The following is a 127435-nucleotide window of genomic DNA, read 5'->3' as shown; positions in this document are numbered from 1 at the left end:
TTTATCATATCCATGACCACGAACTCTTTATTGGTGCCTGACTTGAGATACTGACAGCCTCCGTTTCCGCGGATCCTTTTCAAAGTTTATGAAGCCTCCAGTTTGTGCCATAATAAAGATCAAATATTGTAATAAACTCTATGGGGTGGGATGGGGTTCCCCTTATGAACTATGTATAAGAAAATGCCATATATGTAACCCTTATGGATTCCCCTTGTACCCTTGCCCTCTCAACCCTTGCCCCACAAAATACTGTGACCAGGAACTGCCTGAGGGAGAGTCTCTACATCTCCCAAGACTCACTCTTGATTAATTCACCCTGCATGGAACCATAGCCATAATGGACCCTGCCCATTCTCTGAGCATGTCTGATGGGATAAGGGGACTTATGGACGCTCAGAATAAAAAAGATTGTATTTGCATTCATATCCCCCCCCCCCCAGAGCTGCATCAGCTGGAGACATTTTTCCTTTGTTTCGCTGAGCACATGGCATTCCTTTGTCTGCAGATTCCTTTCCCAGATTCCTTTGTGCTCCCTCATCCCGCCCCCATTTCTCCTGATTGGCTGTCGCAACCATGTGACAGAGGTCTCCCCATTGGATCCTACAGACCACTGGAGCTTCCTGATTGGTACAGAGGCGCCAGGGGCAGGAGGGCTGCTTCCCAGGTGTCCGCCCATCACCCAATCACAGCGGGGAACATCAGAGGAGCCGGGGCGGAAGGGTTGAACTCTGGGTTTTCAAAAATTGTATAAATATGCCTGCATCACTGTACTCTGGCATGCTTGCAGCGGAATGATTCCTGCAATGCATCTGATCTCAGCTGAATCACAATAAACCTCGGTTGCTGAAAAACTTCTTCCACTTGGATGAGGCATTATTATTTGTAATATTTTTACTCTTTGGATTGGGTCTCGCTGGCCTCACCAAGGGACCCAGAGCCCTTTAGGCGCGGTCCTCGGGCTTCTCTCTCAAGGAGACCCCACTAAAAGCAGCTCGATATCAGATTCATTCATAAAAAATGAATCCAATTCATCGATAATAGCCAAATTGGTCAGATGCCGGTTTGGGTTACAGGGGCGTTGCCATGTGGGGCCATGGAAACAGCCATAGGTTCCTGCATGGGGCAGAGATAGGGGATTATGGGATCACCCCAGCCTGGTGTCCTTGGCAAAACTATGAATTCCCTGATTATGAACTATCTTTTACGCAGTCCAGGCGGGGGGGGGGGTCACCTCTGATTACACTGACTTCAAACTACTGATTACACTGATTACACTGACTTCAAACTACAAGAGAGGAGATTCCATCTGAACATTAGGAAGAACTTCCTGACTGTGAGAGCCGTTCAGCAGTGGAACTCTCTGCCCCGGAGGGAGTGTGGTGGAGGCTCCTTCTTTGGAAGCTTTTAAGCAGAGGCTGGATGGCCATCTGTCAGGGGTGCTTTGAATGCAATATTCCTGCTTCTTGGCAGAATGGGGTTGGACTGGATGATGGCCCAGGAGGTCTCTTCCAACTCTTTGATTCTAGAATTCTGTGATTCTATGACTTCCCTTTCTCATGGAGACTGTTTTCAAGCCAAGTGCCCTCCAGCCAATATTTCTGCATTTCCTTTCTTTTGCCTAAGGCCCCTTCAACACTGCCATATACTCCAGGTCAAAGCAGATAATGTGGGTTTTCTATGACAGTGTAGAAGGGGCCCTCGTGTTTCTGAGACACCCGTGTTAACTTCCAATGAGCCTGGCCTTCCTTTCCAAGGGCTCGCAGGTGGTCTCTGTAATGACCTGCTCTGTCAGAGCTTTGTAACTCTATGTCATTTCTAAAGCAACAATAAGCTATTGCAAGAATTGGGGCCATTCCAAAAACTGTAGGAGAGAGCGTGTAGGGCTGGAGAGAGAGCAAACAAAGCTAGAGTTGCTGAGATGGAGGAGGGTTGGAGGTGTTGGTGACACCTCTCCGGGAAGTGGTGGGTGTGGGTGGGAGGCCTGTCTTCATCCATGTCCCTTTCACCACCTCAGACCTCCTGAATTGGAAGAGGAACGCTGCTTCTCTGTCCCAAGACCCAACCCCATGGTGGAACTCTTTAGGACCATCTTCATCACCCATCGCCCCACTTGGGGGGAAGTGATGACCCTTTTGTCCACTCTACTGACCTGAGAAGAGAAGCGCAGGCTTCTGGCAGCTGCCCAATTTGAAGTCATGAAGGCAGATGTGAATGAGGGAGAGACAGTGAGCTTGTTTTCCCCACCAAGGAGGCCCCTGATTGGAACTACAACACAGATGTTGGAAGGCTGGCATTGGGAGGCTTCCACAGGGGAATCTTGATTGGTTTGCCCCTAGTTTACCCCAAGGCTCTGAATGTCACCAAGCTTTATGATATTCGCCAAGAGCCAACAGAAAGTCCCTATGATAGGATCTGCAAGGCAGCTAGGCAGTGGACCAACCCTCTGTCCCTGAGCATTTCAAGACCATCAACTCCCTGTTCATTGCCAGGTCCACCAGGGACATCAGACTCAAACTGCAAAAGATGGAGTCTAGGGAAGGGATGCCCATTTCCCAGTTAATCAACATTCCTTTTAAGGTCTTCCACAACAGAGAGGATGCGGCTGCTCAGGAGGAGGAGGATGACTGGAAAGCCCAGGTGGAGATCGAGGCCACAAGCATGATCGCTGCCCTGACGGAGAGGGACTGGGTGGCTGCGGAGAACTGCCGGACGGACCCCCAGGGCAGGCTGGTCTGGAGGGACAGGAGTCAGGGAGGGCAGAAGGACAACAGGGAGCCTCGCTGTGACAACTGCCAGGGCAAGGGGCACTTCAGAAGGGAATGTCCTGAAAGCAACCGGGGGGGGGGGGGGCACAAGGGAAGGTCTTGTGTCTAGGAAAACAGGCTGTCTTGGCCCCTAGTGATCCCATGGTGCCACTTAAGATTGGGAGAAAACTGTAGGTTTCTCTGTAGGTTCACTCAGTGGTTTCAAGGGAACTGAGTTGGGAAGCAGGAAAACTCAGGTGGTGGGGGTCTCAGGGAAGGAGGCAGAAAGGTCTTTTCTCAATCCCATGGAGTGTGAGGTGGGGGGGAAGACACTGTCCCATGAGTTCCTCTACATGTCTGAATGTCCCGTTCCCCTCTTGGGCCGGTACATCCTGTGTAAGATCAGAGCCCAGGTAACTTTTGGACCAGGAAAGATCATCCTAGCTGTCCCTGAAGAGGAAGGGTGGAGGGCACAGGCATTCCTGCTCCACCAACCTAGCCCAGAGGCTGGCCATCCTGCAGCAAGTGGGAGGGAGGGAGAAAGCAGGGAGAAAGTCAGGGAAGCGGCCCAGCAGAAGAAGCAAGACCAGGGGGGCCAAAGAGGGGAAATGGCTTTGAGAACCCCCCCCCCTCCCCACCTCCGCTGAACAAATACACAGAGAAAGGCCAGTGACATCACAGGACTGAACACGTGAGGCATAATGGGTCTGGCCGGCAGATTGTGATGTCAAGGCATTCCATTGCCATGGAGGCACAAAGGTCGCTCGGAAGGAAAGAGTTCCTCGTCCGCTTCCCATGCACAGCTGTCTTTACCGGTTGGAAAGCAGAGCTCGTCGCTAAGGACTGAGAGGCCACACTGACACCCAGGTTGGTGAGACCAACGGGCTTCTTGGAGAAGGGCACGGGCACTTACCTCCCTTTGTGCAATTGTTTCCTCACCCTCCGTTTGGGGCTTTCGGGGGATCAGATGGATTTCCTTCAACAGAGGGGTGTCATAAATCCTTTGGAAAGCATTAAAAGGGTTCTCTTATTTCGTTCATATTGAGGCAAGAGTATTAGACTGTAGCCACAATGGGTATACAAACAGGCCAAGTGTGTGTCAAGAGGAGATCAAATTGACCTGACAGAGATGGGAGGAGGAGGAGGAAAAAGTTGTGCAGAAAATATTTCCAAAACAGGATTGTTTAACGATCAAAAAGAACAGAAAGACACAGAGATGCTGAAGGATAAATCTGAGAGGGAAAAATACAGAAAGGAAAGAGAGAAAAGGAAGTTTGCACCAATCTAGACTGCAAAACCCATGACGCAGGAACAGTCAGATGTGGCCCCATCCTGAGGCGTTCTTGACTTGACCCTTTGTGCTTTTTCTGCAAAATTAAACAATTGCATTGTAGTCTCCTCGTTTCCAGTCTCCGATTAGGAAAAGAGACTAGAAATATTTGGGCATTGGGCATCAACATTCTCTTCTTATGTTAGCGGTCAGCTTAAGTACCAAAGTTTTCGATGTTCCGGCCACTTGTGAGATGAAAGGGAGAGTGACCTGTGGATGGGGGCCACTGCGCCTGTGCCACCCCTCCCTTTCCAGCCTGGATGAGAAGACGTGTTCCCAGAGGCATCTGCCAGGGATGGGCCCACAGCGGGGGTAAGGCGGTCCCCACATCCTCTGCCTCACCTGGCAGCAGCCTAGTCTCTGGGTGTTGGGACTCAGCCTGTGATTGATGAACCTGAGCCTGTGCTTGTGTTTCAGTCTCCTGATGTTTCTGTGTCTGATGTGGGTAATGAGGAGGGAAATCAGTCCCCTGTTGAGTCTGATGTGGGGGATGCTGGGATTGACTTTGAGGTGCAAGATGGAGACACTTGGTCAATGAGTTTCATGCAGACACTGACAGAGAGGCTTCAGTGCAAAGGGCAGATTCCCATGAGAATGCTTCTGTCAGACCTGGGGAGAAAGGTTGTTATTCTCTCCGTCTGTGAGCTTTCCAGATTCTAGTTTGGAAAACAGTCTGACACCTGCTAAAGTTAATGAGGAGTCAGATAAGCAGAGTCGGCACCTGGAGATTAGCCAGAATTCGACAAGAGGCCCAATGTTTACGCGGACCCGAAATAATTTGTCAACTAAAGTCAAAGACTGGTGGAAAACAAAACCAGTTTTTGGGATTTAAGGTTTGTCTGTAGAAAATCTTGTCAGATCAGGCATCGTTTGGAAACCAAGTATAGCCTCATGGAATCCCTGTTTGGTCTCGTCTTCATGGATTTTTTCTAGCCTTTTTGAGGTGACTAGCAGCGTCTGGTCTGTTTTTGCTTCTGGTTTGATTCCTGTTTGAATATCATTGCCTTGGATCACATGTTCATGTTTTTTGGATATTGTTTTTGGTGGCTACGTTTAGACACTGTTTCATCTGGCTGCCTTTGAATGCCTTATTGCTTTTTGGAACCTTATTTATCTTTACAAGCATCTATTTCTACTGGCTTTTTGGCTAAGCTTTAATAAAAAGGATTGTTCCTTCACTCAACGTGTGGTGTGTTTACAGTCAGAGGGGCTATTTCCTGTTCTGGAGTGCAACACTGGCTTCCCGGCCTTTTCCTCTGCGGCTTGCTGTGGCATCATCTCACCCTCTTTCTCTTTTGCCAGGGTCCAAGAGGACCACCCTATTGAAAGATGGCTCCAAAGAGGCTCAGGAGCAGGAGAGGTGCGCCCCAAACGCAGGAAGGCTTGAGCGAGCCCTTTGTGACCGGGCGGGAGAAGTACCTGCACCGAGAATGCGCCACCCTGTCGGAGCACATCAACCTGTACACGCAGCGCATGAAGGACTTCCAGGGGATGAACGAGGGCCTGGACAAGGAAGCCCAGGAGATCCGGGAGAACAACAAAACCTACCTCTCCTACCTGACCAAGCGCATGCTCCGGTGCCAGGACGCCATCATTACGCTGAACGACCAGAACCGCTCCGAACTCCTGCAAGTCCTGAAGCAGAAGGAAGAGCTGACCTCGCAGTACATAGACAAGGAGAAGGAAGTGCGGAGCCAGCTCATTGAGATGGAGACCAAGTACTCCCTCATGAACAAGGAGGTCGAGGAGCTGAAGCCCTTCAAGGAATTGCAGGCGGAGCAGCTGGCCCGCATCCGGGAGCTGGAGAAGGAGCTGCGGGCCACGAGGATCCACCACTCGGAGAAGATGCGCTTCATCAGGAGCCGGTACGCGGAGCAGAAGGCGGAGTACGAAATCGAGTGCAAGCAGAAGGTGCAGGTGCTGGCCAAGCGGGCCGAGAAGGAAGCCGTGCTCAGCCTCATCCAGCACACCAAGCAGATCAAAGCCGAAAACATGCAACTGCGTGAGGAACTGCTGAGCCTCATCAAACGGGCCAAAGGCCTGGACAGCATCGTCCGCCAGCTCAGAGAGCAGAAGGAGCACCTGCTTCGAGAGCTGCGGTACAGCCACGGCCTGGCGGACAAGCGCCGCTGGCTAACACAGCAAAGACAAGGGGCCTGTGGCTGGTTGGGCAAGAATGGGGCTGCTCTCCCTCCAGTCAACAAGGAGCCAGCAGCAGCAGCAACAGCGGCCCCCGCGAGCCCCCAGACGGCCACAGAGAGCCTCCTCCTTGTGGGAAGGGGGTCAAAGCCCTCGGGTGGGCAGTCAGTGCAGCCCAGCAGAAGCCCCTCGGCTGAGGAGGAGGAAGAGGAGCAGGAGTGACCAGCCCCAGAGGAAACAGAGGGTGAAAGCTGCGCAGTCACTTGCAGACCCAAGACAGGCCCAGGGCCCCAGGTGGCCGGGCAAGGGGGGCTCTCCAAAGCCAATCCAGTCACCAGGACCTCTGCCCCAGCTGCCAGTGGCTGCGCACCCAAAGCATGCTGGGTTTGTTACCATCCACACTGAGGAGGGTGGGAAGATGTGCATGAAAACAAAATAAAGGATGTCATGAATACTGAACCTTAAAAATGTTCTCGTTAAAGGTTTTGAATAGTATTGATTAATGTTGTGGCATCAAATTGCTGCCAATTGTAAGCTGCCTTAAGTCGCCTTTGGGCTGAGAAAGGTGGGATAGAAATACTGCAAATAAATAAATAAATAAATAAATAAATAAATAATTATTTAATCCTTTTTCAGCGGGACAGATTGCATCAGGCACTTTCAGAAAAAGAAGGCACATAGACCCCAGTACTAGGGTTATAATAGCAATATTGGTTACACAGAAAAAGGGGAAACATATATTCAGCAATCACTCCACATACATTCATTCAACTTGTATAATAATAATAATAATCATCATCATCATCATCATCATCTTTATTTATACCCCACCACCATCTCCCCCAATGGGGACTCAAGGCAGCTTACGTGAGGCCAAGCCCAAACAATATATTACAACAAAATAAAACCAAAACACAAGCAACAAGCAACAAGCTCATAATTACATAAAAACATATGAGTACATTAGTAATAAAATTACAATAAACACAATCACAATGACAGTGGGTGGGCCACATGTGCAGGATAAAATGTTAAAAAACTTGGGTGAGATAAAAAGAGGAGCAGGTTATTTGCAAGAGGGAGCTCATAGGAACAGGGTTGTGAAACCAAACTTTCCCACGAGGGGGGACGTGTACTCCAGTGGCAGAAGTGTTGAGGGGAGCAGTAGTGACATGTTGTGTACTGTGGCAGCCGTTAGGAGAAAATAAAATAATAAAGGGAAATCATAATAATTTAGAATAAAATAGAAGATTCATGTTCCTACCCGACCATTTCTAATGAGTGAATTTGCAAGCATGAAAAACCTACAGATAATATTGATTGACACTGGACTTTGGGTCAGTGTGCTCTAGCCGATATTTGCTCTAGCCGATGTTTACATAGATACGAAGTCAACGAGAGAAGTTTGGCAGGACAAGGAAATCAATAGTATCGATCCAAGACTTGGAACATCTAAGGTCATATGGTGAGAGAGTGCCATCCTCTGACCACTTAATGTAAATAGCAGGCAATTTTAGAAGAGTTTCATTCTAAGTAAATTCCTTCATGGTCTTCATATTAGGAAATAAGTTATAATGAAGTAATTAAGGCTGGATTGACTAGAGGAGATTGCCTTGATCAAATCTTATGTTATAAGCATATAAAAGTTACAATTCAATTAGAGATTTAAGGAATTGAACATATACGTGTCATCTTAGGGTAATGGGTAAAAGTTGGGATAAGTTACATAATCGAGCAGATGTTTGGGGTCACAGTGTGGCTGCCAAGACCTGATAAAGATGTCCTTGGCAACTATGCATGGAAACACCTGTTAATGATTGTATTGTGTAAATGTCAGACTCTTTCTGGGCATGTGTGGAAAGGGTGTTATTCTGCTATAAAAGACCGAGGCGATTCAGACCTCAGTTGTGACAGTCATTTGAGCTGTTCACCCTATACTCTGCGGAGATAGAAATAAATGCGTGGAAATCAGACATGCTCCATCTTCTTCCTTTTCCAAAAGCACTCTAATGATCTTGGGTAACGTATATTCTGCAACAGTACCTACTCACCACCTTAATTCAGGCCACCTTGGAAGGAGGCGGGTGCCCAGACTCTGCATTCCTCACATATCTGACACACTTTTCCTAAAGAGAAAGATCTCCTTGTGTAGAAATTGTTGCTATTGTTGTTCTGGGTTGTTTTTACAACCTGTCATTCAGCTGAGACTTGCTGAAACTCCATCAATGCCTGGAGCTTTGAGGGTCAGGGTGTCCCATTACTGAGGAAACCTAGCGCTTCCCATTCCAGCATTCCTTACTCTTACCAACCCCCCTCCCATCTCTGCTGTCTTGCTGAACCAACATTTCAAAATGAGAATATTATACAGAAATTGTTCTTCTAGTAATTATTAAAAATTCTGTTTCAGCCAGGTGCACCTTCAATAAGGTGGTGTCTTTGGCCTTGGCAAGCCTTAACAGACTCTTAGCCAGATGCTAATCATACAATTTCATTCAACCCACTCATGACAAGGACACCTTCTGGACACCGCTCTGTCCCAGGTCGTCCAGCTCCATCCAGATTGGCAGAATGCTCAGAAACAAGGAGTTGGAGGAGGCGTCCCTTCCCCTGGTGCCATCCAGTCCAGCCTCATTCTGGTCTCTTCCAACTCTATGGATCTAGGTGTTGCACTGTGAGGAGACCCAACAGCAGAAGCATGGGGAGCAGGCCAAGGGCCTTTGAGTAACAACTACTACAGGGGATCTCACTGCGGACATCTGCTCTCAGCCCTCAACCATACTGGTAAGTTCAGTGACACCATACTGGTAATTTCAGTGACACCTTCCTAAAAGAAATTACTAAATAATAAAAATGAATATAGCAGGAATGTGAAATCCGAACCCTGGCATACACTGGATATCACCGTCTGGCAAACAGGTAAGATCCAGCGAGTTCCTCACTTATAGACAATTTGATTATTCAAAGGTGGAAGAAGCAAGAAGGAGATCTGCTGTTTTGCATGAGGTCCTAACAAAGAGAGAGAAGACATGGCCATGATTAGGGGAGACACAACATGGTCGGAGACATGCTCCGGGCTTCAAGGAAACTGATTTCTGTAAACCAAGAGAAATATTGGGTGAGAAACCTGTGTTGGACGGGGTTACACTCCCCCTGAATCCACAGGTCCTCAGTCTGGGAGTCCTCCTGGATTCATCGCTTACGCTTGAGGCTCAGGCGTCGGCGGTGTCTGGGAGGGCTTTCGCACAATGAAGACTCGTGCGCCAACTGCGACCGTACCTCACGAAGGCTGATCTGTCCAGGGTGGTCCATGTCTTGGTCACCTCTAGGTTGGATTACTGTAATGCGCTCTACGTGGGGCTGCCCTTGAAAACGGCTCGGAAATTCCAACTTGTCCAACGAGCAGCGGCCAGGATGTTAACTGGTGCTCCCTACAGAGAGAGGTCAACCCTCCTGTTCAAGGAGCTCCACTGGCTGCCGTTTATATTTCGAGCCCAATTTAAGGTGCAGGTTCTTACCTACAAAGCCCTGAACGGTTTGGGACCATCCTACCTGAGTGACAGCATCTCCGTCTACGAACCCACACGCTCACTATCCTGCCTGCGTCGCAAGCACGTTTGGTGGGGACACGAGACAGGGCCTTCTCCGTGGTGGCCCCCTGTCTCTGGAACACTCTCCCCAAAGATCTTAGACAGGCCCCCACATTGGCAGTCTTCAGAAAGAACTTAAAGACCTGCCTGTTTCGATGTGCCTTTCCCGATTAGGAAATCTCCAATACCAAGTCCCAGAAGCACTTTATTAGAATTAAGATTGCCACACACTGCACACTGCACTTGCCCTCTAACCCTTACATATCACCCGTCACACCAGCACTTTTAATCCTGTACCCTTTACTCTGGCCCGGCCTAGTTTTATTGTGTTTGATGTATTGTTTATTGCTTGTGGTTTTGTTGTTTTAATACTGCTTTAATTGTTTTAATTTGCTTTAGGTGTATTGTTATGTTGTGTGTTGAGGCCTCGGGCTTTGTAAGCCGCATCGAGTCTTTCGGGAGATGCTAGCGGGGTACAAGTAAAGTTTAATAATAATAATAATAATAATAATAATAATAATAATAAAAAGAAATGCTGAAAGGGAAGGGAGCGCTTGGGGCAGTTTCTTTGTGGGATGCTGAAGGGCAGTTGCAATCCAATCTGACATGGGAGGCGTGTAGGGACACTCGCTGAAATACAGTCCCGGTGAATACAGCCCGGCACAACAAGCACAAATGTGGGGCACGATTCTCAGCCATCCCAACACTAGATTCCAAGTGTCAAAGGCTGGCTACTTTATGAACCTTTCTGGAACGGATACTAGACATGTGCAGAAAATCCTAAAGTCTCGGAATTTGGAAGGAAATCAGAAGTTTATAAGTCAGAATCATAGAATCATAGAATCAAAGAATCAAAGAGTTGGAAGAGACCTCATGGGCCATCCAGTCCAACCCCATTCTGCCAAGAAGCAGGAATATTGCATTCAAATCACCCCTGACAGATGGCCATCCAGCCTCTGCTTAAAAGCTTCCAAAGAAGGAGCCTCCACCACACTCCGGGGCAGAGAGTTCCACTGCTGAACGGCTCTAACAGTCAGGAAGTTCTTCCTAATGTTCAGATGGAATCTCCTCTCTTGTAGTTTGAAGCCATTGTTCCGCGTCCTAGTCTGCAAGGAAGCAGAAAACAAGCTTGCTCCCTCCTCCCTGTGGCTTCCTCTCACGTATTTATACATGGCTATCATATCCCCTCTCAGCCTTCTCTTCTTCAGGCTAAACATGCCCAGTTCCCTAAGCCGCTCCTCATAGGGCTTGTTCTCCAGACCCTTGATCATTTTAGTCGCCCTCTTCCTCTGGACACATTCCAGCTTAGAGTCAATATCTCTCTTGGATTGTGGTGCCCAGAATTGGACACAATATTCCAGATGTGGTCTAACCAAAGCAGAATAGAGCATGGGGAGCATGACTTCCTTAGATCTAGACACTATGCTCCTCTTGATGCAGGCCAAAATCCCAGCATATATATCTTCTTTGCTGTGACATAGTGTGCTTTTGTGTCAGAATAATAATAATAATAATAATAATAATAATAAGAAGAATAATCTTTGTTTATACCCCGCCACCATCTCCGCAAAGGGGACTCGGGGGGGCTGACATGAGGCCAAGCCCAGGAGTGCATTACAACAGAATAAAACCAAAAACAGAACAAACATCACAATAAAATAAATAAACTTAAGAATACAATAAAACAGTGCAAAAATACGAGAGGTAAATCACAATCACAATGAGTGGGCCACATGTACAGGATAAAATAATAAGAACTCAAGGATGAGAGAAATGAAACTGAAATATTGGTGAGGGAGAAACTCATTGGAAAGGGAGTCGTGTAGACAGGCCTTCAAACAGTGTGTGTGGGGGGGGGGGGGGGAGTACAGTATGGGGACCATTTAACGAACTTTGGGCACCTTTAAACAGGGAATCACACTTTCCAACCAGGAACAGATTGTCTTTATTGCTACAAATAAGGATGTTTATAAAAATGATCGGAAGGGCAAGGTGTCCTGGTGGTGTGGACCAAGGCCCGGGGCCACCCTTCCGGGGGCTTCTCTCGACTTCCCTTCCATCCTTGCGGAGCGGCCCCTCCTCGTGTGGAAAGCGAGCAGCCCTCGGCCCCAGAACTCCCGGGCGGGAACCCGGCCTTGTGTGGGGCCAAAGAAGGGGGCAAAGCACAACACTCAGCACACTTTGGGGACCTCCAGGGCCTGGTCAAGAAATGTGCCTATTCTCTTTTCAACCATGTGAGCGAATTCAAGGGAGACCAAAGAGAGAGCTGAAGAGTGCCGAGCCAGCGAGAAGGCCGACACGAGGGGCGAAGGCGGCCGGGGGGGGGGGGATGGGGGGGGGGACGGGACACCAACTTTCTAACCAAAAAACAGGCATCACCAAAAAACAGGCATCACCTTCTATTCTGCTTTGGTTAAACCACTTTACCTGGAATATTGTGTCCAATTCTGGGCACCACAATTCAAGAGAGATATTGACTCTAAGCTGGGATGTGTTCAGAGGAGGGCGACTAAAATGATCAAGGGTCTGGAGAACAAGCCCTATGAGGAGCGGCTTAGGGAACTGGGCATGTTTAGCCTGGAGAAGGCTGAGAGGGGATATGATAGTCATGTATAAATATGTGAGAGGAAGCCACAGGGAGGAGGAGGAGGGAGCAAGCTTGTTTTCTGCTTCCCTGGAGAGAGACTAGGACGCAATGGAGCAATGGCTTCAAACTACAAGAGAGGAGATTCCACCTGAACATGAGGAAGAACTTCCTGACTGTGAGAGCTGTTCAGCAGTGGAACTCTCTGCCCCGGAGGGAGTGTGGTGGAGGCTCCTTCTTGGGAAGCTTTTAAGCAGAGGCTGGATGGCCATCTGTCAGGGGTGCTTTGAATGCAATATTCCTGCTTCTTGGCAGAATGGGGTTGGGCTGGATGATGGCCCAGGAGGTCTCTTCCAACTCTAGGATTCTAGGATTCTAAGGAAAGACGTTCAGACAGAACTCGATGACATGGATGACCTGCAAGCAGGAAATTAGGTAACACTTGTTTCTGAATTGTTGTCTTAAATAGCTGACAAGAAGGTCCCAGCAGAAGAACAAAGGAAAAGAGGAATGTGGCAGGAAAGAGTGCGCGCACACATGCTCCACATCTTTTGATTACAAAACCCCTGCGTTGTGATCCCCGCGTGGCCCCTATCTTTCCTCAGCCGACCCAACAGGTGTAGAATCCTAGAATCCTAGAGTTGGAAGAGACCTCCTGGGCCATCCAGTCCAACCCCATTCTGCTAAGAAGCAGGAATATTCTTCCTCGTGTTCAGATGTACTTGCAAATGATTCTTGTGTTTCCTCCTCCGGGCCTCTTCATGCCTGACTTCAAAGGACACTCGAGGTTCTGGGTTCGCCTCCCAAAGGGACAACTCAACGTATTCAAACAATAAGACGAAGGTGTCCAAGATCCGGCCAGGGAGTGCCATGGCTCTCTACTTGGAAGGCGTGGTGGTTTTTAAATGTGATTTTTAGTGCTGTTTGTGTTTAATTCTGTTTTAATGTTTGTATATTTGAAATGGGGTACCGATGCTTTTATGTCAAGCCGCTTTGTGTTCCCTGTGGGGAGATAGAGCGGGGTATAAATAAATATAACAATGACAGTAATAATAACAAGAGCCTTTCCTCTACTTTATTTGCAACTGATCCAGCAATTCAATGCTCTGAGCTATATTAAAAACATGTGTGGGTCAAGGGGGGGGGGCTGTTGCATCCAGGCTGGTCTGGGGAGGGAGAGGGGCGCCAGCAGCCATCGGTCCCCTGCGGCCACGGCCTGGCCCCTCCCTCTCTCCCTCCCTCCCTCCCCCCCCTCCCTCCCTCCATCAAGGGCTGAGCACACGCTCCCGGGAGGAGGCAAAGTCTGCGCTGAGCTTCTTCATGACGGCTCCGTGGCTGAGGCCTTCCTGTGAGCGCTTTGCCGAGCTGTAGTTCTCCTTCACGAACTTTGCAAAAGGAGTCAGCGCCCTGCCGGCCGGCGTGCCGTCTTTCCTGGTGGGCTGGCACAGCACCAGCGGGCCCCGGCACAGGGCGCAGGCAAAGCGCTGCGTGTCCAAGGACTTGGAGTGGCGCCCAATCCTGGAAGCCAAGCACACGAGAGGGGCCTGGTCACGGAGGAGGAGGAGGAGGAGGAAGGGCGGCTTGCCTCCGCCTCCCTCCTCAGAGGCGCCACAAGGAGGAGCCGCACTCCCGGCACTCCCAAGGCCAAACCGGACGGGCCACGGCCTTCGGACAGGAATGGGAACACTCCAAGACTATGCAACAAAAATACCACTTGAACATAAAGTAAACAATAATAGAATTCAGCAAGCAGTATAGACATGTTGTCAAACAATGATGTCAGTGATGTCAAACAATATTATGTAAATAGCACCTCTGAGGATGCTTGCCATAGATGCAGGCGAAACGTCAGGAGAGAATGCCTCTAGAACATGGCTATATAGCCCGAAAAAACCCACAAGAACCTAGTGATTCCAGCCATGAAAGCCTTCGACAATATTATGTAAATTTTGGTACAGTCTCTTTAGAATAAGATCAATGTCGTATCTTCTTATGTTGAGTAGCTTATATTATAACACTCCAGGAATGGAAGGAGTCTCCGGGGTTAAAGGACAGGCCTTTAAGGGAGAGAGAGGAAGGGGAAAGGCCACAAAACCCAGGGACTCGTGGGCCATCTTTCCCAGGGATTTCTGAGGAAAACAATCTCACAACCAGCAACAGGCAGAGCAAAGCAAACCCCTATTAAAACAGGCTCAAAACTGTCCTAAAGGCACCAGATCCCGCCTGATCTTGGAGGCCAAGCTAGGTCTCCAAGGGGATTTGGGTCTTGTCTCCAGAGAAGGGGAGAAGCTGTTGCCGTGACAAAATGCATTCACCCCACAGAGAAGAACAAGAAGACTGGGGATGTGCCGCTCTCTGGGTGTGTCTGCGCTACACACTTAAGCAAGATTCATACCCATGTAAAAGGAAAACAGAAGTTAAGAGGCAGGGAAATGGGGGGGGGGAGGGGGGAGGTTGGAGCAAAATGCAGCCGTGCTCCAAGAGAGAAGCTCTTTTCCCTCCCACGCTTCTCTTTCTGCCCTTCTCTGAATGTTGCAACCCTTCCTGATTCAAATGCCCAGGGTGATCTTGGGTGGGTGGGTTCTCGACAGGACAAGGAGGAAGGGGGGGTCTCCCACCGCAGACCCCGATCCCAAGTCTCCCCTCCCTCCCTCCCCCCACTTACGTGTTCCCACACCGAGAGCATTTGTAGGTGAACTTGTAGTTGATCTCGTAGTTGTGGCAGCGTTCCACCACAGGGAGCTCCGGGTGGATCATGGCCGCCTTCCTGGCATACAGGCTCCAGAACCGGCCGTGTCCATCCCGAACGCCGTGGATGAGCCACGTGGCTGCGTGGCAGAGTTCGTGGATCAACGTGTCCCTCAGGCGATCTAGTCCAGGGAGAAGCAGGAGAGGCATCAGGCAGGAGCCCCGGGACTCGGCTGCCCGGAAGGAGGGCCACCCGGCTGGGCTCCTGGGCAGAGTGGCCCTTCTGCTGCCCGGTGCCACCCACCGTTTTGTCCTGAAGCCAATTAAAGGACCGCTAATACTCCGGAGGGGAGCACCAGGGTCCCAAAGGACACGGACGGGCCAGAGTGGGCAGAATGCAAAACAATTGTGGCGTGGAAAAAAGGAAGCGCCTGTTGTTGGAGGAAACGAGGCTCGAAGGTTGGGCTGGACAGGGAAGCGCTTTAGTGGGCCTGATCGACTTCGTTTTGACAGTAACGCCCCGTGGTCTGTATTATTGCTGAGCTCTGCCATCGGGACCACGTTAGAAACGCGGTGACTGCAACATTACAGCCCCGGACCCACAATGACAAGGGTTGGTGACCGAGAGCCCCAAACCCCGAGAACACCCTCCTCTGAAATAAGTAACACGCTCTGACACAGACAAGGCGGCCACGCGTACATTAGAGAGTGGCTCATGAGCACTGGGTCCTGTAATCCTGGAGGGCCGTGAAGCACTAACGCTAGGGCAGGCGTTAACTCCCTCAACCAGGGCTGTGAGCAGAGGGGACAGGCAACACTCGGCCCCTTGGCCCAACCCTGGCTCCCTTCTCCACCCCTGCCCCCCCCCCCCCCCCACAGAGACAGAAGGGCGGGTTTTCCAGTCCCGTGCAAGGATATACACCTCGGCCGGCAGGCCGGTAAGGAGGCAGGAGCAAGGAAAGGCACGGGCACGGGAGGGGCGGCCCTTGGCTTGAAAGCGACCCCGGTCAAAAAGGTTCAAGGGGTCCCAGGGCCCTCAAGTTCAACAGGAGCCCATAACAGGATGCGGCCGCCAAGGCAAAAGCCACGAGGAGAGCCGTGTCCCAACTGAGGGAAGGCTTAGCGCGCCTCTCTGTTCTGCTCCGGCCAGGCTTCCGGTTCTGGGCACCAGGTGAAGGGGGAGGGTGGCCGGATCAGAGTGCTCACTCCAGGTGACCACAGGCTTGGGAAGCGTGCCCGAAGGGGAACAACTCAGGGAGGTCAGTGCGTTTAGCTTGGAGAGAGAAGGCTGAGAAGAGATGTGGGCAGGTCTAGTGAAACACCTGAAATAGGTGGAGCAAGCCTATCCAACGGATTCCGATGGTCAGGAGGGGGATTCCACCCAAATGCCAGGAAAACAGGGGCCGGGTGCCTTTGTGCCCTTCTTCCCGGTCGTGCTGAGGGTGTGGGCGCTCTCTCTGCCCTTCCCGCTCTGGCTCCCTCTGCTTGAGCACACGGTGGGGCCTGGGGGCACTCTGGGGCCAGCGCTTCCTCCCCCCCCCCCCCCGATTACCTGCAGAGTCACAGACTTTCTCAGAGAGCATGATCCGCGCATAGCGCTGCTCCGGGGGGCCCTTCCGCTTGCCCGTGACGCAGCACCCGGCCGTCTTCCGCATCTTCTTGTTCCAGAGGATCTCCATACTCACCGGCAACTGAGAGAACAGGCACAGAGTTGTGGAACCGGGAGCCGAGTTCAATTCCGGGCCAAACAGAGGCAGGCTAAAGCAAGGAGGCGGTGAGGACCCCACCACAGCCTTCACCCAATTCCACGGCCACAGGACAGAGGGGAGGGACCACGGAGAACTCGGCCACGCTAACGGAGACTTCCAGCCAGTTCTGCTCATGGCTCCGTCCACTGGACACCGGGCAGAGACCACGCTTCTCCCAAGAAGACAGCGGCAGGTCACCCCAGCCGCCGAGCAGGCACTGCTGTCCACTCAGCTGTGGCAAAGGACGTTCCACAGAGAACCCCCCCTCCCCCAATGCCACACAGAGGAGAGCGGTGTGCACGTGGCATTTCCCAAGGCCCACCAGGTCGGGTCGCATGAGTCCTTTGGGGAAGGGCACCCCTCCTTCCTCATTGTGCCAGGGAAGGGCTGAGGGCAAGGCAGAAAAGCCTGGCTAGGGCGTCCTTGGGCCGCCTGGAAGCAGAAGCCGCAGAAGCCCCCCACCCCCACCCCCACCCCCAGGCCGCTCAGCCTACCTTTTGCTCAAAGACAGAAGTGTTGTAGAAGGCATAGAGGCTCAGCGCCAGCTCCTCCTTCTGACTCCGGAAGCGCTTGGACTGCTGGGACTCGGGGTCTGACAGCGCCTGCAAGAAGCAGCCCTGCACCCGGCAGGAGCCCCCCCTGCAAAGAGAAAGGCCCAAAGGGTGGGTGTGTGTGTGGGGGGGGGGGGGCTGCCATGTTGGCATTGCAGAAGGCCTCAGCAGGGAGATGCCTTGTGGGCCCCAGGCATTCAAGGTCCCACAGGAATTTGCCCCACAACATTGTGACTGCCACCCTCTCACTGCATGGCTTCCGGCCTCCTCCCAGAAGACTCCAATCAGGGGAAAGCTCCTCTTAAGCCCCCCCCCCCCAAGCAACAACAAGAGTCTCCTCTGAGCAGCTCAACCAGGAAATTCCAAATGGATCCCCCCCCTCCCACCCACCCAGAGGGTCTTCCTCCAGGGGCAAACCCAGAATGGGCCACTTGGAAATCCCTGAACAGACTCAGAAGCGGAGTGGGCAGATCAAGACAACCTGGCAACACCTAAAAGAACCCCCCCCCCCTTGTGTGACTGTGCAGCAAACAGACAACTCTGCACCTGTATGCCTGTCCACTGTGCCCTGCCTCATGCACAGAGGACGAATGGTTGGAGGCTACAGACAATGCTGTCATGTTCATCGAGCTCCCCCCCCCCCCCCAACAAGCCTCTTGCTCTGACTCCACTTGGGCGACCTTGAGACTGGCCCACCTGGTCCTCACTGGCCATTCCCACCTCCATTCATCCACTCAGGCTAGGCGGGTCTCTGGGGGTCTTTGTGGCCCCTTTTTGGTCTCAGTGGAACTTCATGCCACCAGCACCTCACAGGCCCTTTATGAGAAAGTTTAAAAGCCTCAGCCCCACCCAGAGACCCCGGGATCCCCCCCCCCACACACACACACCTCTTCTGCAGGCACTGACTATGCCCCCCCCCACCCCCACCCCACTTGGACCCTTTTGGGCCAGAATGGCTCAGACACGGCTCAAAGGCCCTTCCTTCCGAAGAGAGGCCACTGCTTCCCCGCCCTTGTGCCTCTCGGAAGCAACCAGCTGGGACCCCTCCCTGCCCATGAACCAGAGGAGAGCCTGGGCGGGGGAGGGTGGGGGGGCATCTCACCTGGGAAATGGCTCAGGCAGGAGGCCATGGGCTGAACTTCTGCTCCAAATTAGCCAAGTGACCGTGGGCTAAGTGTCCCCCCCGCCCCCACGCCTCTGGGCTGTGGCTGAGGCAAGTGGGAGAGGGGAAGCCAGGCACTCAGTCCCATCCTTGGGGGGGGGGGGGGGAAGGCCAGCTAGGGAGACCCCGAAACGCGGCTCCTCTGGGAGGGAGGGAGGGAAGGGGATGGGGAAGGGGGCCGGAAGGCTGACCTGGCGGAGGGCGTCCTGTGCAGCTGGGTGACGTCGGCAAGCACCTTGCCCTGGGGAGGCCCAGCCGGGGGGCGTCGATGGCCGGGGCCCCTCCCTCTTGGCTGCTGGGCAGGGGCTTTCCGGAGGAAGGACGCTCTCCTGCCAGGAACACACCCAGGCAAGCGCTCAGGTGAGCAGAACTAAGCTCCGTGTCAGAACAGAACCACCTGGGCAATTCAGCCCCCCTGCATTCCCCCCAGCTACTGCCCCCACTATGCAAAAGGGCTAAAATCCTGCCCCCCCCCCCGCCCCCCGGGAGCACTCACTCCTCTTCCCAAGGCAAACTGAGAGGCATCACCCGCCTCTTCCCAACGTAGGAGCAGCTCTACCCTTCAAAATTGCCAGAACAGTGACAATAATGGCCATGTTTCCCCATCAAGAGCTCTCTTCCTCCATTTCACCCAAGGCAACAAACATCTCCCCAGAGAGGCGCAGGCAGGACCAGGCCCACAACCCGGCCATCCTGGCTGAAGGGCTCGGCAAGAGGAGGCAGCACAGCCGGGCCTCTCATGTGGCGCCAGGGATTCCACGGCAGTGGGTGGCAGCACCAGGAGCAGCGCACGCGCACACACGTCCTCCCTCCCCCTGCCAAGTCTCTCTCTCCCCCCCTCCCCCCTCCCTCTAGGCCCAGGCCATTCATGGTGGACGGGGGCCTCTCGCTTACCGGGGGTGCGGGGGCCACTGTTTTCGGAAGAGAGGAGCATCCGTTGCTTGATGCGTGTGGCCAGGCTGCCAATCTCCTCGTCGGAGCTCCCGGATCCCGACCCAACACTCATTGCTGGCCGCCAGCGGTGGGCTGTTGTGCTGGGTGCCCCGCTCCCCCTCTCGGAGCCCCCCCACCTCTCCTCCTCCTTCTCCTCTTCCTCATTCGAGGAAGAGGCGGGACTCTCCTTGCGAGGGGCATGACCCCCCAGCGAGGAGGCAGGCTGCCCTCTCCTCCAACCGCCCTGCTGGACGCCCGACCGCTGGGCCTGGCGGGGACTCCTCGGCGTGAAATCCACAAAGACCTGGTCGTCATCGCTGTCGCTGAAGGTGAGCGGGGGCGGGAGCGACACCGAGCGAGGGGTCCCCTTCTTCCGGGGCGTTCCAGGGGCGCCTGCTGATGGGAGAGGCCTGGGCCCTGCAGGGCAAGAGGGTTCACGGGGTCAGTGGCCGGCAGCTTTTAGAGAAAGGCAGATCAGCACTCGGCACACATTGCATGGCAACCAGGAGCAAGAATGCGGCAAAATCCAGGAAGGCCCACATGGGGGTCAAGGGCTTCTTGACCGCATTTCTGTACGGCCTGCATCAAGGGGAGCCAAGTGCCTAGGTGCAGGGAAATGCGCCTCATGCTGCATGCTGTCCTGCCTTGGCCAGACCACACATGGAATCACACCATGCCCAGTTCTGGGCATCGCAGTTGCAGGGAGATGTTGACTCTCATAAGCTAGAATACTGAGTTCGGAGGGAGACTCAAGTGATCCAGGGGGGTCTGAAGAACAAGCCCCCCGAGGACCGGGCGGCTGGAAGAGATTCTGGGCGTGTTTAGAAGAGAAGGCTGAGAGGATGACGAGGGCCAGGGATCGAGAGGGGAGGGAGGACAGAGGGAGGAGGAGGAGGGAGCACGCTTGCTTTCTGCTGCCTTGGAGACCGGGACGTGCAACAAGGAGATTCCACCTGAACATGCGGAAGAGCTTCCTGAGTGGGAGAGGGAGCTGTTCAGCAGTGGAACTCTCTCCCTCTCTCTCTGCCCAGAGGGAGTGTGGTGGGGGGGGGGCTCCCTCTTTGGAGGCTTTGAAGCAGAGGCTGGGAGGCCATCTGTCGGGGGGGGGGGGGGGCTGTGAAGGCAATTTTCCTGCTTCTGGGCAAAATGAGGTTGGACTGGATCATGGCCCACCAGGTCTCTTCCCACTCTAGGATTCTAAGATTCTATGATCATTTCCCACAAGAGCCCCCAAGGTGACAAACACACAAAATATAACAAGACTATAATAAAACACACAATTATTATAAAAATATAATAAAACACACAAAATATAATGCATTCAAATACAAAACTATTGTAAAATGCCCTTGAAAACTCCTCCTAAACCAAGCCCTGAATGTAGAGAGACCTTCCAAGCCCTGGCGGCCTGAGCCAAGGACGCAGAGGAGATGGGCCTGGCCGGCCTTCCCCGGGCGCGACAGAAAACCCGCCAGGCTCGCTCCGGGCAGCAGGGCCTCTCCGCAGAGGGAGCAACAACTGGATAGGAAACTGCTGCTGACTGTCTGCCGTTGTGCTATAGCGTGGTGGGTCTCCACTTGGGGGTCCTCACATGTTTTGGCCTACCACTCCCAGAAATCCCAGCCAGTTTACCAGCTGAGTTGAAGGCCAAAACACCTGGGGAGCCACAGGTTGAGAACCACTGCCAAAGAGAGTGTCCTCCCTACTGTGTCCGCACATGGTTTGGCAGCTGCAGAGTGGCAGGTAGGAAGGAAGGTGCTCCAAAGGGTCACCACTTCTGCACTTTGGCCTCTTTCTCCCCTCTTTGGAAGAACCTTTCTGCAACCTTAAGAAAGCTCAGAGCATTCTTGGGGATCCATCTCACCCAGCATATTCTTTTTTTGCATTATTACCATCTGGCAGAGGGTGCAGGGTGACAAAGACAAGGACAGACAGCCTGAGAGAAAGCTTTTACCCTAGAGCTGCGGCCGTTTTGAACTCTCTGGTTTTGCATTGATGTGGCATGGGGGGCTGTGCGGTGGTGGTGCTGCTGGTGGGAGTGGAGAGGGATGGGTGTGATGTGTGATGGGGAAAGCATTTAATGTCATTGTGTTTTTAGTGATGAGATGCTAGTGATTGGTTATTATAGTAATTAGTGTACTAACTGTGTATTGATTAGGTTGCTGTTGTTGTTGTTCATTCGTTCAGTCGTCTCCGACTCTTCGTGACCTCATGGACCAGCCCACGCCAGAGCTCCCTGTCGGCCGTTACCACCCTCAGCTCCCTCAAGGTCAGTCCAGTCACTTCAAGGATGCCATCCATCCATCTTGCCCTTGGTCGGCCCCTCTTCCTTTTGCCTTCCACTTTCCCCAGCATAATTGTCTTCTCTAGGTTGCTAACTGTTTTTATATTGGTGTATTGAACTTTGCTGTTTCCTGTGTGTTGTGAACCGCTGTGAGTCGCCTCCGGGCTGAGAATAGCGGTATAGAAGTAAATAAATAATAATCAATAAATAAAGACAATAATGCTATTCTGTTCTATTCCCACTTGCCTCTTTGGGCGGATCCGTATTTGTTGGTGAGGTAACTGAAGAAATCCTCCTGGGGCTCCTTCGCTCTGGAGAGAAGGCACAAAGCCAGCAGGTAAGAAGAGGTGTCCCCCCCCCCCCCACCGGGCCCCCCTCGCCCTCCGTCCTGCCTCTGGGCGCCTTCCAGCTGGGGGTCAGGCCTGCTCGGAGTCGCCCCCCCCTCCTCCTCCCCAGGGTGCCCCCCTTCTCCGCTCGGAGGCTCCGCCCTCCCCAGCCCCGCCCCCCCCCAGGCCCACCTCCGGGCGAGGCTCCTGCTGCTGCTGGGGGCCGCCCTCGGGGTCTTCATCCGGGACAGGACTGCGGGGGAGAGAGAGGGAGGGGAGAAGGAGACTGAGGGGCGCTCAGCGGGGGATCCTCCAGTCCGAGGGAGGGGACTCTGAGCCGGGAAGGAAGGGAGGCGCCTCTCCCTGCCTGGCTTCCCTCGGGGCACTTACACTGCTCGAAGGCCTCGTCTTCCTCGTCGCTGGCCCGGCCGCGGAACAACAGCGCCCTCTCCGCCATGACACCGGGGAAGGAAGGAGGGAGGGAGGGAGCCACTTCCCCGGATTTAAAATTCCCGCTCGCCCGGCGGGCAGCAATGACGCACTTCCGGCGCACGCGCAGGGAGGAGGGGAAGGCAGCCCGCGCCGGAAGGAGGCCCAGCAGAGGGGGCGGGGCCACAGCGGGGAGGCCGCTATGGATTGTGGGAGTTGAAGTCCAACACTCCAGGAAGCGGGCCCAGGTTGCCCTGCAGGGAGCACACCACTCCTCTGTGGCTCCACGGGCTGCCAGTCTGCTCCCGGGCACAATTCAGAGTGCTGGCCTTGGCCTATAGAGCCCTAAACCAGTGGTTCTCAACCTGGGGGTCGGGACCCCGGGGGGGGGGGGGGGATCACCAAAGAGCATCAGAAAACAGTATTCTCTGTTGGTCATGGGGGTTCTGTGTGGGAAGTTTGGCCCAATTCTACCATTGGTGGGATTCAGAATGCTCTTTGATTGTAGGTGAACTATAAATCCTAGCAACCACAACTCCCAAATGTCAAGGTCTATTTCCCCAAAACTCCACCAGTGTTTGCTTTTGGGTATATTGAGTATCTGTGCCAAATTTGGCCCAGATCCATCATTGTTTGAGTCCACAGTGCTCTCTGGATGTAGGTAAACTACAACTCCAAAACTCAAGGTCAATGGCCAGCAAACCCTTCCTCTGGGTGGGTTTTCTGTTGGTCATGGGAGTTCTGTTTGCCAACTTTGGTTCAATTCCATCGTTGGTGGAGTTCAGAATGCTCTTTCACTGCAGGTGAACTATAAATCCCAGCAAGCAGGCATGTAGCCAGGGGGGGGGGCTCGGGGGGCTTCAGCCCCCCCCGAAATTCTCACGGTGGTTCGCGAAAAGGCCTTACTGGTGCATTATTTAAACTGTTATGTTTATTAATATCATGATTTGATCACCATTCTCAATATATCCCATATGTATGGGGGTATTGGGGTAATGATACAAAAGGTTTGCTAGGCTAGACTCTCTTTCACTCAGACTCAGCCCCCCCCGAAACTCAGCCCCCACCGAAACCCCCCCTGAAATTTTTTTAGCCCCCCCCGAAATGAAATCCTGGCTACGGGCCTGCCAGCAAGTATAACTCCCAAATGACAAAATCGCCCCCCCCCCCCCCCGAGAACCCCACCAGTATCCAAATTTGTGTATTGGGTATTTGTGCTCAGTTTGGTCCAGTGAATGACAATACCATCTCAGATATTTACATGACGATTCATAACAGTAGCAAAACGACATTTATGAAGTAGCAACGAAAATAATGTTATGGTTGGGGGTCACCACAACATGAGGAACTCGATTAAGGGGTCACGGCATTAGGAAGGTTGAGAAGCACTGCCCTAAACAGTTCTGGCCCTACTTACTTCTCCGAATAAATCTCCTCCTATGAACCAGTTAGGACACTAAGATGGTCTGGGGAGGCCCTGGTCTCTTTCCCGCCTGCATCACAGGCAGGCTTGGCGGGGACGAGAGACAGGGCCTTCTCAGTGGTGGCCCCTCGGCTGTGGAACACCCTGCCTGCAGATATCAGATCGGCCCCCTCCCTGCTGGTGTTTCGGAGGAAAGTGAAGACCTGGCTGTTTGAACAAGCATTTGACTAAACAGTGTAATTGAACATAGGAATACGGAATAATGGATGATGAGACTGGATTCTGAATTTACTGTTGAGGCGCTAATGATTGTTATACAGATGTTTAACGATTTATGTTACAATGGTTTTTAATTGCCCTGTACTTGTCTCGTGTTGTTTTGTATCGATGTTGTTCCCTGCTTTGCATCACCGGAGGGCTGAGAAAAGCCGTAGAAAAATAAAGTAAATAAATAAATAATTGTCGCTCACCAAACCACCCTAAAGTCTTCCAAGGGAAGAAATAGTAAATTTTTACTTTATATCCACACTCTCAGAATGAATCGAGGCTTTAAAATGGTAGTATTTTGTTTTCCGTTTGTATTGCGTGATGTGGTTCTGGGGCGCCTCGAGTCGTGCGGGAGACAGGCCACATTCAGGCAGGAACCACGACAACAACAACAGCTCTGGGGAAAGCAGGATTCTGTACACAAAGGAAGAGAAAAGAGTGCAGTTTTAGAGTCATGTTATTTTGGGAATTATGGAAGTTTTGGAACTGTGCATTGGCAGGCTGCAGGGAAAGCAGGGTCCGGTCTAAAAGCAGGTGTTCTTTATGGTGAAAGAATGGCGAAATGGTGATGTATGCGTGAGGATGACAGAGTGTTTATATGTGAGTGAATGCTGAGTAAAAATGTAACCCCCCCCCCTTTTGTTAGCCAATGTAACTGTAGGTTGTGAATCCAATGTAGTTACATAGAATCTGTATGTTTGTAGTGTGGCATAAACAATGTGAGTTCACGTTTGATCAGTCCACACACGTTCTTGCCAGAGAAAGAAAATATGCCACATAGATGATCAATAAAGAAGAAGTAATTTACTCTTTGTAATTCAGAACAACATATGTACAATCATGTGATCAGTCGCATTAACTCACGTCATGTCCTTATAGAGAGATTTAAAATGGTTTCTTTGTCCATGTAGAAAATCTTCCTCCAGCAGCTCATGAAGCAAGAACGCACTTCAAACTGTCTGTCTCTCGGTCTCTCTGCAAGCACCTGTAACTGTAGCCAAAAGTCCCAGGCTCATCTAGCTCCCCAGGCGTAGCCCAACCAATCGACTTTGTGCATCTTATTTTACACGCGCACACTGATTTCTTACATGCTCCAACATTTGGTTTTTGTTGTATTTTTTGTGTTTATTGATGGGCGTGGCCTTATGTAAGCTGCCTGAGTCCCCTTGGAGGAGATGGAGGTGGGCTATAAGTAAAGTTTTATTATTATTTATTATGTATGCCTAATATTGTTCTTTGTGTAAAAATGTTGTCCTGTAAGTTCAGATATACCCTCCCACACTGAAAATTGCAGTAAAAAGAACCTGTGCTTCAAATATATTCAAAGGTTTTTCATGACAGTATTATTAATAATATTAACATTGCACATAGGCATGAAAGCCAGTATTGGGAACTGTATATTAGACTGACCTTGAGGGAGCTGGGGGTGGTAACGGCGGACAGGGAGCTCTGGCGTAGGCTGGTCCATGAGGTCACGAAGAGTCGGAGACGACTGAACGAATGAACAACAACGAACATATTATTCATGAGAGCCAGTATAACAGGAACTCTATATTATTGCTATTCTATATAGGCATGAGAGCCAGTGTTAGGGACCCTATATTGTTGTTGTTGTTAATATTATTATTAGACAGTCAACATTATAGGAACTCATTATTATTATTATTATTATTATTATTATTATTACATATATGTATGAAAGCTAGTATTGGGAACCCTATATTATTATTATTATGAATTATTCATGAGAATGTGTATTCCAAGAACTCTGTATTTTTGTTATATAGGCATGAGAGGAACGTATTGTTATTGTTATTATTACATATAAACATTAGAGGCAGTATTAGGAATCCTATTCTTATTATGTTAGGAACTCTGTATCATTATTATTTTTACTCAGTTCTTGTGGGTTTTTTCGGGCTACATGGCCATATAGCCCGAAAAAACCCACAAGAACTGAGTGATTCCGGCCATGAAAGCCTTCGACAATACATTATTTTTACTATTACTATTACCTACTGTGCTGTTGCACACTGGGCCTGTGCATCAGACTGTAGACAGGACATAAATTCCGTGTGCCCAACGGGATGCCGGGGCTGCCTCAGATTAAAGGCCTTTGGATTTCCTTAAAACAGAGTCTTTAGATTGCTTAAAGGTTCAACAAAGTTCTTTATTAACGAAAACAAACAGGTACTTTAAGGCTTTCTCAACAGTCTATTGGCTCTCTCTCAATCTTGTCCACAGGGAACAGGCACTATCTTCATAACTGTAACTAATGGGGAAATCCTTAACTTCTAATCTGGGCAGTCTGTCTTTGCCTCTGTTGGCGTGGAGCCCCTGCACCCAGCACCAACTGCTTCTGGCTTCCACGAGAGACCCTTACCAAGCAGAGCTTTGTAGACTTCCAGGGCAAAAGCAGTTCAGGTTTCGGTGATGGCTGGCTGAAGTCCCTCAGCAAAGGAGCTGTAAGGCTGTATAACCCCGGCCAAGCTGTAAAGCCAAGCCGTAGAAGATGAAGCTTTCTACAGGAGCTCTTGGTTTCGTGTCCTGCATGAAAGGCTTCTCTGTGTGGACTGAACCCAAAAAGGCTCCTATTCCCTCCAAAACCCCAAAAAGGGGGCGGGACCAGGGAACCTAACTCTAATTGACAGGTGGCTTGCCCTATGATTGCAGCCAAAAGAAGCCACCTCTCTCCAGAGCCCCTGAAACATAGGACTGCAACAAACATTCAATGCAAAGCAAACACAATTGGGGCTCCTGGTACAGCTGTACCTGCACACCTCCAGACCTGAGAACCAGCACGAGGAGCCTTTCTACCCAAGCGAGGCAACTTCGTTTGGCCTGCCTACTTTTTGAAGCGTATTCCCTTCTTCGACCATAGAGATGAAGGGTTCCGCCACCACGGGGGACCTCCGCCTGGGCCTGGGCGGGGATGATGATGATGATGATGCCAAGGCCGAGGCTGCTCCCAGGCTGCTCCCTCCCTTGTGGGGGGAACACAGGACAGCCACGGCGCCCCGCCCCCCGCCCCTGGCCCCGCCCCCTTCTCCCCTCCCTCCCGCCCCGCCCCGCCCTGCTTCCGCGGGGAGGGCCCTGCAGGCCGGAAGGGAAGGCGCGGCGGGCCAATGAGGGCGCGCCGGGGCCCGGAGCCGCCGCCCATTGGCTGAGCCTGCGGCGCGCCTGCGCAGTGGCGCCCCGAGAGGCCGGGCTGGGTCCTGCCGCCCAGGCAAGATGGCGGCGGCGGCTCTGCTGCTGCTGGTGCTGCTGTCGTGGAGTGAGGGGGCGGACAGGGCGAGGAGGCCGCGGGCAGTAGGGACGGGCGAGGGGCTGCGGCGCCGAGAGGCTTCGGCGGGGAAGGAGGCAGCGGCGGAGCGCGCGGCCGAGGGGCGGCCATGAGGCGGCGGAGCGGCGCCCCCACCCAGCCAGCCCAGCCCAGCCAGCCACCCCGGAAGCAGAGAGAGAGAGCAGCCCAGGAATCCCTTCCAACCAGCCAGCCATGGCCCGCCTCGCAGACTACTTCGTGGTCGTGGCCTTCTCGCCGGGAAAGCGCGGTGAGCCAGGGGCGGGCTTGGGCGGGCGGGAGGGCGGCAGGGGAGCAGGCCTGGGCCCTCTGGACTACAACTCCCACAGTTCCTCGCACCCGGTAGAGGCTGGACTCCAAAACACTCCGAAGGGGGAGGGGGGCCCGGGCCTGCTCCAGAGCACGGGGGACCCCCCTTCAGCCCAGTGCCCGGGCTCCATCTCCCGCAGCTCCCCATGGCAAGTGCAGACTCCTCTCCTCTAGTTCAAAGCAGGCAGTCGTCTGGGGTCCCATCCTGGGGTGCAGGGCAGTGTGGGGCCAGCCTAGAGGGGGGTGCCAGAGTCGCCCCTATTTATTTGTCCTGTCACGACAACAATCAAATTATATTGCATTTCTAACAGAATATGGATTAAATGTCCTTTGACCAGTCTCTGTCCCCTTGGAGTGCCTCTGGTGTTGCTGCCAGAAGGTCCTCCCTTGTGCATCATGTGGAAGAAGGGCTCAGGCTGCATTGCAGCAGGTGGTCAGTGGTTGGCTCTTCTCCGCACTCACATGTCGTGGATTCCACTTTGTGGCCCCCATTTCTCAAGGTTGGCTCTGCATCTCATGATGCCAGAGCGCAGTCTGTTCAGCGCCTTCCAAGTCTTCTTCTGTGTGCCCAGGAGGGAGTCTCTCACTTCGTATCAGCCATTGATTGAGGTTCTGGGTTTGAGCCTGCCACTTTTGGTCTCTCGCTTGCTGGGGTGTTCCAGCAAGTGTCTCTGTAGATCTTAGAAAACGATTTCTTGATTTAAGTCGTTGACGTGCTGGCTGATACCCAAACAGGGGATGAGCTGGAGATGTCTCTGCCTTGGTCCTTTCACTATTGGCTGCTCCTTCCCGGCGGATGTCAGGTGGTGCAATTCCGGCTAAGCAGTGTAATTTCTCCCGTGGTGTAGGGCGCAGACACCCCGTGATAATGCGGCATGTCTCATTCAGAGCCACATCCACTGTTTGAGCGTGGTGAGATGTGTTCCACACTGGGCATGCGTACTCAGCAGCAGAGTAGCACAAGCACAAGGGCAGATGTCTTCACTGTGTCTGGTTGTGATCCCCAGGTTGTGCCCCTGAGGCTGATGACCAGAGTGGAGCCAGCATGCTCAAGGCCACCCTTTCCCCCGGCCTCCCTCCATCTCCCTCTCCTCCCAACCCCCTCCCCCTCCCCCTGCACTCCTTCCTGGCCCTGTGTTTCTCGGCATCTGCTGTGGCTTCTCTGGCATTTGGGCTTCCTGACTCATAGGCTGCTGCGCTCTCTCTCTCTCGCTCTCTCTCTCTCTGCGGCAGAGCCAAGACTTCACATTGGGATGGATGACAGGGGCGCGGGAAAAAAGAGATGGGGCGGGGGGTGGGGGTGGGGATCTGCCTGCAGTTGTGGCTTGCAGCCTCTCAGTTGCTGGTTCCCCAAAGCAGAAGGCAGTGGTGCGGCTCTCCTCAGAGTCATGGGGTGGGGGGGGGGGGGGAGAAGGGCCATGGCAGGGATTGGGGCCCGGCCTTCAGAGGAGCCACAGGGCTTCTTCTTCCTGTCTCTGGGCCACCCTTTGGGGGCCCCCTGGGAGCCCGTCTCCCCCAGCCGTGCTCCCGACTCCGGATGCGCAGAGTTGGCCTGGGGGGATTTGCCCTGGTTTTCACCATGCTCGTGCTTCCGATGCCTTTGAGTACCTTGTGTGGGGCAGCCGTGTCACTGTGATGAAAACATACAGTCTTGCCGTTGAGCACCAAGTGGGGGAAGCTGGCCTGGCAGGAGCTGGTATCCCTGACTGGGTTCCCGTGGGCCTTCTGGCCAACTGACTGGGAAGAGTGGTGGGATCAGGGCCCTTGCCCCCACCCCCGCAATCACTGCTTCCCGGGGGGGGGGGGGGGTTGGGGACTGTTCCACCGCTCTGGGCTCCTTTGCGTAGGCCTGTGACGAGTAAATGCCAGTGCAAGGCAAACTGACAGGTTGCTGACAGGTTGAGGTTTTGCCGGGGAAGGAAGGCAGGCAGGAAGGAAGGAAGGAAGGAGAGGAGGGCCAGCCAGCGGGTGGGAAGTGGGCGGAGCGGCAGACGAACCACAAGAAGCAGCAGCAATTGCAGAAGCGGTGGTGGGCGCTGTGTGTGCCTGTACGTGTGAAGGAAGGAGAGAGGCTTCCTCTGCTGTGGGCCAGGCGAGGGGGGAGGAGGAGGAGGAGGAGGAGGAGGAGAGGCCTCAAGCGCCGTTCCGGGCCTCTGCCCCACTTGTTGTTGTTGTTGTTGTTCTTCTCCGGAAGGGCCCTCTTGTTCCCACGGTCCTGGCTGGGGGTGGGCATTGGACAGGCCACGGCCCCCTTCACTGGAGCCAGCCTGGCAGGCGGGACCCCCAGGCCCACTGTGGCACTCACTGCTCCTCCTGGCTTCCCCGCCGAGGATGGAGAGGGCAAAGCAAGCTCCCACTTCGTCGGTCTATGTGTTTCCTGAGCAAACAGCGGGCTCCTTCAGTTTCCGTCACCATTAACATTTGGCTTTGCGAGGCCAGAAAGCTTTATGATGCCAAGGAGTCTCATTCCTTGCAGGCCACGGCCCTAGCTTGCTACTATTTATTTATTTGTTTGTTTACTTTATTTATATACCGCTTTTCTCAGCCCTCATGCGACTCAAAGCGGTGAACAACATCAATACAAAACAACACGAGACAAGTATAGGGCAATTAAAAACAATTGAAACATAAATCATTAAACATCCATAGAACAATCATTATCGCCTCAACAGTAAAATCAGAATCCAGTCTCATCATCCATTATTCCATATTCCTATGTTCAATTACACTGTTTAATCAAATGCTTGTTCAAACAGCCAGGTCTTCACTTTCCTCCGAAACGCCAGCAGGGAGGGGGCCGATCTGATATCTGCAGGCAGGGCGTTCCACAGCCGAGGGGCCACCACTGAGAAGGCCCTGTCTCTCGTCCCTGCCAAGCGCACCTGTGATGCAGGCGGGACAGAGAGCAGGGCCTCCCCAGATGATCTTATAGATTCTGTGAAAAACCATACAGACCCAGACCAAGTAATTATGCTTTTAAACTGCCAAGATTTTAACAATTACCTTTCATTGGCCAGATTCCTGAATGAAGTCTGTAAATTGCAACAAACGTGAAGTTTCCTGCTGTAATTTATACTGTATACTGTCTTGTTTTATATTTCAGTAAAGGCTTATTGGGTTGGATTGGATTGAAATGGCAGGCCGCAGCCCTTGTGCTCTGTAGGTTGTAGCTCAGACTTCTTCAAACCGTGGCCCTCCAACTGGTTGTGGCCTCCAACTCCCAGAATTCCTAACCATTGAACAACCTGGCTAGGGCTTCTGGGAGTTGGGGCCCAAACAGCTGAAGGGTTGCAGGTTGAAGATGTTTCATGTTTCAATCTATCGGAATGCTGATGAGCTTTCTGGGTTTTCTGTTTGCACAAAGACCGACCCAAAAGCCGTCCAGAAGCAGCGCTTGTTGGCAACAGAGAACGGCAGGCCTGTTGGGTCAGTCGCGTTGGCTTGTGCGGTTAATGTGGCCACACTAGAGCTGCTGCCTTTGGGAAGGCTGGATGTTTTGGCTCCATTCTTTTGTATGCAGGAGCAGTGTTCTTATCAATATGTTCGTTTTTAATGGGAATGTTGACGCTGAAGCAAATTGCCATCTGTTTGGTGGGCTTTCCTCCTTGGGGAGTGGGTGCTCCGGCTGCAACAACCACTGTGTGGCTCCGGAAGCAGCCACGTCAGGAGGCCAGCGCTCTCCCCGCAGGGCTCTCCGTGGGCTGGACATGCAGCCAAAGAGGGCAGGAAACAACCTCAGCAATGAAGCAACTCTGGGGGTCATGTCTGGCTTTTAAAAACAGTTGTTTTCATTGCAACAAACCATGCAGGTGGAGGCCAGGGGTGCAACAGGCATGGGCAAGCTTCGACTCTTCTACCGGCTGTAAGGAATTGTGGGAGTTGAAGTCCAAAGCACCTGGAGAGAGGGCTGAAGTTGGCTCCCGCCTGTGGAGCTACAACCTGTGTAGAAGCGCCACTCCTCTGGTTTTCCAGGAGCATCCTCATCCTCCTTTTTTGGTGTGGAAGGGAAGTCTGTGGGTGCCGGGATGGACGGAGAGCTGCCTTGCGCCCAGGGCTGCGGCCATCCTGGCGAGAGAAAGGGGAGAGCTGCCCCGAGCCACTTGTTCCCCTTTCCCTGTCCTGCTGAAAGCCCCTTACTACAAGGACCCCCCGCTCTGGGGAAAGGGCCTCGCACTCCTGAGTCGTAGCCCTCCCTGCAGTGCTAGGTGCGGGTTCTGTTGGCGGACCCTGCTAGAACCCAGCAAGTGAACCTTCCCAGGGCCGCCATTGGTGGGTGCAGGAAGAGAGGCTTCCTGGCCGTGGTCTGATGCCGTCTTTGGCGGAAGCTCCTTGCCTCCGGTTGACCAGTCTGCAATTCCCAGGTGAAGCCGTGGGCCTGAGCTGCCAAATGAAGACGGGGGATTTTGTTACAGAGATTCTTCCTTGAGGATGTATCGGATTGACTCAGGCACCCGCCCTGGGTTTTCTTCACAAGCCCTTGTGGTGAAGAATGGGGACATATGCTCTTGCTTGTCTTCCCACACTCAAGGTTATGGAATGACTCACCCAAAATGGCCCCAAACCAAGACGGGTAGCGGTCCTTTGCTGTGTGAGGAGGAGCCTAAAGCTACAGTCAACAACTTGAAGTTGGAAGGGGCTCCCTCGAGGCCATTGGGCCCCACCCCATCCTGCTCCACGCAGGACCCCCAGCAACAGGGAGCTGCCCGGCTTCTTTCCTGCTGAAGCAGCCAGAGAAGGGGGAGACCCCTCGTCCTGAGGCAGGTGGGCCCATGGCAAGGCAGCCCCGGCTGTCAAAAGGTCCCTTCTCGTGGGCAGTTGAGATCTGACGTGTAACTTCACACCCTGGGACCTGGTCTGTCTCTCTGGGGCACAGGAAGCAGGCCTGCCTTTTCTGCCAGTTCTGTCTAAAACTTTTGTAGTCCAGTTTTCTTTTAGGGGAAGTCTTTTAGTCCCGTCCCGTCCCATGTCCTCCCCCCCCCCCCCGCATATAGAGTAGTCCTGCTGCAGCAATCATATAATGTCCTGGCTTGGAAGGTCATGGTTTGCAAGTCCCAGTAAAAAAAAGAGTTGGATCTCATTGTAATCTTGATTTTAGATATCTCTTGTAACCAATTTGTTTTGATGGCATCCACTTGCGGCTTCCTTTGGGCCTGAGGTTAATGTTGTCGTTTTTGTTTTTGAATGAGGCTGTTGTGAAATGTTATGGTGCGTGTTTCCTGGCCGGAGGAGGAGACGCGTTATCCGTGGCTCGTTGCCGGGAGGCTGAAGGGAGAGGGGTCCCAGGAGGCCTTATTCATAGAATCATAGCCTTGGAAGGACCACATGGGCCATCCGGCCCAACCCCCTGCCATGCTGGAAAAGCACAATCAAAGCACCCCCGGGGCTTGAGCCTTCCCACATACACACAGTTCTTCCCGCACTGGGCTGCCTGGCCTGTTTGTTATTGATGCTCAGCTTCTGAGTTTCCCCTAAAAACATAACCATTGCACTTGGTGTGTTCTCTGCGTTGGCTTTCAAAAAGAAGAAAGGAAAAAGCAAAGTTGCATTGGGGGCTATGGCTGTATAATGAGCCTTGGTGCATGGAAGGGGCTGCTGGAGAGGAGCTGACCCATAGAGCCTTGAGCGGGAGACCCGGGCAAGATGGCAGCCCCTCTTGTGCACAGAGCCAAGCCTGGCCCTCCGCAGCCCTGGGCACAGTGCCCTCCTTGTTCTCCTGTCCTTCGGGAGGTCCGCTGCCCCTGTGGCCAGGCCGGGAGAGGGAGGGGGGATGTGGACGGATGGACAGGACACAGGCCGGGCATTGTCTCTGCTGCTGCTGACACGGGATGCTCCTCCTGGGGGGGGGGGAAGGGGGCAGAGGCTGGAACCCTCCTCAGATGTGCATTTGCATATGTGGGGATGTGATGATGGCAGGCCTGGCAAAGTGGGGTGCATTGTGTCTGGGCAGCCCCACATAGGGAAGGGGGGTTGGATTTGAAAGAGAGAGGGACAGGTCAGTCCATCAGTGCCGGGTTTGCAGGCTCCCCTCCCACAGGGCAAAGGAGCATGAAGGGACACTCTGCTTGCGTGTCTGCGTATGTTTACATGTGTCTGGGGCCTCCTGTTTGAAAATGGCAGCAGAGTCCTCAAAGTGGATGGGAGGTTGCCTCCTGGGCTGGCTTTGGATTTTGTTGTACAAGGTGGAATGACAATAAGTTATTCTGTTTTATTCTCTTCACTTTCCCTGCGACAGGGCTGCCCCCCCCCCCCAAGTCAGCTTCTGTGCTGTAGCAATACACTGGGGCGCGGGAGGCAAGTGGGGGGGGGGGGCTGCACTGGCACTTGCCTTGGGTCGGGGCCCATGTGCCCCCCTGCAGCCCCAGGAGGAGAAGGAGCCGGGGGGACTGTGGGGCATTTCGTGGCCATTCCCCTCTAGAACACTTTGCAGTGAAGCCGAGACTGTTCTTTTCTCAGGAAGGGGAACAGAAATCTCTCTGACAGCTCTTGAAATATTTATAGTCAATTACCATATTGCATCATAAAGTCCCTCCTGAAAGTGTAATGTATTTATTTATTTACTTTACTTTACTTTACTTTACTTGTATACCGCAGTTTCTCAGCCTGACAGGCGACTCAACGCGGTTTACAACAAAGGTACAACAGTCAACAATATACAATTTAAAACCATAAAAGCATAATACACAATCTTGACACAACAATAACAACCCATGACTAAAATCGTGATCCAGTTTCGTCGTCCATATTACCATTCCTGTAATCATCACATTCATTGCACCGATTAACCAAATGCCTGTTCGAACATCCAGGTTTTTAATCTTCTTCGGAACACCATTAGCGAGGGGGCTGATCTAACTTCCATAGGAAGGGTGTTCCACAGCCGAGGGGCCACCACAGAAAAGGCCCTGTCTCTCGTCCCCGCCAGCCGCACCTGTGAAGCAGGTGGGATAGAGAGCAGGGCCTCCCCAGAAGATCTTAGGGTCCTGGTGGGCTGATAGGCCGAGGTACGTTCGGATAGGTAGGTTGGGCCAGAACCGTTTAGGGCTTTAAAGGCCAATGCCAGCACTTTGAATTGAGCCCGGTAGCAGATCGGCAGCCAGTGGAGCTGGTGCAGCAGAGGAGTTGTATGCTCCCTGCGCTCCGCTCCTGTTAGTATCATGGCTGCCGAACGTTGGACTAATTGTAACCCTGTGTGTGTGGATTGGCCTGTGTATGTGATCCTTTCAGTCAGCAGAATATACTTCTGCCTGAGACCCTCAGACAGGGAGGAGGGAGCAAGCTTGTTTTCTGCTTCCTTGGAGACTAGGACGCGGAACAATGGCTTCAAACTACAAGAGAGGAGATTCCATCTGAACATTAGGAAGAACTTCCTGACTGTGAGAGCCGTTCAGCAGTGGAACTCTCTGCCCTGGAGGGAGTGTGGTGGAGGCTCCTTCTTTGGAAGCTTTTAAGCAGAGGCTGGGTGGCCATCTGTCAGGGGTGATTTGAATGCAATATTCCTGCTTCTTGGCAGAATGGGGTTGGACTGGATGATGGCCCATGAGGTCTCTTCCAACTCTTTGATTCTGTGATTCTATGATTCTTTCTCTGGAGTTTTACAAGCAGAATCTAGGTGGCCATCTGTCAGGAGGGCTTGGATGGTGCCTTCCTGCTTGGCAGAAAGAAGGAGGTCGGGCAGGATGGCCTGGGGGGGGGGGGGGGTCCTTTCAAATCTTTTGATGTATTCATTCATTCATTCTTCCATAAACAACTGTGTGATGGAGTCTCCTTCCATCTGTCAGGAGGGCTTGGATGGTGTCTTCCTGCTTGGCAGAAAGAAGGGGGTTGGACTGGATAGCCCCTGGGGGTCCTTTCCAACTCTAGGATTCTGTAGTCAGCGGTTAAGGGATTACTTGTGGGTTTTTTCGGGCTATATGGCCATGTTCTAGAGGCATTCTTCCTGATGTTTCGCTTGCATCTATGGCAAGCATCCTCAGAGGGAGTGAGGTGATTGTCTTTCTATTAACTGTCGTGGTCAGCTGAGGCTGCAAAGCAACCCTCGCCTCCATAAGGCGTCTAACGTAAACATTGCCCCCAGTCCCCGTGGCCTCCCTTTGTTTCCCCCCCAACGGCCCCGACCAAGGCCCTGTGGCCGTCTGCCTCCCCTGACCGCTGCCTCGGGCCCTCGCCCCCAGCGCTCTCGTGTGCTCGCGTGTGCTCCCTCGGATGCTGGCCCCGACATATGTAACTCACAGGCCCTGCGTGTTCCAGCTAAAGGGATGGCCTGCAACCTCCTCTGCTGCCAAATCTCAGCGGCTGGAGGCTGGAACTGACCAGCTGTGATTTCCCCCTGTTGGCCGGCCGGCCGGGAGGGGCCGGAGCTCAAGCAAGCAGCAGTTTGGCAAATAGCAGGGGAGCTGTGTCTATGGTGGGCTGGAGGGACCATAAATAGCACCATCGATGGCTGGTTTGCGCCTCAAAATAGAGCTGTGGTTCTCTGGGGAGGAGAGCTGTCCTGGTGGGAGCCAGCTGGACGCCCAAAATAGTTCTCCCAGCCCAGTGGGCACTCTCTCTCTCTCTCTCTCTCTCTCTCTCTCTCTGTTTGGGGTCTGCGGAGGCCAAAAGGCCCTTTGCGGGGCCTGCAGATACAGCTGGTGTTGCTGTCCTGGTAGGTGGACACCTGGCCAGGTGAGGCCAGGCACTGAGCCTTGCCCTTCATTGGGAGACGCCTGAACCGCTGCCCTGATGCCAGCTGGGAATCGCAGGCCACCCCCGGAAGGGCCCACCACTGCCACGGACCTCTGCAGGGACTGATCCACCAACGGGCAGCTGGGCAGAAGGCCCGGGGGCAGAGACGGGTTGGCTTAAGGCTCCGTGAACTGAGGTAGAAACGGAAGGGATGCTGAAGAGAAAGCCCAGCTCTGGCATTAGAGGGCAGATTCCCAGGAGCCATGTCAGGAAATCCAAAAAGGATGGTTATAATAATAATAATAATAATAAGAAGAAGCAGTAGTAGAATCCTAGAATCAAAGAGTGGGAAGAGACCTCCTGGGCCATCATCCAGTCCAACCCCATTCTGCCAAGAAGCAGGAATATTGCATTCAAATCACCCCTGACAGATGGCCATCCAGCCTCTGTTTAAAAGCTTCCAAAGAAGGAGCCTCCACCACACTCCCTCCGGGGCAGAGAGTTCCACTGCTCAACGGCTCTCACAGTCAGGAAGTTCTTCCTCATGTTCAGGTGGAATCTCCTCTCTTGTAGTTTGAAGCCATTGTTCCATTGCGTCCTAGTCTCCAAGGAAGCAGAAAGGAAGCTTGCTCCCTCCTCCTCCCTGTGGCTTCCTCTCACATATTTGTACATGGCTCTCATCATATCTCCTCTCAGCCTTCTCTTCTTCAGGCTAAACATGCCCAGCTCCTTAAGCCGCTCCTCATAGGGCTTGTTCTCCAGACCCTTTATCATTTGAGTCTCCCTCTTCCTCTGGACACATTCCAGCTTGTCAATATCTCTCTTGAATTGTGGTGCCCAGAATTGGACACAATATTCCAGATGTGGTCTAACCAAAGCAGAATAGAGCATGGGGAGCATTACTTCCCTAGATCTAGACACTAGGCTCCTATTGATGCAGGCCAAAATCCCATTGGCTTTTTTTGCCGCCACATCACATTCCTGGCTCATGTTTAACTTGTTCCCCACGAGGACTCCAAGATCTTTTCCACACGTACTGCTCTCGAGCCAGGCCTCATCGTCCCCCATTCTGTATCTTTGCATTTCGTTTTTTCTGCCAATCTTGCATTTGTCACTGTTGAAGTAGTTAGTATGTTTATTTATACCTCCCTTTTTCTCTTCACAAAGAGCCACAAATTGCCTTATTTCAGGTTAACAAAGGTTCCTTTTTGCATAGGAGACAGGTGGGCATGTCTTGATATGGGCGAGCTGGTTTCATCAGTTGGCACACCAGATGAAGTAACGTTTCAAAGTGGCAACACTACTGACCCTATCTGGAGAAATCTGGCCTTGTGAACAGCCTGTTTTTATTCCCTCTGTGGCTTTCCCTGTGCCCTCAAACTCCCCACCAAGGGCCAAGACACAGCGGGGCAGGGGGAGGCGTTGCACCCCACGCTCGGTTCACAATTAGTGAAGGTGGGGTGTGGTCAGGGTCCAGGGCCAAGGCCCCGCTCTGTAACTGAGTAGCCAGAACCCCCCGGCTTCCCCTGACCCCTGCATGGAGGGGGAGAAGGGCTAATCCTTGAGGCAATGGTTCTCAGCCTGTGGGTCCCCGGATGTTTTGGCCTTCCACTCCCAGAAATCCTAACAGAGAATCCTAGAGTTGGAAGAGACACCGTGGGCCATCCAGTCCAACCCCATCCTGCCAAGAAGCTGCTGCCGTTTAGTATACTGGGTGGGATTTCTGGGAGTTGCAGCCAAAACACCTGGGGACCCACCAGTTGAGAGAGCACCACAGCCTTAAGGGGGGGGTCCCCTCCTCCCCTTGCTGGTCCCGCTGGGCTAGACCCCCTTGCTGAGCGCCCCCCCTCAAGGGGAGCCATGGGGGGGGGGCGGCAGAGGGTGCCGGGCGGGGTCTGACGCACATGGCTTTCCTCCTTGCCTGCAGGGAATGGCGATGGCCAGGGACAGATACTTCAGCGCTTTCCAGAGAAGGATTGGGAAGACAACCCTTTCCCGCAAGGCATTGAGCTGGTGAGTGGCCTGAGGGGGGCGGGCAGAGAGCATGGGGGGGGGGGATTGGGGGGCCTTTGGGTGGGCACACGCCTGGGGGGCTCTGGGAACAGGAACAGTGGGAAAGAGCGGGGGGGGGGGGGTCAGGGGACTTCCTCTTTGGCCCTCCGTTCAGAGCGAGGGTCAGGGCTTGGGGGGCCTGAGCAGAGGAGCCCTCCCCCCCCCCCGATCCCAAATGCGCACACAGGGACTCTTGCACACACGAGGGGAGAGCGCTTCTCTGCGTGTCTCTCGCTTGGCCCTTGTGTGTGACAGGCCTGACTCACTTCTGCGTGGGTTCTCCTAATATTTTGGCTGTGATGGCACAGCCCGCCCACCTGAACTCCCCAAAAGGGCTGCAGGAAGCCTGAGCGCCGTCTTGTGCAAAAAGGAAGAGAGGCCCGAGGAGGATGTGGGCTGGGGGGGGGGCCCTTCTGCCCCTGCGCTCGGGTGGGGGGGGGGGGGGAGAGGCCTTCCTTCCCTGCCACCTGGGAAAACGGCAAAGTGGGAAGGCCTGCCTGCCTGCCATGTGCTCCCCTTGAGTGAAGGGGGTGGGCTGGGTCCCCCCTTCCCTCCCCCTCCCCCTCCCTTCCCCTGGAGAGGGCATAGGGACGTGGAGGGACAGCCCCTGCCTGGATTGATTGATTGATAGATTGATGCCAGTCCGCCCCAATCCCTTGCAGTTCTGCCAGCCGAGCGGGTGGCAGCTCTTCCGTGAGCGGAAGCCCCCCACCTTCTTCATCGCAGTCCTGACGGACATCAATTCGGAGCGCCATTACTGTGCCTGCTTCACTTTTTGGGAGGCCGTTGAGAGGTCCCAGGTAACAGTGGGATGGGGCGGGAAGGGGGGGGTGCCCCATGGGAGGGAGGGAAGGGGGGCTGCGCGCTCCCTGAGGGGACCCCCCTCCACCCCGTCTCCTCCAGTGGGGAGGCCTTGCCCCCGAAGCGTAGCTGGCAGAGGCGCTTGAGGGGGCAGCGGAGCCTTTTCTCCAGCAGCTTCAGAGTCGTTTGCGGAAGGAGGAGGAGGAGGAGGAGGAGGATGAAGAGGAGGAAGTGGCCGCCCCAGTCCAGCCGGCGCAGCTCTTTGCCCCCAAAAGTTTGGTGCTTGTCTCCCGGCTGGACCATGCAGACGTTTTCCGGGTAGGTGCTGCCGGGGGGTGGGGGTGGGGTGGGGTGGGGGGGCTGTTGCGGCTGGACTCAGGACCGGGGCCCAGACAGTGAAGGCTGTGAAAGGCCCAGAAAGAGTCGCATGGACGTATGTCCCGGGAAAGGCGGGGGGGGGGGGGGTCAGTGAGGGAGGCTGATCCCCGCCAGAGGCAAAACTCTTCTTGGGGCGGGGCATGTGGAGCCTTCTCTCCCCAAGGCCTATGGGCAGCCGCCCTGGGCAGCGGGCTCTGCGGGGCCCCTCCCACCCCCCCCCCAGCAGTGGCTCAGGGCTGGCCCCTCCACCCCCGGAGGGTGTCTGGGCTGGCGGTGACTGTGTGTCACTCCCGCAGAACTGCCTGGGCCTGGTCTACACCATCTACGTGGATGGGCTGAGCACCTCCTTGGAGACTGTCATTGGGAACCTGCTGACCTGCACCATCCCCATCACGGGGGGCTCCCAGGTGAGGCCCTGCTTCCTTCCAGTGACCCAGGAATGGGACGCCAGGCCAGAGGTCCAATGGTGCCCCCGCTTCCCACTGGTTGCCCGGGCTTTGGGGGGCCGCCTCCAGACCATCTGGGCTGGGGGGCTGGGGGAGGGGCTGGCGAGGGGCTTGCTCGCTCTCGCGGTCTCTCAGGGCAGCCCACCCCCCCCAGCCGCAGCAAGCCCCTCCTCTTGGGTTGGGGGTCTTCTGCAGCTGCCACTGGGCCCGCTTTGGAAGGAAGGCCTCCGCCGAAGTGCTCCTGGTGGCGGTTTGTGTTGTGTGCCTGCTCTTGTGTGGCCTTACCCTCACCTTCCTGGGCTGGACAGTGGCAGGGCTTTTCCTGCTTGCCCACCTGCTCCTCAGATACCCAGAAGACCCCCCCCCCCGAGTCCTCCCCTGGCCCTGCGTGTGCATCCATGCATGGGAGAGCACGCTTGGACGCCTAACGGGAGGCAGATACTGCCGGGCAGGAGATGTGCCAGGAAGGACCGTTGTGGCTCCCCCCCCCCCCCCCCCCGTGCGTGTCCTTCTGTGCTGTGTCAAGGCCCGGCCCCCTCCTCTCCTCCTTCCTCCCTCCCCTCCGCCATCGCTGCCTCCGCTGCCTTCCTTGTTGTGCCGTTGCTTGCCGTGCTGCTCTTGCGCTCTCCTCTGCCTCTCGCCCGGCCCGCTGCCGCCTGCCTGCGCTGTGTTTCTAATTGACTGTGCTGTTTCTGTCTGTCTCCATCTATCTCAGCCTGACACGGAGGACGAAGGAGGAGCGGTACGCACACCTTTTCTCTCCTGGGGGGCAGCGAGGCGGAGGGGGCTGTGGGGGGCCAGAGAGGCTCCCGTCCGTCTGTCTGTCTGTCTGTCTGTCCCGCAGTCCCAAGGGGGGGGGGGCTGTGTGCAGCTCTCTGTTCCCCTCGGTGTGCCTGTGCCTGTCCTTTGTGGTCAGTGAAGCAATGAGAGAGAGGAAAGGGGTGGACTTGGCGACCTCTGCTGACTCTGTGAGCCTATGAAAGCAGGGAGAGTGGTGGGGGTGGCAGGCAGAGGGGTCTCCCCTGTCTCAGGGAGGGAGTGAGGGAGGGAGGGTCTTTGCTGCTTCCAGTCCAGCCAGAGACTAGGGCGCCTGTCTGTCCGTCTGTCCTCCTGTCCGTGGGCCTCTCTTCCCCCCTCCCCTCCTCCTGTGCAAGCGCTCCATTGACCAGGCAAGAGAGTCTTTGAAGGCAGCGGGCAGGAGAGGAGGCAGGGCACGTCTGCTCGGTGCGGCCGGAGGGGAGGGGAGGGGAGGGGAGGGGAGGGGAGGGGAGGGGAGAGGGGAGGGGTGCACCTGAGCCCCTGAGGAGAGGCAGGGCAGGGCGGGGTCCCTGGAAGGCCGCTCCGGAGTACGACCACCTGGCCTGGCTTCCCTTGCTGAGCCCTGGCCGCGGGGCTTGTGGCTTCTCTCTTGCAGAGGACCATCTCCCTGGGGGCTGGCGACAGGCAGGTCATCCAGACGCCCATCAACGACTCCCTCCCCATCAGCAACTGCAGCGTGGCCCTTCTCTTCCGACAACTAGGTGAGACCGGGGTCAGGCCCCTGCCTTGCCTTGCATCGCTCTGCCCCTTCCCCAGGACCCCCTGGCAGCCCCTGGCCTAGGATGGGGGGAGGGGGGGAGGGCCTGCCACAGCGCCCAAGGTGTGTACTGACCCCCAAGAGCAGTGGGGCGGAGGGCGTCCTGGGTTGGAGCAGGGTGGCTGCCCTGAGCTGAGCGGATGATGTGGCTGGCCTACTCCCTTTCTCCAGGAATCACCAATGTCCTGTGCCTCTTCTGCGCGGCCCTCACGGAGCACAAGATCCTGTTTCTGTCCAGCAGCTACCAGAGGCTGACCGATGCCTGCCGGGCCCTCCTTGCCCTCATGTTCCCCTTGAAGTACAGGTGAGGAAGGGCGCGGGGGGGGGGGGGGGGGGGGAGGGCGGCCCTCAGCTTGCTTCTTCCAGGAAAGACCCCGATTGAGTCTTTCTCGATAGAGTCCAGGAACAGGAGCCCCTTCTCCTGACGTGTTCCCTGCCGTGTCTCTGGGCCTGTGAGTGGAGATTCCTTCCGGCGGCCTGCGAGGCCAATGCCCTCCCTGCCTTGACACGAGTCAGAAAGATGGTCTGCAGCCCCCCCCCCCCCCCCCGCTGCAAACAGACCAGGGCCCCCTCCTCCCTTTTCTCTAAAAATGAGATTTCTCCTTCCTTCCTTCCTTCCTTCCTTCCCTTCCCTTCCCTTCTTTAAGCCAAACCAAGGTGTGTGAGAAGGGCTACAATTGTTGTTGTTGTTGTTGTTGTTATTATTATTATTATTATTATTATATGTATACCCCACTTCATCTCCCCAAAGGGGACTCAAAGCAGCTCGACATAAAAAGGGTTAGCACAGAATTTCAAATATGCACAAATCAAAACAGAATTAAACACACAACAGTATTGAAAACTTCAGCAAAGTGTGGCTTCTGGGGCGCCCTAGAGCAGTGGTTCTCCACCTGTGGGTCCCCAGGGGTCTTGGCCTACAACTCCCAGAAATCCCAGCCAGTTTGGGGACCCACAGTTGAGAAGCACTGCCCTAGAGCTCTGGGGCCATGGCCTTCGAGTCCTGCATTGTCCCAAGAAAGGAGCAAAGCTGGAAAGGGGGGGGGGGTCACCCACCAGAGATGAACACCAGGAGCCCCAATTACTGTTTGGGGGGGGGGGGGGGGAGAGGAAGGAACAACCGCAAACGGGGCATCCCTGGGTGGCCATGGCTATGGAAAGCAGCAAATGGCAAGGGCCCGGCTGCTGCCTGTGAGCGCCCTGCTTCCAAGTCCTGGGAGCGAGGGAGGACGGGGTATCCCCCCTCCCCTCTCCCCACCCCGCCCCCCCTCCCTGGCGCTGAGGAAGGGCCCCTCCCCAAGGGCCCCTCCTGAGACGGGTTTCTGGGTTGCAGCTTCACCTACGTGCCCATCCTCCCGGCTCAGCTGCTGGAGGTCCTCAGCACGCCCACGCCCTTCATCATCGGGGTCAGTTCTGACTTCCAGTCGGAGACTCAGGAGCTGGTGAGTGCGGGGCCCAAGGAAGCGGGGTGGTGGGGTGGCCTCCGGGCCTGGAGCGAGGACCCGTTCTTGCGGGGGGGGGGCTGCCGAAGAAAGAGGGGCCTCCTGCCCTGCCCTTTGCGGAGAGGCCCGTGTCCCCCACTCACTCCACAAGGCAGACTTTGGCGAGGGACGAATGCGGCCGGCCAGTGTGCTGCCTTTTCTCCCGAGGAGGCTGCAGGGGTTGCCCTGCACTTGGGGGGAAAGTGGAAGGAGGTCTTTCCCAGCACTGAGCCTCTGGGTGGGGGGGGGGAGGCACCCCGTGGTTGCGCAAGGGGCCACGTGAAGTGCGCAGGGGGTGGAGTCCCTCCCCTCCGAAGAAAGGCTTCCATGTGCGGAGCCACGTTCGCCTCTTAGAAAAATAGAGGAGAAATTACCAGTGGAAGTGGCCCCCTTGGCAGAGGTGGGATTCCTCTTGGCCCGGACCTGGCTCAGCCCTCCCGCTCTGCCTTCTCCTTCCCAGGCCCCCAAGGACAGGCCGAGACTGGGGAGGGCGCTGGAGGGGCCACTTGGGTTGTGGCATCCGGGGGGGGGGGGGGGGGAGAGACCCCTCCAAGGCCACCCAGCCCAAGCCCCTTCTGCCAGGCAGGGAGAGCACAGCCAAAGCCCCCCTGACAGATGGCCAAAGCCCCCAAAGAAGGGGCCTCCACTACACCCCACAGCAGAGAGTTCCACGGTTGAACAGCCCTTCAGTCCTGTTGTTGGGAGAAAAGTGGGGTGCAAATGAGGAGAGTAATCATTGGTCTTTCTAGCTGGACGTTATCATAGCCGACCTGGATGGAGGGACGGTCACGGTGCCCGAGTGCATCCACATCTCTTTGTTGCCTGAGCCGCTTCTGCATCGTACGCGCGAAGCTCTCTCCATGGTGAGCCTCCCTTTGCTGCCTCAACGCGCCTCCTGGCAGGGAACGCCTCTCGGTGGGCGAGTGAGCGAGCGCTGGCTGTTCCTTCAGGAAAAGGGGAGGTGGGCTGCCCTGATTGGGAGGGGGCTCCCGGGCAAGACCCATTCCTCCTCCTCCTCTGCCGTCGCACCTGAGACTCTCTCAGGAAGGGCAGAGGGGACTCTGTGGGCGTGAGGGCCGTGGCCCCTCAGCGCACACCCTTGGAAACAGGCCATAGACCAGCGGGATGAAATGGTTTTGAAACTTGCTACGGGGGGGGGGGGGGGGCATTAGGCAGGTCAATTGTCCAAGGGGCTCTGCAGCAGCCTCCCCCCCCCCCCGCCCCCTCCAGCAAGCATGCCTCCGCCCTGCAGTTCCTTCCACCCTCCCTGGTGCGGCTCTTATGGCCTCAGTGCTGTAGTGTCAAGCCGTGACGCCTGTGACTCTTGATGGAGAAGTATGATAGAATCCCATTTGAACTCAGACCCAAGCGCATGACCCGTGAGACATCCGCCCGGCTCCACTCGCTCCTTCTCAACAATATCTTTTTTTTTTGGAGGGGGGAGAGGTGCTGGCAGAGAGGGAGGGGGCAGTGAACCAGGGTGGGAGCTGCCATCAGGCTGCAGGACGGCCTCTCATTGGCTGTTTGCCAAGCAGCCAGTGAGAGGCGGCTCTTGCCCAGATGGGCGCTGCCGTTCCGCCAAGGCCTCTTCCCTCTTGCGCAGGTCCTGGACCCCGGGCTGGAAATTGCAGACCTGGCCTTCCCGCCGTCCACCATCTCTGCCTCCTCCCTCAAGATGCAGGTAGGCTGGGCAAGCAGCGAGGGTGGGGGTCCGTGATGGCCAGCCCCTTCCTTCCAGGGGCCACGAAGGCTCTGCAAGTGAGGGCAGGACGGGAGGGGAAGGGGCAGGGGCCCCCAGGCGCTAAAGGGAGCCTTTGTGGGTGGCAGAGGAGAGGCAGCAGCGCCTGGCAGCAGATGGACGGAAGGAAGGAAGGAAGGAAGGAAGGAAGGGGGGCTGCAAACCTCCTTCCTGACGCAGAGGGTGCAGGTGTAGACTTTTGCATGCTGCATATAGCCCGCAGGCATGTTGCACGGGTCTTGTGCCAGGTCCATGGAGACGGTGGGCCTGAGAAGCCCTGGGAAGGAAAGGCAGAGTCCTCCTTGGGTGGGGGGCTCGGGGAGCGCCTCCTCTCGTCCCTCTGGGGCCAAGGGCCACAGCCTCCGGGCCCCGGCTGCTCAAGACCTGACGCGCTTGCCCTCGTTTCCTGGCTGCAGGACAAGGAGATCCGGGCCGTCTTCCTCCGTCTGTTTGCTCACTTGCTCCAGGGCTACCGCTGGTGCCTCCACATCATCCGCATCCACCCCGAGCCCGTCATCCGCTTCCATAAGGTGAGAGCGGAGGCAGCGGGAGGAGCGAGGGGACCCCGGGCCCTCTTCCCTGGGTTGGGCAGCTGGGCGGAGGAAGGAGGGCGTCTTGCGCTTTAGGAACCGGTCGGCCTTTGTTCCCCAAAAAGATTGGTGCAGACGCGCGCCCCCCCCCCCCCCCCACAAGTAACTGACGGCCACAGGGATTGAAATTCCCTCACAGGCCTTTGCAAAAGGCACAAATGCAGTGCAAAGGGGAGGCGGGTGCGGCAAGGGTCAAGCGCTAGCTTCATCCCTGGGGGCCCAAATAATAATAATAATAATAATAATAAAGCTTCATTTGTACCCCCCTACCATCTCCCAAGGGACTCGGTGCAGCTTACATGAGGCCGAACCCACAACACAACAATAAACAATGACAGCAATAATACAAAAACAGTACATAAACTCATAAGCAAAATAAGCAGAAAACATTAACAATAACACAACGCATTTAAAAACCTATGGCTGGGCCAAATGTCATAATTAAAATGTTAAAATAATCCTGGGCATGAACAGGTGACATGTAATTGGGACAGAGGTTTTGGAGGGGGAAGAAAGGTGCAGGCAATCTTAAATCATTATTAAAGTGCATTTGAGGACATACTGCTGGGAGTTTCCTTATTCTGGGAAGGCACACTGGAACAGCCACGTTTTCAGGCTCCTCCTAAAGACTGCCAGAGTTGGGGCTTGCCTAATGTCCCTGGGGAGGGAGTTCCAGAGTCGAGGGGCCACCACCAAGAAGGCTCTCTCCCTCGTCCCCACCAGTTGCGCTTGTGATGGTGGTGGGAGCGTGAGCAGGGCCTCTCCAGATGATCAAAGATGCTATGGGGGGGGGGGGACACTCTGGATGCTACGGGGGGCTCCTAAGTCAGCCACTACCCCCCCCCCCGGCCCCCTGCCCCATCCCATTCCCAGTTCCTTCTTGTTCCCCCAAATCAGTGCTTCTTCTGTATCACAAACCCAGTTCTTCTGCTCTGATCTGGGCCCCAAAAAGGTCCTTTCTGTCTGAAGTCAAACAGTTCTGATGTGGAGGGAAACAGAGAAATGATTCTGAACCCATAGAAAGGCCTTCAAAATACACTTGACGAAATACACTGGTCCAACGTGGTGCTTGAAAGTGGGCAAAGTGGAGGGTCTCCTCTGTTCGCCCTGGGCAGCTGTTGACCGCTCCCATGTGCCTGGTCACCTGGCTGTCTCTCGAGGAGCCCATTCCTGGCCTGCTCCCTGCAGGGGGGCTGCAGGGTCCTGATGGGAGTCTCCCCCCCTCCTCCCCCTCCCCCCCCCCCTGTCTGCAGGCCGCCTTCCTGGGGCAGCGTGGGCTGGTGGAAGATGACTTCCTTCCCAAAGTGCTGGAAGGCATGGCGTTCGCCGGCTTCGTGACGGAGCGGGGTCCGCCGTATCGGGAGGTGGACGTCTTTGATGAGGTGAGGGGTGCCGGGGGGTCTGTGGCTGCGCTCTGGGTCTTGGACGGAGGTTGGCTGGCCCTTGACCTCTCCTCTCTGCCACCTCAGCTCGTGGCCAACGAAGCCCAGCGGATGCAGGCCGACGAAGGCAGCAAGGTCCGCGTCCTGCAGCACATCAAGGAGTTGGCGGAGCAACTGTATAAGAACGTGAGTGCGCACGAGCACCCGGCTCCCCCCCCCCCAGCCCCCTCCTCGGCCCCTTCCCTTCAGTGTGCCCGGCCTCCAGCTCTGCCGCCTGAGGAAGCCAGGCTTTGCCGGCCACATTCGCTGAAGAAAACGTTGCCAGGAGGGCAGGTTTTGGGCAGTGGGTTCCCCGCATGGCTGTAGCTATGTCTTGGCACAAGACACCCGAGGAGAGAAGCAGAAGGTTGGGGTGGTGGGGGGGGGGGGGTCAGCTGTCCCAGGAGAAACATGGAATGCAGGCTGCAGCTGAGGTCCTGGGCTGAAGTGGTTGTGGAGAAGGAGCAAAGGGAGAAGGGGAGCTGAGGGAGCGGGGTGGGGTCTGCCCCAGAAGTCAAGGGTGGAAGGCAAGGTGGTTGGGAGCCCCTTGCAAGGAAGGAAGGAAGGAAGGCAGGCAGGCTGCCCTTTGGAGGGCAACTAGAATGGTCAGCGGGAGGAAAACCAGCCCCACAGCGAGTGGAAGAGTGAAAGAGTGTTTAGCCAGAGGCCTTGTCATTCTTTTCATGCCTTGGCAAAAGGCAAAGGGTAAATACAGCAATGAGGACCATGGTGGCGGCAGCAGCAGAGGCAGCCTGGGGGGCGCCCTGAGCAAGTCCCTTTCCGGAGGTTTTCAAGCAGGCTGGATGGAGGTGGCTTGGGAGGGCTTGCATTGTGCCCTTGTTAATGGCAGAGGGAGTTGGACTGGGTGACCCCTGGGGGTCATGTGGGGAGAGGGGCCACAACCAGGGGCTGGGTGGAGGTGGGGAGGGGCTCCCTCTCTTCCGCCTGAAGGAGCCTCCGTGGGGCAGGGGGTCCCTCTCGCCTGCGATTGCCGCCCCGGTTCCCTCCCAGCGCCCCCTCCGGGCTCTTCCTTGCTCCCCCCCCCCCAGGAGAACCCCTACCCGGCCGTGACGATGCACAAGGTGCAAAGGCCCACGGAGGGCTCCCACCTGCGGCTCCACCAGAGGCCTTTCCCGCGCCTGGACGAGGGCACCATCCAGTGGATCGTGGACCAGGCCACGGCCAAGCTGCAGACGGCCCCCCCTGTGGTCCGGGCGGAGAGGAAGTGCCTGGTGCCATCTGGGCCCCCCCTCGGTAGGTGCTGCGCGCACTCCGGGCTTTGCCACCGCTGCCGGGTGCGGGTTGGGGTGAGGCCGCCCTTCCGTGGTATTTCCAGGCCCTCTCCAGTCAGGATGGGGAAGAGTCCCAGTGCCTGCCCTGCAAGCCCTTGGGGTGCATCGTGCCTGAATGGGCCCACCAGCCTAGAGAGAGAGAGAGGGAGGGGGAGGGGGAGGGGAAGAGGAAGTGAATGACCGGGGAGGGGGCTTAGTCCATCCCCAGGCGCCTGTCCTCAGCCCCTTCCCTCCCTCCGTTGACCCATTGCTGCTTTTCTGAGGCAGACGGGGAGGCAGCAAACACCCAAAGACAGATCCCTCCCCGCCCCTTCTCTTTCTTCTCCGTGGGGCAGTCCATTTGGTCTCTGGGCATCGCAGCCCCTCTCTCCGTGGATGGGCCAGCCTGGTCAAGAGCAGGGGGCGATCTTGCTCCTTCCCCAGTCTCTGTGCCAAAGAGGGAGGGGTGCCATGGAGTAGCTCAGCGTTGAATGGGGCTGGCATCCCTCTCTCTCTCTCTCTCTCTCTCTCTCTGCCCCCTCCCCTCCCCTGCCCTCCCCAGGGACGCTCATGGAGCGCAACGGCCTGGTCCTGGCCAACAGCGCCCGTCGCCTGGAGGTGGTCCGGAACTGCATCTCCTATGTCTTTGAGAGCAAGATGCTGGAGGCCAAAAGGGTGGGTAGTGTCAACGTGACGGAAGGAATGCTGCATCTGACAGACCCTGCTTTGCAAAACAAGGACTCTGGAAGCTTAGGTTACAAAAGACAGTTCAGTTTACTAAGCACACAGCTAATGCCTCCATCTTCAGCGAGCGACATACAGAAAGGGACAGTAAAGCCGAAAGCCAAAACACTCCTTGCAGTTGTCTCTCGAGCTTCAAGCTGGAAGGTCCCTTGGAGTTCTCATCAGAACAGAGCTTATCCCAAGTTCTCAAGTTCACCTAATCACAGCCTCAACTCTAAACATTTCAGCAAAAGCATTTTCCACTCTCAGTGGCATCCATATTTGCAATACAAAAAGCACATTTAAAACACATACATAATAAATCCTGACAGGTGGGGCCCATTTCTGAGGGAGGTCTCCTCTGCGGGTGGAGCGTGCTCTGCAAGGGTGCCTTTCTCTTGGAGGAGGAGGATGCGCCACGGCCCCCAGTGGCTCTCCCGCGGCCTACCAGAGGCTGACCACAGCGCGCACCCCTCCCTTCCCCTTCCCTTCTGCTATGGGGCTGGGGCTGGGGCTGGAAGAAGGGCCAGGAAGCCCCCATGGAGTGGCACCCAGCAGCCCTGGTGGCCCTCCAGAAAGCCCTCCAGAGGCGCTGCCTTGACCCTCTTGTGGCCGCTCTGGCTGCGGCCTCTACCCATGGCTCTTCTGGCCGGGCCTGGGAGGCCCCCTTGCGTGTCCGCTGAGCCCCTCCCACTGGGTCCCTGGGGGGGAGGGGTGCCTCTTTGTGCTGCATGGGGTCCTGGGGGGCTGCCCCCCTCCCCCCCTCCCTCGCAGTGAGTGCGGTGTGCCAATGCCTTGCAGCTCCTTCCGGCGGTGCTGCGGGCCATGAAGAGCCGGCCAGCCCGGCAGTGCCTGACGCAAGAGCTGAACCTCCACGTCCAGCAGAACCGGGCCGTCCTGGACCACCTGCAGTTTGACTTTGTGGTTCGGATGATGAACTGCTGCCTGCAGGTGCGTGGCTGCCCCGGGGGGGGGGGGGGCAGGGGGGTCGGCGGCATTGGTTGTTTCCCGATGGGCAGTTCCCCGCAGCCCCACCCGCCCCAGCCTGGCCGCTGACCTCTCCCCTCGCCTGCCCTTCCCTTCTCAGGATTGCAGCACCGCAGACGAGCACGGAGTGGCCGCCGCCCTTCTGCCCTTGGTCACAGCATTTTGCCGAGTGAGTAGAGGGAGGGGGGACACGGGGGGGGGGGGGGCTCCTGCTGATAGATGAAGGGGGCCAGGGAGGGGGGGGCTGTTCTGTGGCCAGAGCTGGGCTATCGGGGGAGGCAGGAGGGAGGGCGCGTTGCCTGCTCCGCTCAGGGTGCCCGCTCCCTTCTCGCCCTCAGAAACTCAGTCCCGGGATCACACAGTTTGCGTACAGCTGTGTGCAGGAGCACCTGGTGTGGACCAACCTCCAGTTCTGGGAGGCCATGTTCTATGGCGACGTGCAGAACCACATCCGGGCCTTGTACCTGGAAGGCACCGAGGAGAACTACCTGGAGCAGCAGGTAGGCAAAGGGTTGGGGAACCTGAGCTGTTCAGACTCACAAACAACCCTCCGTTGGGGGCGGGATTCCACCATAAATACCCAAAGTACACTCCAAAACCTGCAGAGACTCAAGTGTGCTGAGCTGGGATAGGCTTCTATTCCTTAGGAAGGATCCGGATTGCAGAGTCAGAACCTTAGGTTCAAAAATATTGGTTGAAGTCAAAGAAATGCATTGTAGAGCAGTGGTCCTCGGCCTGTGGGTCCCTCCCCAGGGGATTTGGCCTAACAGCTGGCAAACTGGCTGGGATTTCTGGGAGTTGTGGGCCAAAACACCTGGGGAGGGGCCCACAGGTGGAGAACCCCTGTTTAGATAGGAAAGGTGTTGGCGCGCACTGGCTCGCTGCCTCTCATCCTCTCAAGAGGTGGTGAAAGGGTGAAAGGTCAGGAAATCCCTGCAGCTGCGTTTTGCCTAGAGAGAAACGCCAAATGCGAATCCTCTTGGAAGGAAGGAAGGGCAGAAGAGACAGTGGGGGCGGTGGCCAGGTGGCCAAGCCGAGGGTGATGAGAGTACCTTCAGAAGCCCTAAACGATTCCGGCCCAAGCTACCTATCCGACCGCATCTCTGCCTATGAACCCACCAGGACTTTGAGATCTTCTGGGGAGGCCCTGCTCTCGATCCCGCCTGCAACACAGGCACGTTTGGCGGGGACGAGAGACAGGGCCTTCTCGGTGGTGGCTCCCCGGCTGTGGAACGCTCTTCCCACAGATATTAGACTAGCACCATCTCTTATGGTCTTTCGCAAAAAAGTAAAGACCTGGTTATTTGTGCAGGCGTTGGAATAATTAGTGCAAGACTGGTAATGACATAGGAATGGAACAATGGATGACGAATCTGGATCCTGTTTTTAGTGATGAGATGCTATTGAATGGTTATCATAGTAATTGTGTATTGATTGTGTATTAGATTGGGTTATTAACTGTTTTATATTGGTGTTTGTATTCTGCTGTGTTCTGTGTTTTGTGTTCCGCTGTGAGTCGCCTTCGGGCTGAGAACAGCAGTATAGAAGCAAAGCAAATAAATAAATAATAAATAAATTCAGAAAGGAAGTTCTCACAGAGACTCCGTTGCTGCCTCTTCAGAGGGGGGGGGGGGCAGGGGCAACGAGGAGGAGGAGGAAGGACGGCGCCCTTTTGGGAAGACGTGCACGGGAATGTGGGAAGGGAATCCCTCCGCGGAATCCTCCCTCCGGGCTAGCTCTCCCCGGGAGTGTTGTGGTCAGTCCGGCAGCTGCCCCGCCCCCCCCCCTCCGCCCTGGTGGCGACCCCTGTTGCTACCCGGGCCCCTTTCTCCTTGGGCCAGGCGGGCGAGGGGGAGCCGCCAGAGCAGGAGGAGGGGTCCATCCTGGAGATCGCGGCGCTGCAGTGCCGGCTGTGGCCCACCATGAGCCCCGAGAAGCAGCGGGAGCTGATCCAGAAGGAGGAGAGCACGGTCTTCAGCCAGGCCATCCACTACGCCAACCGCATGAGCTACCTGCTCCTCCCGCTGGACACCAGCAAGAACCGCCTCCCGCGCAGCTCTGGCCTCGGGGACGCAGAGAGCGTCAGCAACAGCTTCATCACCAACAGGTAGGGGCCCCCCGCCCCCCCGCCCGGCCATTCCCTCCCCCCTCCCCTCTCCCCCTCCCGGCAGTGCCCGCTCCGGCCGAGCCCACCACCAAGGGCCCTCCTGTGGGGAGGGGGCTGCCCTCTGTGGGCGGAGGCCTCACGCTCTTGTCTCCCTCCTTGCCCAGCATCGCCGGGAGCGTGGCCGACAGCTACGACACGGAGAGCGGCTTTGAGGACGCCGAGACCTCCGACGTGGCCAACTACGTGGTGCGCTTCATTAACCGCTTTGTGGACAAGGTCTGCACGGAGAGCGGCGTCACCAACGAGCACCTGAAGGGCCTGCACGTCATGATCCCAGGTGGGCGAGGGACGGAGGTGACCGCGTGGGTGGGGAGGGGGCAGCACGGGGGAGGAGCCTGGTGGGTGACGCTCCCTCCCTCCCTGCTCCCCCCCCCCTCAGACATAGTCCAGATGCACATTGAGACCCTGGACGCCGTGCACCGGGAGAGTAAGAGGCTCCCCCCAATACAAAAGGTGAGCAAGGGCACTGAGCCCCCCCTTCCCCCCTTCCCCTAGATTTCCTCAGGGTGCCCCCCCCCCAGCTTCTCCCTAGAGCCACAGTTGCTGCTGCTGTGGCTGCTTCTTGAGGGAGCCAGCCAGCCAGCCATTGGGGTCAGCAGGGGGTGGGGGGGGGAGAAGAGGGAATAGAAGAGCCGGGAGGGCCCCCAGAGCTGGAGCAGCGACCAAGCACCCCGGAGGAGGAGGAGGGGGGGCGCCCTCGGCCGGCCCCACTGAGACCCCCTGCTCTTTGCAGCCGAAGCTCCTGCGGCCCAGCTTGCTGATGGGAGAGGAGAGCGTGATGGACGGCCTGCGCGTGTTCCTCATTCCGGACGGCCGGGAAGAGGGGGCGGGGGGCAGTGGCGGGGGGCCCCCCCTGCTCCCGGCTGAAGGCGCCATCTTCCTCACCACCTACCGCATCGTCTTCAAGGGCACGCCCGTGGATCCCTTAGGTAGGAGGGGGCTCCGCAGAGCGGCCGGGGGGGGGGGGGGGCAGGCTCTTTCTTGCTCAGTGCGCTTCACCATTATCCTTTGTATTTTCCATTCCAAGTCCCAAATCTTTTCACTAATTGGCAAAGCAATTCAAAATTGCCGTTTTCCAGACACATTTCAGCCGCTTGACTCTTCTCTAGGTCAGCGGTTCTCCACCTGTGGGTTCCTACGTGTTTTTGGCCTACAACTCCCAGAAATCCCAGCCGGTTTAGCCGCTGTTAGGATTCCTGGGAGTTGAAGACTAGAACATCTGCGAGAGACCCACAGGCTGAGAACCACTGCTCTGGCGTCTCCGCCCTGGTTTGCACGTGGTCAAGTGCTGCTGCCCTCCAGGCCTCCCGGTCAGAGGCTGTGCTCTGGCTCCTTGCAGAACACCTGGGCCGAGTACGGAGGCCGCCTCGCTGTCCACTGTCTGTGGGGTGAAGCGGAGCAACTCGCCCTGTTTCAGGCCCCCATTTCTGGCCCACTGGCTCTTCTCTTTGGTGGATGGGTGGGCGGGCGAGCCAGTGGGAGTCCTGCCGTGGAGTGAGGCCAGAGGGGTTCCTGGGTTGCTCTCCCTCAGGAAGGGCTGGGGGGCAAGGTGTCCCCCTCCCTCCCTCCCTGTGCCCCCCCCCGCTTCCCTTCCCTCCCTCACTCCTTCCTGCCTCCTCAGTGGGGGAGCAGGTGGTGGTGCGCTCCTTCCCCGTGGCTTCGCTGACCAAGGAGGAGAAGATCACTGCCCAGGCGCCCGTGGACCAGTTCATCCCGGAGGGCTGTGCTCAGTTGCAGCTGCGCTCCTGCACCTTCCAGGTGAGTGGGGAGGGGCAGGGGAGTGTGGGGGGGCAGTGCTGGGGGGAGGATGCTGTGGGGCAGTGCTCTTTGCCTGTCGGGGGGCTCTTGGAAGGCGCGCCTGGGCCTCACTGGAGGAGCTCCTTCTCTCCTCACAGTTGCTGCGCATTGCTTTTGACGAGGAGGTGGCCTCCGAGAGCGTGGAGGTCTTCCGGAAGCATCTCCAGAAGCTGCGCTACCCGCAGCACATTGCCGACACCTTCGCCTTCACGGTGGGCCAGGCGAGCAAGCCAGCCTTGCAGCCCAAAGCCAAGGAGAAGAACCCCTCCCTCAGGTGCGGGCGGGGCCTCAGGCAGGACTGGGAGGGGGGGGGGAGAGGGGAGGGAGGGGGGGAGACGGTCTCTGGATCCTAGGGGGCAGGGCAGTGGGGGCTGCGTAGAGGGGCTCTGCTTTGGGGAATGGGTGGGCCTGCCCTGCCTTGCCTTGCCTTGCCTTGGCACTGCTGCGCATGAGCCCCCCCCTGCCTCCCTCCCTCCCCCTCCCCCCCCCTTGACTGTGGCCTTTGTTTTGTGCCCAGCTCCCACCTGGGGCCAGACAGGTTCCGGGGCGTGGCGGTGGGAGTCCCTTCCCTGGGGCGCCTGAGCCTCTCCACCACGTAAGAGGGCCACGGGGCAGGGGCTGTGGCGGCAGCGGTGGCGGCAGTGGTGGTGGCACTGGGTCCCTGCTGTGGGCTGCGCTCTTCTGGGCCTCCCCCTTCCCCCCACTTCCAAGCCGCCTGCCCGCCTGCCTGCCCCCTCTTTGCCTCCATTGCCTGTCCCTGGGGAGGGCAACACACCTTCTCAAGGCCCCTCCTGGGGTGGGGTGGGGTGGGCCCCCTGTGTGTCAGCTGCAGGGATAGGGCTCGAGTGGTGGGCGCATTCCCACCAGGAAAGCCACTCTCTTCTGGTGGCGGGGTGGCGCTCTCTTCCAGTGTCTGCCGCGCTGCCCCCCCCCCCCCCGTGAGTGTTGACTCCTCATTGCCCCACCCCCACCCCTTTGGCCCCTGCTTGGCTCTGCATTGCCCAGGACCCTTTGGGACGCTGCTTGGCTCCTCCAACCCTGGCGGGCAGTCAATGGGCCGGCCCCTCCTCTCCTCTCCTCACCCCCCTCCCCTGACCCCTGGGGGTCCCCAGCCTGGAGGCTGAGCCGCCCCTCCTCCACCTTTAGGACCATCTCCAAGAACCTGGTGAAGAACGCCAAGAGGACCATTGGCCGCCAGTACATCACGCGCAAGAAGTACACGCCTCCTCCCTGGGAGCACCGTGGGGGCGGCCAGCAGCCCTTCCCAGAGGACAATGAGGACGAGATCTCAGGTGGGCCTGCAGCAGGCGGTTGGTCAGTGGGTCATTGGGGCGTCCCTTGCCCTGAGCAGAGCCCTTGGTCAGCGGTGGGGCAGGCGGGCAGGGGAGCCCCTCCAGCTCGGCCTAACACCCCGCTGCCCCTCCCAGTGTCCGAAGAAATGGACAGAAGCACCTTGACCCCCGCCACCTTGACCATCCGGCCCTCGGACAAGATGACCATGGGCCAGTTGGTGGAGCGGGCCTGCTGCCGGGACTACCAGCGCCTGGGCCTCGGCACCCTGAGCAACAGCCTGACGCGCTCCAAGAACGAGCCCTTCCGCATCTGCACCGTCAACCGCATGTACGCCATCTGCCGCAGGTGAGCCACGGGGGGTGGGGTGGGGTGGGGGGTGGGGGTGGAGCTTGAGGGTCAGGGTCAGCCGCGGGTGAGGGGGGGGCGTTCTCCCCAATGCAAAGCACTTCAGCCCCAGCTGCCCCCCCCCACCCCCTTTCTGTTGCCACAGTTACCCGGGGCTCCTGATCGTCCCGCAGAGTATCCAAGACAACACCATCCAGCGGATCTCGCGCTGCTACCGACAGAACCGCTTCCCGGTCGTCTCCTGGAGGAACTCGCGCACCAAGGCGGTCCTGCTCCGCTCTGGCGGGCTCCACGGGAAGGGCGTCGCGGGGCTCTTCAAGTCCCCCAATGCCCCCGCCCCAGGTACGCCCTCCTCGGTCCCCTGGCTGACCCTCCGTCTCCCCCTTGACCCCTGGCACTACTCCGGTCCTCAGCCCCAGGTTTGACTGTCGCCTGGCCCCCCCTCCACCTCCCGCTTGGCCCTTGATCTATGGACATCCTCAGCCCCAGGTGTGACCTTCCTCGGTCCCCTGGCCGCCCCTCCACCTCCCCTTGACCCCTGGCACTACTCCTGTCCTCAGCCCCAGGTACGGCCCTCCTCGGTCCCCTGGCTGACCCTCCATCTCCCCCTTGGCCCCTGGCACTACTCCTGTCCTCAGCCCCAGGTATGACTGTCCCCTGCCCCCCCTCCACCTCCCGCTTGGCACTTGATCTATGGACATCCTCAGCCCCAGGTGTGACCTTCCTCGGTCCCCTGGCTGCCCCTCCACCTCCCCTTGGCCCCTGGCTGCATGGGTGTCCTCAGCCCCAGGGACGTTCCTGCACTCCTTCCTTACTCAGCCCCAGGTAAGGCCCTGCTCTGTCCCCAGGCTGCCCCTCCCCTTGACCCTCAGGACGTCCTCTCCTTTCAGGCCCCTCGCAGGCAGACTCCACCAGCCTGGAGCAAGAGAAGTACCTTCAGGCAGTCATCAACTCCATGCCCCACTACGTGGATGCGGGCGGCGGCCGGAATACCCTCAGCGGCTTCACTTCTGCCCACATGAGCAGCTCAGGTGAGGAGGGAGGGGCGTCTCCAGGATGCACCTGGGAGTGGGAAGCCCTCTGGGTCTCAGTGGCGCTTGGCGCAGGGGACATGGCCGAAACTGGGTCGCCCGCTGGGCCTGGACGATGGGCCTCGGGGTGGTCCGGGGTGGGGGAGGGCCCCCTGAGTGGCAGCCATGGCACCTGTCCTTCCACACACCGTTCCTCCATCCCCACACAGCTCCCCTCAGCTGCCATCGTTTAGCCCCATGCATCCTGCATTCTCATTCATTGTCTGTCTGACTCATTTGGGGCGTCTGGAGGAAAGGAAACTCCCCTGACATTGCACAACCGGGAGCCCCCACACTCTGCCCCACAGCACATGCGCGCAGGGCCACTGGTTGCCCGAGGCCAGACTTCAGGGAGACCCCTCCCTACCCCCCTCCCTCCCTCCCTCCCCCCTCCCTCTGGGCAAGAGGGCCGGGCTCTTGCCTGTCCTTCCTCAGCTCTCCTGGGGCCCCACGGCTCCCTTCTGTGGGGCAAGGCGAGGAGGGGGGTGAAGGGCGGAGGGGGGCTGGCGGCCTTGAGGCCGGACTGGAACGCCCGCTCGCCTTCTGTTGGTGCCACAGATTCCTCTGAGAAGCGGCAGCCCAAGCTGGGATCCCTTATGAAGCAGGTGATGGGAGGGAAGGACGAAGGGCCCGGGCCGGTCAGCCGCGCAGGTGAGCAACGGCCGGCTGTAGAGTAGCTGCCCTGCCCGGCTCCCAAGCGGGGGGGGAGGAAGGGCCTCCTGCATCCTGGGGGGAGGGAGGGGGAGAGGGGACCCCCCACTGGTTGATTTTGGCCCCTCCACCCATCCATTCATCCATCCATCTGTTCACGTGTGCGTCCATGCCTTGCTCTGCAGCTACAGCCCCCTGGCGCTCTGTCCGTCCCTGTGTCCGTCCGCCTGCCCCTCCCCCGCCCCCTCCCCCGCCCTGTGGAGCCGCTCTCCGCCTGTCCTCTCTCTCAGCCCTAGGTCACAGAGCCAGGGTCATTACCCTCTCCAGCCCCAAGAGCCTGGCCGTGAAGGGACGCCTGTCCCCTCGAGGTACTGCGGGGCCGGGGCACTAACCGGGGTGATGCGTGACGCTCGCACCGCTAACTCACCCCTCTGGTGCCCCTCCCGCCAGGCCCGGGCCAGGGGCCGGCCCCACTAACCCCCTCCCCACTTGGGGCTAACCACCCTGAAGCACCCGCATGCCCCTTGACCCCTCGCAGGCAGGACCAGGGTGGAGGACCCCCTCTGGCTCCCAGATGCACGAAAGTGGGCCAAGAGTGGGGGCGGAATGGGGGGCGGGTGGGTGGGTGGGGGGGTGGGCTGAGTGTGGTAGAAGGGAGAGAGACCCTCTACCCTCAGCCAGGGGCGCACGTGCAGCCCCTCCCTGACGCCCGGTCCCTCGGCAGGCAAGTGGGGCAGCATCCGGGCCAGCGGGCGCACCAGCAGCTACGCGCTCAACATGGAGGTCGGCTCCCGCTTGGCCGGGAAGGAGCTGCTCGGCGCGCCGCCCAACGGCTCCCCCTCGGAGGCTAGTTTCCTGCGCCAGCACCGCGCCTCGCTCTACATCATCGGAGACAAGTCCCAGCTCAGGGTGCGGCCCCCAGCCCCGTAGGCCTCTCTGGGGGGTGGGGAGCGGGGGGGAGCGGGGGCGCTCTCTCTGGGCAGCCTGGGCCACGCCTCTTCTGCCCCCAACACGGTGCCCCCTTTCAGGGAGTGAAGCCGGACCCGCTGCAGCATTGGGAGGTGGTGCCCATCGAGGTGTTTGAGGCCCGGCAGGTCAAGACCAGTTTCAAGAAGCTGATGAAGGCCTGCGTGCCGGGAAACCCTTCTGCGGAGCCCAGCCTGGCCTACCTGCGCTCTCTGGAGGAGTCCGAATGGCTGACCCAGGTCGGTGGGCGGAAGGGCGTTTCGCCTCCCTTTGGCTTTCCCTGGTTGGGGGCGGGGAGCCCAGCCCTTCCTGCTTGCCTAAGGTGGCCCCTTGACTCCTCCGGGATAGTTGGGTTGGTGGGCAAAGGCCCCCTCGGTGATGATGATGCCCTCTCCTTTCGGAGCATTGCCTCGTGACCAAGTGGTCCATGGGGTGGGCTCTGCCCTATGTAGCCTGACCTCAGCCCCCCACCTCTCTCTGCCAGATCCACAAGATCCTCCAGATTGCTGTGCTGGTGGTGGAGCTGCTGGACACGGGCTCCTCTGTGTTGGTCAGCCTGGAGGATGGCTGGGACATCACCACGCAGGTAAGCGGTGTGGCTCCTCCCTGCGGAGCATGACCCAGGGGCTGGTGCGCAGCGCACTCCCTCCTTCCCTGCCTCCCCCCCCTCTCTCTCTCCCTCCTGCAGGTGGTCTCCCTGGTGCAGCTGCTGTCGGACCCCTACTACCGCACGCTGGAGGGCTTCCGGCTGCTGGTGGAGAAGGAGTGGCTGTCCTTCGGCCACCGCTTCAGCCACCGCGGGGCGCAGACGCTGGCCGGCCAGAGCGGGGGCTTCACGCCCGTCTTCCTGCAGTTCCTGGATTGCGTCCATCAGGTGGGGGTCTGGCCAGAGCCCGTGGGCTTCTGAGGGGAGGGCCGTGGGGCGCATCAGTGGGCTCCGCTCTCCCTCTCCCTCGGTGACGGCTGCCCCTGCCCCTCCCTCTCTGCAGATCCACTTGCAGTTCCCCATGGAGTTTGAGTTCAGCCAGTACTACCTGAAGTTCCTCAGCTACCACTCTGTCTCCAACCGCTTCCGCACCTTCCTGCTGGACTCGGACTACGAGCGCCTGGAGCTGGGTGAGGGGCCGAGCAGGGGGCAGGTGGGGGGCAGGTGGGGGGCGGGGGCGGGGAGAGACGCTCGAGGCCCAAACAGGTGCAAAGAGTTGGTCTGAGGCCAGGTTGTGCGCTTCCTCCTGACAGGCCTTCTTTACGAGGAGAAGGGCGAGTCCAAGGGGCCGCAGCCCTTCCGGTCAGTCTGGGAGTATGTGGATCGGCTGAACAAGAAGATCCCGGCCTTCTTCAACTACATGTATGCCCCTGAAGACAGCGAGGTGAGCTCCCTCACACACACACCCCACACACACACACAGGGGTCAAGGGGATGGTGGGAGCTGCCTTCCTGCAGGGGAGGGGAAGGGTGGGGGGGCCAGAGACCTCGCTTGACCCTCCACGGCCTCTCCTCCTCCTCCTCCCCAGGTGCTGCGCCCGTACAGCAACCTCTCCAACCTGAAGGTCTGGGACTACTACACGCAGGAGACCCTGTCCGAGGGCCCTTCCTACGACTGGGAGCTGGTGCAGGGCCGGCCGGAGCCTGTGGAGGACCCCGGGCCCCCGGATGCTGGAGCACCGACCCCCAGCCGGCGCAGGATCGTCTGGCCCTGTTACGACAACCGCAGCCGCGTGGAGCCAGACGCCATCTCCCGGCTGCTGGAGGTCAGCAGGTCTCGGGGGAAAGAAGGAAGGGGGGGAGGGAGGGAGGGAGGGAGGGAAGGGCAGCTGGGGTCGTGCGGAAGGCAGAAGGGCCTTTTTGCCACTGGACTCTGTGCTTGGCCCTTGGGAGTCTCCAGGGGGTGGGATATAGGGCTTCCTGTGCTGCACTCTGATGTGGGGCTGATGCCCATGGATTAGCCATCTCCGCAGTCCATCTGGTCAACCGCCCAGTGGCCTCTTTCATGGCCCCTCTTTGGCCACGATGCCCAGGGAGGCGCCCGGAAGACCTCTCCCCTTTTGGCTTGACCCAAAGAGAGCACCGAGGCTGTCCCTGGAGCCCTGCATTTCCCTCCCTGAAAGTCAGGCCTGGGCTGCAGAGAGGAGTGGCCGGAGGGAATTCAGGCCAAAGGGTCAAGCGGGGAGAGCCTGAGAGCAGCCACTCTCCTCCTCTTGCAGGAGCTGCAAAACCTGGAGATGGAGTTGGGCCAGATTCCCGGGCGCTGGAAGGACACCTGGGACAAGCTGAAGGCCTCTCAGCGAACGGAGGCCCACGAAGACGCCGGTGGCGGCAAAGTAAGGGGGCAAAGGGGGCAGGCAAGGGTGCTTTCCCAAATACATTCAGCATACTGGTGTGGACCCACAGAGGCCCCTCCAGCTCAGGACCACCTATACCCGTGATGGTGAACCTATGACACGCGTGTCAGCACTGACACACATGGCTATTTTTGATGACACGCGGCCACAGAGAAGTGCACCTTATAAGAACCAATCTAATTCCATCCTTAAATTTGTAAAAGGCTCTGCACATTTAACACCTGCACGTTTGAGCATTGTTCACTCCATAACTCAGCATGGAATATACATTTTTTTCTTATTTATACTATAAATATTGCAAAATTAGGTAAAAATAGGTTTATTTCCTGTGATCTTTTACCTATGACTAAAAGCCATAGTGTGGTCGTGGAGGGACTATCAATCTTTTGACCGCTCCCCCCATCTTCAAATCACACCAGAAGACAGCTCTTGGCTTGGTGAGCTAATGGCAAAACGATCTGGCCTAAAGAAATGGGGCATTGCCATCAGAAGGGTAGTTGTGGACCCTCATATACGCCCCTTGTTTGATTCCGGGGTTCCTTCTCGCCATGTTCCACCAGGCCCCCGTGTGAACTCCACAACTAGCTCCCCAGTTAGGGTCCCCCCTCGTACCATTTTGAGACCCCATCTGTCCCGGTCGCCCCCACTCAACCAGCCACACTCCTCCGCTCGAGAACACTTCCCTTATTCAGCCCACTCAGCTCCCTTGATGTCTCACTATCTACCTCAACATCAGAAACATCCCTACCTAACGCCCAAGGGAGATTATTCCCCAACCCGACTTCTTCCTCTGAGAGCTGACTAGTTATAGATCCCGGCCATGTAGCAGGGGGAGGGTTCCAGAGAAAGGGGGTGCCATTCAAGTCGTGTGGGGGAGGAGAATAGCGGGTCACCAACATCCCAGGGAGAAGCGCAAGAGTTCTTGCGACCCTGGAGAAGGTGGGTAGTGGTAGGCTCCATGGCAGTCCCCTTGGTCTTAAGGTCCTGCTGATTAATGCCAGATCCGTTAATGGTAAGACCGTGGCCATTCAGGACTTGATCCTGGATGAGAGGGCGGATCTGGCATGCATCACCGAGACCTGGTTGGATGAGCTGGGGGGAGTAAATCTCTCTCAGCTATGTCCACCAGGTTTCGGAGTGCATCAGCAGGCCAGACAAGGGGGGCGGGGAGGAGGGGTTGCAGTAGTCTTTCGGCAATCCATCGCCGTGATCAGATGCGCTGTTCCGCAGGCTTCTGGGTTTGAGTGTGTCCACCTGAAGGTGGGGAGCCGTGACAGTGTGGGGTTCCTGCTGGTGTACCGCCCACCCCGCGACCCAGCAGCCTCCCTATCTGAGCTAGCAGAGGTGGTCTCTAATTCGGCCTTGGTTTCCCAGCGCCTGGTGGTGCTGGGAGATTTTAACATCCATGCTGAGACCACCCTATCTGGTGCAGCTCAGGACTTTATGGCCACCATGACGACCATAGGACTGTCACAAATAATATCTGGTCCCACCCATCAAGCCGGACATACTCTTGACCTCGTTTTTGTGGCGGACAATGAATTGATTAGAGTGGAAGATCAAAACATTCTTCCGGTGTCATAGTCTGATCATTATCTGATCAGTTTTAGACTTACTGCGACTCCTAAACTCTGGAGGGGTGGAGGACAGATTAAAATGGTCCGCCCTAGGAGACTGATGGATCCAGATGGATTCCTGAGGAATCTTGGGGTTCTTCCTGCCTTGGAGCCTGGCGATTCTATCGACGCCTTGGTGACTCTCTACAATAGGGAGATGTCCAGGGCGATAGATACGATCGCACCCGAACGCCCCATCTCGTTGCATCGTGACAGGCCATCTCCCTGGTTCACCGGGGAGTTGGTTGTGATGAAGCACACGAGAAGGGGGCTAGAGCGCAAATGGAGGAAATCTCGGGACGTGTCTGATCGAGCACGGGCTAAAGCCTCTCTTAAGGCTTACTCCGTGGCTATACAGGTGGCCAGGAAATCTTTCACGACCACCCGCATAGCGTCTGCAGCAAATAGATCATCGGAGCTGTTTCGGTTCGTGGGAGAACTCCTCCATCCACCTGTGGTGGAGGGGGTCACTGATGACCCAGCAGCTCGGTGTCGCGATTTCGCACACCACTTTGCAGGCAAAGTCGCCCAGATACGCCTTGAGCTCGACTCCAATTTCATCGCAGTGCCAGAAGAGGTGACGGAGGCATCTGCTTGTCCAACTTTGTGGGATTCTTTTAGGCTTGTTCTTCCTGAAACCGTGGAGGAGATTCTTGGGGCTGTGAGGGCGACTACCTCATCTCTAGACCCGTGCCCATCATTAAATCAGCCAGGGAGGGGCTGGTTGATTGGTTTGTATTGATTATCAACGCATCGTTGGAGCAAGGGATTTTTCCATCTAATCTGAAACAGGCCGTGGTTCGTCCACTCCTCAAAAAAGCTTCCCTTGACTCCACGGTGCTGAGTAACTACAGGCCAATCTCCAACCTCCCTTTTTTGGGTAAGGTGCTGGAGCGGGTGGTCGCCTCCCAGCTCCAGAGCTTCTTAGACGATACCAACTACCTAGATCAGTCACAGTCTGGTTTCAGGCCTGGCCATGGCACCGAGACAGCCTTGGTCGCCTTGGTGGATGACCTCCGCAGAGAGCTGGACAGGGGGAGTGTGACTCTGTTGGTTCTCTTGGACATCTCAGCGGCTTTCGATACCATCGATCATGGTATCCTTCTGGGTCGTCTCTCTGGGATGGGCCTCGGGGGCATGGTTTTGTTGTGGCTCCGGTCCTTCCTGGAGGGACGAACCCAGATGGTGAAGCTGGGAGACGCCTGCTCGGACCCCTGGCCTTTGACCTGTGGGGTCCCGCAAGGCTCTATTTTGTCTCCCATGCTTTTCAACATCTACATGAAACCGCTGGGAGAGGTCATCCGGGGTTTTGGAGTTGGGTGCCATCTTTATGCGGATGACACACAACTCTACTACTCCTTTCCACCTAATTCCAAGGAGGCTTCTCGGGTGCTGGACGAGTGCCTGGCCGCTGTGTCGATCTGGATGAGGAAGAACAAGCTGAAGATCAATCCCGACAAGACAGAGGTCCTCCTGGTCGATCGCAAACCGGATCGGGGTATAGGGTGGCAACCTGTGCTGGACGGGGTTACACTCCCCCTGAAGCCTCAGGTCCGCAGTTTGGGTGTCCTCTTGGATTCTTCGCTCACACTTGAGGCTCAGGTGTCGGCGGTATCCGGGAGGGCCTTTGCACAATTGAGACTTGTGTGCCAGCTGCAACCGTACCTCGCGAAGGCTGATCTGGCCGGGGTGGTCCACGCCTTGGTCACCTCTAGAATGGATTACTGCAATGCGCTCTATGTGGGGCTGCCCTTGAAGACGGCTCGGAAACTTCAATTGGTCCAGCGGGCAGCAGCCAGGATGCTAACCGGGGCTCATTATCAAGAGAGGTCTACCCCTCTGTTTAAGGAGCTCCACTGGCTGCCATTTATTTTCTGAGCCCAATTCAAGGTGCAGGTGCTCACCTACAAAGCCCTGAACGGCTTGGGACCACCCTACCTGCGTGACCGCATCTCCATCTACGAACCCACACGCTCGCTCCGGTCATCTGGGGAGGCCCTGCTCGTGATCCCACCCACGTCGCAAGCGCGCTTGGTGGGGACACGGGACAGGGCCTTCTCTGTGGCGGCCCCCCAACTCTGGAATGCCCTTCCAAAAGATCTTCGACAGGCCCCTACTCTAGCAGTTTTCAGAAGGAACCTAAAAACTTGGCTGTTCCGATGTGCCTTCTCAGATTAGGAATCCCCATCCCAAGTCCTAGAAGCACTTTAGTACAATCAATATTACTGCACACCGCACTTTTTAATCCTACGTTCCTCCAGCCATTTCAGCACTTTTAACCCCTGTGCCCCATTGCGCCGGCCGGCCCAGTTTTAATAGTGTCTTGATGTATTGTCACTGTTGCTGTTATTTTGCTTAATTATTTTGATTTGCTTTGTTTATTGTTGTGTTATGTTTTTACTGTATTGTGTTCTGAGGCTTTGGCCCGTGTAAGCCGCATCGAGTCCTTCGGGAGATGCTAGCGGGGTACAAATAAAGTTAATAATAATAATAATAATAATAATAAAATTATATATATATTTTCTCGAAGTTGACACCCCACCCTAGTTATGCTCAAGTTTTTGGCAAATTTTGACACACCAAGCTCAAAAGGTTGCCCATGACTGACCTATACGGACCTGACTGGGCCCCAAAGTGCTGGGGAGGCAAGCAAAGGCGTGAGTGGGTGGGGGGGGGGGTGTTCTCAGTAAATAAAGGACTTTAAGGCACCTCTGAACAGTTTCGTCTCAAGTTTTAGTTACGGGTGTTTAGCTGTTTCCTGGTGAAGTGTGCCGCATTTTGCTTTGTGAGCCGCCTTGGCTTTTGGGAAAGGAGGAGGGTGGCAAGGCGGGCTGTGGCAGCGGACCCTCGGTGACCAGGCCCCTCCCTTCCTCCCCTCCCCCTTTTTGGCCGCAGGGTGCGTCCAGTGCCCTGCTCATGGCGTCCGGCGGCCTCTCCCACCAGCGTCGCTCGCTGGGCGCCTACCTGCAGGAGAGTGGCGTGGGCAGCTCGGCCATCAACCTCAGCCTGGACAGCGACGCCAGCAGCGCCTCCGCCCCCTCCAGCGGGAAGCCGGGCGGACGCCGCAGCAACACCAGCACCCTCTACAGCCAGTTCCAGCCGGCCGAGAGCGAGAACCGGTGCGCGGAGTGGGAGGGAGGGGGGAGGGAGGAAGGGGCTGCCATTGGTGGGAGGGGGGCTGAGGGAGAGGAGGTGGGGGTCTTCCAGCACCCGCCCTGCCCCCTCCTCAGCTACCCTCCCTCCGCAGGTCGTACGAAGGGACCCTCTACAAGAAGGGCGCCTTCATGAAGCCCTGGAGGCCGCGCTGGTTTGTGCTGGACAAAACGAAGCACCAGGTACATGGGGGGGGGGGGGGGGAGTCATAGAATCAAAGAGTTGGAAGAGACCTCATGGGCCATCTAGTCCAACCCCATTCTGCCAAGAAGCAGGAATATTACATTCAAATCACCCCTGACAGATGGCCATCCAGCCTCTGCTTAAAAGCTTCCAAAGAAGGAGCCTCCACCACACTCCCTCTGGGGCAGAGAGTTCCACTGCTGAACGGCTCTCACAGTCAGGGAGATGGGGAGGGGAGATGGGGAGGGGGTATGGCCCGGAGGGGAGGGCACTGACAGGTGGTCCCGCCTCCCCTGCAGCTGCGCTACTACGACAGCCGCCTGGACACCGAGTGCAAAGGGGTCATTGACCTGGCCGAAGTGGAGTCCATCACCCCCGGCACCCCGACCATGGGGGCCCCCAAAATGGTGGACGAGAAGGCCTTCTTTGACGTAAGTGGCCTCTGGCCGGCCGGGGGTGGGAGGGTTGGGGGTTCCTTGTGGGGGGGGGGTTCCTCGGGGAGAGGGCCGGCCTCAAGAGACGTTCTCCCCCCCCGCTCTCCTCTCCGCAGGTGAAGACCACGAAGCGTGTTTACAATTTCTGCGCCCAGGACGTGCTCCTGGCTCAGCAGTGGATCGACCGCATCCAGGGCTGCTTGTCGGACGCCTGAGGCTGCCCCCCCTCCCCCCCCCCCCAGAAAGGCCGCTCTCCTCCTCCGGCGGTGCCTGCTGGGACAGGACGGGACGAGACAGGAACAAGGCTCTCAGGGGGGGGCGACGGCCGGCCGGCCTTCTTTCCTTCTCAGAGGAAGATGCGCCGCTGCGCTCGCTCCTTGGAGCCAGGCCACAGCCCAGGAGGGGCCTCCCTTGACCAGGCCTCCCTCCGGCCAAGGTCACGGACGCTGCCCAGTGGACTCAGTGGAGCGCTCTCTGAGGGTGTGTGGGGCGGGGGCGTGTGGGGCCCTTTAAGAGGGCGGGTGGGCCGTGGCACTACTTGACCCCTCTGGCCTCATGGTGATGGGGCCAGAAGTGGGGGGGGGGTGTGGGAGGTGGGAGCTTGCCAAACTGGCCCTTCCGGGTTCTTCCTCAGCTGCCCAGGAAGTGACCCTTGTGCCCACCTGCCACTGACCCACAGCAAGGCGCACCCCCGCCCCAGAAGCCCCCACCCCCCCCTTGCTGGTGGTTGAAGGCTTGAGGCGTGCTGGCTGCAGCTGGGGTGGACGCTCGTTGTACATAGGCGGCCGGAGCCCGCTCCCCTCCCCTCCCCCCTCCCTTTTGTATTTGTACAATATCGGCCGTGGCTGGTGTGGATTGGAGGGTTTTGTAACTTCCTTGCGCAGTTGTAGATTATTGAAGTTTCTGTACATTGTGTCAAGACTACGACAACAACAACAACAACAGAGTCCTTGTATTGTATTGTGCCGAGAGGGAAAAATATATATATGAAGGAGGAGAAGAAGAAGAGGCAGAGCTGATGGGGTTTAATAAAAAACAGTGACCTACGTGCCCTGGGGTCTGGCTCCCTGCTTCTCCCAAGGGGTCTGGGCCCCTCCTGCCCCGATCATTGGGGGGTCGCACCGCAAGGGGTCGGCCCCAGGCACCCCTCGCCTGCCCTTCACGCCACCCAATGTCCTTCTTCCTTGGACTCCGACGCCCACTGGCCCCAGCCCCCCCCCCCCCCGAGCACGGCTGGCGGACCCGTTTTGCTGCCTTTTGGGATGAAGGACGCTGGCTCCCCCCTCGGCCGCCTAGGTGGTCAGTCAGCCTGGAGGTGTGCCCAGGACCCCCTAGTCCAGCCCCTTCCACTCATAAGCGGACCACACCGTGTGTCTCTTAAAGGGCCAGCTGCCCCCACCCTCGGCTCCCCCTCCCCGAGGCTCATCAAGGGGCAGAGGGCCAGCCGGCCAGACTTCCTTGAGGAAGTCACACACACACACACACAGATGACCAGAGGCAGAGAGGATGTTTTGTTCTGTTTTATAGACTTTTTTGTAAAACATGGTTGCAACAGGAGCCATCCCAGCAGCCCTGGGGTCCCTCACCCAAGAAGAAGACGACGAAGAAAAAGGGGGGGGCCAAGGGGGGCGTTTGGCAGTTGAAGTCGTGAGCCGGTTGAGGGGGGGGAGGCTGAAGGGGGAGGGAGCGGGGAGGGGGTGACAAGGTGCAAGCCCCTCCCCCACTGGGGTCCCTCCCCCTCCCGAGAAATGGGTCTCCCTCAGCCCCCCCTCCAAGCTGCTCCCATAGAACCCATGGGTGGGAAAGACCCCCCCCCCCGGACCCTCCCGCCCCCCCTTATGCCCCGCAGGCAGGAAGACACACAGCTCTCAGCCCCCCTGCCCCAATCACAGGAGCCCGCAACTAACACTGGTGGGGGGGGGGGGGGAGGCAGTCCGATCCACACAGGCTGGAGAGCGGCTTGGCTGACCCTTGACCCTTCCATGCCCCCCCCCCTCCTCTCCCTGGCCAGCCAGTGTCTTCCCAGAGCCCTCGCCCACCCCTGGGGGGCTGCCTCTGGGCCGGCCAACTGGGAGAAGGCTTCTCCTGGAAGCTGGGGGGGGGGGGGGCGAGGACAGGAATGGGCCCAGACCACGTCAATGGCAATCAGGGAGGCACTTCCCAGCAGAGACCAAGGAAGGAAGGAAGGAAGGAAGGAAGGAAGGGGAAGCAGGCTGAGGGGACGGGGACGGACGGACGGACGGGGGGGGGGGGCACAGGAAGGCCATTCACCCCCCAGGCCTTGAGGGCGGCCCCAGGAGCATCCAAAGCAGCCACAAGCCCAGCCCCCCCCCCCCCCCAAGGGGCAGCCGGGAAGGAGGGCTCCGGCCTCAGCCCAAGGCAGGCAGAAAGGGTCTGGGGAGGGGGGGGGGAGGGAGGGAGGGGGGGCAGCCCTGCTCCAGAGGCCCTGGCAGGAGACCCCAGCAACGGGCCCCTAGCCCTCCCAGGGCAAAGGGGCTCCAGGCTGGGAGGCAGGACCACCATTGGGGGGGGGCGGCCCTCCCCCTCAGGCCTCACTGGGGACATTTACCTGTGGAGGGACGCCATCCCAAAAGCCAAACGCCAGGGGGTTGTGCACAGGTAGGGTGGAACAAGCCCCCCCCCACAGAAAAATCCCTCCCAGGAGCCATCTCCAGAAGGTCATGTGGTGAGAAGCCGGGGGCAGGGCCCCCCCCCGAAGGAAGGAAAGAGGGAAGGCAGCCCACGCCCCCCCCACACACACAGGGTGGTCCCAGGCACTGCCCCCCTCCAGGCAAGAGACCTCCTTCTGGGGGGAGGCCACAAAGTGCAAAGTGTTGCAGTGCTGCATCCGCTAAAAGTATTCCCCCAAAACCCAAAGCGAGATCACAAGTCACCCCCCCCCCCCCAGACAGAGGACGGCCTCAGGAGACCCCCACGCACCCACCCACCCAAATAGCAGAAGGAGGGGGGCACTCAAGTCCCCGAAGGCGCCTCTGCCACCCCCCTCCCCCCTCCTTCCCTGAAAAAGAAGCAAGAGGGCCAGACGGAGCCCCGCCCCTCCTTTTGACTCCCCCCCCCCCCCCCCGCACATCTCTCCAGCAAATGTCCCGGAAAGGCATTATTGCTACACAACACAAAGAAGTGTCCAAGCCCACAAGGCCGCAGCGTCCGGGGGGGGGGGGGGTGACCCCTCTCTCTCCCCCAACACGGGCAGAGTCCAAAGTAGACATAGGACCCCCGCCCCACACACAGCCAAGGGAGGGGATAGGCAGAGGTCAATGAGTCCAGGCAGACAGGCGGTGGGGGGCGGGCAGGTGGGCGGTCAAGCGGCCTCCGCCAGGGAGGGAAGGAGGAAGGGCCGGGCAACGATGTGGCCGGAGGATACGGGTCAAGACGACCTTTCCCCCCCACGGAGGGGGACCCCGCGGCACAGCAGCCGGGCCAAGGACAGGGCCCCCGCCTCGGGCACCGCCAGCGCACTCCAGCCGAGCGGCATTCACAGAATCAGTGGGACAGCATTGGGGGAGGGGGTGCTGGACATCAGGGGCAGCCCAGGCTGGACCGCCCTCCTGTCCACAGCCCCCTCCCCTTCCTCCCCCCCTCAGGCTGGGCCGTTCAGGACCGTCTCCCCCCCTCCTCCGGTCAGCAGCTCCTCCTTCCTGCAGAGAGAGAGAGAGAAGGGGAGGGGGGGCTAGTGAGGGGCAATAGAGCAGGAACTGGAGTGCGGGGGGGGGGGGGGGTCGAAACCCCATGACCTGCAATGCCTCAGGGCTGGTCGGAGTGCCAAGAGAAATCACACCAGCTGCCCATGTGGGGAGGGGCGTTGCTCCACTTCTGGGGGGCTGGCGAGCACCCAGAGCGCCCCCCTCCCTCCCCCCCCAGGTCACATCAGGGTCTGTGCCACCCCTTCAGTGGGAACCCCCCCCCCCTCCCCAAGGCCTTCCTGCCACGCCATGTTCCGCTCAGCGGGGGAGCCACCCTAGAGCCCACCCACTCTCCACAGTCGCGCCAGGCGCAAGGGGGGGGGTCTCACCTGCCCTTCTTGGCTTCGGAGGTGGTGGGGGCAGCAGCAGCAGAACTGGGGGGGCTTCTCTGCGAGTGGGCAGCGCTGCCGCCTGTGTCCGCAGCCAGTGTGCTCTCCACGGCATTGGCCACCTTGTCCTCGGACACCAAAGCACTGTTGTTGCTGCTGCTGCTGATACAGGGAAGGGGAGACTGGCTCAAGCTGACCACCCTGCCCCCCCCCACCCCTCAGGGCGCACATGGAGCAAGGGGGGCCGCTCTTTGCCCGTTTCCTCCAGCCGTGTGACATCCCCCCGTACCTGGCCTGCGGGGCCTCCTCGTTGCTCTTGGGCTGCTCTGTGGGCGCCTTGGCCGCTTCCGGGCCAGTGGGGAGGATCTCTGTGGGGAGGGTCTCTGTGGGGAGGGGCCCCCGCGCTCTGTCCTCCGCCTCCTCCTCGCTCTCGGAGCCCCCGGAGGAGCTGCTGTCCGAGGCCACCAGGGGCGCCTTCCTTGCCACGCAGACGTTCCAGGCGCAGGGGGAGGAGGGGGCGGCCCCCGCTGCGGGGGAGGGGCAGTCAGGCCACACGGTCCCCCCCTTCACTCACACACACACACACACTTCTGCCCAGTCTGGTCAGGAGCCCCCTCCCCTCCTCAGGGGGGCTCCCACAGGGGCTCCAGCCCTCACCCCATGAGCCCCCTCCCCCTCCCTTTGGCCCCTCCCTGCCCTCCGCCGGGCGCGCTGCTTACGCTGGGCCTTCTCCTGGGGGGGCGCCGGGCCTCCCTCCGCATCACTGCTGCCGCCCTCCGCCTCCACCGGGGAGCTGCACCGGGGGCCGGCCTCCGAACTGCAAGGGGGGGAGGGAGGGAGGGGGGGAGGCAGCTCTGTGTCTTCGCTGAAGGGGGCTGGCCCTGCGGTCACCCTCTACGGCCGGCCGCAAGAGCCCTTGACCCCTCCTCCCGCAAGAGGCGAGCCCCCACTCACCAGCAGAAGGGCTGGAAGTCGGTGAACTTGGCCCAGCCCCTCTCCTCGGGGGCCTTGGCGTCCAGGGCGGCCGCGTCCCACACGCTGGAGCCCACGTCCATGGCCACGCAGGAAGCGGGAGGCATCGAGCTGACCGGCTCAAACACCGCCGTCCAGCCGGACCCTGCAGGGAGGGAGGGAGGGAGGGAAGGATGGCACGGACTGGACAGGCGGGGACACAAAAGCCGCAGCTGCTCTTTGGGGGCCGAGGAACTGGACTTGGCCGGGCACCGAGTGGAGCCCCACCGCTCCCAGGAGAGGGGGCCGGAGTGGGGGTGGGGCAGTATTACCCCACTCTCCCCATCCCCCCCCCCATTTCCTCTAAGCTACAGGGGCTCCATTGCGCTCCACAGCGAGGGGCAGGTGGGCAGGTCAGGCTGCAGGGGGCAGGTTGCCCCCTCCCCCAATTTCCTCAGCAGGAAAGCCTTGCCTTGCTCCTCACCTGAAGCTCAGAAGGGGGGGGCAGGGAGTGAACTGACTTGCCGGCCTCCCCATTTCCTCCCTCCCCAGCCATGCATTGAGGAAGCTGCACCTTCCACGGGACTATTACGCAGTGGAAGCCTCAAAAGGGATATCTCGTTGGCACATTAGAGTCCCCACCATATAATACTTACAACTCCCCCCCCCCAAAATGGGGGATAAATGTGCCCCTATTATGCAATGAAATGCAGTATTGTGTTGCCAGGCTTGGAAGCAATTCCATACAATATTTACTTAACAGAGTTGTGTACATTGGACCCTCAGCAACTTAGTCCATTTGGGAACTCTGGGGTTTGGAGTCCTCCGTGCGAGACGCAAGAGGCTCCGAGCGAGCGTAAGTGCCCGGAAGGCGAGGGCAGGAGGGGCATCCGACCACCCCCGCCTGCAGAGCCTGAGTAGGGCCCGGGGCCCCCATACCTTCAGGGGTGGGGTCTGCGCCCTTCTTCTCCCCCTCCCCTTCTTGCTCCTGAGGGGGGTCGCTGCTTCTGCCCGGGGGAGGGGGGGCCGGCCGCTGGGGCTCGTCTTCGCCGGACTCGGGGCTGCTGCCGCCACTGCTCCCGCCGCCACTGCCGCCAGGGCCTCCGTTCTCGAGGTCACTCCTGGACGATCCCTCCGAGGAGCGAGAGGGCCCAAACCTGCAAGACAGGGCCGGATCCAGAGGCCCTCCTCCGTCCATCCTTCCTCCCTCCCTCCCTCCCTCCTTCCTTCCTCCCTCCCTCCCTCCGTCCCTCCCTCCCTCACTCACGCAGCTGGGCGGCCAAGGGCACTGACCGGGGCAGGAGGGGCTCCAATGTCACAAAACATTAATATGCAGATTTGAGAAATGTGAACTTAAGATGAAATAATGATGTGTGGGAATGAGTGGAAGAGGATGTATGTATGGCCCAAATAATTTTGGAAACCCCAGTAAAAGACCCAGGCCTGCAATGACTGGCTATTATTTAATTATTTATTTATCTGCAGTATTTATATTCCACTTTTCTCACCCCTGGGGGGACTCAACTACCTGCTTGCTGGACTGTAATTAAAAGTTGCTAATGACAGCTGAAAAGGCAAACTCTGATAAGAACTGTGACAATGGATCTTTCACATTAAAAGAAATGTTTACAACATTCCTTATGTTAAGAAAGAAGTCAACATACGATCCACACCAATCAAGAGGAATCAACCTCTGGCCAGGAAACTGAGGTGGATCCAGGATGGAAGGCGTCTTATCATTCATTTACCAGTTTGGGGCGACATGGGCAGAATATTCCTATAACAGACTCAGTCTACTAATGCTCAAAGTGTGGTAGACCTGAGGAGTCTGTCCCACCCGCCGTGCTCTGCTCCAGGGGAAGGAGAGAGAGTGAGAGAGTGTCCCTATGGAGAGTGGCCGATGTGCACACGGGAGCAGCCTGGCCACTTTGGGGCTTCCTTCTCAAGGGAAGAGGAAGAAAGATCTTGGAGTCCTCGTGGACAACAAGTTAAACATGAGCCAGGAATGTGATGTGGCGGCAAAAAAAGCCAATGGGATTTTGGCCTGCATCAAGAGGAGCATAGTGTCTAGATCTAAGGAAGTCCTGCTCCCCATGCTCTATTCTGCTTTGGTTAGACCACACCTGGAATATTGTGTCCAATTCTGGGCACCACAATTCAAGAGAGATATTGACTCTAAGCTGGAATGTGTCCAGAGGAGGGCGACTCAAAGGATCAAGGGTCTGGAGAACAAGCCCTATGAGGAGCGGCTTAAGGAGCTGGGCATGTTCAGCCTGAAGAAGAGAAGGATGAGAGGAGACATGATAAGGGCCATGTATAGATATGTGAGAGGAAGCCACAGGGAGGAGGAGGGAGCAAGCTTGTTTTCTGCTTCCTTGGAGACTAGGACGCAATGGAACAATGGCTTCAAACTACAAGAGAGGAGATTCCACCTGAACATGAGGAAGAACTTCCTGACTGTGAGAGCCGTTCAGCAGTGGAACTCTCTGCCCCAGAGGGAGTGTGGTGGAGGCTCCTTCTTTGGAAGCTTTTAAGCAGAAGCTGGATGGCCAACTGTCAGGGGTGATTTGAATGCAATATTCCTGCTTCTTGGCAGAATGGGGTTGGACTGGAGGATGGCCCAGGAGGTCTCTTCCAACTCTAGGATTCTATGACTGTGAGAGCCGTTCAGCAGTGGAACTCTCTGCCCCGGAGGGAGTGTGGTGGAAGCTCCTTCTTTGGAAGCTTTTAAGCAGAGGCTGGATGGCCATCTGTCAGGGGTGATTTGAATGCAATATTCCTGCTTCTTGGCAGAATGGGGTTGGACTGGATGATGGCCCAGGAGGTCTCTTCCAACTCTTTGATTCTATGATTCTAAGAGAAATGTTTACAACATTCCTGATGTTAAGAAGGAAGTCAACATACGATGAACACCAATCAAGAAGGATCAACCTCTGGCCAGGAAACTGAGGTGGATCCAGGATGGAAGGCGCCTGTCATTCATGGGCAGAATATTCCTATAACAGACTCAGTCTACTAATGCTCAAAGTGTGGCAGACCTGAGGAGTCTGTCCCACCCGCCGTGCTCTGCTCCAGGGGAAGGAGAGAGAGTGAGAGAGTGTCCCTATGGAGAGTGGCCGATGTGCACACGGGAGCAGCCTGGCCACGTTGGGGCTTCTTTCTCAAGGGAAGAGGAAGAAGGAGGGCGCTTTTGGAGTCTTGGATTTTGTGCAGGGAGTTGGGTTCTGCTGTATAGAAAACAGGGATCTGGCCCTTGGCATTGTGCTGCTGAGGGAAAGGATGCATTTTGGTGTTTTGAAGTTTTGGAAGTTTTGGAAGTGTGCGTTGGAAGGGCTGCAGGAAAGCAGGGCCTGGCCTAAGAGGAGCTTCTCCAAGGAGGAAGAAAAGGACGTGGTAGTATGTGGGTGGCTGAGGATGAACATGTGAACATGTGCTGTACATGTGCGGAGTGAAAATGTCATTCCCTTTTGTTTGTAAGCCATGTAATTGTGAATCCAGTGTAGTTGCACAGAATCTATGTGTCCAGTGTCATCCTTTGTCTAAATGTTTAGTCCGATGTCCCCTCTTCTCACACCAGAAACTGCCATAAAGAGAAGCAAGCGCAGCCCCGCCCCCTGCCTTACCGCGTCCGGGACTTGACTCTGGCCGCGTAGCTCCGCTCCTTCTCTTCCCAGATGTCTTCCTCCTCTTCTTCCTCGTTGTCGTCAAACTGCTGAATGCGCTCGCTGCAGCAGGCTTCAAAGAGGGGCGCGTTGGGCTGTGGAAAAGGCCCCGTCAGGGCGGCTGGGCGGGGCAGGACCCCAGAGAAGCAGGGCACTTGGGGGGGGGGGGGGAAGCGCTTGGGAAACCCTGCGCCAGTCCTGCAGGCTTCTGGCTACAGCACCCCCCCACACACACACACACAGCCATCGCAGGACTCCCCACAGCCACTCTCTTCAGCCCCACCAGGCCAGCAGCTTGTTCTCCTGGGCAGAAGAAGCCCACGGGCAGAATGCGAGGGAAACTCAAGGGGTTTTTTTTGGGGGGGGGGGAAGGGGGTATCCCAGCTGATGGAAGGACTTACACTGTCGTCATCGGCATCGATGTTGAAGTTGATCTCTGCAATCCTGTCGAAAGGAGCGCTGGAGGCACAGAAGGGACCCCGTGAGGGAAGGGGGGGGCATGGGGAGGGAGGGGCAGCCCCCCCGCCAAAGAGCGCAAGTGGGGGTGGGGGGGACTCACTTGATGTTGTCATCGGGCTCAGCAAACTCCTCGTCATTGAAGCCAAACTGGTCCACAAAGTTTGCTGTCATCTGCTGGATCTGATACTCTGAAAAGGCCTGGTCGGGGGGGGGGGGGGGGCACACACAGAGCAGCCATTGCTTTGCCGTCCATGTGCCCCCCCCTCTGCAGCATCACCCCTCCCCCTCCCCAACCCCTGCCACTTCCCCATTTCCCCAAGCCCTCCCCCCACAAGTCCCAGGGAAAGGGCAAGGCTTCCCCCCCCCCCGCCCAAAGGAAGGCCAACAGGGTGCCAGGCCCACTCTGCTCAGGACAGGGCGCCAAGACCAGAAAGGCCCCGCCAGCCCCCATAACTACAGATGTTGACCCTGGCGGCAGGTGGCAGATCTGCCTGGGGGGCCTGCCCCAAAAGGCAACTGGCCCCAGGCGCCTCCCCTCAAGCCCAGCCCTTCCGAGGCCATGTACCCCTCCCTTTGGGCTGGGTCTGTGGAGGGGGGGCTGGGCTACCTGCTGGAGCGAGAGCTCGTTGGAGAAGGCGGCTTCCGCATCCTCGTCTTCGCTGGAGGAGTGCAGGTGGTGGGTGCTCACCTGGAAGGAGGGGGGAGGAGGAGGGGTGCCACTTTGAACACCAGGACCAGGGGGGGTCGGGGGGTCAAGGAGCCTGGCCCGGCCCCTCCTCCCTGCAGCCCCCCCCAGCACTTCCAAGACCCCCAAAAGAGTCGGGGGGAGGGGAGGGGGCCTACCAGGTCCACGGTGTTCCTCCGGTTGGCTTCGGTCAGCGTCTCCTCAACGAAGCTCTCCCAGCGCCCTCGGCAATCCTCAGGGAGCCCTGCAGAAAAGGGGGGCGGAAATGGGGGGGGCTCAGGCAGCCCTCCAGGAGACAAGGTTTGGGATCCCGGCCGGGTCGGAATGCAGGCAGCTGAGGGGCAGGGAATGGGGGCAGCGCAGGGAAGAGACACGCAGGCGCCCCATGAGACATTTCCTGCCCGGCACCTGGCCTGGCCCTTGGCCTCACTCCTTCTGCCTGGGGGGGGGGGGGGGGCTCCTTCTGCCTTGGCTGCCCCGATGGAGCCGATTCTTGCAGGCTTGGCCCGAGAGAGCCTCCTGCATTTCTGGAAGGCTGCTCAGGGCCCCCGCCCTCCCCTGGCAGCAGCCCAGCCCCGGAGCAGAGCGCCTCTCCTTCTTTCCTTCCCTTCCCTTCCCTTCCCTTCCCTTCCCCACCTCCATGTCCTCCTCTGCCTGCCGCCTCTCATCCCAGCAGGCACCAGCAAGACTGTGGCCCGATCGGGACAGTCTCCCTGGGCCAGTGGGTCAAGCGGAGCCCCATGCGCCCCCAGCTCAGGACCAGCAACCCCCACCCCCGGGAGCCTTCTCCTGCCCCCCCCCCGTCTCAGCATTTGGAGGAGGGGTTCTGCAGCTGCGCAGGCGCTCCGGACAATGGTCAGCTCCCAGGGACAAAGCCCCTCCCCCCCCACTGGAGACTGGGTGCCACCCCCTGCCTTCCCCAGGAGAGACCCACCGGCGCAGGCGCCCCCGCCGCCCTCTCACCTTTGATGAACTCGCTGATCTGGGCCTGCATGGGGCCTTTGTCCACGTTCTGCACCACGGCGTTGGCGATGCGCGTCAGGTGCCCCATGTTGCCGCGCCGCATCCCCCCTTCCGCCCTGGAAAAGAACGGCCTTGAGCCCGGACCCCTCCCTCACAGCGCATTCGCACATGCGGGCTTCGCCTCTGGCAGGAACCAAGTCTCCCCCCCCCCCCCCCCCGGTTCCTGGCCCTCTCCTCTTGGGCCTGGTCACCTTGCCACTCAAGATGCCAAGCCCCGCCCCCCAGGAGGCATCGGGGAGACGCTCTCATTCCCAGCCCTGCTTCTCAGGCAAGACCCGGACTGGGCACGGGGGGGGGGGGGGCTGGCTGAGCAAAGGCATGGCCCCCAAGAACCACAGTGATGCCACGAGGCCTGATCCTTCTCTCTGGGGTTCCCCACATTGCAACCCTCGATGGAGGCCATGGTGGTGCCTTTAGCAGAGAGAAAGGTGGCCGCTTGGCCCAAAACACCCCCCCCCCTGAACCCTCCCCATTTGTGCCTCCCCCAGCAGGGGCTCGAGGCAACGGGGCGGGCGTGTGCCCCCCTGCAGCCAGACAACAGCAAATTCAAGGCACAACTGTAGGTCCAGTGGGTAATAAATTCACTACTATTGTTGTTGTTTTTGCTGTTGTTGTTACTCGTGATGCCACTCAGCATTGCCAGGCATGGACGGGACTTTTGTCAGGTTCCTCGTGAGGAATCCCAGAAGAGAGACAGGGCCACACAAGGCCAAAGGCCAGCGCGGGGCGGTCCTGAAGGTCATGCCGGGCATGGCTGCCCCCCCACCCCCACCCAGCTGCGCCCAAGGGCAGGGCCTTACTGCATCCGGTCGTTGGTCTCCCAGGCATCCAGAATCCTCTGCACCAGGCAGCACCTCTGGAACAGCTGGAGGGAAGAGCAGAGCGGGGCCTCAGGGGTCGTGCAAGCAAGGGGCGCCCCCTCCCCAGAACACAGCAGGGGGGCAATGGGGGGGGAGGAGAGACAGCACGTGACAACCTCCCCCTCTGCCCACTCTTGGATCACCTCTCCCGATGCCAGTCCCTGCACCTCTCCTTTGCAGGGCCAAGCACGGCCGTTTGCAGCCTTGCCTATGATGTGCCCCCCCCCCTTGTTCAACAGGAGAGTTTGGGACTGCACACACCCCCCCCCCAACTCCTAGCATAACCACAAGCACACCTCATGCCAGGCACTCTGAAACAGGCCTTTGACATCTCTGCACAGCAAGACTCCCGAAACGGCAGAATGAGAAACATCCCGGCCATTCTGTGGTGACCTCACTCACCCTGGGAGTTCCCATAGAGTGGCCCTGGAGAGACTTCTCTAGGGGCCCCTAGGTCCTCCAGTGCAACTCAATGGTATGCTGACACTAGAAGTCAGGCAACGTCATGGGGCTGAATGGTCTCCAGGGCTGACCCAAAGCGGCATCAGCGGGCACAGAAAGGGACCGTTCGCACCATTCAGCACTTTAACAAGAGCACCCCACGGCCAGGCTTGGAAAAGGGGGGGGGGGGGAACAAAGTCCACTGGGAGGCCAAGGTGGCTGATGGGGGGGGGGGGCAGAACTGCTAGCCATGCTCAGGCCTGTCCTCTGACCCAGTCACTTAAAACCACGTGAGCAGCACATGGATCAGTGTGTGTGTATATATACATGTGTACATATGTGTGTGTATGTGTGTATGTATGTATATACACCCACACCACACTGCACTGCAGCCAGAGCCAGGACTTCCTGTTGAGCCAACCGCTTCCCTTCCGGCTGCCACCCCTTGGCCCCAGAGGCGGAGGGGGGGGGGGTCACCTGGCCTTGCGCAAAAGCCGTGGGCCTGGCTCTGGCCGGAGCAGAAGCAGCAGGCTGCCCGCCTCCCTCACTGCAAATGCAAAGGGAGCCAAAGAGAGGCTGCGGGGGGGGGGGGGGGAAGGAGAGATTCCTCTGCATTTCCCTGATGGGCTGCTGCCTCTTGGCCCCTGCTGAGGACCCCCCCCCCCCCGTGTGCACATGCAAACACACACACACAAACACAATCTCCCCCCTCGGCACCGGAGTGGCTCCTCACATGCGTGAGCATGATGTTCTCGGGGCGGCCGTTCTTGGGCGCCTCCCCCGTGGGCTGGTCCCCCTCGGCCACGCCCTTCCTCTCGGCGTCGCTTGGGGGGGTGGAGGAGGGGGAGGGGGAGGAGGAGGCCAGGGCCAGGATGGCGGCGATGCACAGCTCCACTTGGAAGTGCAGGAAGTTATTCCAGGTGTACTTGAAGAACAAGTCCTGAAACGGAGGCGGGTGGGGTCAGCTTCTCTCACAAGGGCCCTTCTCCCCCCCCCCCAGCTGGCCCTGGGGGCCCCCTCCCCTCGGGACTCACCAGCAAGAGGTCCATGGTGTTGAGGCGGCAGAGCTCCTGGTTGATGCTGGGCGTGTTGGTGTGCAGAAGGGCCGCAACCAGGCGGGCCCCGTGCAGGCGGGCGTTCCCCAGCGGCTCCTCCAAGACCCCGATGGTGGTCAGGATGGGGGCTGCCTGGAGGGGGGGCAGGGTCAGGGGTCAGGGTTATTTATTACGGTCACTAACCAGCACAAAGCGGGGAACAAGTGCCGAGGGGGGGGGGGGAAGGAAGCAGTTCTTTAAAAGTAGATTAAAAAACAGTTTAAAATCACATTGTACAACACAGGATATTGTAACAGGTATGGAACTGAAGGAGGGGGAGAGGAGAGATTGAAAGGAGAGGTCAAAAACACTGGGGGGGGGGCACTAAAGGGGAAGGGAGGGGCACGTTGTGAGTCTAGAGTCTAGGGAGGAGGAGGAGGAGGAGGAGGAGCCTCAGCCAGGCAAAAGGGCCCCCCTTCCGTGGGAGACCAGAGCACACCTGCACCAGGACCTGCCTGTCTGCTTGACACCCCCCCCCCCCCGCACTCCCAGGTGACCCAGGAGGTTCTGTTCCATGAGAATGCCCACTCCCCTCCCCTCCCCTCTCTGGGCTCCGGTCACCACAGGAAGCCAAGCCGGAGGGGTGCGTTGGGGGGGGGAGGGGAAGGAGGGCCTGGGGGTAGAAGGGCGGGGCCTTCTGCGTACCTTGGGCGGGTGGAGCAGCAGGTCGTGGAAGTCGCTCAGCCGGGGCTCGATGCCAGAGAGGACGCTGCCGCTGATGGAGTAGGGCCTCTCGCCCCCCTGGGAGAAGGCGTCCACCAGCCCCCCCTCCACGCTGTGGGCAGAGGCAGGCGGCACCCTCAAGGCCGGGCGCAGGGCCCATGCGGTGGCCGGGCAAGCGAGGCCCAGCCCACGCCCCCCCCCCCAGAGGAGGGCCTCCCGCTCAGTTCACCCCTGGCCTTGGAAGAAATCCTTCCCAAGGGCCCGGACACTTCCCTACAAAATGGGAACCAGGGCGCCCATGCGTGTGCAAACACACATTCCCAAACGATCCTCTGAGGCAAACACCATTACCGATCCTCTGAGGCACCCGGGGAGCAGCCAGCCCCTCCCTCCCTCCCTCTCTCCCTCCCTCCACACAGAAATCACAGGGTCCAAATCCCACTGGGTGACTTTGGGAGAGTCAGAAACTCTCAGCCGCAGGAAGGCCAGGGCACCCCTCTCCCCCCCCCCCCCCCCAGCACTAATCTTGCCAGGATAGCCCTGCGACAGGTTCCCTTGAGGGCCGGCCTAAGCTGCAATCATACCTGGAAGGTATGCACCGAGCCTCATTCCGCCCTTCTCTGAACCTCTCTCTCCTCCTCCCAATGAGGCACATAGCACCAAAGGCACGTGCACACACTCCCCGCCCCCCCCCCCACCTGGGGGTCCATGGGAAGGCAGTGAGACTCACCCCCCGCGCCTGGGCTCCAGGAGGGTCAGCAGGGCCTGGGTCCCACTCACAATGCAGCTCTCCGTGCGCTCCCCATCAAACATGTTCTTCAGCAGCTGCTCCACACATTCCTGCCTGGCGAGACCAGGAGAGAATAAGGGCCGCGGCCTAGGAGGGAGGGGGAGGGAGGGGGCACCCCCACAAGGAAGCCGTGGCCCCTGGATGGGTGTGGCAGGAAGAGGCTGGCCGCCTGCTGCTCATGATGCCCCCCCTGGTCCTCCTCCATGTCTGGGCCCCAACCCCCTTTCCCCAGTCAGCAGGTCCCGCGTTCTTTCACTCGGCCATTTCCTCCAAGATTTGAGGGGACAGAACTCCCCCCCCCCCCCCGCTATCCCCATCGTCGTGAGGCCGAGGGCCTGGCGGAGCAAAGGCCGCAGGGAAAGGCCAACCCGGGCCTGCCTCTTAATCTTTCCCCTTCCCTTCGGCCCTGTTTTCAGCTAGAATAACACTGACAGGAGTTGGGAAACTGAGGAATATCCATAGGGAGAAAAGCCCTATAGAAAAAGCAGTGAACGCAGTCCGTAAGTACCTACAGCCTAGAAACGCGCACTGAAGACTTCCCGTTCAAGCAAAGAACGCTCGCTCAGGAACTGCCTTTCCCCTCTCAGGCCCTCCAAGCTGCCTTAGCCGAGGGGCTGGGTGAGGGGCCTGCCTGCCTCCTCCCTCCCCTCCCCTGCAGAACAGCCCCCCCCCCCAGCCCCTCAGCTGCCCTACCTTCGGCCTGCCCTGCCCCCCACCCCAAGGTAGGGACTCCCAGAGCCCACCCCCGACTGCTGCAGGTCTCAGGCCCCATGGGGGGAGGGCAGGAAGAGGGCCCCCAGCCCAGCCCCGCCACCCTGGCCCTGACCCTCCAGCCCCGGCACTTACGATTCCAGCACCGCCAGGAGAGGGTCGGCCTCGGGGGGCTCCTGCAGCTGGCTGCCCTGGTCTCTGCTCAGCCGGATGACGTCGCACAGCGTTTGGGAAGCGTTGGACTGACGCTGCAGAGCAAGAGGAGGAGGAAGGGGGGGTCACCCGGGGCCAAGCCATTACCACCACCACCACCAGCAGGCCTGGCCGGACCGAGTTCTCACCCGCTGGGCCGGGGCCTTGACTCTGCAGGTGCCCTGCCATTCCAGCCAGGAGCGCTCACCGCCCTCTCCTCCCCCTCCTCCTCCTCCCCCCCTCTGGGTGGCCCCATTGAGCCTTCATGGCATCACTCTCCCTCCTTGGTGGGGCCTCAGGCACATAAGACCCTCCCTCCCTCCCTCCCTCCCTCCCTTATCAGGCCTCTTCCTCCCTGGGCTGTCCTAACATCTTTGGGGGGGGGGGGGGTCATGGCATGGGAGCGGCCTCATCCTTCATTGGCGGCAACAGCAAGGCAAAGTGCCTGAAGGGCAGCAGAGGGGCCGCAGGGGAAGGGAGGAGGAGAAGCCCACCCGGCCCATGCGCTGAGAGCGGCCCACCAGCCTCCCCTGCAAGGCGGTCCTCTGGGTCGGAACTTACGTCCTCGTCCTGGCTGGGGTGGATCAGGCCCACAAGCCTCTGGATCACCTTGGCGTCATTCAGCCACTGGCAGAACAAAAAGGGGGAAGGGGACAAGCCCAGGTGAGCAGCAGCCCCCCACCCCTTTGGCCCCGATTCCCTGGGCACCAAGCCAGCCTTCCTGGGACTCAAGGGGAGGGGGTGCCCCTCCCCACCCACTTGGCACCCACTCAGGAGGAACGCCCAACGAGTCATGCGTCCAGGGCCCAAGGGAGAGCAACGGCCCCCAGCCCTCCCTCCAACCCCTCCCTCCCAGGCACAGCAACCAGTCGGTGAAGCAGAGAAGGAGCCATGCGCCACCTGGCGGCCCCAAGCCCCCCCCCACCCCCTTTGGCCTAGCCTTGTCTTTGTGTTTGTGTGGGGGGGGGGCTTGGGGCTGCCAGGTGGCGCATGGTTCCTTCCCTGCTTCACCGTACTAGAGATGAGCAAATGTGTGGGCAACCCTCCTGAACCTCAAGGCAAAGAGGCCAGGAAGAGTCCTCAGAGCGAGGGTCATCGTCCTCTGGATGGTGGGAGACGCCAGGAGCACAGCCGGCCCCTCCCGCACCACCCCCTGCCCCCTCCCCTCCCTCCCACACAAGCCTGGGGTGCTCGCCCTCTCGCCCCAGAGTGTAGATGAGGATGCCCGGCTAGCCCCCCCCCCCCCCCGCCTCCCACCACGCGCAGAGAGAGAGCCCACGGGTGGCTTGGCTGTGCCAGGGGCCGTCCTGCAAGGCACGGGTGGCTCACGTTCAGGACTTCGTGGCGCAGCTGGGAGGGCTCCACGCAGCTGATGAGTCGCAGGAGGATGTCCATCATGGCCGACGTGTTGATGTGCTTCAGGACCAGGTCGATGAAGTGCTCCTTCCTCCTCAGGAACGCAATCACCTTGCGAGAAAAAGCACCGCTTCAGCTCTTCCACCCCTTCCAGGCATTTACCAAAAGTCCGCTGGCCAAGAGAGAGGCCGGCAGAATACACACGCCATTAAGAAACCGTCTTAAGAGACGTCAGGAGAGAATGCCTCTGGACCACGGCCATATAGCCCCAAAAAACCTACAACAACCCAGTCTTAAGAGAGCGACAGTGACCTGAAGAAAGGAAACTTTCAAAAGCAACAACCCACCCAGGAAGGAACCCTTCCCTTTAAAACATACAAGTGGGAACGTGACCATGCGCCTGCGCACAAAGGGCTCTTCTGGCTGTTTCTGATCCCTGCAAACGGCCTCTGCAAGGGGGGGGGGCTCTGCAGGCTTCCTCCCGAGTCTCTCCCCCTCCCCCCCCCGAGGGGCGCAGGGGCCCACCTGCTCCGTCTTCCTGGCGATGAGGTTGCCAATGGTCTTGCTGAAGAAGCTGGCCAGCAAGGGGTTCAGGGGGGGCTCGTGGTCCAGGAAGTCGTAGAGGACGCTCAGCAAGGCCTCGTCCCCCCCAAGCTTGTCGTTGATCTGCGGCACGTCGGAGGTCAGCAGTTCGCAGGCCGTGTTGGGGTACCTGCAGGGACAGGAGCCGAGCGGGAGGGAGTGGGGAGGAGCAAGGTCCAGCCATGGGGGTGGAGAGGGAGGGAGGGGGGTCCTCTGGCCTCTCCCACAACCAGAAGTAACGCCCATTCCTCTCCTGACCGAAGACAAGGGGGCTTCCAGGAGCGCAGTCCCAGGGACCCCACAAGGAACAGGCGCTGAGCGCTGCAAAAGGATCAAGGCTCACTTGCCCTCGGGTGCCCTGTTCCCAAGGGGAACTCTCCGCTTGGGGGCTGCTGTGGATCTTCAAGGGCAAGCGGCCTGCAGCCCCTCTTCTGCCTCAGGCCTCTTGGCCACACCTCTACTGGCTCTACTAGCCCTAGGGGAGCAGGGAGTGGGGTCCACAATGCCACAGGCACCCCCCCTCCATATTCCATATTCCCAATCTCTCCCCCCGACTTGTGACAGGAGAGGAGGGGCCTGGGGCGAGGATTCCCCCTGGTTTCAGCCTCCTCCACCCCCCACCCAGAAGCGCCCCCCCCCAGGCGTGGGCTGCCCAAAGCCCGGCAGCAATGGCGGCAGTGGCGGCACGTACTTGAAGCGGACCTTCTCGTCCATGTCCAGGGGGGGCTCCTGGGTGATGAGGCGGACCAGCTCCTCCATGCAGCTCGGCCGGCAGAGGAAGTCCACCAGCTTCCGGTTCTGGGCCTTGCACTCCTGGAGGAGGTCATCTTCGTCCATCAACTCCTGCAGAGTCACATCCTCCTTCTCCAGAAGCTTGTCAACGTGTGACGTGGCATTCAAGTCAAATTTCCAGAACATGGTGAGAGAGAGCGCCCCGCTACCTGCATCGGGGGGGGGGGAAGAAGTGGGTGGGGCGCGTGGACGATGCCCGGCGGATGGGAGGGGGCTCTCTGTGCCCACCGCCCGACAGGGCTGTTCCCTCACGATCTCGGGGGGGGGAGGGGCGGGTGGAGGAGAAAGCACCACCAGAGGGACGGGGGGCAGAGGGGGGGTCCTACCTCCTCCTGCGCAGGCGCCACTTCAGGGGCTGCCCTTTGGCCTTGCTGCCGCTCCAGAGGACCTGGCCTTGGGGACAACTTCCATTTACCTCAGTTTCTTTCCAGCCCTTTCCTGCAGAGGGAAAGAATAGCGGGCATGTTGTAAGTGGTGAGAGAAGGCAAAGGCCTTGGGGGGGGGGGGGGGGGGACTGCTTCCTTGGCTGCGCTGTCCCTGCCTGGCCGAAGCAGCGTGGACTAGGTGGCCCATGTGCTCTCTCCCAAGTCCACAACCAAACACCACCTCCGGCTCAGTCCAAGTAGCTAAAGAGAAGCAGCACCAGGGAGGAGCTTCCCTGCTGGGCCCCAGTGAGCCCCCCTCGCTCCCCAGGTGTTGCATCCCAGTTCAAGAAACGAGACCATAAGATTAAATCCACCACTCTGGACTGTAGGAAAAACAATCCTTGTTTATTGATGAAAAATTGGTTACAAAAGAAAGGTAAATGCAAAGTCAAAAAGCCACACAAAAACACAGCAGTTAGTAGAATCTCTGAACTTGAGCAAAAGTTCAAAAGCCACAATACAAGAACCAGGAACCTGTTAGCCTTTTACTAACCATGAACTTGACAACTACAAGCCTCTGGGATTACCGCCCATGAAACACAAGAATTCTGCCAAGGCACAGCCCCAGTCCCAAACGTTGCTTGATCTAAAGAGACACCCGGCAGGAGGCCTCTTAAACCAAAGAAGCTATTCTTTGAAACGCCCCTTGACTTTGAAGCCTGGGCCTGTCTCTCCTGTAAACGATTTGACCTTCGTAGAAACTGGGAAACATTTATGTCTCTAACTATCTGTTCTCTTCGGTCCTCATTAAAAACCCCAGGTGGAGAGATATCACGGCTAGTGATATCACGGCTAGTTTCCAAACATTTTCCTCCAGCTGTTGAGTTTCCTTTTCATCTCCGCTGACCTCTGCATCAACAACAGATTCCACACTGTCAGGGTCAGGGAGAGCTTGCTCAGTTGGAAAAACTACCAGAGAATCCGGTTCACACAGATCAGGATCAGGCTGAACCCCAACACCAGGACAGATGTATGTGTGAGGGGCGGCCACTCCAAGGCCAGCAGTAGCCCTGACAGGCCCACCTGCAAAGGCCCAGGGAGTCAGGGGGATTTGCTAGGAGGAAACCCTTTGGCTGCCATGGAAACCACCAAAGTCCAGCAGGGCCAGCCCCCCCCCCCCAACAGAGGCAAAACTGGGCCCAGGGCGCCCTCCCCGGGAGGCTCTGCCACAGGAAGCAGCGTGGCCGCCATGGGGCCCACCTGCCGGGAGCAGGGGAGGAACACCTGAGAGGCTGCTTCTTGCACTTGAACACCAGCAAGGGAAGACGCGCTGGGACTGAATGACGGCACACTCTGAACGCGCAAACACACACAAGCACAAAGAACTTCAGTGCCCTCCTCTGAGATCTGCCACAGCAGAGACTAAACACAACTCAGCCCAAAAGGCAAAGTTGTCTTGGAGGCACAGCGTGCAACAGGGAACCTGCAACCTCTGCAGCCCACCAGGACTAAACGCCACTTCGTGAAATACAGGCAGTCCCCAAGTTACAAGTATCTGGCTGATATATGACTCAAAGTTAAGAACAGGCCTGAGACAACAGAAAGTAAGAGAAATATACCAATTGGAAGGGAAATCCACTCCCGAAAGAGTTTTTATCATGGGGAAAAAGGGTTCCGCTGAAGCTTTCTCTCTAAACCTTGTTTCCACAACTAGCCACAATTTCCAAAATCTCGTTCTCTCAGGGACAGAAAGTGAGGTGGGATCTCCTGAAGAGGGGCAGAGGCAGCAAAGGAAGCTCCATGGGGGTGTTAGCCCTTCCCTATGCCACCCAAAACATGCGTGCTTGCATATATATCTTCACTATATATGTGTGTGTGTGTATGTATGTATGTAAAAGAAGTAAGAGATATAGATATATGGCTGGAGCTGTCCCTGTTCCAACTTACAAACAAATTCAACTCCACTGAGGTAGAGAAGAACGGGATATAGAAGTTCTAAACAAATAAATAAGAAATAAGAACAAACCTACGGAACCTATCTTGTTTGTAACTTGAGGACAGCCTGCAGAGCAGTGGTCCTCAGCCTGTGGGCCCCCAGGTATTTTGACCTTCAACTCCCAGAAACCCAAACAGCAGGTAAACTGGCTGGGATTTCTGGGAGTTGTGGGCCAAAACACCTGGGGAGGGACCCACAGGTGGGGAACCACTGATGTAGAAGGAAACACTGTCTACAGCAAGACACACAGGACCCAACTGCAATGCTGAGATCCCCCCCCCCGCCCCCAATCCACAGACCCCTCACCACCTTGTGAGGCCAAGCAGGGAATCCTCTTCTCAGCCTCAGTCTTGCCATTCTTTGCTCCAAGCAAGGCACAGCTTTCTAACGTGAGAAGGAAAAGGGAGCTTCCTCTCTCTCTCCTGATTCTAATGTATGTCAAATGCTCTCAGGCTGTTCTGACTTCAGTGAGAGCTTGGCAAATCCCTTCAGTGCTCATGGAGAAGACCGTGGGTCAAACAGTCCTTTGGGGACAGGCAGCCTATGAATTCCAGGTGACAGCATGAGCATTTGGGGTTCACAGAAGGTGGGGTGGACAGAGCGGGGGCTATGTCTAACTTTCCAAGAGTCCAACCGCCAACTCCCCCCCCCCCCCAAACCAAAGGGAAGCCACTGCTTCATGCTTTTCTGTACAACCCCTGCACTGGGGGAGGGGGCTATAAAAGCCAACCATCTACTCACATCAGGAGCAAGATATTCTAGGAATGACCCGTTGCCAATGCACTTGAGAGCATTACAACCTCTTTACTTCCATGTTGTTGTTTCCTTTCATACCATAAACAATTCTGATTTTGGGTTCAGGAATGTCACAATATACGTATATTTACAATAGACTCTCAGTTAACCCCTGGCCCCCTATCAATCCCATGGGGGCTGTTAGATGCTGAATAAATGTAGTTTCTGGTTGCTTGAGAATTACTACCTAAAAGACCATAAACTCTGTATTGACTGGTTTTTAATATTGACATTACAGTAATTAAAAGCAAATTCAAGCAAATGAAAATAAACATAATTTAAACTAACTCTGCAATAATATGAAATAACATACACGAGAAATTAGTATACGCAACTAAATAACAATGCTATTCTACATATAAAATAATAATAATAACTTTATTTATAAAACAGCTACAGACAGTCCCTGACTTACAAGCATCCAACTTACATATGACTCAGAGTTAAGAATGGGGCTGCTACAACAGGAAGTGAGAGAAATCTACCAGTCGGAAGGGAAATCCACTCCCGAAAGGGTTCTCACCCGGGGAGAAAGGGGGCTCCACTGAAGCTTTCTCTCCAATCCTTGTTTCCACAACAAGCCACATTTTTTAAAATCCAATGATCACAGAGACAGGAAGTGAGGTGCAATCTTCTGAACAGGGGCATAGACTACAAAGGAAATACCATGGGGTGTTATGTTAACCTTCCCTATGTGATGCAGTAGATAGACAGACATTTGGCTGGTTGTTGTTATTGTTCATTCGTTCAATCGCTTCTGACTCTTCGTGACCTCATGGACCAACCCTGTTGGCTGGAGTTAGACTTCAAAATGTTCCGGCTTATATACAAATTCAACTTAAGAACAAACCGAGAGAATCTCTCTTGTTTGCAACTTGAGGACTGACTGTACTGATAACCACCCCAATTATTTCTCAAAACCAAATTGCATTTTGTGCGTCCAAAGGTCCTTGGCAGCAAGCAAGGGTTTGGAAAGCCCCTGCCCCACTTTATCAGCGAAGAACCTTGCAAACTCTTCACAATGAGCTGCCAATTGGTTACGGTCCCCTGGTTGAACAGGGTTTTAAGAAACCCATACCACTCAAAATAGTACTTAGTATTTATTTACTTATGGCATTTGTACCCTGCCTTTCCCCAATCAAGAGCCCAATATACAATATAAAAGTTAAAAAAAGTAAAAACCACAGATATTAGCACATGCTGTAAAACTCTTATTAAAACTACAACAACAAAGATATAACTGCCCTGATAATACCTAATGAAGCTAGAATAATAATAGAATCATAAGGTTGGGAAAGACCACGTGGGGCATCTAGTCCACCCCCTACTGGCATGCAGGAAAAGCAAAATCAAAGCCCCCCAGACAGATGGCCACCCAGCCTCTGGTTGAAGTAGTCTGCAGTGCCTTTCATGTTCCTTGATTCATGTTTGAGCAATGTTGCGTTTGGTGGTCCCTATGTAGACTTGTCCACAGCTGCATGGTACACGGTAGACTCCTGCAGAAGCCAGCCATAGCAGAGCACCTGAGGAACCAACATGGACACAGCATATTATTGGAGAACACAGAAAAGCTGGACCACTCCAGCAACCACCATGTCCGGCTACACAGAGAAGCCATTGAAATCCACAAGGAGCATGTGGACAATTTCATCAGAAAGGAGGAAACCGTGAAAATGAACAAAACCTGGCTACCAGTATTAAAAAAACTCTAAAATTACAACAACAAATCAACAGAGAGGAAACAAACAAGGACATCTAATCACTCTCAACAAAAGATTGCCCCGGGCACTGCCAGGCCATCAAATGCTAATCAAGGTGGTCAGTTGAAACATTCACACCTAGCTCCAACAGACAAGAGTTCTTTGTCCCACTCTGGTCATTCCACAGATATATAAACCCTTTTTCCTAGTTCCAACAGACCCCACTACCTATGAGGATGCTTGCCACAGATATAGGCGAAACTTCAGGAGAGAATGCCTCTAGACCATGGCCATATAGCCCGAAAAAACCTACAACAACCCAGTGATCCTGGCCATGAAAACCTTTGACAATATAATATAATAATAAAACTTTACTAATATACTTCTTTATCTCCCCGGGGGGACTCAGGGCAGTTTCCAAGCAACAACATCAAAACATACAGAGTCACAACATGAACAAAAAAATAACAGTAACAGCAACGTAAGCATGGAATTACCCAACAACACACAAATATTAAAATAAAAAATCCTGACTGCTCTTCATGTCAATTAGTTAGGGCATGGGAAAGGAAGGGGTCAGGGCTGATTCACATTGAAATAAGATGGGACCGGCATTTGGGTACAGTACTGTAATAGGTAAACGACAAAAGCAAGGATGGGCTATTTCCAGGGGCCTGTTAGGAGAATGACCAGAGTAATCGATAGGGGGCTAGGTCGTGTCCGGACGGTGTCTGGGCTGAGCTAGCACTAGTCACTCTCAAACATTTGTTGACACCACCAAGTCTTCAAACTCTTATAAAAAGAGAGGAGGGGTGGGGCCTGTCTTATTTCCCTTGGAAGGGCATTCCAGAGGCGGGGGCCACCACTGAGAAGGGCCTCTCTCTCGTATTTCCCAGTTCAAAGCAGATAATGTGGGATTTTATTCAGCTGTGTGGAAAGGGGCCTTTGTCTCCATGACAACAGCAGCAAGATGTTCCATTGTGGAACAGCTTTTAGGTTTTTCCTAATGTTGAGATGGAATCCCCTGCCCTGCCCTGCCCTTTGAACCCGTGTCTCTCTTCCTTGGGGCATCCTTCCATCTAAAGATCATGGGGTCCTTGTGGACAATAAGCAGAAACTATCGAGGTATGTCCCTCCGAATCTCCGCTGGGAAAATCCTCGCAAGAACCCTTGCAAACCACCTTCTGCCCCTCTCAGAAGACACCCTCCCAGAATCCCAGAACGGCTTCCGCCCCTCCAGAGGAACCGTGGACATGATCTTCACTGCATGACAGCTCCAAAGAAAAGGCAGAGAACAAAACCAACCTCTGTCCATGGCATTCATCGACCTTGCAAAGGCATTCGACACAGTGAATCGCAGTGCTCTCTGGACCATCCTCCAAAAAATTGGGTTCCCAAACAAATTTGTGAACATCCTGTAGCTCCTCCATGATGACAACAGTCCTGGACAGCAATGGCTCCCAAAGTGACCCATTTAAGGTGGAATCAGGTGTCAAACAGGGATGTGTTATTATTGCCCCAACTTTATTCTCAATCTTCATCGCTAGGATACTTCACCTTGTTGATGGGAAGCTTCCCAGTGGAGAGGAAATCATCTACTGGATAGATGGAAAGCTATTTAACCTCAGCAGACTGAAAGCCAAAACTAAGGTCACAACAACATCTGTTATAGAACTCCAGTATGCTGATAACAATGTCATCTGTTCGCATTCAGAAGAAGACCTGCAAGCCACTTTAAACACCTTTGCAGAAGCATACGAGAAGCTCGGCCTGTCATTGAACATCGAGAAAACCAAAGTGCTGTTCCAGCAGTCACCAGCCAACCCCTCTCCAATGCTAGTGATACAGCTTAATTAGAAAATGCTGACCCTTTCCGCTACCTTGGCAGCCACCTCTCCACCAAAGTCAACATCGTCACCGAAATACAACACCGCCTGAGCTCTGCGAGTGCAGCATTTTTCCAAATGAAGCAGAGAGTGTTTGAGGACCGGGACATCCATAGGGAGACCAAGGTGCTTGTCTATAAAGCTATTCCCCTCCCAACCCTGCTCTACGCCTGCGAGACATGGGCAGTCTACAGACGTCACATGCCTCTGAAAAATCCTGCAAATCTCTTGGGAAGACAAGCAGACAAATATCAGCGTGCTGGAAGAAGCATTGAAGTGATGCTCCTCCGCCATCCACTCCGCTGGACTGGTCACGTTGTCCGGATGCCCGACCACCGTCTCCCAAAGCAGTTGCTCTACTCCGAACTCAAGAACGGACAACGGAATGTTGGTGGACAGGAAAAGAGATTTAAGGATGGGCTCAAAGCCAGCCTTAAAAACTCTGGCATAGACACTGAGAACTGGGAAGCCCTGGCCCTTGAGCGCTCCTGCTGGAGGTCAGCTGTGACCAGCAGTGCTGCAGAATTTGAGGAGGCATGAATGGAGGGCGAAAGGGAGAAGCGTGCCAAGAGGAAGGCACGTCAAGCCAACCCCGACCAAGACCACCTTCCACCTGGAAACCGATGCCCTCACTGCGGAAGGGAGAAGATGCAGATCAAGAATAGGGCTCCACAGCCACCTACGGGCCCAGCCCCAGGTTACCACTCTTGGAGGAACATCATCCTCGGACTATGAGGGATCACCTAAGTAAGTAAGGACAACTAGTTAAACGTGAGCCAACAGTGTGATGTGGTGGCAAAAAAAGCCAATGGGATTTTGGCCTGCATCAACAGGAGCCTAGTGTCTAGTTCCAGGGAAGTCGTGCTCCCCACGCTCTATGCTGCCTTGGTCAGACCACACCTGGAATCACACTGTGTCCAATTCTGGGCACCACAATTCAAGAGAGATATTGACAAGCTGGAATGTGTCCAGACAAAGAAGGTGACTCAAATGATCAAGGGTCTGGAGAACAAGCCCTATGAGCAGCGGCTTAAGGAGCTGGGCATGTTTAGCCTGAAGGAGAGAAGAATCATAGAATCCTAGAGTTGGAAGAGACCTCCTGGGCCATCATCCAGTCCAACTCCATTCTGCCAAGAAGAAGGAATGTTGCATTCAAAGCACCCCTGACAGATGGCCATCCAGCCTCTGTTTCAAAGCTTCCAAAGAAGGAGCCTCCACCACACTCCCCCCGGGGCAGAGAGTTCCACTGCTGAACATTCCTCACAGTCAGGAAGTTCTTCCTCATGTTCAGGTGGAATCTCCTCTCTTGTAGTTTGAAGCCATTGTTCCACTGCGTCCTAGTCTCCGGGGAAGCAGAAAGGAAGCTTGCTCCCTCCTCCTCCCTGTGGCTTCCTCTCACATATTCATACACGGCTCTCATCATATCTCCTCTCAGCCTTCTCTTCTTCAGGCTAAACATGCCCAGACTAAGAGTAGCCATGATCAGGATCATGTATAAATATGTGAGGGGAAGTCCTAGGGAGAGGGAACAAGCTTCCTTTCTGCTTCCTTGGAGGCTAGGACGCAATGGAGCCATGGTTTCAAAGTACAATAGCCATGGCTTCAAACTACAAGAGAGGAGATTCCATCTGAACGTGAGGAAGAACTTCCTGACTGTGAGAGCTGTTCAGCAGTGGAACTCTCTGTCCCGGTGGGAGAGTGGTGGAGGCTCCTTCTTTGTAGGCTTTTAAGCAGAGGCTGGGTGGCCATCTGTCAGGGGTGATTTGAATGCGATTGTCCTGCTTCTTGGTAGAAAGGGGTTGGACTGAATGGCCCAGGAGGTCTCTTCCAACTGTTTGATTCTAGGATTCTATGCATGTTTAGTCTGCAGAAGAGAAGGCTGAAAGGAAACATGAGGAAGGCCATGGATCAATATGTGAGGGGATGTTCTAGGGAGGAGAGGGCAAGCTTCCTTTCTGCTGCTCTGGAGGCTAGGACGCAATGGAGCCATGGGTTCAAGCTTATGAGATCCCACCTGAAGATGAGGAAGAACTTCCTAACTGTAAGAAGTGCTGTTCAGCAGTGGAACTCTTTGCCCCGGAGGGAGTGTGGTGGAGGCTCCTTCTATGGGGGCTTTGAAACAGAGGCTGGATGGCCATCTGTCAGGGGTGCTTTGAACGTGATTGTCCTGCTCCTTGGCAGAATGGGGTTGGACTGGATGATGGCCCACCAGGTCTCTTCCAGCTTGAGGATTCTATGAGCCGTGGCTCCTCTCCACTTTCCTCTCCCCTGAGGGCGAAAGAGGCCCGTCTCTCCAGGGTGCTCCTCCTTCGAGGGAGCCTCCTTCCTTCCTTCCTTCGGGGTCTCCAGGGCTGTGGCCCTCTGAGGGGGAGCCTCCCCTTCCTCCCCTGGACCCCTTCCACCTCAGACTCCCTCGCGCTCTCTACTTGTTTTGCCCAGATTGAGAGCCAGGGCGATTCCGGGCAAAGAGGCGCCAGGACTCTTCCTTTCTCTCTTCCTCCCTTGGGGCCAGGCCGGGCCTCCTTTCTCCCTGGGGCGCCCCTTGCAGGCACCAAGGAAGGAAGGAAGGAAGGCCTCCCTCCCTCCCTCCCGGATGGGCCTGATCGGCCTGGAGGAAAGGAACGAGGCGGAACTCACCCGGGGCCCGCGCCACCGTCGTCGTCCTCCTCCTCCTCCTCTTTCTTGCTCGGCTTCCCTTCTTGGCGGCTCCGGCTCCAAAATGGACGCCTCAAGGAGCGCAGCCGGAACCGGAAGCGGCGAGCCCCGGAAGCGGAAGGGGCGGAGCTTGAGGCGCTTCCCCGCCCGGGCCGGCGATGGAGGAGCCTCCGAGCGGCGGCGCCCTCCCCTCCCGGAGCCCCTCTCTTCCGCCGCCGCCGCCTCAGGAGGAGGAGACCCCCTCCCCGCCCGCGCAGCCCTGGGCCCGGCTCTCGGCCTGGCTGGAGTGCGCCTGCGCAGTCACCTTCGACCTGGAGCTCGGGCAGGCCATCGAGGTGGGAGGAGCGCGGGTGACGTCACGGCGCCCCCTGGCCCCGCCCCCTCGTCTGGCCCCGCCCCCTCCTCGCCGCTCTAACGCCCCTCCCTCCCTTCCCTTCTTCCCTTGCAGCTGGTCTACCCGCCGGAGCCGGCGCTCAGCGAGAAGGAGGTAAGCCCCGCCCACAGGGAGCCAGGCCACGCCCCCGGGGAGGGAGGCCACGCCCCATCAGGAACAGCCATAGGATTTAAAGGGGAAACACCAGGCCTGGGCCCACTGGGGACCTCCCTCTGGGGGTTTTGGACTACAACTCCCACAGTTCCTCACAGCCGGTGGGAGTTGTAGTCCAAAACCCCCAGAGGGAGGACCCCAGTGGGCCCAGGCCAGGGATAGATGCGGCTGGTGTTTGTAAACTCTCACAAACATTAAAAAGCTTCCCTTGGTTAGTTCACAATCGAATCCTGGGAGAGCGGGTTGAGCTCCCCCTGTCAGCTCCAGCTCCCCATGCAAAGGGGACCTGAGAGAAGCCTCCCTCCCACAAGGGTGGGAAAACATCTGGGCAGCGTCCCCGGGGCAATGTCCTTCCAGGCGACCAATTCTCTCACACCAGAAGCGACTTGCAGTTTCTAAAGCCACTCCCAACACACACACACACAAAATACACAACCATTTCTTCAACCTTTTGGAGAATAATAATAATAACAACTTGATTTTTATACCCCGCCAGCCATCTCCCCAAGGGGACTCGGGGCAGCTTACAAGGGACAACAATTACAGATAAAACACAATCAAATTAAAAACATCAGATAAAATATAAAGACAATCACAATTGTAAACAACAACAAAATAATATGGCTGAGAAAGAACACAGCCGCAGTCCAGGCTCCATGAATGTAGTTCAGCCTGGGGAGGGAGTTCCAGAGCCATGGGGGGGGGGCACCACTTGCACTTTGGCCCGGTTGCTTCCCTGCAAATCTGCCCTTTTCCCCATACTCCCAAAACACATTCTCTCCCTTCCTCTGAGAAAGGAGCAAGTGGCCAGGCTCTGCGTTGCATGGCAGACCGGCCTCCCTGCCAGACACACAACTCCTTCCCATGGAGAAGAGCTTGGTGGAGGCCAGACCAGGAATATTTTAGGAATATTACAAGGTCTCTTACGGAGCAGTATTTCTGCTGATTCTGTTCCAAGACGTTGAATAATAAATAAATAAATAAATAAACTTTATCTATAACCCGCCACCATCTCCCTAAAGGGGACTCGGGGCGGCTAACATGAGACCAAGCCCAAAAATAATATAGCAAAATAAAATACAACACAATAGAAAGATTACATCACAACAAAATACATAAAATAGCAAAGTAAAATAAACAGTGCAAAATGATATAATTAAACTGAGTTGTTATAGGTATTTCGGGCTATATGGCCATGGTCTAGAGCAGTGGTTCTCAACCTGGGGTCTCCAGGTGTTTTTGGCCTACAACTCCCAGGAACCCCAGTCAGTTTACCAGCTGTTAGGATTTCTGGGAGTTGAAGGCCAAAACATCTGGGGACCCACAGGTTGAGAACCACTGGTCTAGAGGTATTCACTCCTGACGTTTCGCCTGCATCTGTGGCAAGCATCCTCAGAGGTAGTGAGGTCTGTTGGAACTAGGAAAAGGGGTTTATATATCTGTGGAAAGCCTTCAACAATACATTGATATAATAAAAGTCAATCACAAAGGGCGGGCCAAATGCACAAGATAAAATATTAAAGCCTTGGATGAGGTCGGGATAGAAGAATTGTATTTGTGCGGGAGGAGCCAAGGAGGAGGAGCAGTGACGGGGTTTGGCCTTCATTAGGAAGGCCAAACACAGTCAAATAGGAAGCCACAGGGAGGAGGAGGGAGCAAGCTTGTTTTCTGCTTCCCTGGAGACTAGGACGCAAGGGAACAAGGGCTTCAAACTACAAGAGAGGAGATTCCACCTGAACATGAGGAAGAACTTCCTGACTGTAAGGAGAGCCGTTCAGCAGTGGAACTCTCTGCCCCGGAGCGTGGTGGAGGCTCCATCTTTGGAAGCTTTGAAACAGAGGCAGGATGGCCATCTGTCAGGGGTGCTTTGAATGCAAGATTCCTGCTTCTTGACAGAATGGGGTTGGACTGGATGAGGGCCCACCAGGTCTCTTCCAACTCTAGGATTCTAGGATTCATTAAGGACGGGGGAAAGTGCCTCATGAGGACAACTGTAGATGGGAACAAACACAAAATGGGTGAAAGGGTCACTCTCCGAAGACAGTTGAAGAAGGTGACTCCCATCGGTTCCTGGGCAGATGCTGACTTTCCTTAACTGACCCTTGGTTTCCCTTCTCAAGGAGCCTTGCTGGCTTCCTTCTTAACGTAAGGAACCTTGTAAACATTCCCTTAACTTCAGGAGCCATTGCCTCTGATGACGTAAACACGACATTTTTCATCCAAAGTTTAGCAGTTAATCATTTCTCTGTGGTCGTCAGCAGTTGAGCAACTTTTAATTACGGTTCAGCAGTGTAGTTGTGTTCCAGGCCTTCGTATTTCAGAATTGTGTTTTCAGCACAGTGGGGGCCCCTTCATCCCCCTCCCACACAATTCCCTTCAAGCCCTGCATCCTCTTTCTCTCCCCCCCCCCCCCCACGCTGTGGCCACCCCCAGCCTCACCTCACTTCCTCTGATCTTTCTGCAGAAGACCAGCATCTGCTACCTGGCCTTCCCGGATTCCTATTCAGGTGAGTGGAGAAGGGGGCACGGAAGGGGGCCAAAGGGAGCCTCGGGGGGGGGGGGGGGGAGAGGCAGCCAGAAGGGGTCCTCTCTGCCTCTGCCCCCCCCCTCACCTGCCACTCCCTTCCATCTCCCTTCCTTCCTTCCTTTGCCAGGGAGCCTGGGGGACACGCAGTACTGCTTCCGCTTCCGCCAGTCCGGGTCCCGCCTCCGGGAGCGCCCCTGGGCCCAGAGCGCCACCGCCTGCCGCAAGGAGGCCCCCGCCGCCCTGCAGGTCAGGAACACAGGGGCCCCGCCTGGGGATTGGGCCCAAAATGGGGGCCACAAAGCCTCAAGGGCCTCCTTCTTCCTCCCCTTCTCCCTCCCAGCAGGAGACGGCCCACTACTTTGGCTACGTCTACTTCCGGCAGGTCAGGGACTCCTCCGTCAAGAGGGGGTACTTCCAGAAGGTGAGTGGCCACCGTGTCCCCCCAACCCCCCCCCCCCCATGCGTGCACATCCACGGGCCCAGCAGGACCCCTACAAGGGGGATTGTATCTCCGAGAGCGACACAGACACTTCTCTCTTCACGTGTGTGCGTGTTTCTCCCCCCCCCCCCCTCTGCCTCCGTGTCGCAGTCCTTGGTGCTGGTCTCCCGCCTACCCTACGTGAACCTCTTCCAGTCTCTGCTGCAGCTCATTGCCCCCGAGTACTTTGACAAGCTGGAGCCCTGCCTGGAGGCCGGTGAGGAGGAGGAGGGGCACTTTGCAGGGGGCACTTTGGGGGGGGGGGAGCCTCCTGGGCCATGTCTGTGGGGCAGAGGCTGCCGATTTGCTGGCTTTGTCCAGCCTGAAGGGTCCGTGGTGGGGAGGGGGCACACGCCACCTTTCCTGGCCTGGGTGAGAGGGGGGGGCCACGGGCTGTGAGGCAGCCTGGCTTGTGTTGCCAGCAGAGCCTGAGCAGAAGGGGGGGGGGGGGTCCCCAGTCCCTGGCTAGAGGTGGTGGGCTCAAGTGGCCCAGCACTTTGCAAGGGGGCACTTTGGGGGGGGGGAGCCTCCTGGGCCATGTCTGTGGGGCAGAGGCTGCTGATTTGCTGGCTTTGTCCAGCCTGAAGGGTCCGTGGTGGGGAGGGGGCACACGCCACCTTTCCTGGCTTGGGTGAGAGGGGGGGCCCACGGGCTGTGAGGCAGCCTGGCTTGTGTTGCCAGCAGAGCCTGAGCAGAAGGGGGGGGGATCCCCAGTCCCTGGCTAGAGATGGTGGGCTCAAGTGGCTTTGTCCAGCCTGAAGGGTCTGTGGTGGGGAGGGGGCACACGCCCTCCTGAAAGGCCTTTCCTGGCCTGGGTGTGAGGGAGGGTCACGGGCACCTCCCCAGGCTGTGAGACAGCCTGGCTTGTGTTGCCAGCAGAGCCAGAGCAGAAGGGGGGGTCCCCCAGTCCCTGGCTGGAGGTGGTGGGCCCAAGTGGCCTGGCTGAGGGGTGTCTGCTCCCCTTCTCTGCCTCCCTCCCCCAGTGTGCAGTGAGATTGACCAGTGGCCCCCGCCGGTGCCCGGCCAGACGCTGAACCTGCCTGTGATGGGCGTCGTCATTCAGGTACCGCGACAGACCTTCTCTCACACAAAACTGGGGGGGGGGGGCCTCTGGGACCCACCTCTCCTGGTGAAGCCCCCCCCCCTCCAAAGCGCAGCCTGGAAAGGGAGCGGACTTCGCAGGACGGCCTTTGCTCCACAGGTGCGGATCCCCTCCAAGGTGGAGAGGCCCGATGCCAGCCCCGTGCTGCCCCTGAAGCAAGAGGTGAGAGCCGCCTGGGGTCTGGGGCGAGGGTCATCCCCTGTGCCTCCCCCAGCCTCAAATGCCTGACCACCCCTCTCCTCCTCCTCTCCCTGAGGGGGTGCCAGGCCACTCCCCCTCTGACCCGCCCTTTGGCCTCTGTGGCGTCTTGGCTGCGAAGGGCTGGCCTGGCCTCTGGGCATCCCAAGATCCCTGCCTGGGTGGCATTCCCCGCCACTGGCCACAAGAGCTCATTGCTGGTCAGATGCCCCCTCCCTCCCCCCCCTCGGTCGACCCCTTGCCCCTTGGACCACCAGGATGCCTGCCTGCTTCTTCCCAAAGAGAAGTGGCGTAACGCAGGGTACGGGCTCCAGAGCCTCGGCCTCTGAGGACTCCTCCATCCAGCCAGACCCGCCTCTCTCTCTCTCTCTCTCTCTCTCTCTCTCCTCTTCCGCTGCCCAGAACCTCCTCCCGGCCCCTCTCCTCCTGCCCAGCGCCTGTGAAGTGGACCTCTTCCGGTGAGCGCTCCCTCGCCTTCCTTGACCCAATAGGGCTGGGCTGGGCAGGTCTTGACCCAGCACACGACTGGTGTGTTGACCTTTGGCAGAAGGGCAGGGGGGCATCAGGCATCAGCTGTACGGTTCCGGTCCAGTGTATCTGTCCGAACGTATCTCCCGCTACGTCCCACCTCGGAGTTTGAGATCATCTGGGGAGGCCCTGCTCTCGACCCCACCACTCTCACAAGTGAGGCTGGTGGGGACGAGGAGCAGGGCCTTCTCAGTGGTGGCCCCTCACCTGTGGAACTCACTCCCCGGGGAAATCAGGGCATCACCATCCCTCCTCTCCTTCAGGAGGAGGGTGAAGACTTGGTTGTGGGACCAGGCCTTTGGGCACTCTGGCAATTAAATCAGACAATCAGGCGAGTAAGACCAGCAGGATGGACGAAATGGTATCAAAAGCAGATCTATGAGACAGCAAACACTGACCGTGTAAGGGAGGAATTAGGTTTGTATTGATTTTATTGATTTTATTGGAATAATGCATGAACTGTTGGTAATGGTGAATTTATTGTAATTTGTGATGATTGCTGTGATGCCGGCATCTAATCGTGCCTTTACTGTGTAAGCCGCCCTGAGTCCCCTTTGGGGTGAGAAGGGCGGGGTACAAGAACCCCAAATAAATAATAAATAAATCAGCCGGTCGGTTGCCCTGTGGGTGCCTCCCTTGGCCACTGTCCCCTCAGAGCCACGCTGGGCCTGCACCGGCCTCTGACCTCTGGGGAGGGGGCAGCACGGCACGGCTGGGGCCGCAGTTCACCCAACCTTGGTCCCCCTCCCTCCCTCCCTCCCTCCCTCCGTCCGGGCAGGTGCTTCCAGCCGGTCCTGATCCACGTCCAGATGCTGTGGGAGCTGGTGCTGCTGGGGGAGCCCCTGGCGGTGGTGGGCCCCTCGCCCGCCGTCTCCTCCGAGGTGGTCCTCGCCCTCACCAGGTACCGGGCCCGGGCAGATCATCATCTTCATCATCATAACCCAATAATAATAATAACTGTATTTCTCACCCACCTCTGGCCACGGCTTGAGAGGGGTCACAGCACAACACAGGTGCACCCATGGAAGATGCCAAGGGTTGTGGCCCCCTGCTCCCCCTCCTTGGGGCCATATTGGGCTGAGGGGGCTTCTGGGGGACCCCCTCCTTCTTCCTCCACATCTCACTCTTCCTCCTCCCCCCCCCCCCCCCACAGCTGCGTTGCTCCCTTGCGGTACTGCTGCGACTACCGGCCCTACTTCACCATCCACGACAGCGAGTTCAAGGAATACACCACGCGGACGCAGGCGCCGTGAGTCTCCCTGGGGGTGGCCCCTGCCCTTCCCTGCCCCCCCTCTCCCCCCCCCCGCCTTGGCTCACTCCTCTTCCTCTCCCTCAGGCCCAACGTCCTCCTCGGTGTCACAAACCCCTTTTTCATCAAGACGCTGCAGCACTGGCCTCACGTCCTTCGCCTCGGAGACCTCAAGATGGCCGGTAGAAAGGGGGGGGCGGCCTTTTGGGGGGGGGGCAGCTGTGGGGAGGGTCTCTGCCACGCAGAGGAGCCCCCCCCCACACCAAACTGCGCCCCTTCTGCTTCCTCCCTTCTTGCGCAGGGGAACTCCCCAAGCAGGTCAAGCTGAAGAAGCTGGCCAAGCTAAGGACACTGGACGCCAAGCCTGGTGAGTCGGCGGGGGGGGGGGGGGGGGGGCTTGCAAGGCCATTGGCTTCCTTCCCACAGGTAAACAGTAGTCTGTCTCCCCTCCCCGCCCCCCACCAACTGCTCTCCCCCATGAAGCCCCTGGGGATGGGCCGCTGCAGAGCCTGGGGGTGGAGAGGGTGGAGAGGGTGGGGGTCCCGGTCAATCCTTGCAGTGTGAGACCACCCGCTCACTCCCACCTGGAGGGAGGCCTTCCCCTGCTGGTTCCCTGATGACCACTTCCTCCTTCTATCTCCCCCCCCCCTTGCCCCTCCCCCAAGGCCTCTACACAGCCTACCGGACCTTCCTGCACAAGGACAAGGCCCTGGTCAAGAAGCTCGTGAAGGTCAGCAGCGGGGGCAGGGCACCCTTTGGCCAAGTGCTGGTGCCCTCCCCCAGCCAGCCCCCCCTCCCTCCCTCCCTCCCAAGGTCTCCCCTTTGGTGCCCTGCGTGGGGGGAGGGGGCTGCCTCCTGGGGAGGTGGAAGAAGGGGCCCTTGGGAGCCTGTTGTGGGGGGGGGGCATTAGATGGGGGGGCATTACAAGGCCTTTCTCATGCATTTCTTATGTGTGCCCCCTCCCCTCCCTCCCCCTCCCCCCCCAGGGCATCCACAAGAAGCGTTCCTCAGAGGCCCAGAGCGCCCTCCTCAGGCGACACCTCTTGGAGCTCACACAGAGCTTCATTTTCCCCTTGGTGAGTAGTGCGGGGGGGGGGGGGGGAGGAGGGGATGGGTTTTTGGAAGGGGTCACTATCTCCTGGATGTATCCCTTCCCAGGGGAGGGGGCTTCCTGTTTCTTTCAAATGACACCCCCAACCTCCACTGCTTCATTTTCCCCTTGGTGAGTAGTGCTGGGGGAGGGGGGTTACCGCCCCCTGGCCATATCCCTTCCCAGGGGAGGGGGCTTCCTGTTTCTTTCAAGCGACACCCCAACCTCCACTGCCTCCCCTCTCCCCACTTTGCAGGAGCACTACATGGCCGGCCTCATGCCCCTGCAGAGAGCCATCAGCCCCTGGAAGGTATGTACATACGTGGGGCATGGAGGCGAGGGCTGACCGGCTGACCCAACCTGAAGGAATTTGGTCTGGGGTTCCTGGCTGCTTGGGGCCATTTGGTTTATGGGGGGGGGAGGCAACCTGCAGCCTTCAGGAATCATAGGGGGGGGGGGCTCCCAATTGCTGCTATTTATTATGATTGTTACTGTTATGATTGTATTGTCGAAGGCTTTCATGGCTGGAATCACTCAGTTCTTCTTGTGGGTTTTTTCGGGCTATAGGGCCATATTCTGACGTCAGGAGAAATGCCTCTAGAACATGGCCAAGTACCCCGAAAAAACCCACAAGAACTGACTGTTATTATTGTTATGTTTGTTTATGTGGCGCTTTTCTCTCCAGAAGGAGACTTGCCTTTTTAACTTTTTGGGTAATTTAATATTGTATGTTCCTTTTACTTAACGTGTTCTTTATCCTTACTATTCTAACATAGCACAAATTCTATGTAAACTCATACTATGCATTGAGGGGGGGTGTTTGTATATATATATGGGGGAGTCAAAGTGGGGGTCACCTCTCCCCAACCTCCCCCCCCCCCCCCCAAGGAGGCACCTGCTGGCCTCAGGACTGAGTTCTCCTCCTCTCCCCCCCCCCCCCCGGTCTGCCCAGAACCCCCCGCAGATCCGCCCTTTCCGCCAAGAGGACTTCCTGAAGACGCTGGAGCACGCGGGGCCCCAGCTCACCTGCCTGCTGAAGGGGGACTGGATGGGCCTCTACAGGTGAGCCTCCCCCTCCATCCCTGTGGGGGGGGGGGCAGGAGAGGCTGTGTGTGCAATGGTTGTAGTGCTGGGGGGGGGGGCTGCCTTGGCTTCAGGGTCCCTCTCAGCAGCCTCGGGGGGGGGGGGGGCGACGACAGACCTCCCGAGTCTGAGATTGTGGCAGGAAGACCCTGGCTGGGAGGGAGGGAGGGGCTCCAAAAGTCGGACACCACGAGAAGGCACATCACCTGCCCCCCCCCCCCCCCATTCTCTTCCGCAGGCGGTTTTTCCGGTCCCCCAACTTTGACGGCTGGTACCGCCAGAGGCGCCGGGAGATGACCCACAAGCTGGAGGCGCTGCACCTGGAGGCCATCAGTGAGGCGGTGGGTCTCCCGGGCAGGCAGGGAGGGGGGAGGGAGGGGGGAGGGGGCTGGCATGGGTCAAGGACTGCAACGGTGACTCCACTGATGGTTTTAATAACTGTTTTGATATTTGATGATGTACTGTTTGTAATGTGATTTATGTTTAGCGTGTGGTTTTACTGTTGTGGGCACTGAATTTTTGCCATTATCTGTGTGTAAACCGCTCTGAGTCCCCCTCGGGGTGAGAAAAGCGGTATATAAATAAATAGGGGGCACCTCTGTAAACCCCCCCCCCCCTGCCCTGCTGAAGAGGTCTTGGGACCTTGTCCTTCCATTCTGGCCTGAATTGGGCTCCTCCCCCTCCCCCTCCCCTTCCCCCTCCCCGGGCTTCAGAGCCATGTGCAGCCCCCCCCCCCCACACCCTTCCCCAGCCAGAGGTGGGCTGCATGGACTGGATGGCCCATGAGGTCTCTTCCAACTCTTTGATTCTATGACTGACCGCGTCATCAGGGGCCACAGTGAAGCCACCCATCTTCATGGGGTTGACCCACCTGCCTCCAAGCCTAGGAGAAGGAGAGTGGGGTGGGGGGTGGGCTGCCTTTTGGTCCCCCAACCCCCTTTCCGTGCTGTTTCTCCAGAACATCAAGGCCTGGACGGAGGACAAGTCGGAGGCGGAGCTGGTGGACATGGTGCTGAAGCTCAGGGAGAAGCTGGTGAGAACCACCCCCCTTTCCCCCAGGGTGAGGGTCACGCCAAACGAGCCCACCCCTCATGCCCCACGCCTGCCCATCCGTCCACCCTCTGCAGGACCGGGCCCGGCAGCACCTCCTCCCCGTGAAGGAAGAGTCCCTGCAGCAGGTTGGCCGCTCCATCTCCTCCCTGGTGGGCTCGCTGCCCGAGGACCTCCAGGCTGTCCTGCGCCACCAGTGAGCGGCCGTGTCCGGAGAGAGTCCACAGGAACTGACCCACTGGCAGCAGGGAGCGGCACCTCTGGCGGCCGAAGGGAAAGTCTCTTTGAGGGGAGGGGGCTCCACTGCTGCTGTGGCCTTGAAGGCAAAACAGCCCAGAGGCCGAAGGGCCAAACACGGGGAGAGGCCGGAGGGGCCCGCACCCTCTTCTCCGCCCTGAGGGCATCCATATTTATAGAGAGAGATACATATATATATATATACATTGTGTGTGTGTGTGTGTGCGTGCGTTTGTGCACCTGCTGCTGCTGTGCAGTGACCGTTCAGTAAAAGGTAATTTTGAAGGAAGCCTGGCTGCTTTTCTGTTGACCCCCCCCCCCCCACCCACCCACCCACCTTCCTGTCCCCTTCAATGGAGCAGCGGGGGGGGGGGGGGGATGACCAGGCAGCAGGATGCCATTCTGGGCACGCAGCAAGAAAGCAGGGAGCCACCCCGCACTTCCTCAGGAAAGAGGGGGCCACCCCCAAGTCCAACCCCCCCCCCCCCATAGAAAGGGGCCCACGGCTGCTGACTGGGCCTAGAAACCAGGCCTTCTCCCCCCACGTGAAGCCTGAGGGAGGTCACACAGATGAGGCTTGCCTCCCTCCCAACAGCCCCCCCCCCCCCCATCAAGGCATGGAGAGGCATCCCTGGGGAGACCAGAGGGAAGCCATTGCAGTCCAAGGGCCCCAAGAGGGGCATTTGTACATTATTATTGTTATCATTCCAATTGGTGGGGCTGAGTGGCCCCCAAGCCCCCCCCCCCCGGGCCAGGGACTGTCTATGATGTCCAGAGTGAAGGACCCAAAGGAGGCGGGGGTGGGGGGGGCAGTAGATATCAGTCACCTCCACAGAAAAACATACCAACCCCCCCCCCCCCCAGCCAAGCTCCGCCCTCAAGTGCAGGGGGGAAATCTATCGGGTGAAGGCTTGGAGGGGCCCCTTACCTACCGCCACTCCCTTGGAGGGTGAGCTGCATTTGGGGGAGGTGAATGGGAAAGCGGGGGGGGGGGGTTGATTTCCCTCCCTATTGCCTTCCCCTCCTGCCTCCCGGGAGGGGCCACAAGGCCTATTGGCCCACACTGGGAGAGGTCCCTCCCCCTCCTGGCTTCCCTCCTTCAGTTTGCCCCCCTCCCCTCCAAAACACACTCTGGAACACCCCCCCCCCCACACACACACACACACAGCACGTGCCTGAGGGCTCCAAGTGCCAAGTGAGAGGGATTGCCCACCTTCTGCCTTAACCCCCCCCCCCCAAAACCAGGCCGACCACAACACCAGGTGGCTCTGTTCTGAGAAAAGGCTTTGGCAGTGAGTCTTTTATTGGTGAATTGGAGAGTGAAGGGGGGGGGGCACCTTCCACATAATTGTCCTCGCCCCGATTGAGGAACCACCAAAATTATGGAAGCCCAGACCCCCGGCATGATTGGAAACCCAACCACCGCTACCCCCCCCTCCAATTCTGGCCTTTGGGGGGGGGAGTGGGTGGGGTGGGGTGGGATGGGGCGGCCCCTCCCCTCCCTTACCTCTTTCCGGAGGCCCCCCACCACCCCCCGCTGTGCGCGCCCCCGCTGCCGCCCGCCCCTCCCCCGGGGGGCCCCATGACGGCCAGCCTCTCCTCGGGGCTGAAGTGCAGGACGGTCAGGATGGCGCCCAGGGTCTGCTGGCGGCCCAGCCCCTCGGCCAGCGTCAGGAAGCGGAAGAAGACGTTCTTGAGGTACTCCAGGTTGGCGCCCTCCCGGCCCTGCTCGCGGGCGCTCTGCCGCAGCCGCTCCCGCAGGGCCCCCAGCTCCTCCCGGTGCGCCTCCTCCGCCGCCAGGAGCCGCTCCCGCAGCCGCCGCGCCTCCCCCTCCAGCCGCCGCTTCTCCCGCTTCAGCCCCGCCAGCTCCACCGCCCGCCGGGCCAGCTGCTCCGTGTACAGCAGGAAGGGGGGCTCCCCGGGGCCCCCCGAGAGGCGCAGCGCCTGCGTCAGGTCCTCCTGGGGGGCCGAGGGGGCCGGCGGCGGGGCCGGCGGCAGGGAGGGCGAGGGGGGGCGGGGGGGGCCCGGGGGCGGGCCGGCGGCGTAGGGCCAGGCCAGGGCCCGCAGGCGCTCCAGCTCCAGCTCCTTCTCGGCCAGCACGGCCAGGGCGCGCTCCCGCTGCCGGCGCAGCTCCTCCTCCAGCCGCAGGGCCTCCTCGCGGGCCTCCCGCCGGGCGCGCTCCACCTCCTCCCGCTGCCGCTGCTGCCCCCGGGACGCCTCCTGCCGCCGGGCCTCCGCCTGCTCCCGCTGCCGCCGGGCCTGCTCCTCGTGGGACAGCCGCAGGGCCACGTAGGTCTCCTTCAGGGCCGCCAGCTGCGCCCGCGCCTCCGCCAGCTCCCCCTCCCCGCTGCCCCCCTCGCTCCCCCCCCCTGGGGCCGGCTGCCCCCCACCGCCCTTCTGCCCCCCGTGCTGCTGCTTGTAGTGCTCAAACTCCTCCTTGAGCCGCCTCAGCTCCCGCTGGTAGTAGGCGGCCGAGGATACCTTCTCCCCGTCGGCCTCTTCTTCGGGCGGCCCCGCCACCTTGCGCAGGGACCCCTCTTCCTCCCCCTCCTCCCCCTCCCCCTCCCCCTCCCCCTCCCCCAGGTCCCGCTTGGTGGCCGCCCGGAGCAGCGCCCGCAGCTTCTCTATCCTGTCCCGGAGCACGTTGGCGTCCAGGCCGCTCTCCTCCTCCAGGCCGACGTCCGGCGCCGGGCAGCGGCCGGAGGTGGCCAAGGCCAGCGTCTTGTTCTCCAGGTCCAGCTGGGAGAGGCGCTCGCGCAGCCGCTGCATGGCCAGCTGGTCCCTCTGCTTGGCCCTCTCGTAGCTGCCCAGGAGCTCCGAGGCCTCCGAAATCTGCGCCTCCAGGCCGGCCGCGCGGTCCTCCTCCGCACGGACACGCTCCTCCGCGTGGGCCGTCTGGGGGTTGGGGGGGGGGGAGAAGAGGGAGAGGGTCAACATGAAGCTACAGCTGCACTCAAGGAGGATTCATGGCTTCCTTCCACACCTCTGACCCTTTTGGTGGCCCCACCCACCTGGTCAAGAGCTTCTTCCAACTGCACTGCCCAGGGCTGGACACTGGGCGATACACAACTCACAGGCACATCCAACCAGGCCTGTAGCGAGGGGGTGATTGTCAAGCAAATATTGACAATTTATTCACACTGCCATTACTTGCAGCAATAGCCGATGAAGTGTAGCAACCAAGTTGTGTGTGTGTGTGTTGAATGCTCTCATTAAGGAGACCAGACTTGGTGGAGGTGGTTGACAAGGGCGGAGCTGCAGGCTATTGAAGGCTGCTCTGCCCACTGCAGATGTGCTCTTTGCTTCAGCGTGAGATAGGAGGCAGGTTTCAACCTCCCCCCCCAAAAAATTTTTCAACCCTCCCCGAAATTTTCAACCCCCCCCCTGAGATTTTCAACACCCCCCCCCCCCGAAATTTTTTTCTGGCTACGGCCCTGCATCCAACCCCCCCCCCTTCCCGTATGGACAGCCCCAGGTCCTAAAGCAGATGCCCGCAGAGGTGCCCAACCCACTGCCCCCCCTCCCTCCCCCCCCTCGCCCTCGGGGGGCTGACCTTGCGCATCTCCTGCAGCAGCTGGGCCTGGAAGTGGCTGCGGAGGGCGGCGGCCTCGGCCTGCAGGGCCTGCAGCTGGGGGTCGGGGCGGGCGCTCTCCTCCCGCAGGGCCCCCAGCTCCCCCTCCAGCGCCTCCACCTCCCTCTGCAGGCGCCGGGCCCTGCGCTCGGCCTCCTCGGCGTGCTCGGCGGCGCACGCCCTCCCGGCCAGGGCCGCCCGGCTCTCCTCCAGCCCGCGCTCGGCCTCCTGGCGCAGGGCCCGCTCCCCTTGCAGCAGGCGCTGGAGCTCGCGCAGCATGGCGGCGTGGTCGGCCTGCTCCTGGGCCCGGTCGTGCTGCTGCGCCAGGAGCCGCGCCTTGGTCTCCGCCAGCTGCTCCCGGGCCGCCCGGGCCTCCTCCGCCAGCCGCGCCCGCTCCTCCTCGGCCCGGCGCCCGGCCTCCTCCCGCTCCTGCCTCAGCCGCCGCTTGTCCGCCTGGAAGGAGGCCTCCGCCCGGGACTTCTCCTGGGAGACCGTGGCCAGGGAGGCCGTCAGCGTGGACAGCTGGGCCTTCAGCTGCAGCACGCGCCGGCCCCCCTCCCCGGGGGCCTCTCCGCTGCCGCTGCTCCCGCTCTCCTCCTCCGCCCCCACCGCCGTCGATGCCGACAACGCCTCCTCCTCCTCCACCGCGGGCCCCGCACCGTCCTCCTCGCTCTGGCCGGAGCTCCTGTCCTCGCTGGCGTCCAGGCCGAATTCAGAAACTGCCCCCGGCCCGGCGGGCTCTTGGTCGTCCAGCGGCTGGTGGGCCACGGAGAGGACCCTGAGGCTGGCCTCCAGCGCCTCCTTCTCCTTCAGCAGGCCCTTGTAGGCCCGGACCACGTCCTTCAGGCGGGCCTGGTACTGCGCCAGCTGCTCCCGCTGCTGCTCCACCGTCTCCAGGAGGTCCTTCCGGCTGGGCCCCCCGCCAAAGCTCACCCCAAACTTCTCCATGGCCACCGGGGGGGGGGAGGTAGTGGGGGGTGGATGAGCCCCAAAGCAGAGAGAGGGGCCCCTCCCCCAGCTCCCTTTGTCAAGACAGGCGCTTCTGGAGGATGAGGCTGGAAGAAAGAGCCAGGGATTCACAGACTTGTCATCAATAACAGTAAAGCTTGATTTATATCCCGCTTTTCTCCCTCACGGGACCCAAAGCAGCTTACCACATATTAAAATCATGTAAACAACTATCCAAATACATTGATAGTAAGTTTAAAACATCATAAAATAACAACAAAACAACATACTTGAACGGCATCCAATCGTTTGGGCTGATCTTAAAACTGCAGCCAATTCTCTGCTGACCCACGGCATAAACACACAGGACCCTCGTGTCTGCGGGCTCTGAGATCTGCTGGGGAGGCCCTGCTCTCGCTCCCACCTCCGAGGATGAGGGAGAGAGAGGGCCTTCCTTCGTGGTGGTGGGGGCCCCTGGTTTGGAGCGCCCTCCCCAGGGAGATGAGGCAGCCCCCCCCCCCCGCCCTCCTTCCGTGGGGCCCTGTCCTTTTTTGAGAATGCCCGGTCCCTTGTAGTTCTACGCAGTAGTCACCGCACATCCTTGCCCTTGATGCGATGCCCACTCTCCATTGCTGCAGCGTGCACTTATCCCATTGCAGGCCCGTAGCCAGGATTTTGTTTCGGGGGGGCTGAGTTCGGTTTGGGGGGGCTGAGCCTGAGTGAAAGAGGGTCTACCCTAGCAAACCTTTTGCATCGTTACCCCAATACCCCCATCATGCATATGGAATATATTGAGTATAGTGATCAGATCATGATATCAATAAACATAGCAGTTTAAATAATGCACCAGTAAGGCCTTCTCGCGGACCACCATCAGAATTTCGGGGGGGGGGGCTGAACCCCCCCCCCCCCCCCGGCCAGCTACATGCCTGCATTGCACTTGTTCACAGCTAGGCCATGTTTGCAGCAGCACTTTTCTTTTATAGTGTTGTACATTGTGCGTCCTTTTAGGGTTTGTTTTGAGGTCCTTTCTGCCGTTCTGTAAACCGCCCCAGGTGCCTTCGAGGAGATGGGCCGGCATTTGAGAATAACGTTGTTGTTATTATTATTATGTTCTTGGGTTATAAATGTCATTTCCTAATTGGTTCTGCCATAAAAACATGGAAAAGGTTTATCAAACTGCAAAACCTTTGTCCTTGCAGGAGCCACACACTTTCAATGAAGATCTTGCCACTGAGTCTCAGCCCATTGGGCCTCCTTGTTTATGTATGTTAATGGGATGTTGGCCTCAGGCATCAAGAGGAGCCTAGTGCCTAGATCCAGGGAAGTCCTGCTCCCCATGCTCTATTCTGCCTTGGTGAGACCACTTTACCTGGAATCACACTGTGTCCAATTCTGGGCACCACAATTCAAGAGAGATATTGACTCTAAGCTGGAATGTGTCCAGAGGAGGGCGACTAAAATGATCAAGGGTCTGGAGAACAAGCCCTATGAGGAGCGGCTTAAGGAGCTGGGCATGTTTAGCCTGAAGGAGAGAAGGCTGAGAGGGGATATGATGAGGGCCATGTATAAATATGTGAGAGGAAGCCACAGGGGGGAGGAGGGAGCAAGCTTGTTTTCTGCTTCCCTGGAGACTAGGACGCAATGGAACAATGGCTTCAAACTACAAGAGAGGAGATTCCACCTGAACATGAGGAAGAACTTCCTGACTGTGAGAGCCGTTCAGCAGTGGAACTCTCTGCCCCGGAGTGCGGCGGAGGCTCCTTCTTTGAAACAGAGGCTGGATGGCCATCTGTCAGGGGTGCTTTGAATGCAATATTCCTGCTTCTTGGCAGAATGGGGTTGGACTGGAAGATGGCCCAGGAGGTCTCTTCCAACCCTAACCCTAACCCTAGCCTTACCTGGCTAATATCGGGTCCCCATTCCCGCACACCGAACACATACAGACATTTCATGGACATCAGGAAAAACTTCCTGACTGTGAGAGCCGTTCAGCAGTGGAACTCTCTGCCTTCCCCGGAGGGAGTGTGGTGGAAGGAGGCTCCTTCTTTGGAGGCTTTTAAACAGAGGCTGGATGGCCATCTGTCAGGGGTGATTTGAATGCAATATTCCTGCTTCTTGGCGGAATGGGGTTGGACTGGAGGATGGCCCAGGAGTTGGTCCCTTCCCACTCTAGGAGTCTAGGATTCTAAGTGTTTACTGCCCTCGTGTGCGGCCCTTCTCACCTCGGGGGGGGGAGGGGGGGTTCGGGGCGGGCAGAGGGCCAGGACACATCGGCAGAGCTGTCAATCAACGACGGCACTCAACCCAACCCAGTTCACAACGTAAGAAGCATGCACACGGAAGCCTAAGTCAGCCAAGGCGAGCGTGCCTGGCAGGGAGAGCCTGCTGCCCGCGGGCCGCTTCCCCCTCCCCTGCCCCGTTCTCCCGTTCACTTCCACCGGCTGCGAGGGACGGAGAGAGGGAAGGTAAGAGGGCCTGGCGGAGTGTCCCCATGAGAATCCGCTGGCCAGAATCGCCAACCCGGAGTCGCGGCCCAGCCCCACTCACCTCTTCTCCGCCAGCAGCAACGCGCTTGCTGCGCATGCGCACAAACGTTTCCTCCGTCCGAGGACCCCGGTGGTTGACTGCTTATTGGCCGGCCTGCCTTCTCGCGCATGCGCAGGAAAGGACCGAGGGAGGGAGCGAGGGAGGACTGCGGCGCATGCGCAAACGGTGGTGCCCGTGAGCAGCCAGAGCGAAGCTGAGGGGCTTCAGCTGCTTGGGGGCCGCCCCGTTCCCGGATGTTGGTTTACTTATTTATTACGTTCTTCTGTGTTTTTTCGGGCTATATGGCCATGTTCTAGAGGCATTCTCTCCTGACGTTTCGCCCGCATCTATGGCAAGCATCCTCAGAGGGAGTGAGGTCTGTTGGAACTAGGAAAAGGGGTTGGTATATCTGTGGAATAATGACCAGGGTGGGACAAAGGACCCTTGTCTGTTGGAGCTAGGTGGGAATGTTTCAAATGACCACCTTCATTAGCATTTGAAGGCCTGGCTGAGCCTGGGAAAATCTTTTGTTGAGAGGTATTAAGCTGTGCTTGGTTGTCAAAGGCTTTCATGGCTGGAATCACTAAGTTCTTGGGGGTTTTTTCGGGCTATATGGCCATGTTCTAGAGGCATTTTCTCTCGACGTTTCGCCTGCATCTATGGCAAGCATCCTCAGAGGTTGAGAGGTCTGTTGGAAGTAGGAAAAATGGGTTTATATATCTGTGGAATAATGACCAGGGTGGGACAAAGGACTCTTGTCTGCTGGAGCAAAGTGTGAATGTTTCAACTGACCACCTTCATTACCATTTGAAGGAAGAGACCATGAAAATGAACAATATCTGGCTACCAGTATTAAAAAAACTCTAAAATTACAACAGCAAAACAGCAGAGAGGAAACAACCAGGCACATCTTAACACCTCTCAACAAAAGATTGCCCCAGGCTCAGCCAGGCCTTCAAATGCTAACGAAGGTGATCAGCTAAACATTTACACCTAACTGCAGCAGGGAAGAGCTCCTTGCCTCACCCCAGCCATTCCACAGATATATAAACCCATTGTCCTAATTCCAACAGACCTCACTCCCTCTGAGGATGCTTGCAATAGATGCAGGCGAAACGTCAGGAGAAAATGCCTCTAGAACATGGCCATATAGCCCGAAAAAACCCACAAGAACCTAGTGATTCCAGCCATGAAAGCCTTCAACAATACTTATTTATTTATTGACGACATTTCTATGCCACCCTTCTCAGAGCGGCTAACAAGGTATATTATAGACATACAATATATTTTAATATTATTAGTAATACCAATTGCAATATAAATATATAATTATGATATCATATTATTATTAGCATTATAGTGCATTACATTAAAATACTATAAATAATAACAATAATGAGGACGCCGACCTAATGGGATGGTATTGCGGCTTACCGCCTCCATTAAGATTAATTAATTGGAGTTACAAAGAAACAAAAAGTAAAGAGAGATAAAGGAAACGGAGGGAAGAAAGAGCAAAGAGCAAAGAAAGGAAACTTGCTGAATAAGCTACCCATAGAGACTGGACATAAGAGTAAATTATTTGTTTGAATGGGAGCTCTTTGAAGTCGAACTATTTACAAACTACAAACTACAAATTACTCAAAATGATGGCGGCGTGGTAAGCAGCGAACCTTCTTCCCAGGGTAAGAGAGGGGCCTCAATTTACCATATTCTGGCTCTATTTCCCCTTTTGGACTCTTAAAAAACCGCCCCCACACAAACAGTAATTCCCAGGGTCACGAAAGTGAGCTTGGAGACCTGTTTCGGGGAGCGTCGGAGAAAGAAGACGAACAAACGGGGAAGGAGGAAAGGAGAAGACAACTGGGCCACCGCCATTGTTGGCCCCAAGCTCCATACCTCCCAGCTACTGGACCCCTTCTGGACCCCCTTACACCCTCCAGTCTCCAGCTTCGATAATCTTAGCTTGGACGTTGTACCTGGACGGAGAAGTGGAGGCTTTGTTCGGCTGCTTGGCTGCCCAGCGGGTTGGCAGACTGACCTCCGAGAGGGCTGTTTTCACCCACGCCGCCCCCTCCTGCTCGGCCCAGCCGGTTTGCGTTCCAGCTGCAGCCTCGGACATCTGGCTGCTTCAGCCGTGCGAGTCGGCTCCCGAGAAGAGAAGAGTGGAGGTGGAGCGAGGCCCACCTCTAGTTGGGTCCGAGCACGCTCCCTCCCAAACCACAGATTAGTCGACCGGAGCTTTTGGGGCCGGGATAACTCACAGTTTGCTGGCCTTGTCGGCGTGCGGCGCTAGGACCCCGGGGTGGCTTGAGTTGCCGCCCCAGGTCTTGACGCGGCCGCCATCTTGGTTCGTGGTGCGGTTATCGCACCCCTCCAGAGCATCACTGGGGCCAACCTGTGTATGCCATCGACGCTACCAACTTTAGGCCAACGCTGTGCTGACCGACTTTGGTTGTCCGACGTGTGCTGACTAACTATCTATTGTGCCGACTACCTGTGCTGTTCAACCTATTGTGCCGACCGCTGTGCTGTTCAATTTACTGTGCTGTCCACCTGCGTGTCCATCCTTTACCATCGGGCCGATTTCAGCCGTTGATCATCCTTGCGGACACTAGCTTTATCTCCGGAAGGACCAATACCAATCCACCTTTTGATCCATTTTCAGTCGTTCATTGCCTTGATTTTGTGTGTCTTAACATCTCTACCAACAGATTAGGTGGTGCTGTTATTTTGTACAATTCTAGCACTTTATATTATCAGCACCTTAATCCTTTAGCACTTTAAATTGTTATCCTGTACTGTATTGGTTACTATCCAGGTGCTAGTCCCTAGCTTCTGAAATTGGGGTTCCTCCATGACGCACCTTATTTTAGCACTTTAGAACAATCTCAATAACCTTTTGCACTTTAAGACCTGGGAGGTTGCTACAACCACTGGCTGCACTTTAAGAACTTTGGTAGCTTTAGTGTGAGCGTTACTATCCTCCTTTGCACTTTAAGAACTGTAAGACTTATACAACCACAAACTGCACTTTACGAACTTTGGTAGCTTTATTGAGACTGCTAACATCTACCACCCATGCTAGTTCCGATCTCCTGGTATCTTGTAACACTGCTGTTAGCTGCCTGCGGGAGAGGTAAGGAGGGGAGTGAATTGGAGATCCCAGTGCGAGTTAAACCGGTGATAAATCATATAACCAGCAGTGAAGCATGGGGTGAAAATAGGAAGGTAGACTGCGTCATGGAGGAGGGAGGGTGTTCCATTGGTCGGGGAGCCCCCATAGAAGTCGTGGTGGGGATGGGGAGATACGGGAAAAGGAGACCTCGAATTCGGCCTAGGGATCGTACAACAACATTAGTAACTCCAACTCGGTCTCCTGATATGGTGAATTGGTGTAACCAGGTCGGCGGTCCCCCCGGATTGAAGGTGGTGCTGTTGAACGCCAGATCTGTCAATGGCAAAACAGCTTTCATCCAGGATTTAATCCTGGATGAACGGGCAGATCTGGCGTGCATCACGGAGACCTGGCTGGACGAAGCTGGAGGTGTGAATTTGACCCAGCTTTGCCCGCCAGGTTTCTCCGTGCAGCACCAACCAAGATCCGGGGGGCGGGGAGGCGGGGTTGCAGTGATCTATAGAGACTCCATTCTTCTGACCAGGGCCCCCATCCCGCAGTCAACAAATTTTGAATGCGTCCACCTGAGGGTGGGTGACCGGGACAGATTAGGGATTCTGTTAGTGTACCGTCCACCTCGCTGCACTACAGACTCCCTGACTGAGCTAGCGGGGGTGATCTCGGACCTGGCATTGGAGTCCCAGCGGCTGCTTGTGCTGGGGGACTTCAATGTCCACGCCGAGACCACCCTATCGGGAGCGGCTCAGGACTTCATGTCTACCATGGCAACCATGGGGCTGTCCCAACAGGTATCTGGCCCCACCCACAGTGCTGGACATACATTGGACTTGGTTTTCTGCCAGGGATGGGAGGAAGGTGGCGGTGTTGAGGAGTTATCCATCTCTCCGTTGCCATGGACCGACCACCACCTGGTCAGCTTTAGATTAACTGCACCCCCTAACCTCTGCAGAGGTGGAGGACCCATTAAGTTGGTCCGCCCCAGGAGGCTTATGGATCCGGATGGATTCCTGACGGCTCTTGGGGAATTTCCCGCCGCCTCGGTTGGTGATCCTGTTGATGCCCTGGTCGCTCTCTGGAATGGGGAGATGACTAGGGCAATAAACACGATCGCTCCAGAACGTCCCCTCTCAAGTAGCCGAGCTAAACCAGCTCCTTGGTTCACTGAGGAGCTGGCAGCGTTGAAGCGAAAGAAGAGGGAACTAGAGAGCGTGTGGCGTTCGAATCCGAGCGAGCCAAATCGAACACGGTTTATGTCCTTCTTAAGGGCATATGCCGCGGCAATAAAAGCCGCAAAGAAGACCTTCTTTGCGGCCACTATTGCGTCTGCAAAGAACCGTCCGGCCGAACTGTTCCGAGTTGTCAGAGGCCTGTTAAAACCCACCATTCAGGATGGGTGCCCTGATGACTCGGCAGCTCGCTGTGAAGCCTTTGCTCAGTTCTTTGCAGACAAAGTCGCTTTGATCCGCTCTGGTCTGGACACCATATTAACGGCAGTCTCTGAGGATGTAACACGAGCATCTGCTTGTCCGGTTTTGATGGATTCATTTCAATTGGTTCAATCCGAGGATGTGGACAAGGTGCTTGGAGGAATGAGAGCTACCACATGCATCCTAGACCCCTGCCCATCCTGGCTTCTGAAGGAGGCCAGAGGGGGATTGGCCGAGTGGGTGAAGGTGGTGGTTAATGCCTCCCTCCGGGAAGACATCTTTCCAGCCAGCTTAAAGCAAGCTGTAATAAAACCGCTGTTGAAGAAACCATCACTGGACCCCACTCAATTCGTCAACTTCCGGCCTGTTTCCAATCTCCCCTTTTTGGGCAAAGTCCTGGAACGTGTGGTGGCCTCACAACTCCAGGCATTCTTGGTAGACACGGATTATCTGGATCCGGCACAGTCTGGCTTCAGGCCGGGGCATGGTACTGAGACAGCCTTGGTCGCCTTAGTGGATGATCTGCGCCGGGAGCTCGACAGGGGGAGTGTGTCCCTGTTGGTGCTTCTGGACCTCTCAGCGGCCTTCGATACTGTCGACCACGGTATCCTTCTGAGACGCCTCGCGGGAATGGGTCTTGGAGGAACTGCTTTACAGTGGCTCTGCTCATTCCTCGAGGGTCGGTCTCAGAAGGTGTTACTGGGAGACTCCTGTTCAACCCCACAACCTTTGTCTTGTGGGGTTCCTCAGGGCTCAATATTGTCTCCCATGTTGTTTAACATCTACATGAAGCCGCTGGGTGAGATCATCCGGAGTTTCGGAGTGCGATGTCATCTGTACGCGGATGATGTCCAACTCTGTCACTCCTTTCCACCTGCTACTAAGGAGGCTGTCGAGGTCCTGAACCGGTGCTTGGCCGCTGTGACGGTCTGGATGGGGGCGAACAAATTGAAATTGAATCCAGACAAGACAGAGGTACTCCTGGTCAGTCGCAAGGCCGAACAGGGTATAGGGTTACAGCCTGTGTTGGATGGGGTCGCACTCCCCCTGAAGACGCAGGTTCGCAGTTTGGGTGTGATCCTGGACTCATCGCTGAGCCTGGAGCCCCAGGTTTCGGCGGTGACCAGGGGAGCATTCGCACAGTTAAAACTCGTGCACCAACTGCGCCCGTACCTTGGGAAGTCTGACTTGGCCACGGTAGTCCACGCTCTGGTTACATCCCGTTTGGACTACTGCAACGCTCTCTACGTGGGGTTGCCTTTGAAGACGGCCCGGAAGCTCCAACTAGTCCAACGTTCGGCAGCAATGATACTAACGGGAGCGGAGCGCAGGGAGCATACAACTCCTCTGCTGCACCAGCTCCACTGGCTGCCGATCTGCTACCGGGCTCAATTCAAAGTGCTGGCGTTGGCCTTTAAAGCCCTAAACGGTTCTGGCCCAACTTACCTATCCGAACGTATCTCGGCCTATCAGCCCGCCAGGACCCTAAGATCTTCTGGGGAGGCCCTGCTCTCTATCCCGCCTGCTTCACAGGTGCGGCTGGCGGGTACGAGAGACAGGGCCTTTTCTGTGGTGGCCCCGCGGCTATGGAACGCCCTGCCCTTGGAGGTAAGATCAGCCCCTTCATTGATGATATTCCGAAGAAGATTGAAGACCTGGATGTTTAAGCAGGCATTTGGTTAACCCAATGCAACGAATGGTAACTGACTAAAGGACTGGCAACATGGATGACGAACTGGATCACGTTTTTAGTTAAGAGTCGAACTGGATTGGTATTGATGTATGAATTGTGTTTTTATGTTTTTTATGTTTTTTATGCTTTTAACTGTATACTGTTGATTGTTATATTATGTTGTAAACCGCGTTGAGTCGCCGGCTAGGCTGAGAAACGGCGGTATATAAATATAGCAAATAAATAATAATAATAACACTTTATTTGTACCCCGCTACCATCTCCCCAGGGGACTCGGTGCGGCTTACATGAGGCCGAGCACAAACACAACAATGTTGTTGTTGTTCATTCGTTCAGTTGTCTCCGACTCTTCGTGACCTCCTGGACCAGCCCACGCCAGAGCTCCCTGTCGGCCGTCACCACCCCCAGCTCCTTCAAGGTCAGTCCAGTCACTTCAAGGATGCCATCCATCCATCTTGCCCTTGGTCGGCCCCTCTTCCTTTTGCCTTCCACTTTCCCCAGCATCATTGTCTTCTCTGGGCTTTCCTGTCTCCTCATGATGTGGCATTCAAAGGACTTCAGCTTTCCCTCTCGTCTCCTTCCCTCCAGTGAGCTTTAGTCGGGCTTTCTTTCCTGGAGGATGGACTGGATGGATCTTCTCGCAGTCCAAGGCACTCTCAGCACTTTCCTCCAACACCACAGCTCAAAAGCATTGATCTTCCTTCGCTCAGCCTTCCCTAAGGTCCAGTTCTCACATCCGTAGATGTGACTACAGGGAAGACCATGGCTTGGACTAGGCAATGGATCTTGGTTGCCAGTCTGATGTCTCTACTCTTCGCTATCTTATCGAGACTGGACATTGCTCTCCTCCCAAGAAGGAAGCGTCTCCTGATTTCCTGGCCACAGTCTGCATCTGCACTCATCTTTGCAGCTAGAAATACAAAGTCTGTCACAGCCTCCACGGTTTCTCCCTCTATTTTCCAGTTGTCAATCATTCTTGTTGCCATAATCTTGGTTTTTTTTTCTATGTTTAGCTGCAACCCGGCTTTTGCGCTTTCTTCTTTCACCTTGATGAGAAGGCTCCTCGGCTCCTCCTCGCTTTCGGCCATCAGAGTGGTGTCATCTGCATATCTGAGGTTGTGAATGTTTCTTCCAGCCATTTTCACCCCAGCCTTGCATTCCTCAATCCCCGCACATCCTCGCATGATGTGTTCTGCATACAAGTTAAAAAGGTTGGGTGAGAGGATGCAGCCAACAATACAAGCAATTAAAATAAAAACATAAGCAATAACATACAACATTATTAATAAGACAACATACAATTAAAACTATGGGAAGGCCAAATGTAAAGTTAAAATTGGGAATAATGCTGAGACATGGACAAGAAGGTGATTGTGCAGTTTGTGGAAGGGCATACGAGCAGACCTAAAGAAATGTGCTTGGAGGACAAAGTGCTATGGGGTCATTATTCTGGGAAGGCACACTGGAACAGCCACGTCCTCAAGCTCCTCCTGAAGACTGCCAGAGTTGGGGCCTGCCTGATGTCCTTGGAGAGAGAGTTCCAGAGTTGGGGGGCCACCACCGAAAAGGCCCTCTCTCTCGTCCCCACCAATCGCACTTGCGATGCCAGTGGGATAGTGAGCAGGCCTCACCAGATGAACGAAGTGAGCGTGTGGGTTCATACACGGAGATGCGGTCACACAGGTAGATGGGTCCCAAACCGTTTAGGGCTTTGTAGGTGAGCACCTGCACCTTGTATTGGGACCAGAAAATGAACGGCAGCCAATAGAGCTCCTTAAACAGGAGGGTTGACCTCTCACTGTAAGGAGCACCAGTTAACAACCTAGCCACCGCCCGTTGGACCATCTGGAATTTCCGAGCAGTTTTCAAGGGCAGCCCCACGTAGAGCGCATTACAGTAGTCCAGTCATATTACATGTGTATACAATATATTACATTATTTTTATTATATTATATTATTAGCATAGCAGAGGAGACAGGAGCCCTCGGTTGCGCAGTTAAACCCCTGTGCCGGCAGGACTGAAGACTGACAGTTCGCAGGTTCGAATCCGGGGAGAGGCGGATGAGCTCCCTCTATCAGCTCCAGCTCCTCATGCAAAGGGGACATGAGAGAAGCCTCCCACAAGGATGATAAAAACATCAAAATCATCCGGGCAATGTCCCCTGGGCAATGTCCTTGCAGATGGCCAATTCTCTCACACCAGGAGCAACTTGCAGTCACTCCTGACACGACAAAAAAAAAGCATAGGAGACAACATGGAAGTGGGTTGTTGTTGGTTTTTTCGGGCTATAGGGCCCTGTTCTAGAGGCATTCTCTCCTGACGTTTCGCCTGCATCTATGACAAGCATCCTCAGAGGTGTCGCCCCCCCCCCCCTCTTCCCTCTGGCCCAGAGCGTGGTTGGTGCGGTGGTTGGTGGAAGGGGTCCCCAGCTGATGACATAGGCAGGAGGCAAGACGTGCGAGACCTCTTTATGCCAAGCAGGAAGGCCCCACCCAGGCCAAGCCCCTCCCTCCCTCCCTCCCTCCCTCCCTCCCTCCCTCCAGGTGTTTTGGACTGAAACTCCCAGCATACCTCCCTCCGTCCCCACCCCCCGGCTATTAGAAATGGAGGGGGGAGTCGCCGTCCAAAACACCTGGAGGAAGGGGGCAAGTCTTTGTAACAGAACCCTCCCGACAGATGACCCTCCGGCCACAGATAACACGCTCCAGAGAGGGAAGGGCGGGGCGGGGCGTCACAAAGGCCGGGGGCGGGGCCTCGGGAGGGCGGGGCGGGGCCCTGTTCGGCCCCTCCCTCTCTTCCCCTCCCTCCCCTCCCTCCGCCCCCGGCGCCATGGAGGTGGGGCTGGTGGACTGGACGGGCGGCTTCCTGACGGGAGAGCGCTTCGGGGGCGGCGTCGACGTCTCCGGGACCGCCCTCGGGTGGAAGCAGGTGTCTTTCGGGGAGGGGCGGGGCCAGGGAGGGAGAAGCCCCGCCCCGTGACACCGCCCCTCTCTGTGGGCAAGGCTGGCGGGGGCGGGGCGAGGGAGGGAAGGCGAGCGAGGCCGCGCCCCCAGCCAAATGACCCCCTCCTCTCTGTCCGCAGACGTGGCTGGTGGAGGCGGTGCCCGAGGGGCCAAAGGGGGCGTGTCCTCGGCGGTGGTGGGCGTGGCTGCGCGGCCCCGGGTCCCGCCCCCTGGTGGCGGAGGCGTGCGGCGCGGTGCGGACCCTTCTGCCGGTGCCGTCGTCGTGGGAGGAGGAGGAGGGGGCGGCGGCGGCGGAGGGCACGCTGTGGGCGGTGGAGGCGCACGCGAGCGGGGCGTGGAGCCTGCGCGAGGCCGTGGCGGGCGAGGACGGAGCCGGGGGTCGCTACCTGGAGTCGGACGGCGAGGACGTCTTGTGCGTGTCGTCGGGGCGGCGGGAGGGGGCGCCCTCCCCGCGCGGGCTGTGGCTGCCCCGCCTGGCCGGACCGCCCCTCGCCTGCCTCTTCCACCCGAGACGGGGACGCTTCGCGCGCGCGGATCCCGAGCTGGGCCGAGTCTGGGCCGACGCCGGCGGGGGCGGCGAGGGCGAGGCTGAGGGGGCGGCGACGGCAACGGCGGCGGAGCTGGACGCGGGCTGCGGGTTCCTGCTGCGGCGTGGGAAGGGCGGGGCCTGCGTGCACCTGGAGGCGGCCGGGCGGCGCTTCCTCTCGGGCCAGGGGCGCCTCCTGCCCGGCCCCCCCTCCGCCCAGACGGCGCTGCTCCTCCGCCTGCGCCCCGGCGGGGGGGTCGCCCTGGCCGGCCCCGACGGGCGCCCCCTCTTCCCGCAGGGCCCGCGCGGACTCCTCCGCCCCGCAGAGCCCCCCCAGGCGGAAGAGGAAGAGGGGGAGGGGGAGCGGGAGGAGGCGGAGTGGTTCCAGGTGCGGCGCCTACCCACGCGCGTGGCCCTCCGCAGCCCCGCCGCCCAGCGCTTCCTCTCCGTCCTCCGAGGCGAGTCGCCCTTCCCGCAGGGGGGGGAAGGGGCAGCCCAGACCCCCTGACCCGCCTGACCCCTCCCCCTCCTCTCCCCCCTCCACCCCCACGCAGGCGGCGACGTGTACGCGGGCTCCCGGAGCGCCTCTCCGCTGGGCTCCTTCCTGCTGGAGGCCGGCCTCGACGGGGACACCCTGCGCCTGCGCGGACCGCACCACAAGTACCTGGCCCAGGTGCGCCCTCCTTCCCTCCCCCCCTCCCTTAGGCTTCAGCTCCCACCATCCCTCGCAGCCCCCCCCCCCCCCCGCCCTGGGGGTCGCTATTCAAAAATGACAACAACAACAACACATGTCTTTATATCCGCTTTTCTCCCTCGGGGGAGCCAAGGCACTTCACAGCCTCCAAGCACGTTGAGCATGAGAGACAAAACAAAGTCACACCAAGCACAACAACGTCCAGAAATATGATACCAATAAACATAAGAGCTGTTCAGCAGGGGAACTCTCTGCCCCGGAGGAAGGGGGGCGGGGGCTTCTTCTTGGAAGGCTTTGGGTGGCCATCCGTCGGGGGTGCTTTGAAGGCGACTGTCCTGCTTCTTGCCAGAAGGGGGTGGACGGGATGACGGGCCCCCAGGCCTCTCCCCACTCGCGGATTCTAGGGTTCCCCACTCAAAACATTTCACTCCCAGGACCAGGAGTGTGGGTGGGGACCCTTCCAGAGTGTATTCCGCTGAGCTCAGCCACCGGGGATCCACGTGAGCCAGCCCCAGAGTCAGGGAAGTCTCCCCCAACACAGAAAAGACATCCCCACATCCGAAAACAAAACAATAAAGTCCGGGGGGGGGGAGCAGAGTCCCAGGTTGAGCAGAGAAGCCCCCCAAGCCAAGCCAAGGCAAGCCAAGCCCGGTTTGAGTGCCAAGCTGAAGGGGGTCCAGGCGGGGCTGGGGGGTCATCTCCCCCAGGACTGCCCCCCTCTCCGGCGCCTGGGACTGGAAGGCACTTCGGGTTCACTCACTAGCGGAGAGGGGGCGGGGAAGGGCAGTGGGGGGGTGACAGGCCGAGGGGTGCGCCCCCTGAGTGGCAGCATTCATGGCTCTCGCCAGGGGTGGGGTCTGCGGAGGACCATAGCCCCCCCCCCCCCGGACTCAGGCCTGTCCTCAGTAGAATCCGGGCTAGTCAGCCGGGCAGCGTCCGGAGGAGGGCCTCCCGAGGGGGGGGGCTGTTGGAGAGGGCATGGGGGTCAGTCCGGCTCCCCCCCCTCCTCAGCCGCCGGGGGAATGGGGCACGTAAGAGGCCGAAATGCTTTTTCGGAGGCCTCTGGAGCTGGCGTGAGCCACAGGTGCAGGGGCAAGGTCAGGAGAGAATGCTACTAGAACTCCCAGTCAGCCAAGGGAGCCCCGCCGCCCCCCGGAGAGCCCCCCCCCCGTTCTCCCTGCCCCACCCACCCTTCCCCCGCCTTCCCCGGTGCGTGTCCATTCTCTCCAGCAAAGGCAGAGCGGGGCTCTCTCTGGCCGGCTGTTGGGAATGGTGGGAGTTGGAGTCCGAGCGCCTGGAGGGAGGGGGGAAGGGGCGGGGGGGGGCGGAGGAGCGCTGCTGACCTTCCTCCCTTCTTCCCTTCCTTGGGCGCAGAGGGTGTCCGGAGCGGTGAGGGCGGACGGCGAGGCGCGGGACCCGGCGACCCTCTTCCGCGCGCTCTGGCTCTGCGGGACCCTCTTCCTGCGCGCTCCCGACGGGCGCTTCCTGGGCACCGGGCCCCAAGGGAGGGTGCGCGCCACGGCCACCGAGCCAGGTCAGTGCGTGGGGGGGGGGGGAGGGGGGAGAGGGGGAGGGGGAGGGGGCTCCTTCATTCCCTCCCCCCCCCCCCACCCTCCTTCCTTCCTTCCTTCCTTGCAGGCCCGAGCGAGGAGTTCTGGCTGCGCCTGGCCGACCGGCCCTTCGTGGTGCTGCGGGGGGCGAGGGGCTTCGTGGGCAGCCGGAGGAGGGGCTCGCCCCCCTCCCCCTCCCCTTCCTCCTCCCCCTCCCCCTCCTCCTCGTGGTGTGACCGGGAGCGGGGCCTGCTCCTCCCCCTCCGCGGGGACAGGCTGGAGCCCGACGTGGTGGAGCTGCTCCCCTGCGCGCGGGGCGTCTACCACCTCCGCAGTAAGGACGGGCCGGATGGGGGGGGGGCTAGGGGAGGTGGCCTGGACCCGAGGGCGCTGACCCCTTCTCTGCCCCCCTCCCTCCCTCCCCCCTTGCAGGCCGCGGGAAGGGCTTCTGGGGCGTGGGCGGCGAGGGGCGCCTGTTCTGCGGGGGGCGCGCGGCGCTGAACTTCTGCCTGGAGCTGCGGGGCCCCCACCGCCTGGCCCTGCTCGCCCCCAACGGGCTCTACGTGCGAGGAGACCACCGCGGCGCCCTCCGCGCAGACGCCCACCACCCCCAGCACTGGGACTTCTAGCCAAGGAACGGAATGGAAGGAATGGAAGGGAGAGAATAAAGCGCGCCGCCCCCGACCCCCCCCCCCCCGGCTCCGAGTCAGTCATTGAGGGGCGCCGCTGCTGGCCAGGCAGAGGTCAAGGCAGGCATGACGGGGGTGGGTGGGTGGGGAGGGGGCAGCAGGGGACCCTCCTCTCGCACGACAACGCCGCCGCCGCCGAGGAAGCGCAGGAGCAGCAGGGCCCCCCTCCTGCGGAGAGAAAGAAAGGGGGGTCAAGAGAGGGAGGGGGAGGGGGCCGTTTCGCAGGACGATCCCCCGGGGGAAGCGGGGGGGGGGAGGTTTCCCTGAGGAGGGCGTCCCCCGCAGGCACGAGAATCCCAGGCACGAGAATCCGGCTCCAGGTGTGGAGGGGGGGGGGGGGGCGCAAGAGAAGGCACGTGGGAGGGGGCCCCCGCCACGGTCACCCGCGTCCTTTCCCTTCCCCGCCTCGAAGGGCGCCCTGCGACCCTCCCTTCGTTCCTTCCTTACCGGGGGGAGCCTTGGGGTCCAGGGCGGCCTCGGCCTCCCTCCTCCGCCGCGCCCTCCGGTTGGAGAACCAGGCCTGGGGGGGGGGGAGAGGGGAGGGGTCAGAGAGGGGAGGGGTCAGAGGGGGAGGGGCAGGGGCCCCCAGGGAAGGGAGGGGGAGAGGGGAAGTGGAGAAGAAGACTCACGGTGACGGCGGAGAGGGACAGCCCCGCCTCCTGCGCCAGCTTCGCCCGGGCGGGCGCCTCCGGGTAAGGGCCGCGCTGGAAGGCTGCGGGGGGGGGGGGGGAGAAGAGCGGCGCGCGCTTAGTCCAGCCCCTCCCCCGAGGAAAGAGGGCGGCCAGAGACCCCTCCCTCCCCCCAGAACCCAGACGCTGCCCCCTCGCTGGCTCGGCCACTCACCGTCCTCGAGGGCCCGGCGCTGCCGCGGAGAGAAGGCGGTTCTGCTTCGGCGGGGGACCCGGGGGACGCCCCCTCCTCCTGCTGCTGCTAAGGGGAAAGGGGCGGGGCGTGAGACATTCCCCCCCTCCGCGGTAGCCCCACCTCCCCCCCCCCCGCCTGCTCACCTCCGGGCGGAGGGCTCTGCGGGAACCGGGCGCCGCCGCCGCTCTCCAGGCTCCGGAGGAGGCGCCGGATGGAGGAGACCTGGAGGGGGGGAGGAGAAGCAGGAGGAGGAGGAGGAAGCCCGCCCCGGGGTCGCCTCATCACCCACCCTCCGGGCCCCCTCCCCCCCTCTCCCTCCCGGTCCGAAGGCCCCCGTTCTGGCGCGGAAGGAGCCTTCCCAACTTTGCCCGAGTTGGGCTGTTGGAGAGCGAGCGAGTGAGAGAGCGAGCGAGCGGCGGGACGGGCCCCCTCCCCGCTCCCCCTCCCAGCTCCCCCTCCCAGCTCCCCTCCCCGCTCCCCTCCCCGCTCCTCAGGAGAGGCTCTCCTCCTCCCTCTCCCCCTCCCCTCGGGTCCCGGCTTACGCTGGGCAGCGCTGCCCCTTCCTGCTGGAGGCGGCGGCGGATCTCCGCGGCGGAGGGGCGTGTGTGGGGGGCGGAAGGGTCGGCCAGGAGCGCGGCCAGGGCGGGGGCCAGGGCGGAGGCGGCGGCGGAGCGGGGGCGCCCTCCCCTCGGGGGTCCCGCCTCCAGGCTCCCCGTCCGGCGGAAGCGGCCCAGGATCTGGCTCACGCTGCCCTCCGAGACCTGCGGGGGTGGCGGGGGGGGGGGGAGATGGGGGGTGAGGGGGGCGTGGCCCTAGGACCCCCTCCCTCCCCCCGATTCCTCGTGCCCGCGCGGCGCTGACCTTGAGCTGTCGGGCGATGCGGGAGGGGGGCTCCCCCTGGGCGGCCATCAGCGCCATCCTCCGCCTCGTGGACTCCGGGAGGGGGAAGCCACGCAAGAAGGCCCCCCCGCGCTGGTTCACGCACCACGGCGGACCTGGCAGGGAGGGGGTGGGGAGAACGGGGGAGGAGAAGGCACGCGTGGATGGGGGGGCTTCCCACTTCTGGGGGGGGCTTTCGGAAATACACCATTTCATAAGAAACAGTGGGAGGGAAGGAGAGTGGGAGGGAGGGTGGTAGGGTGTACCCCACGGGGAGGGGTGGGAGGGGGCGCAGGCGGAAGAGGCACCCACACCCGGGCAGTCTCCGGGCCTCCGTTGCGAGGGGAGTCAGGGCGGAGGGACGGGCCTACCCTGCATCCCGCCAACGGGAGGTCGTCTTCTTCTTCCTCTCCCTCTTCCGAAGTCCTGCGGGGGAAGCGCGGGGAAGGGCTGAGCTGTGGGGACTCGACTTCCCTCCCCTTTCCGGTCGCGGACTTGGCCTCCTTGCCTTCCTCCTGGCCGTCGGTCGGGCTGGGAGCGCGGCGCCTCCTGGTTCAGCACCTTTGGGCCGGACAGCGCCCTTTCCTTCCTGCCATCTTTCCTTCGGCTTCGTGGCTCCGCGCCGCCTGCCTCCCTCCCTCCCTGCCTGCCTGCCTCTCTCGCAGCCTCTCCGCCTCCCCTTCTTCCTCGGGACGGAGCAGCGGCGCCTCGAGAGGCCGAGGACGGAGCGGCGGAGAGAGCCGTCGGGGAGCCTTCCTTCTTCTCTTCTCCTCCGTTTCCGCCTCTCCTTTCCCCCTTCCTTCCTTCCTTCCTTGCTTCCTTCCTTCCCCGGCTCCCCCTTTCTTCCCTCCCTCCCTCCCTCCCTCTGCCCCGGGTGGGTGCCTCCTCCTCACCGGGCGTGGGGGTCCCAAAGGGAGGCAGGAGGGGCGCTCCAAAGACCAAGCCCCGGAAGACAGGCAGGCAAGCAAGCAGGAGAGATGGATCCCTGGCGCGCCCCGTCCGTCCTCCCTCCCGAAGCCTCCTGCTGCGTCTCTTCCCAGCGGCTTTGTTGGAGGGGAAGGAAGGAAAGAAGGAAGGGGCTGTCCCTCCTCCCCCCGCCCCCCCCCCCTCGGCCCAGATGGTTCGGGACAATATTTGGCGAGCAAACAACAGCCGGGCCGCCTCCCTCCCTCCCTCCCTGCCTCCCTGCCTCGGGCTTCGCCTTGCCTCCCGTCGGGCGCCTGGACCCTCCTCTCTCCTCCCCATTGGGCGCCCCCCGCCCCCGGTGGAGGGATCCGCCATCTGGCCCCATTACTCATTAACCAGCCCTCCTCCCCATCCCCTCCCCGCCCCTCCACCTCCGCCGGGATCAGCCCCGACGGAAGGCTCGAGAGAGTCCCTGGGACCCGCTTTCTCTCCGCGGATAAACGGGGGAGGGGGCTCTGGCCCGGCACTAGGCTTCTCTGGCTCGCGGGGGGAGGGGGAGGGGGCGAGGGAGGAAGGGGACTACAAGGGCAGCCGGGAGCCCCCCCTAAGGAAGAACCTGCCCCCCAGGAGAGCCCTTCAACAGCGGAACTCTCTGCTTCGGAGTCCAGCGGAGACCCCTTCCTTGGAGGCTTGGAAGCAGAGATCGGGTGGTCATCTGCCGGGGAGCTTTGATGGTGGTTTTGCTGCAGAACGGGGTTAAATTCCACGCCTCCCCCCCCCCCCCCCGTCTCTTCCAACTCTGCTGTGTAGCTATGTTTCTAGGGCTGCCCCCAGGCCCGCCCTTCCATTTTTATTGTGGTGTTCTATGGGGGGGGGGGGGGGAAAGAGAAGACAGGGTGCCACCTTCCAAATGCCACACTCGATCGAGGAGCAAATATTATTTCCCCAGCCCCACCACCTCCCCCTTCCCACCTGTGAACTCCACCCGTGACTTCTGACACCACGCCATGTGGAACTAGGATCTAACGTGACATTAAGCCACAGGGAGGGAGGAGGGAGTAAGCTTCCTTTCTGCTTCCTTGGAGACTAGGAAGCAATGGAGCCATGGCTTCAAACTACAAGAGAGGAGATTCCACCTGATCATGAGGAAGAACTTCCTGACTGTGAGAGCCGTTCAGCAGTGGAACTCTCTGCCCCGGAGGGAGTGTGGTGGAGGCTCCTTCTTTGGGGGCTTTGAAGCAGAGGCTGGATGGCCATCTGTCAGGGGTGCTTTGAATGCAACATTCCTGCTTCTTGGCAGAATGGGGTTGGTCTGGATGATG

At 58.1% G+C, this 127435-nt stretch overlaps 6 protein-coding genes, 1 long non-coding RNA gene and 1 pseudogene across 16 annotated transcripts; 4 read left to right on the top strand and 4 right to left on the bottom strand.

Annotated features, from left to right (window-relative positions):
- The first annotated feature begins 3300 nt into the window (after positions 1-3300).
- LOC132775585 (coiled-coil domain-containing protein 166 pseudogene) lies at positions 3301-8189 on the top strand (annotated as a pseudogene).
- A 5449-nt stretch (positions 8190-13638) lies between these two features.
- Positions 13639-22603, bottom strand: GCNA (germ cell nuclear acidic peptidase). The gene is given in 10 exon segments (XM_067469443.1): positions 13639-13905; positions 15053-15257; positions 16628-16766; positions 17318-17462; positions 18728-18798; positions 18800-18862; positions 19414-19886; positions 22000-22064; positions 22272-22332; positions 22470-22603. Coding segments are annotated over 10 exon segments (1542 nt in total). The 5' UTR covers positions 22537-22603; the 3' UTR covers positions 13639-13652.
- A 1604-nt stretch (positions 22604-24207) lies between these two features.
- On the bottom strand, positions 24208-27201 carry LOC137097216 (uncharacterized). Of its 2 annotated transcripts, XR_010910070.1 has the most exons (3): positions 26582-27201; positions 25063-25189; positions 24208-24612 (listed from the first exon to the last, which is right to left on the bottom strand). It is a non-coding gene; the product is annotated as an uncharacterized lncRNA (long non-coding RNA). The 2 variants fall into 2 exon arrangements; XR_010910069.1 differs by lacking the exon at positions 24208-24612 and having other exon boundaries at positions 24983-25189.
- A 185-nt stretch (positions 27202-27386) lies between these two features.
- Positions 27387-66189, top strand: SBF1 (SET binding factor 1). Of its 6 annotated transcripts, XM_067469425.1 has the most exons (43): positions 27387-27749; positions 38400-38485; positions 39187-39324; positions 39500-39643; positions 40000-40110; positions 40865-40891; positions 41564-41669; positions 41897-42029; positions 43059-43167; positions 43956-44069; positions 44810-44887; positions 45361-45474; positions 46788-46916; positions 47004-47102; positions 48005-48209; positions 48789-48901; positions 49751-49900; positions 50037-50105; positions 50275-50436; positions 51778-52043; positions 52208-52380; positions 52483-52556; positions 52837-53032; positions 53725-53861; positions 53999-54174; positions 55047-55192; positions 55328-55538; positions 55684-55880; positions 56429-56569; positions 57167-57259; positions 57550-57627; positions 57984-58168; positions 58288-58464; positions 58710-58811; positions 58914-59099; positions 59215-59341; positions 59465-59595; positions 59741-59977; positions 60431-60547; positions 65080-65303; positions 65432-65519; positions 65820-65951; positions 66071-66189. In XM_067469425.1, the coding sequence occupies exons 1-43, from the start codon at positions 27695-27697 to the stop codon at positions 66167-66169; spliced, it is 5835 nt and encodes a 1944-aa protein (XP_067325526.1). In that variant the 5' UTR covers positions 27387-27694; the 3' UTR covers positions 66170-66189. The 6 variants fall into 6 exon arrangements, with proteins under 6 accessions (XP_067325526.1, XP_067325527.1, XP_067325528.1 ...); XM_067469426.1 differs by lacking the exon at positions 40865-40891; XM_067469427.1 differs by lacking the exon at positions 57550-57627.
- A 2948-nt stretch (positions 66190-69137) lies between these two features.
- PPP6R2 (protein phosphatase 6 regulatory subunit 2) lies at positions 69138-93998 on the bottom strand. Of its 3 annotated transcripts, none has more exons than XM_067469432.1 (24): positions 93950-93998; positions 84575-84686; positions 84148-84397; positions 83400-83586; positions 82848-82985; positions 82080-82145; positions 81462-81574; positions 80556-80669; positions 79808-79937; positions 79103-79255; positions 78802-79008; positions 77568-77632; positions 76708-76823; positions 75903-75988; positions 75667-75747; positions 75160-75257; positions 75002-75059; positions 74562-74695; positions 71878-72095; positions 70942-71104; positions 70707-70804; positions 70277-70514; positions 69988-70149; positions 69138-69613 (listed from the first exon to the last, which is right to left on the bottom strand). In XM_067469432.1, the coding sequence occupies exons 3-24, from the start codon at positions 84372-84374 to the stop codon at positions 69556-69558; spliced, it is 2910 nt and encodes a 969-aa protein (XP_067325533.1). In that variant the 5' UTR covers positions 84375-84397; positions 84575-84686; positions 93950-93998; the 3' UTR covers positions 69138-69555. The 3 variants fall into 3 exon arrangements, with proteins under 3 accessions (XP_067325533.1, XP_067325532.1, XP_067325534.1); XM_067469431.1 differs by lacking the exon at positions 93950-93998 and adding an exon at positions 93628-93834; XM_067469433.1 differs by lacking the exon at positions 93950-93998 and adding an exon at positions 93628-93834 and having other exon boundaries at positions 69988-70146.
- On the top strand, positions 93761-104019 carry DENND6B (DENN domain containing 6B). Of its 2 annotated transcripts, none has more exons than XM_067469437.1 (20): positions 93761-93980; positions 94094-94132; positions 96657-96699; positions 96847-96965; positions 97063-97140; positions 97309-97414; positions 98181-98260; positions 98399-98461; positions 98900-98955; positions 99804-99926; positions 100179-100274; positions 100362-100456; positions 100576-100641; positions 100940-101004; positions 101261-101350; positions 101621-101674; positions 102317-102426; positions 102686-102788; positions 103406-103480; positions 103575-104019. In XM_067469437.1, exons 1-20 carry the CDS (start codon positions 93804-93806, stop codon positions 103695-103697), a joined length of 1761 nt encoding a protein of 586 aa, XP_067325538.1. In that variant the 5' UTR covers positions 93761-93803; the 3' UTR covers positions 103698-104019. The 2 variants fall into 2 exon arrangements, with proteins under 2 accessions (XP_067325538.1, XP_067325537.1); XM_067469436.1 differs by having other exon boundaries at positions 97060-97140.
- A 1192-nt stretch (positions 104020-105211) lies between these two features.
- Positions 105212-108380, bottom strand: GCC1 (GRIP and coiled-coil domain containing 1). Its single transcript, XM_060776269.2, has 2 exons — positions 107288-108380; positions 105212-106629 (listed from the first exon to the last, which is right to left on the bottom strand). The coding sequence occupies exons 1-2, from the start codon at positions 108251-108253 to the stop codon at positions 105238-105240; spliced, it is 2358 nt and encodes a 785-aa protein (XP_060632252.2). The 5' UTR covers positions 108254-108380; the 3' UTR covers positions 105212-105237.
- Positions 108381-119871: 11491 nt separating this feature from the next.
- FSCN3 (fascin actin-bundling protein 3) lies at positions 119872-123407 on the top strand. Its single transcript, XM_060776273.2, has 6 exons — positions 119872-119970; positions 120125-120989; positions 121086-121204; positions 122600-122759; positions 122864-123109; positions 123208-123407. Exons 1-6 carry the CDS (start codon positions 119872-119874, stop codon positions 123402-123404), a joined length of 1686 nt encoding a protein of 561 aa, XP_060632256.2. The 3' UTR covers positions 123405-123407.
- The last annotated feature ends 4028 nt before the right edge of the window (positions 123408-127435 follow it).

This window comes from Anolis sagrei, chromosome 5, assembly GCF_037176765.1.
Source record: "Anolis sagrei isolate rAnoSag1 chromosome 5, rAnoSag1.mat, whole genome shotgun sequence".
In the NCBI taxonomy this organism is placed as follows: Eukaryota; Metazoa; Chordata; class Lepidosauria; order Squamata; family Dactyloidae; genus Anolis; species Anolis sagrei.
The sequence above is the reverse complement of the archived record's forward strand: the minus strand, read 5'-3'. Positions and strand labels throughout refer to the sequence as shown.

Bases quoted from the DNA above. Each gene is read 5' to 3' on its own strand.
- SBF1 (XM_067469425.1), top strand. From the start codon at position 27,695: ATGGCCCGCCTCGCAGACTACTTCGTGGTCGTGGCCTTCTCGCCGGGA. The intron at 57,260-57,549 runs GTGAGCAACGGC...CCTCTCTCTCAG, and splicing joins CGGGCCGGTCAGCCGCGCAG to CCCTAGGTCACAGAGCCAGG. The intron at 59,100-59,214 runs GTGGGGGTCTGG...CCCTCTCTGCAG, and splicing joins TCCTGGATTGCGTCCATCAG to ATCCACTTGCAGTTCCCCAT.
- PPP6R2 (XM_067469432.1), bottom strand. From the start codon at position 84,374: ATGTTCTGGAAATTTGACTTGAATGCCACGTCACACGTTGACAAGCTT. The intron at 82,146-82,847 runs GTGAGCCACCCG...TTGTTCTGCCAG, and splicing joins TGCGCCACGAAGTCCTGAAC to TGGCTGAATGACGCCAAGGT. The intron at 70,150-70,276 runs GTACGGGGGGAT...TCCCTGTATCAG, and splicing joins GAGGAGGCCCCGCAGGCCAG to CAGCAGCAGCAACAACAGTG.
- DENND6B (XM_067469436.1), top strand. From the start codon at position 93,804: ATGGAGGAGCCTCCGAGCGGCGGCGCCCTCCCCTCCCGGAGCCCCTCT. The intron at 93,981-94,093 runs GTGGGAGGAGCG...CTTCCCTTGCAG, and splicing joins AGCTCGGGCAGGCCATCGAG to CTGGTCTACCCGCCGGAGCC. The intron at 98,261-98,398 runs GTACCGCGACAG...TTTGCTCCACAG, and splicing joins TGATGGGCGTCGTCATTCAG to GTGCGGATCCCCTCCAAGGT.
- GCC1 (XM_060776269.2), bottom strand. From the start codon at position 108,253: ATGGAGAAGTTTGGGGTGAGCTTTGGCGGGGGGCCCAGCCGGAAGGAC. The intron at 106,630-107,287 runs GTCAGCCCCCCG...CCCAACCCCCAG, and splicing joins TGCTGCAGGAGATGCGCAAG to ACGGCCCACGCGGAGGAGCG.
- FSCN3 (XM_060776273.2), top strand. From the start codon at position 119,872: ATGGAGGTGGGGCTGGTGGACTGGACGGGCGGCTTCCTGACGGGAGAG. The intron at 119,971-120,124 runs GTGTCTTTCGGG...CTCTGTCCGCAG, and splicing joins CCGCCCTCGGGTGGAAGCAG to ACGTGGCTGGTGGAGGCGGT. The intron at 121,205-122,599 runs GTGCGCCCTCCT...CCTTGGGCGCAG, and splicing joins ACCACAAGTACCTGGCCCAG to AGGGTGTCCGGAGCGGTGAG.